General features: G+C 36.4%; 16 protein-coding genes and 3 long non-coding RNA genes across 28 annotated transcripts; 12 read left to right on the top strand and 7 right to left on the bottom strand.

Annotated features, from left to right (window-relative positions):
• Window positions 1-5,190: 5,190 nt before the first annotated feature.
• On the top strand, window positions 5,191-7,634 carry LOC125219421 (hydroxyproline O-arabinosyltransferase 1-like). Of its 2 annotated transcripts, none has more exons than XR_016136678.1 (8): window positions 5,191-5,709; window positions 5,949-6,016; window positions 6,135-6,336; window positions 6,409-6,506; window positions 6,578-6,647; window positions 7,008-7,079; window positions 7,158-7,285; window positions 7,368-7,469. XR_016136678.1 is itself a non-coding variant. In XM_048121395.2 (8 exons), exons 1-8 carry the CDS (start codon window positions 5,323-5,325, stop codon window positions 7,425-7,427), a joined length of 1,071 nt encoding a protein of 356 aa, XP_047977352.1. In that variant the 5' UTR covers window positions 5,193-5,322; the 3' UTR covers window positions 7,428-7,634. The 2 variants fall into 2 exon arrangements, 1 of the variants encoding a protein (XP_047977352.1); XM_048121395.2 differs by having other exon boundaries at window positions 5,193-5,709; window positions 7,172-7,285; window positions 7,368-7,634.
• Window positions 7,635-12,097: 4,463 nt separating this feature from the next.
• On the bottom strand, window positions 12,098-13,697 carry LOC125218261 (small ribosomal subunit protein uS17y-like). Its single transcript, XM_048119897.1, has 6 exons — window positions 13,608-13,697; window positions 13,481-13,521; window positions 13,218-13,318; window positions 12,596-12,740; window positions 12,422-12,511; window positions 12,098-12,329 (listed from the first exon to the last, which is right to left on the bottom strand). Exons 1-6 carry the CDS (start codon window positions 13,617-13,619, stop codon window positions 12,239-12,241), a joined length of 480 nt encoding a protein of 159 aa, XP_047975854.1. The 5' UTR covers window positions 13,620-13,697; the 3' UTR covers window positions 12,098-12,238.
• Window positions 13,698-17,441: 3,744 nt separating this feature from the next.
• LOC125224511 (uncharacterized) lies at window positions 17,442-18,452 on the top strand. The gene is made up of 2 exons (XR_007176880.2): window positions 17,442-17,580; window positions 18,216-18,452. It is a non-coding gene; the product is annotated as an uncharacterized LOC125224511 (long non-coding RNA).
• Window positions 18,453-21,036: 2,584 nt separating this feature from the next.
• LOC148934211 (uncharacterized) lies at window positions 21,037-22,095 on the top strand. The gene is made up of 2 exons (XR_016134359.1): window positions 21,037-21,230; window positions 21,865-22,095. It is a non-coding gene; the product is annotated as an uncharacterized LOC148934211 (long non-coding RNA).
• A 4,121-nt stretch (window positions 22,096-26,216) lies between these two features.
• Window positions 26,217-28,881, top strand: LOC125222107 (protein PHOX1-like). Its single transcript, XM_048124553.2, has 3 exons — window positions 26,217-28,144; window positions 28,239-28,460; window positions 28,699-28,881. Exons 1-2 carry the CDS (start codon window positions 26,242-26,244, stop codon window positions 28,382-28,384), a joined length of 2,049 nt encoding a protein of 682 aa, XP_047980510.2. The 5' UTR covers window positions 26,217-26,241; the 3' UTR covers window positions 28,385-28,460; window positions 28,699-28,881.
• Window positions 28,882-33,712: 4,831 nt separating this feature from the next.
• LOC125218574 (putative transporter C405.03c) lies at window positions 33,713-36,253 on the bottom strand. Of its 2 annotated transcripts, none has more exons than XM_048120262.2 (8): window positions 35,711-36,253; window positions 35,114-35,473; window positions 34,826-35,043; window positions 34,637-34,704; window positions 34,454-34,555; window positions 34,267-34,384; window positions 34,054-34,189; window positions 33,713-33,965 (listed from the first exon to the last, which is right to left on the bottom strand). In XM_048120262.2, the coding sequence occupies exons 1-8, from the start codon at window positions 35,789-35,791 to the stop codon at window positions 33,903-33,905; spliced, it is 1,146 nt and encodes a 381-aa protein (XP_047976219.2). In that variant the 5' UTR covers window positions 35,792-36,253; the 3' UTR covers window positions 33,713-33,902. The 2 variants fall into 2 exon arrangements, with proteins under 2 accessions (XP_047976219.2, XP_047976218.2); XM_048120261.2 differs by having other exon boundaries at window positions 34,637-34,707; window positions 35,711-36,252.
• A 2,297-nt stretch (window positions 36,254-38,550) lies between these two features.
• On the bottom strand, window positions 38,551-41,735 carry LOC148934210 (uncharacterized). The gene is made up of 2 exons (XM_089062242.1): window positions 40,606-41,735; window positions 38,551-39,146 (listed from the first exon to the last, which is right to left on the bottom strand). The coding sequence occupies exons 1-2, from the start codon at window positions 41,705-41,707 to the stop codon at window positions 38,551-38,553; spliced, it is 1,698 nt and encodes a 565-aa protein (XP_088918368.1). The 5' UTR covers window positions 41,708-41,735.
• Window positions 41,736-67,459: 25,724 nt separating this feature from the next.
• LOC148934209 (uncharacterized) lies at window positions 67,460-68,061 on the top strand. The gene is made up of 2 exons (XM_089067246.1): window positions 67,460-67,790; window positions 67,937-68,061. Exons 1-2 carry the CDS (start codon window positions 67,460-67,462, stop codon window positions 67,957-67,959), a joined length of 354 nt encoding a protein of 117 aa, XP_088923372.1. The 3' UTR covers window positions 67,960-68,061.
• Window positions 68,062-68,093: 32 nt separating this feature from the next.
• On the top strand, window positions 68,094-68,779 carry LOC148934208 (uncharacterized). Its single transcript, XM_089062241.1, has 2 exons — window positions 68,094-68,108; window positions 68,192-68,779. The coding sequence occupies exons 1-2, from the start codon at window positions 68,094-68,096 to the stop codon at window positions 68,777-68,779; spliced, it is 603 nt and encodes a 200-aa protein (XP_088918367.1).
• A 6,432-nt stretch (window positions 68,780-75,211) lies between these two features.
• Window positions 75,212-77,133, top strand: LOC125218005 (putative glycosyltransferase At5g25310). The gene is made up of 4 exons (XM_048119595.2): window positions 75,212-75,464; window positions 75,584-75,735; window positions 76,051-76,402; window positions 76,471-77,133. The coding sequence occupies exons 1-4, from the start codon at window positions 75,252-75,254 to the stop codon at window positions 77,131-77,133; spliced, it is 1,380 nt and encodes a 459-aa protein (XP_047975552.2). The 5' UTR covers window positions 75,212-75,251.
• A 4,805-nt stretch (window positions 77,134-81,938) lies between these two features.
• LOC148934207 (PX domain-containing protein EREL2-like) lies at window positions 81,939-87,323 on the top strand. 4 transcript variants are annotated; one of them, XM_089067239.1, is made up of 10 exons: window positions 81,939-82,275; window positions 82,825-82,935; window positions 83,489-83,587; window positions 83,755-83,841; window positions 84,115-84,223; window positions 84,351-85,141; window positions 85,520-85,684; window positions 85,766-86,008; window positions 86,582-86,800; window positions 86,955-87,323. In XM_089067239.1, the coding sequence occupies exons 1-10, from the start codon at window positions 82,186-82,188 to the stop codon at window positions 87,132-87,134; spliced, it is 2,094 nt and encodes a 697-aa protein (XP_088923365.1). In that variant the 5' UTR covers window positions 81,939-82,185; the 3' UTR covers window positions 87,135-87,323. The 4 variants fall into 4 exon arrangements, with proteins under 4 accessions (XP_088923365.1, XP_088923356.1, XP_088923354.1 ...); XM_089067230.1 differs by having other exon boundaries at window positions 86,952-87,323; XM_089067228.1 differs by having other exon boundaries at window positions 81,940-82,275; window positions 86,946-87,323.
• Window positions 87,324-91,586: 4,263 nt separating this feature from the next.
• Window positions 91,587-94,533, top strand: LOC125220315 (protein involved in starch initiation 1-like). Its single transcript, XM_048122475.2, has 2 exons — window positions 91,587-91,829; window positions 92,115-94,533. The coding sequence occupies exons 1-2, from the start codon at window positions 91,788-91,790 to the stop codon at window positions 94,347-94,349; spliced, it is 2,277 nt and encodes a 758-aa protein (XP_047978432.2). The 5' UTR covers window positions 91,587-91,787; the 3' UTR covers window positions 94,350-94,533.
• A 248-nt stretch (window positions 94,534-94,781) lies between these two features.
• LOC148934206 (protein KINASE OF THE OUTER CHLOROPLAST MEMBRANE 1-like) lies at window positions 94,782-96,278 on the bottom strand. Its single transcript, XM_089067224.1, has 2 exons — window positions 96,033-96,278; window positions 94,782-95,856 (listed from the first exon to the last, which is right to left on the bottom strand). The coding sequence occupies exons 1-2, from the start codon at window positions 96,221-96,223 to the stop codon at window positions 94,926-94,928; spliced, it is 1,122 nt and encodes a 373-aa protein (XP_088923350.1). The 5' UTR covers window positions 96,224-96,278; the 3' UTR covers window positions 94,782-94,925.
• A 2,770-nt stretch (window positions 96,279-99,048) lies between these two features.
• On the bottom strand, window positions 99,049-102,059 carry LOC125224055 (UDP-N-acetylglucosamine transporter UGNT1-like). Its single transcript, XM_048127397.2, has 10 exons — window positions 101,666-102,059; window positions 101,420-101,496; window positions 101,161-101,322; window positions 100,952-101,085; window positions 100,744-100,874; window positions 100,611-100,655; window positions 100,443-100,540; window positions 99,994-100,101; window positions 99,574-99,630; window positions 99,049-99,497 (listed from the first exon to the last, which is right to left on the bottom strand). The coding sequence occupies exons 1-10, from the start codon at window positions 101,799-101,801 to the stop codon at window positions 99,423-99,425; spliced, it is 1,023 nt and encodes a 340-aa protein (XP_047983354.2). The 5' UTR covers window positions 101,802-102,059; the 3' UTR covers window positions 99,049-99,422.
• A 2,341-nt stretch (window positions 102,060-104,400) lies between these two features.
• Window positions 104,401-109,785, top strand: LOC125223015 (PX domain-containing protein EREL2-like). 4 transcript variants are annotated; one of them, XM_048125962.2, is made up of 10 exons: window positions 104,401-104,737; window positions 105,287-105,397; window positions 105,951-106,049; window positions 106,217-106,303; window positions 106,577-106,685; window positions 106,813-107,603; window positions 107,982-108,146; window positions 108,228-108,470; window positions 109,044-109,262; window positions 109,417-109,785. In XM_048125962.2, exons 1-10 carry the CDS (start codon window positions 104,648-104,650, stop codon window positions 109,594-109,596), a joined length of 2,094 nt encoding a protein of 697 aa, XP_047981919.2. In that variant the 5' UTR covers window positions 104,401-104,647; the 3' UTR covers window positions 109,597-109,785. The 4 variants fall into 4 exon arrangements, with proteins under 4 accessions (XP_047981919.2, XP_047981918.2, XP_047981917.2 ...); XM_048125961.2 differs by having other exon boundaries at window positions 109,414-109,785; XM_048125960.2 differs by having other exon boundaries at window positions 104,402-104,737; window positions 109,408-109,785.
• Window positions 109,786-114,048: 4,263 nt separating this feature from the next.
• On the top strand, window positions 114,049-116,995 carry LOC125221633 (protein involved in starch initiation 1-like). The gene is made up of 2 exons (XM_048123808.2): window positions 114,049-114,291; window positions 114,577-116,995. The coding sequence occupies exons 1-2, from the start codon at window positions 114,250-114,252 to the stop codon at window positions 116,809-116,811; spliced, it is 2,277 nt and encodes a 758-aa protein (XP_047979765.2). The 5' UTR covers window positions 114,049-114,249; the 3' UTR covers window positions 116,812-116,995.
• A 248-nt stretch (window positions 116,996-117,243) lies between these two features.
• LOC125221634 (protein KINASE OF THE OUTER CHLOROPLAST MEMBRANE 1-like) lies at window positions 117,244-120,270 on the bottom strand. Of its 2 annotated transcripts, none has more exons than XM_048123811.2 (5): window positions 120,037-120,270; window positions 119,240-119,610; window positions 119,047-119,138; window positions 118,495-118,968; window positions 117,244-118,318 (listed from the first exon to the last, which is right to left on the bottom strand). In XM_048123811.2, exons 2-5 carry the CDS (start codon window positions 119,603-119,605, stop codon window positions 117,388-117,390), a joined length of 1,863 nt encoding a protein of 620 aa, XP_047979768.2. In that variant the 5' UTR covers window positions 119,606-119,610; window positions 120,037-120,270; the 3' UTR covers window positions 117,244-117,387. The 2 variants fall into 2 exon arrangements, with proteins under 2 accessions (XP_047979768.2, XP_047979767.2); XM_048123810.2 differs by having other exon boundaries at window positions 120,142-120,266.
• A 4,223-nt stretch (window positions 120,271-124,493) lies between these two features.
• Window positions 124,494-125,905, top strand: LOC125185250 (uncharacterized). Its single transcript, XR_007170093.2, has 3 exons — window positions 124,494-124,992; window positions 125,076-125,416; window positions 125,640-125,905. It is a non-coding gene; the product is annotated as an uncharacterized LOC125185250 (long non-coding RNA).
• Window positions 125,906-133,593: 7,688 nt separating this feature from the next.
• Window positions 133,594-136,604, bottom strand: LOC148934205 (UDP-N-acetylglucosamine transporter UGNT1-like). Its single transcript, XM_089058617.1, has 10 exons — window positions 136,211-136,604; window positions 135,965-136,041; window positions 135,706-135,867; window positions 135,497-135,630; window positions 135,289-135,419; window positions 135,156-135,200; window positions 134,988-135,085; window positions 134,539-134,646; window positions 134,119-134,175; window positions 133,594-134,042 (listed from the first exon to the last, which is right to left on the bottom strand). The coding sequence occupies exons 1-10, from the start codon at window positions 136,344-136,346 to the stop codon at window positions 133,968-133,970; spliced, it is 1,023 nt and encodes a 340-aa protein (XP_088914743.1). The 5' UTR covers window positions 136,347-136,604; the 3' UTR covers window positions 133,594-133,967.
• Window positions 136,605-140,901: the final 4,297 nt, after the last annotated feature.

The raw sequence follows: 140,901 nt of genomic DNA, 5'->3' as shown, positions 1-140,901 counted from the left end.
TGCCATTATACACGTGGTCTTAATGCGTCATCAACGTCGTCGTATTTGTGTCGCGTCGCCACTTTGGCATGGTATGCAAGACTGCATAGTTTTCTTAGATCTTAGGTATGATCTCACCATTGTAAGGATACATTAAGTTCAACATATATATTTTGGGTTCTATCACTCAGGGAAGTAATATTGCAGTTGTCATCTTGCAACTGAGTTCTAGCACGTTCAGTCTGGCCTACTTCTTAGGCACTCTATAATTTCAAGCATAGCTTGAAGTCTCACACTTCAACGTATTTTCGATCATTACCTAACTCAAGCTCCAAATGGCTTCAACGTTCGCAATAGAGTTCACAAATTTCACATTTCACTCTCATAGTAATTCTATACGATACCTTGTACTTCATTGGTCATAGATTATCACCACATGAAACTTCATTCATTCATAGCACAATCAAGCATGTTTATCCCCATAAGTCATATGACGTTCCATAGCATAACATCCATCGTATATTAATATATGTAAAGATTAACACTTAGTCAATGCATCATCCACAAAATCGCATTTCCAACTTCATGCAGTTCATGTCCATCTATTTCACAATCACATAATTGCAACTATACATGCGTCATACTTCGCCTTCACATTTTCAAAATCATATAATTTCAACCAAGTATGCATTAAAATTTTCGCCTTCCAAGTAATCAACATGTACGTCCTTCAAGTTAAATTTGCAGTTTGATCATGTAATAACAAATCTCAACATCAAGCAACACGTGCTCACGATCATACTTCAATATGCGATACATCATGTCTCATTGTTAAACCAAAGCATTTGTATGTTCTCATAGTGTGTCCCGTTTCATACCTTCACACATTTTCCAAAAGCCATACTATTTACTTCACCTTTTCCATAGATATTGTTTCACATACAAACAAGTAATCACAGTCATATAGGATTTCATTCATCCAAGCACATAGATGTCAAACACATATTCACCGATTTTCTTTATCGAGTAAAATACAAGTTCACTTGCACAACATCATTCATCATTCTTGGCATAGTCGCAATTAGCAAATTCATATCCACGCATATACATCATTTCACACTCCCAAGCAATATTTTCAAAGACGTCATATTAACTTCGATTCCCATTGGAATATTTTCATTTCCAACAGAGTAATATTCCCATCGCAATTTCCAACATCTCACAATTCAAATAAAAATTCATCGAGATACTTGTTACCTCATTCATCGTGGTTGAGCGGAGACGAGTCGTGGTGTTGAGTCTTCGACGATTATTATTTAATCAATTCCGACAAATTTCAGATTTTAATACAACAAGACTCTTGGGTCCAGAGCGGAAAGAACTGAGGCTCTGATACCAACTGTAACAACCCGGCATTTCTAGGGTATAATAAATACGGCGACTGTTAACTAGGTGAATTTAAGGCGACAAGAATGTAGACTAGGGTTTCATTTAAAGAGATTTGACCAAGTGTTTAATGAAGATCAACGCAACAAGTCAACGGCTTTAAATACGAAGATCAAGATTTAATAGATAGCATAGGCTAAGCTCAAAAATCAAAGGTTTATTGTAGCTCCAACAAAACGCAATAATTTCCCAATATTTCAAATCAAAGAAATAGGTTCAAGACAACCAACGATAATAAGTTTCAAAATATTTAGCGGAAGCATTTCAAGAAAAAGCGAAGCCATGTATGAAGACACGACTACACCCAAAATCCCAACCATCCATATTATTCGATTCAACCATCTCAACACCACCGACCGCCCGTCGCCGCTCAACCTGCATATAGGGAAAACACATGCACGGCTGAGTATTTTAAACATACTCAGTGGACTCATGCCAAATCATTTTATAGTTATGCCACCCTTACCATAGTGAACTCGAGGTTTTTCATTTATTTAAAGATAAGCATCGAGTATCACAAAATATTGCATGGACTGGCCAGTCAAACAATACCTCCCATTTTCTCATCAATCATCATTTCATATGGTGAGACGAAGTGTGGCCACACTTTCGCCCACGAGATCGGCCGACTAGCAAGGACGGTTCCCGATCTCCCGTGTACACTAGCCTGATAGGGTTTGCGGCCCTACTCAGACCCGAATTCGTTTTTTTATAGCCCTTTAGCCTAATGGAGCGTACTCACAATCTAGGCATCAGGCACACACAATATCCAAAATAATTCTTAGGCATGGCATAACAGTTTAATCCACCCTTATTTCTCCAACATCATAAATTTTCAACATACGAGAGAGTTTAAGAATAAAGCCCACCTCGATTTCCTTCGAGTTCAAAAATGCACTTCTTCTTGTTATCACACCGGGAACGCGAACTATCACCTTTAGTTCATATATTTCAAATAAGTCTCAATCATGGATCAAAATCATGCATGTTCTCACGTTTTCCTTTCCCATCGATTATTTTCAATATTCCAATCAAAATCAAAGTACGATTATCATATCGTTTTCATTCACACAACAACTCCAGATTTATCATCAAATCGTGTCACGCATGAGTGTTTTCTACACATAACACACGCGCACACACACCACACATGTGCACACCTACCGAGGCGTTCACACACACACACTCGGTCACACACACACACTTATCACATGCATCCAAAATCACCGATTAATTTCCCCTTCACTCGATCTAAATGCATGTGGACTCAAGAACACCGATTGATCGGTAGAAGAAGAGAAGATCAAAATAAAAATACCTTTTCAAAAGAATAATCGGTAGGAAGCAAGTAGAATCTTGATTCTTCAACAAAATCTTGAATTGCAGCTTCAATTCTTCTCCAAAAGATGAAGAATTAATGGAGGAAGTAGAAGAAATATTTGAGAGAGTGGGAGAGAGAAGAGAGCGACGTGAGTAGAGGGGGGGCGATTTTTCTGATGCTAGGGTTTTGGGTTCTCACTCTTATTTATAGAGTGCAAGATATAATCCAATAATTAAATAAATAAAGATTTGGAAAGATTTGTTAGTTGTAGAGGCCGAAAATTTGAAGAGTAATAATAGGAATTTCGAATTTTTAGGCTATTTGATTAGCCTATGGTTTAATTTGAATATTTCACGGAGTAGAATAAAATATCACGGAACAAGAAAAATAATAATAATAATCATTTCCCATTAAATAGGAATAGGCGTGTAGTTGACTTCACCAAAAGGGATTTAATTCAAAAATCCTAATTAAATTAGGATATGGTAAGATCTTCTTAGATTTGGCAAGATATGCTAGGATATTTGAATTTATTTATGGGAGAGAATAAACAAGGGATCAAATAATAGAATAAAATAATCCATTCTCCCATAATACAAGAGATTTTCGAAAATTCCCTTTATATGACAAGGGTTTCGAAAATTTCATCAAACAAATGAGGAATATTCGGACTTTGGATTTAATTCGGATAATTATCCCAAGCAATAATTAAATCCAAGAAAAAATAGGATTTCTTTCCAATAAATAGGAGGGGTCAAAAATTCCACATGCTTAAATAATGCTCCTATTTAATTCTCACTCATCCCTTAGGAAAAAATAATTCACCACAATTATTTCACCCCACATTAAAATATCCACATATTCGGATTTCACCTTCACTTCACATTTTTCAACGACTTTGACCATTCCACGACCACGTCATATTTTCCACAATATTGACTATTCAATAGCCACGTCACATATTCAACAAGTTTGACTATTCAACAAAAACTCAACTCCATATCGCAATTAATTACTCATCATTTAATTCCACATATATCATAGCATTAAAAGCATTTAACGCAAAAATTTTCCACGTCACAAAAATTAGGGTTCGAAAAAGCGGGGCGTTACATATGGTATCCTTCTCATCTCTGCTATCTCAGATGCTGTCTTTGAACACATCTCTTGAGATAAATGGATGTCGTGTCTAAAAGGTAAGAATCCTTTCTTGGCATCTTGCATGCTAAGGCGTCTAAGTACTGTATCGATGTAAGATTCTTGGGATAAGCACACCGTTCTCTTTGCACGGTTGCGAAGAACCTTGATACCGAGAATGTGTCCCGCATCACCCATATCTTTCATCTCGAACTGGCTGGACAACCAAGTTCGTACTAATGATAACATCTTTTTATTGTTTCCAATTAGAAGAATGTCATCTACATATAAAACTAAGAACACAACATTTCCTTTTTCAACCTTCTTGTACACGCAACTTCATTATGACACTTTTTGATCAGTTTGATCAAAACATTGGTTCCATGATCTAGATGCTTGCTTGAGGCCATAAATGGCCTTCTTAAGCTTCTAAACCATGTGTTCCTTGACCTTTACCACATAGCCTTCGGGTTGTTCCATGTAGATGGTCTCCTCAAGACTCCCGTTTAAAAATACAGTCTTAACGTCCATCTGCCATACTTCCCAATCCATGTATGTTGCTATAGACAAAAGAATACGGATCGATTTGAGCATGGCTACTAGGGAGAAGGTCTCATCGTAATCGATGTCTTCCCTTTAGGTATACCCCTTAGCCACTAGTCTTGCCTTAAAGACTTTAACTCGTCCATCGAGTCCACGTTTACGTTTGTATATCCACTTGCTCCCAATGGCAGTACAGCCTTCGGGTAGGATAGATGAATCATAGAAGTTTTTGTCTACCATTGATTGTAGTTCTGAATCCATTTCTTTCACCCATTCGCAATGATCGACATCTGCCTGCGCCTCTGCAAGATTCCAGGAATCTAGTACATTGTTGTCCGAGGAGTGATCCATGCACTCTCCCAAACCAGTGTATCTTTCGGGCTCATGAGAGACCCTTCCACTGCGACGCGGCACTACAACATTTGGAGTAGTAGTTGAAATTTCTGGAATTGTTGTTACACTAGGTAGTTGTTCTTCGTTAATGGAACTTGTTGTTCTTCGTTAATGGAACTTGTGACTGAAGTTAGCTCTTCAAGAGCTATCTCACTGCTGGACTTATGATTCATTACAAAGTCTTCCTCTAAGAATGTGACCTGCAACATTTAAAATTGCTATATTCTCCAATACTCCTTGTTACGCAATAACTACAGAATTTAAAACGTTAATGACTTAAACAACCTCATGACTTTTTCGAACAACTAATGCAGCGACTTAATCACAAATATCTGAATTAAATAAAGCTTAGACAGCTAGAAAGCAAAAAAAAAATGTACTCGTATTGATTTGACATAGCAAAAAAAGAATCAATTTTCAACTAATCCGATTTCGTCAACTGAAATTTAGAAGGTGAAATGTGGATTGATTGATTGATCAATTACCAAAATCATAGAAGAGAAATGGGTTGCAGGCATTTGTTCTTCGCCGCAGTGATCACCTTCTCTGCAGCTCTGATCACCTACAACATCATCATCTCCGCAAATGCCTCTCTCAACCAAGAATTCCCTGGCCAATCAGCCACCAAATCCTCCGTTGACCCCATCATCACAATGCCCACGAAGAAGACGAGAAGGCGGCTCTTCCACACCGCCGTCACCGCCTCCGACTCCATCTACAACACGTGGCAGAGCAGAGTCATGTACTACTGGTTCAAGCAGCAGAAATTGCGCCACCCTAATTCCGACATGGGCGGATTCACCAGAATCCTCCACACCGGCAAACCCGATCGGTTCATGGACGAGATTCCCACCTTCGTTGCCAATCCCCTCCCCGATGGAATCGACCAGGTTTCTTTCTTTCTTCTACTTTTAATTCTTGTATAAGCCCTTCAATTTGGGGGTTTTACTCAATTGGGAAGCAATTCTTATATAAGCCCTTAATTTTGGGGGCTTTACTCAATTAGGTCACTTTTGATTTAAGCAAGTCCACGCCTTCAGCTGCTCTTTTAATTTTTTATTATGAATAACTTGATTCACAAAGTTCAAGGTTTTTGCTTCTTTTAATAACTGATCTCTTTTTGTGGCAGGGCTACATTGTCCTAAACAGGCCTTGGGCATTTGTACAGTGGCTACAACAAGTAAATATTGAAGAAGAGTATGTGACATTGAAATAGCCACTTGCTTTTTTTCTTTCTTGTTATGCATATGGAGTAGCATCATAGATTTTGGTTGATTACTTAATAAGTATATTCCATCTATTTTTGTCGATATAGTTACATACTTATGTCGGAGCCGGACCACATTCTGGTCAAGCCAATCCCAAACCTGTCCAGAGATGGCCTTGGAGCTGCCTTCCCTTTCTTCTACATCGAGCCTAAGAAATACGAGAAGGTCCTGCGCAAGTTCTTCCCTGAAGAAAGAGGACCAATTACTAACATCGATCCGATTGGGAATTCCCCGGTCATTGTAGGGAAGGTATCTTCTATTTCTTGCACTCCTACTAGGCCCTTTGGGAATTTATGATTTATCGAGTTGATTATGTCGTAGGATGCTCTGAAAAAGATAGCTCCGACTTGGATGAATGTCTCCTTGGCTATGAAGAAAGATCCTGAAGCTGATAAAGCTTTCGGATGGGTCCTTGAGATGTAAGCTTCTTCCCCAACTGAGTGTGATTAACAGACATATTTTGAACTAAGTTGTCTATTTATGACTTTAGGTATGCATATGCTGTTGCATCTGCTTTTCATGGTGTGGGCAACATTTTGTACAAGGAGTTCATGATTCAGGTGAGTTCTTCTCAATTCCCGTATAGTGGGTTATAATAAATGTAGAACTAATTTTTAGTGCTGAACTGTTGAACCCGTCATTATTAGTTTGTTTTATGTCATTTTAGAAGATTATTAGTTTGTTTTAGGTCATTTTATATAATCCGGATTTGAAAAATACGGATGTCATTGTTAGATCATTTTAGGTCATGCTTACTATCAAAAATAGATCAAGAATGACTTTCGTAGTGTGGTTATGTGTTATGCAATAAGATTGAGTTTTGCATATATCACAACTCGGGCTTACATTGTCTTCAATGGATTATGCAATTTAGTTATGAGTGACCTATAAAGTTGACTATCTTGCTTAATTCACTACAGCCTCCTTGGGATACAACAATTGGAAAGTCTTACATAATTCACTACACTTACGGATGCGATTATGATTTAAAGGTATATCTTCATAAGTTCCTTTGTTGCATTTTGGTTTTCTATTCTATATACATTTAGTTGCTTGGAATTTATGTATAGGTAAATGTTGTCAGGGTAAGATGACTTACGGAAAGATTGGAGAGTGGAGATTCGACAAGAGATCATATGACAATGTGTGGCCTCCGAGAAACCTTTCCCTGCCACCACCTGGTGTCCCAGAAAGTGTGGTATGAGCTCTAGTAATATGCGTATGCATTTTCGTTCGAGATATATAATAGTACTGCATAAGTGAATGCAAGTTCGATGCAGGTGACGTTGGTGAAGATGGTGAATGAAGCCACTGCAAATATTCCGAACTGGGGTTCCTAAGTGTTGCATGTATTTGTTGTATTCAATATTCATCATCAGGAACGAACACACACGTAGATTCTCTCTTTTCATACATCAACCTTTTTCGACAGGGAATTATGCTCCCGCGGCTTGTAAATCGTTGATGAGGATTAATATGTTTCTGCTTTACACACAAACGAACAATGAAATCCTTTCAAATGATCAAAAGTTTGGATTATTTGCCAATATATTGTATGTTTATGCTACACAACTGAATTTGGAGATGAGCTCCATAGACATTCTCTTCATAAACTTTGGCATGATCATGGTTGAATTGGGGAATATCAAAACGACGTTTTTTGATGTATTCACCCCACTACCATTATGATCGTAATAAAACAGAGATTTCTTATTACCACTAATATCGAAATTGGTGTGGCAAAATAAAGCTTATCCTTTGATAATTCACCCCACCACCATTATGTAAGTTCCACTCCATCAAATAAGCCATCAAATAAGCCTCCCTAAGACCATGTTTATCGGTCACTTCGGTTGACCGCCACATCTTTAATAGATTAAAAAAAATAAAATAAAATTAATGCAAATGGTCTCTCTCTCTCTTTGACAATGGTTGGTTGGTTGTCAAGTGGCAACCATAGACCGAACGGTCTTCCAAATCATTTAATCATTCAGCCAATGAGATTATATCAAATGGTAAAATCTCATTGGTTGATAAATATATTTTTTAAAACTTATATATCTTTTATATATTATATTAAAAAATTTATATTAAAATTTATAATTTTTCATCCTCTATAAATAGAGACCACATTTGCTACAATTTTATGATAAAAAAATTTCATTTTTTCTCGTCAGATAATCCTTTTTCTTTTAATAAAACTAGTGTTATCAACTGTGCTATCCACATGACAAATAATTTTCAAATAAGAAGAAAATTTTTAAGATAAATTGATTAGAAAAAGAGGATGATAAGAATATAATGAGATTTGTGATTAAGAATATTTGTTAATTACATAATATTCATAATATTATAAACAATTAATAACATTATAAACAATAACAAAAAGAAAAATGCACTCTCTCACCTCACTTTAAATGAAACATTTCATATTCGGCAAACGATGCCTACAACTTTAGTTTATGAGAGTGGAGTATATAGAAAAAGAGATGGACAAAAAAAAAACTATAAGTGGAGTAAAATGTAATAAAATAAATGAACCATGTATTACCAATGCTATGCATGGGACATAAGAAATCTGACCCTGTCCCAAACCCTAAACGTACGAGTCCGTATCGGGTTAACTTCGTGCAAATTCGTGTCAGATAAAAACATTGTCAGCGTTGTTTTGTTTTACCCCTTTTCTTTCATTAATTAAAATATTCGAAGTCCATCATTTATTTTAGAAAATATATAAACAATTTATTATATCTCTAGATGTACAAGTAATTAATTCAGTTGTCGTTAGATTAATTAAACCACACCACCTGCTAGAGATTTTCGGCCTTAATCCGCAAGCCCGGTCGAGCCGAACACATATAGTCGTCAAACCAAAACAAAAAAATTTATGAGTAAAGATCTAAAGTTATTGCTATATAAATTTAAATTAATTACAATGACAATATGTAAATTTCTAAAAAACTCATTTTTTATATATGCATAGGTATTTAAAACATTTAATGGAATAGAATACAATGTTATTTTCAAGAAGCTAAAGTTAGTGAAATAAATGCAGCAGCTATAGTGTAATTTCATCTTTCCATTTTTTTCCTTATTTTTAATCTACATTCAAACTTTTGACTTTAATAATGTAGGAGTACCATTTTAGTTATTAATAAAAGATATTTGTGTAAGTAACAACTTTCTTACCAATCCTTTTTAAGATTGATGATTAATAGTGTACTTTCATATTTTTATTTCTTTATCCATATTTTTTATACACTTTTTTATTCTATTAAATAATAAATTGTGTAGAATTTTTGTATAGGTTTATCTTTAATAATTATTATCTTATGAGTATTTTTTAAGATTAACGATTTCATATACAAAATCGATGTGCCCAAGCTTTGGAGCTTTTAAAAATCAACTTTTAAATATTCAAGAATTCTTACCTAATCTTTTGTTGTTTTATAACATTATTAATAAGAAATAACTACTAATAATCAATGATAAAAAAAATTATGAAGTATATAAGTATTAAACATAACATAAACAAATTCTAGATAAAACAATAATAAAATGAACTAATAATTATATTCTACATTATATAAAGCTTCTTAGTAAACAACATTATAATAAAATCAAATGTAACGTCAACCTCTTCATTATAGACTAAAATTTTGTGACTTTTGAAAATATGTTGACCTTTGACATAAATAATCTATATTGAAAGTTTTACAATGTACTTTGAGATTATCAACAAATAAATTAATAGAGAACTAATTATATTAACGGAGTTCATAAATCAATAATTCCTTGATAAAATAGATTAAAGTACTTCCAAATAAAAAATCAACCACACTTCAAATATATAATTATTAAAAAAATTAATGAAACTAATTAAAAAATATATTTATAATTAATAATGACAATTTATAAATAATGCTCAAAACATTCATTTATGGAAATAGAATAATAATATCATAAAATAATAAATTATTACTCCTAAATTATAATTTAATAATATAAATACTAAAATTCAACACTCAAATTAAACCAAAATCCTAATTTCAGAATCCATACTATAAGCCCAAACAATAGCCCAAATAGCATACATAAACCAATATTCCTAAGCCCTAAATTAGTATTCCTTCTCCCTTCCACCCGTCCTTCTTCTTCTCCTTCTCCTTCTCCTTCTCCTCCTTCTCCTTCTCCTTCTTCTTCTCCTCCTTCTTCTTCAAGCATAATCTTCTTTCTTTATAGAGATTTCAATCTTGTTTGGGAAGCAATTGTCTGTCATTGTATTGGAAACTCATTTGGTCCAATATTAGATTTTATTTTGGGAGATGCAAAATAAAGAAATAAGATAAACAATTATACAGTCAGTTTCTCATTTTCCCTCCAAAAGAGTAAAAATGTCTTTCCATCAAACTGCCACTTTTAACTAGTTAGACTAATATAGATTATTATTTTGTAGTATCATTTGTTGATAAATATGGAGAATGACGAGGATAATATATTTTTCAATTTCTTAAATTTATAGTTTATCATTTATTGTATTTTTTATAAATTACTATTGAATAAATACATCTTGTAAACATATTATTATCAAAAAATAATATAAAAATAATATATAATGGTGTGGTTGGGTGTTCATTGACTACACTATCGACACAATGACAATGACCACGTGGTGTTGCCTTCAGATGAAATCGGATTGAAATCAAAGAGAAAAATCGAGGGGAAGGTAGGGAAACTCACCCCCCGCCAAAATCACCAAAATCAAATGCTCACCTCCAATACTTCCGCAAAACAACACGTACAATCAAAAAAGGGGAGAAGGGGGGATAACACATCCACCATAGAAGCAGGGGAAAAAACTAGAAGGCGGGTCATGGGACTAGAGAGATTCAAAAGCTTAGTTTAAGATAGATTCAATGATGAAACGTAAAATACTCCATCGTCTTTTAAAAATAGTACTCTTTCCTTTTTGATTCATCTCTTAAAATAAAAACTTTCTATTTTGAAGATTTTTAAACAACATATAGCCACTACATACTCCCTATGTCTTCCATTAGGACACTCACAATGATGGACAATCACTCGGCCTTTGCAATTGGCCACTCCATCTCCCATTGTGGAGAGGAAGCCGATCGCCACCACCAACACCTCCCCCCATGGCCGATCATACGCCTCAGCCGATCCGCCATCGGCCCCATTGCGGTTAGCCGAGGCCGATAATCAATTTTTTTACAAATTACTTTATTAAATTTCTTCTTATATTATGAATACCTCACATTCACATTCATTTCACACACCCACATCCTTCTCTACTCAATATTTTTCAAAATTACTTTATCAAATTTCTTCTCCTATTATAAATATTTTATTGAAATTTGCTTATCGTTGTATTCTTTTTTCCAATATTGTAATACATCGAACAATTAATTTATTATTTATTTAAATTTATATAATTTAGACATTGACATTAAAAATAAAAGAAAATAGTGATGATGTTTACCATTTTAGCATGTTCGCCATTAGGCGTCTCGTTCATCTTTACCATAAATGATAGGTACATCTCACATTCCATTCACATTCTATTATAAAACTAATATATAAAAATGGATTCCACGTTCCATTATTTTCTCACCCATTTTTTTTTATATTTCTTATAATTCATGCCAAAATTCAAACGAAACTTAAAGTATCATTTTATTTATTACTTGTACAATTACTTACCCTAAACACTACTTAACAACATTATCCCCATAATCCATTATCACTAATCTACAACCTTTTCGCATTATCTTTACTTAATCAATTTTGCATTATTTTATTTTTATAGAACAATGGAATCAACAGTGATTAGACACCATTTGCAAATACTTAGTTCGCTAATGGAAACATACCGCATCTTGACTTACAAACTAGCCATATCTTATTTTCTCCGGACTACAATATTATATTAAAAGTTGAGAACTATATAACGAGTAGAATAACATCAACTTTATGTAATCAGAACTAAAACTCAATCAGAAAACTATCACAAAAATGTCATAAAATGTCAAGATTTTTGCCGTCTGCGAGGCACTGATAACAGTACCAACTGAAACAATAAAAATTCAAAACACATCCTTTCAAAAAGTTTAAACAACTCATATAGCCTAACTCACATCCCTGTAAAAGCCTTCTTCCCAAGACCAGAAGAACCAGCTGGAATAACCTTAAGAACATTGAACCTCACAGTTTTGGACAATGGCCTGCAAGAAAATAACACAGTTCAATAACATCAAATTCCAGATTTAGTAATAGCATAAGAGACTGATAATGCATATATGGTACTGGTACTAGCCTGCATTGACCAATGGTGACATGGTCGCCTTCCTTAACGCGAAAGCATGGGGAAATGTGAGCTGGTATGTTGGAGTGCCTCTTCTCATATCTAAAGTTCAATGTATTACAGCAGTTAGATACACAACCAAGACAAAAGCAGCCAGCAACATATAACAGAGCATGAGCATCATACCGTTGGTACTTCTTCACCCAGTGGAGGTAGTTACGTCTAACAATGATAGTCCGCATCATCTTTGCGCTGTGGCAAGTTCCAGCAAGGATACGCCCTCTGATGGATACATTACCAGTGAAAGGGCACTTCTTGTCAATGTATGTGCCTGCAAAAAAGGCATATTGAGTTTCAGTAAAAAACAAATATATTGAAGCAACAAAACAAAGAAAAGAGGAGGATTTGATTACATCATCATCATTACTATTATTATTATGTGAATAACAGCACACTGCATTCAGTACAGTAACAATGAACTACTTTATAAGCCCTGTCATTCAACAGCAAGAGAATAATTTACAAAAAAATGCACAATTTGTGGTACACTAGCACTTGAAAGCACAATTCACATATATCAAACACTAAAGAAATATCACTTTTACCAAAGAAACATAACATCACATATAGCACACTGAGTCAAAAAACATATAAACACAGATTTCATACAAGCTTCAATTCTCAAAACACAACAACAGAGAATTAAAGAAAATGAAACGTACAAACCAGATGGATTGACAAGGGCAAAACATCATAAATAAAACAGCAAAATACAATATTTATGTAAAAACAAATAAGAATATTGCACCTTCAGAAGCCTCGCGCGGGGTTTTGAATCCGAGTCCAATGCTCTTAAAGTAGCGGTTGCCTCCCTTTCCTGGGGCCTTACCCTTACCAGACTTCTTAGAGCTACATTCAAACAAATACGAAATCAGATGAGTAATCGAAATAAGGATTCTGTCCACTACAATTCATCACAAAAAAAATAAAATAAAAGAGGATTTCGAATTTAGATTCAACACCAAGCAGCGTATTCACATGAAATCTAAGATTACGCAAACGTAAACTCACCATAGAAACACCTTGGGCTGCTTCAAAAAAGCCTTCTCGGTCTGCAAATCGGTAGAAAGTACAATCAAATTAAGCAGTGGCGATGAAGAAAACAAAGAGGCGAGATGTGGATAGAAGAAGGATGTACCTGTTCCGCCATGGCTGCGCGTGTGCGTGTGTGACTGTGTGTGGAGCAAAAACCCTAGTCGGCAGCAGCGGAGAATGAAGCTGCGCAACTGAATTTGGTTATTTAAACATTCCAACATCATACATCCATTCCTATTTGGGCCTATTTTTTGTTTGAGGCTTATTAAAAGCCCAATACAACTATATATTATAACGTGGGCCGAATTGAAAGATAAGTCTGCAATTCAATTTAGTTTGAGTATCTGAATGGCTAATTTTAACTTTTAAATGTAATGAATTAACCGGATAATTTGTTCCATTTTTCCATTTTTAGTCCATCCCACATAATTTGTCTCATTTTCCTTTTATCATTTTAGGTAGTGGCCCCCATATTATTCCATTAACTCATTTCTACTTACAATTTATTATAAAACTAATATATAAAAGTAGGAACTCGTTCAAAGTGAGACGAATTATCCGGGACTGAGGGAGTAATATTTGTTACTTTTCTCAATTATCTAATGTCATAAATTATTGATGATATTTTTCATTTAACTCATGAATTTTGGTTGACTTCTAAAAAAATTTGAACAAAAGTGTGATTTTTTTTCTTTTTTTAAGAAATAGGGATTTTAGTTATTTTGAACGTTTGGCTATTTTATTTGGTTTAAAAAAAAAAGTTAACTCTTATATGAAGGAGGAAATTACAAATAAACTTCTAAGAAAGGTGGAAATTACAATTGATGTCAAGAGGGCTCGAATTCGGCACCTCATACATTGATGTCTAAGCTCCTTACCACTAGGACAAAGGCTCTGGACAAGCTAGCTATTTTATTTGGTTGGAGGAGGTAAAATTGTATAAATTGATTACTTGAATCAGACCTTTAATATAATTAGTAGGATTACTGAATCCCTAGAACAAAGTGGGGAGCTTAAGTTTGATGATAGTTGATACAATTGACTTTATACTGGGGATTTGTATGTTACAGATTTTTTATTGGGTGATTGATTACATGGCTATATATAGAGATGTTTGATGAGCAATACACGCATTTATACGAGTTTACCAAGCTATATTTAGCATTTTTTGTGAATTTATTAGACTAGAATAGGCATGTTGTGAATAGTAACATGTTGTGAAGAGTACTCCTTCCATATGTGAATAAGAGTCTCATTTCTTTCCATCACGAGTTTAGAGAAATATTAAGAAAGTGGGTGGAAAAAAATTAGTGGTATATAAGCATCACTTATATTTATTAGTTTTAAATGAATTATGAGTGGATTGAGTTATTGGAATGTGGGTCTATTACTATTTATAGTATAAATGAACTGAGACTCTTATTCACGGACGAAGAGAGTAATTGAGAATAGTGAAAGTAATTTTTTTTAGTTTATTTGAGTAATCTTTTGGAGTGAGATGATTATGAACTTGAGATATTCTATAAATAATGAAGTAGGGATGATGTGTGATTTTTCTTAGAACTAGTGTCATCACCCGTGCGATACACGAGCCAAACAGTTCACGTAATGATCATTCTTAATAAACCAACATAAACAATATGAATATATGAATTCTGTATATAAAATGCATATAATAACCTCGTATACTATTTATGCTAGCATGCTAATTATTCAAAGTATATATGCATCTTTTGGCAAGTGTATTGAGTTCTTTCCGTCCTAATTAAGATGACTCGCTTTCTCTCCGTACCATCAAAGATAATTCAATTATTCAAAGACTATTTAATATACTTTATCCATCCCATTAAAGATGACTCACTCTCTATTTTGATTTGTCCCAATTAAGATGACTCATTACTAAGATTCTCGTGCCGCCCAAGGAAGAAATATTCTTCCTTAGAATAGAGGAAGTACTATAGGTCCGTTAAGAAAATTCATACCGTTATTGTATCAAAAACCTACATTACGATATCGTACCATACCGAAAATTCGGTAATTTTTGGTACGATACAATCGATATACCATTTTTCGGTATTTATGTACACACCTCTAGGAAGGTGCATGCATGTTGTTTTAAATATATACAGTAGGTATAGATTGTGATTATATGAAACAGATCCATTCAAATGATCTCTATTCCCCACAGAATATATAGGTGGTTTGATTTGGTACCTTAAAATTTGTATTGAAGATGATTATTCTTAAATGAAATTTGTATTGGAGATGTTTTTTCCTAAATAGTTGTCATGATTATCAATATATGTGCTAATTAATTAGCATAAGAATGAGTTTAATTCAAATCCAATTATTATCCATATGCACAACTTAAACCTAGCCTTGTACTAGACCATTACTCCTTTAGTTTCTTCGCAAGGGTTCTTCTGCTTCCTTTTTCACGGTTAGTTGCGGCTCAGGAGCAGGAAGTCCATCCTTTGAAGGTGGCCCAATAGGATCGCCCACCTCTTCTACTTCATCATTCACGGTTGGTTGCGGCTTGGTAGCAGGAACTCATCCTCTGGAGGTGGCCCAACAAGATCGCCCACGAGCGGAGATGCCTCCACCGACATAACCACATGAGGAGAAGAAAAAACCAGTGAAGTTGCTGCGAAAGCATCTACAACCATTTCAGCTTGGGCTATGACACATTGAGTTAGAGTAGTTGTTTGCTCTTCAGTTAGCTCCATCTCATTTTTCATATTCCAAAGAATGAACATTATGATTTTAGCATAAGCTGTTGTCATAGAGGTGGGTGAAGAACTCACCACATCAATGGGTGAGTGGGCTACTCTCCATTGGATTCCAAATGGAGTAGAAAATAGGGCCAAATCAGTGTTTTAAAAACCGGACCGGACAGGCCGGCTCGACCGGCGGACCGCGAACCGGCAGCTGGTCCGGTCCGGTACGGCCCCTAAAACCGTTCATGTGTTTAGCCGCCTTGAACCGCCGTAACCGGCCGATCGGACCGGTTGAACCGGAAACCGGGAACCGATTTTTATGTTTAAAAGCTTGTTTAAAATATGAGACTAGAGGGGATTGAACCCTAGACCTCTAGGTAAGAAACCAACACCTCTACATGTGACATCCCTAACCCGAAACTTGCATTATTTTGCATATTATCATATTATATTGTCATTGTATATTATATTGGCATTTATACTACAGAGATGTGAAGTGTGTCATAGAGAATATATTTATTTTTTATGATTGATTCGGTATAGTCAAATATATATAGATGCTTTTGATTCACGAGAATTTTAAATAGAAGTGTGTATATACTGTAGAATTAAATTAGTGTATATATGACCTGGGGCATGTTAGGGTGCCACCACCCCTTAAAATAACACAATACCACCATTTCTAGCCAATCATTTGTACACGTGGACGAATAATAAGCTGCCACGTGGCAAAAAAAAAAATTCTGGAAAAAGACGGGCAGCAATCTGCTGTTCTTTAAACAGCAATTTTTCTTGAACAGCAATATCCGACACACTATACAGCAATCTATAGATTGCTGTCTACCGTATTGAATATTGCTGTGTAGCGTTTATAATATTGCTGTATAAGCGTTGTCACGTTGTCATTTTAAGAGGGGTTGTCATTTTAACACAAACCTATGTGACCTAATTGTTTAAATATGTATGCATGTGCATATAGTGATGATATACGTACTTATAATATTATATGTATGCATTTGGATTAAAAGCTACATGTACTATATAAATTGTTCATGTACGTTTGGATAGTATAATGTACTACATTCTTATATTATTATTTATATGGATTACGTGTTGCATAGTTAGCAAAGGATATGACACTTGTACTTAAAGAGATTCATTTTAATTAGTATAAGTCGGCAAAATAGCCGATGTATATATTTGTGTACAAATATCTATATTGTTGATCATTTGGAAAAAAGAAATGGTTTTGAGAGAGTTTAGTGGAAATACGAAAAAGTATAGAGAAAAGTTTTGGATCGAGAGTTATAAATCAAGAATCGAAATAAGGAGCTCAATAAGATTACCTATCATAATCAGGTGTGTATAAATCACACTTTTAATTTTACATGTTTTATGTGCTTCTTTGCTAGGTGTTAAATAAAGTGAATAATTTGATTATATGGTGTGACTCTGATATAATAGTGTGTTATTTGCTATAGATGGTGGAATATGGTATGGATATATGATTAGTGCAATGGACATATTTTATATATTGTAAATGAATTATATGATAGAAATATGTAATTGGTGAAATTGATGTATTTACACATGATTTTGGAATTATTTGTGAATCATATGATTAAAGAGGATCTGTGACGGTCTTGCCTTGGATCTGAAAAAAAAAATATAGAGAGACCTTCGGGTCATAGAGGGACCTATGAGTCCAATTAATGAGGGACCTTTGGGTCAAATACAGAGGGACCTATGAGTCCAACAACATAGGGACCTTCGGGTCATAGAGGAATCCCGGGCAGATACCAGACTTGATTTGTCACAGAATAATAAACTGAACAGAGTGGCACGTGCATATGTATATTGAATTAATTTTAATATTTGTTGATTATTGTTTTATATATTGGTTAAAGAGTATGTTTGATATTTGACATGTGGAATTAAAGGTAAGGTTTATATACACTGAGTTGTAGCTCATATAAACCACTAATATTTTTCAGGAATAAGATATCAGTGAAGTTTTTGATTGATATGAGTCATAGGAACTCCACATGTTATCAGGATCGCCGGCTGACACGTTTTGGCAACCTTCTCCTCCCCATCATTTTTGCATATAAATAAATGTGTAGTATATAGAGTGGTGAGAGGGTCCCACTACGGTTTAGAATGTTTTGAAATATGTACTTGATAAATGTTGGTTTTTGAAATTATATAATATATGTGTTTTTTGTACTTGACGCGCGGGGTAATTTATATTAAAATATAAAAACTATTTATAGTAAGTGCATACGTCATAAGGGTTGAGGTGTGACAGTTTAGGTGGTATCAGAGCGGGGATAGATTCCCGCTGGGACATGACATTCATAAATATCATACGATACATATGAGTTATAAGTTGCACATGCATTTGAATTATCATGAACATTTGTCACCAAGGAGAGAAGGGTTAGCCGCCCTACATTGTCCATTAATTATAGAGTGCATTTCATATACATGTTGCATCATATGAGGATTACCCAGGCTTTTAGAACAAAGAGTATATGGACCAATGATGAGGTAAAGAGGTTGAAAATTTAAAGAGCCCGGAAAAGTAGAAGTTGTTGATTTTATGGGACTAATCTGACTGAGGCTGGGATATAGTTAAAAGTGATAGAACCGTGTTCAATCAAATCAGTTGTATGTCAGAAGAAGGTTTTGATTATAGGGTATCTCTTATTTGAAGCAATACTTACTCTTGTGGGGAAACAGTCTCACAAGCTATGATACAACCTCTGATATTCTGGTATTCAGTTCAGACGATTTTTCTAGAGAACTCAATGCTAAATGTATGCAAAGAAGTGTATTGTGATAAGAAGAAGAGAAGGTTTTGTCTTTAATCAAGGAACTATGTTTGTTGATTATGAGTTGACATTATTTTAATATACAAGGTTTTCTAAAGAACGTATTGCGAGTTAATTCGATTGAACTGGTAGCGGATATTGTTTCTCTTGTTCATACACAAATTTTGATACTATTATGGGTATAGATTGGTTTTCACTTCATCGAACCATGGTAGCTTGTCAAGTAAAAAAAATGGTAATATATTCATCGAGATGGGATCGAGTGATATTTTACGGTAATCAATATATTGTTCCAGGTTTTCTTATATTATCTAGATCGGCTTTCTGGATTTTCACCTTATCAGGAGACATATTTCTCTATTGAGCACTGCATTTATTTTTATTTCTACTTATCAACCATCTTCATTAGAGTTTCATGAATTTAAGAAACAGTTACAAGAGTTGTCAGACAAGAGATATGTATGACTCAATGTTTTACTTTGGAGAGCGCCAATATTATTTTTGAAGAAGAAAGATGATACACTGAGACATTATATACACTATTGGAAGTCGAATCGAGTGATAGTGAAGAATAAATATCTATAACCGAGAATAAAAGACTTATTTGATCAATTTCAAGGTATGCAATTGTTTTCGAGTACTGATTTTTGATCACGATATCATCAGTTGAAGATAGCTAAAGAGAATATTGCAGAGACGCCATTTTGAACTCAGTACAACCATTATGAGTTTTGGTTATGCCTTTCGAATAAACTATTGCACCTACAATTATTTATGGCATTGATGAACAAATTCTCTCAACTATTCCTGAATCAGTTAGATATTATTTCTATTGACTTAATATTATATTCATGAAGTACAGATGAGCATGTTAATCACTGCAGTCAGTATTACAAGTTATGCGAGATAAACAGATTATTGCAAGGTTGAGTAAATGTGAGTTTTTGCTAGAACATGTGGTATTGTTGGGACACGTGGTGTTAGGTCATGGAATAGAAGTGGATATACAAAAGATTGAACTGGTTTTCAACTGGAAATTTTTCTTGATTATTATTCAATTGATAACGAAGTTAGTATGACAGAATTCTTTATCTTTTTATATGGAGTGAAGCATATCAAAAGAGTTTTAATGAGTGGAAGCATTGGTTGAATATGTCACCTATTTTGATTATCTCCGCAGGTACAAGATATTATGTTATTTATAGTGATGCGCTGAAACATGGAATTGATTATCTCTTGACTTAATGGAAAGTTTATTGCTTATGCGTCGTAACAATCGCAAGTACATGGAGTTTCTTATTCTGTTCAAAATATGTTATTAGCGACATTATTTTGCTTTGAAGATTTTACATCATTATCTGCAGGAACGCTTATATGGTATTCTAGTATCTTATATATTGACAGAGATCTGCGATTTACTATCTCAGTCTTGATAAAGTCTTTTTGTGAGTTTCACCTCAGAAAGGAGTCATGCGATTCGAGCAAAAAGGTAAGTTGAGTCCTCATTATATTGAACCGTGAGATATTGTTGAAAGAGTTTCACCTAACCCGAAACTTGTATTATTTTGCATATTATCATATTATATTGTCATTGTATATTATATTGGCATTTATACTACAGAGATGTGAAGTGTGTCATAGAGAATATATTAACTTTTTATGATTGATTCGGTATAGTCAAATATATAGATGCTTTTGATTCACGAGAATTTTAAATAGGAGTGTGTATATACTGTAGAATTAAATTAGTGTATATATGACCTAATTGTTTAAATATGTCTGCATGTGTATATAGTGATGATATACGTACTTATAATATTATATGTATGCATTTGGATTAAAAGCTACATGTACTATATAAATTGTTCATGTACGTTTGGATAGTATAATGTACTACATTCTTATATTATTATTTATATGGATTACGTGTTACATAGTTAGCAAAGGATATGACACTTGTACTTGAAGAGATTCATTTTAATTAGTATAAGTCGGCAAAATAGCCGATGTATATATTTGTGTACAAATATCTATATTGTTGATCATTTGGAAAAAAGAAATGATTTTGAGAGAGTTTAGTGGAAATACGAAAAAGTATAGAGAAAAGTTTTGGATCGAGAGTTATAAATCAAGAATCGAAATCAGGAGCTCAATAAAATTACCTATCATAATCAGGTGTGTATAAATCACACTTTTAATTTTACATGTTTTATGTGCTTCTTTGCTAGGTGTTAAATAAAGTGAATAATTTGATTATATGATGTGACTCTGATATAATTGTGTGTTATTTGATATAGATGGTGGAATATGGTATGGATATGTGATTAGTGCAATGGACATATTTTATATATTATAAATGAATTATATGATAGAAATATGTAATTGGTGAAATTGATGTATTTACACATGATTTTGGAATTATTTGTGAATCATATGATTAAAGAGGATCGGTGACGGTCTTGCCCTGGATCTGAAAAAAAAATATAGAGAGACCTTCGGGTCATAGAGGGACCTATGAGTCCAATTACAGAGGGACCTTTGGGTCAAATACAGAGGGACCTATGAGTCCAATTACAGAGGGACCTTCGGGTCATAGAGGAATCCCGGGCAGATACCAGACTTGATTTGTCACAGAATAATAAACTGAACAGAGTGACACGTGCATATGTATATTGAATTAATTTTAATATTTGTTGATTATTGTTTTATATATTGGTTAAAGAGTATGTTTGATATTTGGCATGTGGAATTAAAGGTAAGGTTTATATACACTGAGTTGTGGCTCATATAAACCACTAATATTTTTCAGAAATAAGATATCAGTGAAGTTTTTGATTGATATGAGTCATAGGAACTCCACATGTTATCAGGATCGACGGCTGACACGTTTTGGCAACCTTCTCCTCCTAATCATTTTTGCATATAAATAAATGTGTAGTATATACAGTGGTGAGAGGGTCCCACTACGGTTTAGAATGTTTTGAAATATGTACTTGATAAATGTTGGTTTTTGAAATTATATAATATATGTGTTTTTGTACTTGACGCGCAGGGTAATGTATATTAAAATATAAAAATTATTTATAGTAAGTGCATACGTCATAAGAGTTGAGGTGTGACACTACCACTCCACCACATGGTCTTGAATGAAATATTGTGAATATTAATTATTGTTATATATTAACTCTATAATTTTTTGTCCACACAAATTAATAATTTGTGTTTAGTTTTATACTTTAAAATATTTTTTAGTTATGATATGTTTAATTTTAATAATAAGCCATTAAATTTTATTTTTATTGATGTAATATGGAGTATATATTATTAATATAGTTTATTACTCCATATTTACTAATAATTCAAGTTTAATTTTATGCAATAACTAATAATGCTATTATAGTATATATTTATCCAAATTAACTAAAAATTGATGTTTAGTTTTATATATTTTCTATAATATTATTTCACCACATAAATGTTTTGAGATAATATGAATTTTATCTATTTATTATATGTAAAATATATACTTTTCTTGGCTACATTAATTAAAAATTTATATATTTAATAAATATTTAAATTTTGCCATTCACTTACTTTAAATACTCTTAATATTTAATTTACTTAAAATGTTTAATACTATATGTTTTTGTTATATGTTAATATTAATTGTAATATATTACTCACTAATTTTCATATATTTTACCATAAGAGAATATTTAATTTTATATTTGCAAGGTTAAACGGTTCGACCAGTGATTGAACCGGTCGGACCGGTTGAACCGTGAATCAGTAGCCTCACTGGTTCACCGGCCGATCCGTTTTTTAAAACATTGGGCCAAATGGATAATAAAAAGGTCAATCAACCACCTCTCTTTAGCTTCTCTAACGTTGTCATTGTTCAACTCTTAATTACTGCAAATTCCATGTGTAATGCTACTGTATAAATATCCCACTTATCATTGTTTCTTACACTCGATTCTTCAATTATTACAACTTACAAGTACATGTGAATACTCTTTTCACTTCCTCCAAAAAAAAGGGATTTTTAATTACAATTATCTCACTTATAAGTGGTTATAGATTTCCATGGCATATCTCAAGATGTCTCTCTCCTCTTTCCTCATTAAAATGTTCAACTACATTTTTCTCACTACATACTCCACCTAACAATTTCTCCTAAAATCACATGGCACTCGAGAATGTGGATATCTTGAGTGGGACAAAAGAAGTACTCCCTCTGTCCCCTAAATTTTGTCATGAACTGACTCGGCACGAGTTTTAAGAAATGTAATAGAAAGTGGGTTGAAAAAGTTAGTGGCATGTGAGTCCTATTTTTTATATATTAGTTTTAAAATAAAATGTTAGTGAGACAAATTTTCTAACTCACTTTTCATTACACTTCTTAAAACTCATGCCATCCACTACCAAAAATGGTAAAAGTGAAAGGTGTCAAATTTTTAGGGACGGACGACAAAGGAAATGGATGACAAATTTTCAGGGACGGGGGGAGTAATATAAAAGTAAGGCACACATTCCATTAATTTTTCTAACTCACTTTTCATTACACTTCTTATATCTTAGAGCATTCGCATCGCGGCTCGATGCTGGCTCGGTCTCGTCTCGACGAGACGAGCTGGCATCGAGACGGCGATGCGGCATGCGTCTCGTCTCGACGAGACGAGCCATCTCGTCGCGCGTCGCGCGCGGAAGAGGCCGGCCTCGAGCTGGCTCACCACGCGCGCGGCGCCACGTGGCGTACGCTGGCGCGCGGCGTGACACCCACTAACCGGCCCGCGAGTGGGCGTCGTAATAATGACGTCATAATTCAACTTTTTTAAAATCGAATTTTCGAAAAAAAAAAAATTTAAAACGGTCAAATGACTGTTGCAACGGTCGAATTTTTCATTTTTTTTATTTTTCTTTTATTATTCTATAAATACTCCATTTACAATTATGTATTTTTAATTTATAATTGGAGTAGTTTTTATAATTTAATTTAGAGTATTTTAATTATGTATTTTTAATTTTTTTTAGGATTTTAATTATGTATTTTTTTTTTATTTTTTAGGCTTTTAAATTGTAATTTTTATTTTATTTAATGAAGTGTGTTTTTATTAAGACTAAAGTCCCTTTTTGGTCCTTAACAAATTGCGATTTTACGAATTTGGTCCAAAACATTATCTTTTGAATTATTCGGTCCCTCACAAATTAAAACGGGTCACATTTGGTCCGAATTTAACGGAACCGTTAAAATTTAACGGTCAACGGATTTTAATTACATTTTGACCGGATTAAGAGTTAATATTAGAATTTTAATTTTTGTCAAAAAATAATTAAATTTTATTCAAATTTTTTTTTAAAAGAACATCTTGTCTTTCTTTTAAAAATGCTTTGTTTTTTTGTTTTTTTTTGTTTTTTTTTCACTCGAGAAAAAATATACTCCATCTCTAGCAAAATTGTAGGAACCACAACAAATTGCCCAAAACTCGTCTAAAACACAACATATAAAATTAAACCGAAATTAATAATCAAAGATGAAAGATCCAACAAATTTTCAATTCATAAAATTCAATTGCTCAACAATCAAGCAATAGTATAAAGAATGAAGTCAGTAGTTTCAATCCGCGCAACACCTTTAGACCCCATCGCGGCCGCTGGATCTCTGGCAGCGCTAGCGGCGGCACCTCCCCCGTGCTGGTGGCCGGAATCTTCGTAGCCGGCGGGAGGGTGTAGTACATCCGCGCTGTTTGGGGGCAGTGAGAGTGGAATCTGCAAGCCATAATTTTGCCCTAATTTCTCTCTCTCTAGAATAGAATTTTGCCCTAATTTTTTCTTCCTCTTCGAGAATTTCAGCGAGAAAGGTTGGAAGACGAAAAAAGGGGAAGAATTGAGGAAACGGGATTGTGATTTTTGAGAAAAACACGTCCTAGCCCATGAAATGTAGAAATCTTGTGTTTGATTTTTGTTAAATGATTTTAAGTTCTGGTAATTTATTTTTGTAATAAAAATTAATAACTTAAAATTCTTAATTTATTAGTTTTGGGTTAATTAGATATTAGACATTAATAAAAATATATTTATTAACTTAATTCGGTCAAAATGTAATTAAAACCCGTTGACCGTTAAATTTTAACAGTTTCGTTAAATTCGGACCAAATGTGACCTGTTTTAATTTGTGAGGGACCAAATAATTCAAAAGATAATGTTTTGGACCAAAATCGTAAAATCACAATATGTTAAGGACCAAAAAGAGACTTTAGTCTTTTATTAATTGAATTTGTTGGAATTCAAAATAAAAAATAAAATTGAATGAATAGTTAAGTGATGAGATGGTTAAGAGATGGAGAGATGCAGGTGCTGTCTCTTAGTTAATAGATGAAGTGAAAAATATAGTGGGGCCCATGAATAATGAAGAGATGAGACGATTAAAAGACGGACAAAAGATAAGGATGCGGATGGCCTTAGGATTGTATCGTATTAATTTTGATCACTCCTTTTCTATAATCATAATTCCTTAAACTATTTTTGTTCCTCTGATGTTTTGCTAAAATACGATAATCAATTTAATTATAATCTTTTAACAGAAAATAAACGAAAATATGAGCACTCTATCTATTTGGAATATGCCACCTATGCAAAAATGTGGGTCCCATAAATGATTTGTAACATTTCATTCTCCGCCTAAATAGGAAATTCTACGACATTGGATCTATTGCATGATCACACCACATTCCTCTACAATCTTTATTGAATAATGTAGTTGGCTTGGAAAGACTGGAAATTTGAAACCCTAGGGAAACAAGATGGAAATTCGAAATTTAGAGACAAACATCATTTCTTTTGCCTTTCTCAGATATTCCTTGTTTTGTTTTCATGCATAAAATTTGGCACATCCCTTTATCTCAATTTTCAACATTTTCAATCGATAAACTCTTGATTTTGGAAGCTCCTTTATCCCAGGTATACGCTTGATACATTCCATTTTTTGGATTTTGTTTCGCGCGCTTCTATTTCAATTAATCTGCAATTTCTCTGCAACCTTTTCATATTTGGAGATTGGTTTTTTCTATTTATTGAACGAGAGATTGGTTTTGGAAGCATTCCCTCATTTGTTGATGCGTTTAATTAATGCAATTGATTTGTTGTGTTTTAAGGTAGGTTTGATTAATTTTGGGGATTGAGAGATATGGGAAAGCCCACCACCGCTAGGAGGAGATACCAAATAGGGTCTAAATCCGACGCAAAGGCCGGCAAACGCGATGAAGACACCGCCATTTTCATCTACATGTCTAAGGAATTGAAGCAAGAAGGGAAGAGGTTGTACCAGAAACATGACCACGAGGGCGCCATGTCCAAGTATGAGAAGGCTCTCAAATTGCTGCCGCCCAATCATATCGATGTTGCATCGCTCAGGACTAACATGGCAGCTTGTTACATGCAAATGGGGATCGGTGAGCTCCCGAGAGCTGTGAACGAATGCAATTTGGCGCTTCAAGTAGCTCCCAAGTATAGCAAGGCTCTGCTTAAGCGGGCGAGGTGCTATGAGGCTTTGAATAGGCTTGACTTGGCTCTAACAGATGTGAGTATTGTGTTGAGCATGGAGCCTAATAACGCCACTGCTTTGGAGATCGCGGAGAATGTGAGAAAGGGGATTGAGAAAGGCGGCCTTCAGACTGGAGATAAGGAGGTGGTTTTGCCCCATGAGACTGTTCATCCGCCTGTTCCCCCGCCCCCGCCTGTGCCTGGGAAGATTGGCAAAGAGAAAGGGAAAAGGAAGAAAAATACCAAGTTGAAGACTGTGAATGAAGTTGTGGAAAACAAGACAGAGCATAAGGTGGTTGTAGAGGAGAAAGTGCTTATGAAGTCGGTGAAATTGGTTCATGGTGAGGATATACGAGGAGCGCAGTTGCCTGTGAATTGCGCGGCTCGTCTGTTGAGGGATATAGTTGTTGACAGGTTCCCAAGTTTGATGGGTGTACTGATCAAGTATAAGGATCAAGAAGGGGACTTGGTTACCATCACTACCACGGATGAGCTGAGGGTAGCTGAAGGACTGGTTCATCGTCATGGATTTTTGAGGCTGTACATTGCTGAAGTTAGTCCTGACAAAGAACCTATTTATGAAGGAACGGGCATTGAAGAAGCGTTAAGCAAAGGCCCTCAGAAACCATTGGTGGTGACAAAGAACATTCATGCAGATGACAAAGGGTCAACTTGTATTGAGGATTGGATCATCCAGTTTGCAAGTCTGTTCAAGAGTCACGTCGGGTTTGACTGTGATTCATACATGGATATTCATCAAATGGGAATGAAATTATATTCAGAAGCACTGGAAGATACTGTTACAAGTAAAGAAGCTCAAGAGTTATTTGACATAGCTGCAGCCAAGTTCCGGGAGTTAACTGCTTTAGCCTTGTTTAACTGGGGAAACGTTCACTTGTCTAAGGCAAGGAAAAGGATGGCTTCTGATGCAGGTAGTTTATCTGAAGCCACTGGATCATCGGTGGTGCAGGTTAAAGATGCTTATGATTGGGCACAAAAACAATACACAAAGGCGGGCATGAAGTACGAGGAAGCTCTTAAAGTCAAGCCAGACTTTTATGAAGGGTATCTTGCTCTTGGCTTGCAGCAATTTGAACAAGTGAAGCTTTCCTGGTATTATGTACTTGGGAGCAAGTCTGACTTGGACATAGGCTCATGTTCAGAGATATTGGAACTATATAACAAGGCTGAAGATAGCATGGAGAAAGGGATGCAAATCTGGGAAGAGATTGAAGAACAACGCCTTAATGGAATCTCCAAATATGAAACAGATAAAGCTTTGTTTCAAAAATTTGGTTTGGGTGGTTTATTTAAAGATATCTCAGCTGATGAAGCTTCTGAGCAAGCTAAAAATATGAGGTCCCAGATCAATCTCTTATGGGGTACAATGTTGTATGAGCGTTCCGTTGTGGAATATAAGTTGAGTCTCCAAACTTGGGAAGAATGCCTTGAGGTTGCAGTCGAAAAGTTCGAACTTGCTGGAGCATCAGAAACAGATATTACTGTACTAATAAAAAATCATTGCTCGAATGACACTGCTTTAGAAGGTATAATATGGTTTATTATTTGCTTGTTTCATGTTTCTCATAAATGGTTCCTTCACTTGCTCATCCTTCCCATCATCTAATGTGTCTAATGTAGGATTCAAGGTCGATGAGCTAGTACAGGCATGGAATGAGATTAATGATTCTGATAGGTGGCGATCTAATGTGACATCTTCCCACATGGAACCACTTTTCAGAAGACGCTCTTCCGACCTTCATTCAGCTATGGAGAATTTTGAGTGACTTTTGTTGATGATTCAATAGAAGGCCATAACATTAAAGTTATTTCTAAGTGCTTGTTTACCCCTGGATTCTTTAGGTATGCTGCATATTTATTTCTTTTACACCTTAAATGGATGTGGCAAGATATTTTAATGCTGAATTACTTAAATTTTAAAATTTCCAATTTGATTCAACATAAAGAGGACTTGAGTCGTTCCTTAAATTTCCAGATGGAAACTTGTTTAATAAATGCATACAAAATTCTGTCAACAATTCTCTGTAGTTGAGGAAAAGTTACTTCCCTAACTGATGGAAATTTCCACTTCATTTTGCAGGTCAAATATAGTTGTTGTGGATCTTTTTCTGTTTGGTTGAAGTGAAGAAAAATGCACTTCAAACTTCAAAGTTTCAATTACCTGTTGATTCGTTGGTGTCACATTTCTCTTTTTTTGTTGGTTTAGTTGCAAAGTTGTTTGATTTGTTATTGGGCTCTTTGGATGATTAGGGTTGGATTGGTCTGTCTAAAGGGTCTGGCCCAGTCTCAGTGTTTTTTATTGGGAGAGAGATAGAGAGGGCATACATACAGAGTTAGTATTGAATCGTATAGTATTTTTGTTGATGGGTGTGGGTAAATATATGGTTCAATATTAACGAGGGCAATGATTTTTTGACATTATGGCACTATCATAATAGGATTTAAGTAGTAATTGTGTATTATATTTTATTTTTAGTTATATTTATATTTTATATATGTAATTTTTGGCCCCTGCATTATTAATTGCACATATTAAGGACGTGCTTTATAAATATGCATGTATAGGAGGAGTGGGTCCTCTTCTAAGGCTTATAATACCATAATCCAAAACTAAGACTAAATCTGATTTTGAAATGAGTGAATGAAATTAAAGCTCACAAATTTCAACAAATAGTAAACAAAATATTAACAAAAGAATAATATCGTCATTATGTTATGATATGATAATTTTCGTGGGTATTTTTTTATATCAACCTAGTGTATTACAAATATCAACAATATGACATGAGAATATAACAAAAGGACAAGAAAATATCAACACATTTATATTGATATTTAACCTACACTGTATTGAGATTTTTTTGCATTTATTGATAAAATCTAATAATCAACATGTACGAAAATTAAAATATAATTTATCAAATTTCATCACCCGAACATCGTTGGAACACATGCAATTGAGATCTCGTTGGAATCCTTATAAAATTATCTTTAATTTGATATATTTTTGCGAAAAAATAATTTAAATCGAGAGAGTTACGTTAATTTAAAGTTTTGAGATGATTTTGATGAGAAAGAATTGACATTAATATCCTTTAAGTTTATATAATAATTTTTTAAATTTAAAATATAATCTATGTGACATTATTTTAACCACTAGATCTCCTAATCTAATGGCTAAGATTTAATCTTAATTTGTGATTGCTAATTACTCCCTGGAGGAGTAGTAAGTAATTGATCACTTCCCTAGAGGAGTACCTTATTTGGCAATATGGAACTCACATGTTTATGATGGACAATTTATTTTATTTCTTTCCCCCTTTAGTGTAGTATATGTATATATCTGTTTCAATATTGATGAAGTTATTTTTTTTCCACTTTTTATTACATGATTCTTTATAAAATTATTAGATTTCTTAGCTCAATTCACTAGAAGATGCATAAATTAAAATTTGATATGTCATATAATAATACTAATTGAATTTACAGTTTTGATTTCAATTCTTTACAATCCGAAACTTTAATTTCTTTGAATTCTTAATTCTTGGAACGTTAAACTCGAAGCTCAATCAAAAAATTAATCATATGTTCTTAACTTAAATATATACTAATATTTTAAAGAGATGTGGTTAATATTTTTTTTTCCTTTTATTTATAAAATACTAGCTTAACTCCCTATAACATGCAACAAATTCAAATTTGATACATGATGCATTAATACTAATTGAGTGGATTTAACTATTTCGTAATTTTGAATTTAATTCAATACATTTAACATATTTAATATCTTTAAATTCGCAATTTCTCAACTCATCTATTTAATTATATTTTAAAGATATATATTTAAAGGTATATATTTAATATTTTATTTGTATCTTTATGAAATACTATTATTGCTCTTAGCTTAAAACTCACAATTACACGCAACTAATTAAAATTTGAAAGCTTAAGATTCACAATTACACGCAACTAATTAAAATTAGCAAGTATTCAAAAATATCAACATTTGTATTATAAATACCACCACGGTGACATGTAAAGTTCAACACAAGTACTAGAAAATATCAAAAGTTTTATTGATAATATTAATATATTTTTATGCATGTGTTGATATAAAATCAGTTTGTCAACATATAGGAAAATTGAAATAAAATTTATAAAATTCCATCATTCGATCATCGTTGGAAAATATGCAATTGGATCTCGTTAGAATCTTTATGAAATTACCTTTAATTTAATATTTTACGAAAAAAATAGTTTAAATCGGTAGAGTTACGTTAATTTTAAGTTTTAAAATGATTTTGAGCAGAAAGAAAATGGTTAGTTTAACTTCCGTATATTAGAACTGACATTAATACCCTTTAAGTTTATTTAATACTCTCTCCGTCCCCAAATAATATGCACTTTGGGTTCGGCACGAGTTTTAATGCAAAATTGATAAAGTAAGAGAAAGGTAGAGAATAAAAGTAAATAAAGTAATGTTAGTGAATAATGGGTCCCACCTCATTAGGGAGAAAAAAGTTTCAAAATTAGAAAGTGCATATTCTTGTGAGACGGACTAAAAGAAAATGGTGCATATTCTTGTGGGACAAAGGAAGTACTAATTTTTAAAATTTAAAATATAATTCACGTGTTATTATTTCAATCACCAAATCTACTATTCTAATGGCTAAAATTTAGTTTTAATTTGAAATTTTCAATTAGTTAGCAATCGATCACAATTCTAATATACTAACACTAATTAATTCATATTTTATTTTAATAATTTCATGATTTTAATTTTGATTCTTTATACTACATATTAATTTTTATAACATTACATCGAACCTTATTAAAAAAACAATCATATGTTTTTTACTAATCTATTTAATACTTTAGTAAAGCTATATAGTTAATATTTTTCTCGCTTTTTTAAAATAGAGTTATTATAAGCTCAATTCACTATTACATATAACAATATAAAATTTGATATGTGAATATGTTAATACTAATTGAGTTTACTATTTCAAATTTAAGAAATTCATAATTTTTTATTTTAGTTCTTTACTTTCTAAACTAACAATCTCTTTAAATTTTTAATTTTAAAACGTTAATACTGTGTAAATTAGTATATTTTAAGAGAAAATTGTAAAACAAACTCCACTTTTAAAATTAAAATTAGTTGATATTTGTTTATTAAAAATAAATATATAAATTTGGTACTTATTGAATCAAAATTTGAAATTAATATTATAATTTTTGAAACAACACTAATTGAGACATTTTGCTTTAAAAATGATATTCAGTATCATTTTTCAAAAAATAAGTTAACAACTCGTCCCTTTCGAAATGATTTTTTATAATATAATAATAGTATTATATTATTTTGTAATATTCAAATCTTAATTGAATTTTTTTAATTAGCCAATTAAATTGATAAATATGCTAAATTTGGTAAATATTTAAAGAAGTATATAAAAAATGTACCAAGATTTGATTATTATGTGAAATGATTATAAACCTAAGACATAAACTTACTTAAAATAACTATGAGGATATTTTAGTCAACATATAATAATAGTTATGGGTGATAATTTAACCCAAGATAATTTTATCCAACTATGTATTACTCCCTCTATTTTAATGAAGATGGCCTTTTCTTGGGCGTTATAAATTTTATTCAATTTAATTTTATGTGTTGAATGAAGAGAATAAATAAGAAAGTTATATGATCATAACTCAACCCCGAAACTACACACAAAAAGAGAAAGGCCAAGAGGAATTATAGCTTGGCCCCACAAGAAAGAGAGGCCAAGAGACATTGTTTGATAAATTGAGATTTTTTTATTATAAATGAACTAGTTAGGAATCGGCAAGTATAGCTTAGGAATTTCATTTAAGAGCTGTTAGGATTTAGTTAAATTTAAGATTATCATTTAAATTATATTTGAATTAGGATTAAGATTCTGTTATATACTAGTTTTTTTATTTAATTATCAGTAGTAGTTATCCCATTAGGAGATTTGGTAGATTTTATTCAATATTTTTGCCTATAAAGAGGCGGACGACTGAGTTTTTATTAATAAAAAAATTGTGTTTTTTTTTTTTTTTTTTGGTTTAACCATGGGTGTACCGAACTCGCCTTTTGGTGGAATCCGACTTGAGTTTTTCAATGTGTCTTTACTCTTTATTTTCTTATTCCATTCCTTATAGCAAAGTGTTCGTTTTTTAATAGTTTATCAACTTATTAATCGAACGTCCATATTTGATTGTGGCGTCATTCAATCCCATTATCCATCACATGTCCACGGACGAAATCATTCAACTTTCATACGTATTTTGAAACATGTTCGTGTTATATATGCTACAAATCGCGGGATGCAGTCCGAGGATCCTGAGAATCAACAAGCCAGTGAAGATGAAGATGAAGATGGGGATGATGATGAAGATGAGGATGAAGAAGCAGATGAGGATGACGATGAAGATGAGGATGAAGAAGCCGGAGGGGAAGAGGAAGGGGAGGACCAAGGAGATGACGGGGAGGATCCTGAGGACATTCCCAAGGCTAATGGTGGTGGTGCTGGAAGCGGGGATGAGGATGAAGAAGATGAGGAAGTGGAAGACGACGAAGAGGAGGAGTTGACTGCATAACCACCAGCTAAGAGGAAATGAATCTCCTTATCCATTTTGTTACGTTTTGAATTTTGTATGACAAGAAGATCTAATTTTGATGGATGCAAATAGGATGTGGAGTTGGTCAGTTTTGACAGATAACCGGAGTGGATCTCCTACTACACATTCTCTACTCCATCTCTAATACACACTCACAACTTAATAAAATAATACTACCCACCACTTGACCATCACTTATATATTATAACATTATTTTATTAAGTTGTGAGAGTGTGTATTAGGGATAGGAAATCCGCACCGACGTATAACTAGACAAGACAACTCTAGTTCTTTTATAGTTTATGTAGTAGAAGATGTATCACCAAATATATTGGGTGATCTTTTCCGAAGATTAGTGGCGCGTTTCTTAATTCGTTTATTTTCTTTGACATCACCAAAAAACGAAAATTTAGCATGAAAATTGTACGCTTTAAGAGGAGCTATTCAAATCACAATAAAAACAATGGCTACATATAAATGAGTTGTACGTGTACACAAAATTCTCCAAATCAATGGCAAATAAATCAAGAGATGAAGTTAAAAAAGTTTGTTACATTTCATGAATCATGATCGACCAGATATTGCTGTGACAAATATACAAACTATATTGGTGCGATTTGATGCGTGCAAACACTACAAACCCAATAGCTTTGAGAGTCTATCAGAAAGGTTGGCTATCACGAATCCTGCAAACACCTGCAACGCAAAGATGTTCCGAACAGAGGTCATGCAACGGATCTTGACCTATCACCTATCAGAAAGTCTGATACAAGTTTTTGTATACCTGGATTGAGCCAAGAATGTAGATGGCCGAATAAGATCGCCCGTGAATCATCATGTCCGCCACCATGGCCAGTGGAATGGTGAGAGACATGCCCAGGGTGGCCACTAGTGGCGTTGTCCAGACAACACACAATGCCCTAAACATGACCAGAGCAAAATCATGAGACTGTACGAGGTCTGTGTGGAGAAAAAAAAAAGCAGTAGTTTATCGTACCAAAAATAGTCTGAAAGAACGCTCCCAACAAGCCCGTTAGCAATCACAATTTCATCCATCTTAGCTGAATGGGGGATGGTGAATTTGGGTTCTATGCCTAAAGCTGTTAACGGCCATACTGCAACGAACACGGATTTAGAGTCGATTACAAAACGAGAAATACATAGAGCACGCTCTAATGACTTACCAAGCCACCAAAGAGCCACAAGTGTAAATAGGCCAATATAGCCGAACAGCTTTTGCACGTCAACCCTCTCTCCTTCCTCGCCAGAAAACTTCTTGAGCAGCACTGCAGCACAATATTAAGTATCAGGGAAATAAGTAACGCAGCCTTATGTTGTACCATCATCGAGTGAGAAAAGCATGTTACCAGTGAATAAACCGTAAGTCATAGCTGATAGAAGCCCAAATACATCCCCGGAAAGAGAGCGCTTGCTACTTCTTTAACAGAAACAAAAAGTTTGAACCATCAGTCCTGAAATATACATTACAATTGCACTGAGGAATAACATGAAACTGAAGACATTCAAGATTCAAGAAAACGGGTGGAGACACTCACGAAGACACATTTAGCTCCGACTCATCAGCAGCCCATGTTTTTCCTAGGGTTGTCATGACGACACCACCAATGCTAACAAAGACAGCAACTACCTTCGCAAAATTTAAGGTATCTTGGCCCAAGAACGCCCCAAAGAAGAGAGTAAACAGCCCTGAGGTGGAGGATAAAACGGTAGTACTTGCAACACTCGTCCGTGCAAGAGCAGCATTTGAGAAATACTGAAAAAGATGAGCGAATTTGACAATTTCCTCAAAACTAACTCGAGTAACGCACATTGAACTAAGGTACCTCAGTGATGAACCAAAGAGGGGCGAGGTAGAATCCATAAGTAGCAATTTCTTTAGCTGTGATTTCTTTCTCGGGTTTGATACTTTTAGAATCATCTACAGAAACCAAGGGCTTCCCCTCATCATGTTCAGAGAGGTCTACCTCACTGTCTTTCCTGTTGATGTGTCCTTGAATTTCGATTTCAAAGATTTTCTGTGCAGAGCCTAGACCGGGGAAAATGTCGTCACCCTTTCTGCTAGCACGTTTCTTGAGGATATTACATAACCAGTCTTTGAGGAATGCTATAGGTATATAAATCACCATTAAAGAAGCTCCAAGGTATGTCACAGCAAATGGCTGCTTATAGTCTGTGAAGATATCCTGTTTTAGAGAAGCACATTCAAGATTAAGGTGACATATTAGGCCTAAACTATCTAAATTGCAAGACTATAACAATCCTTTTTTTCAAATTAACACATTTCATCCAAACATATCTCAAATCTATTCCTAGACTGCAATATGAATATCCCAAATTGCTAAAACAGATTTGTATATATCCATGAAAAACAGCTAAATCTAAAAGGATAATTGAAAACTGGAGAGAGAGAGAATCAAGACCTGTGTAACCTCAGCAGAAGCAACCCAAATAATGACAACGGTAGCAATTAAAACCAGACCGCCTCTATATCTCCACCCCATCACAAATTCAAGCAAAACCCAGATTCCAAAATTTGATCTTGACCGAGACAAGCAATCAAGATCTGAACTTTCTCAACCCAAAAACTGCAGAATCTTGCAAGAATGCCACCGACCGACAAAAGGAACAACCAACTTCAAGCATAAAAACAATGTAAATAGAAACCTTAATCACTCAGTAACTTGTTAGTTAGGTTGGAACACATCAAAGCAACAGCAATAAGCTGTAGATTGATGAAGAAGGGCAGAAACAAAATTCAGTGAAAGAAGTCCAAGAAAGCCGTTTGAGAATGGAGAAATAAGGGAAATTTTTTAGGTTATAAACAAAATCTGCAGTTAATTCTTTTAAAATTGCATTGACTGCGAAATTATTGGTTATACTAGAAAGGAAAGTTTATGCCTTCACGTGTTAATTACAGCTCGTCAAACCCTTAAACTTCACCCCACTTGCTTTCCACCCAATTCTCCCAACTCTCTCTCTCTCTCTCTGTGTACACATACACACCAAATTTTTATTCTACATAATTATAGCGTGCCTGTCATGTAGTGATCATTGCCAATTGGTATGTTAGTTAGAGAATTGCATTAATTAGTGTTAAAGAATATGTTAAATTCATCATTATTGGGTTTTAAATTGGAGCATAAAGTTTAATTTAGTGCTGAAATTTGTGAAAAAAGGTTACAAGTCAGCTGAGAAATTTTAATATTGTTGGTTAAGGAGGTTGTAAAGTAGCAATCATATCCAATAAATAATTGAATACAATTGAAAAGAACCAAAACTTTGCCTCTTCCTTGAATTTCTTCTCTGTCTCTCAAAACAAAAAATAAAAATCATTAAAACTGTTATGAGCTATGTTTACATTGAACACCGTGGTTTGTTCTTGATCGATCGACGTCCGGTTTCATTCCTTGACGACAGAATGCGAGGTCTATTTGATATGCAGCTTGACCTTTCCTGATTCATTGCCATTACTAAATGAAAATCATCTGTCAATTCTCCATCCAATATAACCCTTGTGAGTGTCATTATGCATCTCCCCGTTTTATCCTAAAAATGTTCAGTTTTCATCAATAGAATCAAGAACATATTCATTTTGATCATTCCAATCACCTTCCCAAATGTGTAATGGTCATAAACATCGACCATCAGCAGCTATGCAATCCATCCTCAACTACAAAATCAAATGTTGACTCCAAACTGGATTCAATGTGTCATTAAGTACCTGCAAAGTATACAACATTACACCTACTTGATCAAGACAGCATTTTTAGTACTAAAACCTCGTCAAGAAAATGGCACCCTTGTCTTGTTTTTGTGCTTGGCACCACAAAAGGGTCCGATTTTACCATGAGATCAGTAGCTGGCACACTTTCCGCCAACACCACAGTCACTGAGGGAACTCCTCTCACAATAATATCTGTTGGAATATCATTCTTATTCAACTTATGTTCACCAATGTTTACACGCCTTTAAATAGGCTTAGGGATACAATATTTAAGCTAAAGATTTACCCTAATTTGATAGCCTAATATATAGTAAAAGATATTCACAGAATCAATTCCCGATCTCCTTGATTTACTCTTCCTTGACTTGATCTCCTTTGATTTCTTTCCAACACTCCCCCTCAAGTTAAGTAAGGGGATCACCCATACTTAACTTGCCCAACACTTCACGAAAGCTCTTTGAGTCCACAGCTTTGGTGAGAATATCAGCTAGTTGATCCTCGGATATGACAAATGGTAGTTCCACAATCTTTGCTTCTATGTTGTCCTTGATAAAGTGACGATCGACTTCAACATGTTTCGTCCTATCATGTTGCACCGGATTCTCAGATATACTAATCGCTGCCTTATTGTCGCAGAACAATTTGCAGGGCTTCTTGGGCATTAATTCCAACTCTGTCATTAGTTTCTTCAACCACAGAATTTCAGTCAATCCACTTTTGATACCTCGAAATTCTGCCTCAGCACTTGATAAAGCTACCACCTTCTGTTTTTTACTTCGCCAGGTGACTAGATTGCCCCCAACAAATGTGAAGTACCCTGCAGTCGACTTCCTATCATTTGAATTCCCGGCCCAATCAGCATCAGTGAATCCGTGTACATCCATATGTCCATGTTTCTCGAACATGACTCCATGACCAGGTGTCCCTTTCAAGTATCGAACAATCCGCAGAGCTGCTTCCCAATGGGCTACTTGAGGCTTGTGCATAAACTGGCTTACCACGCCAACGACGTAGGCAATGTCAGGCCTGGTGTGGGATAAGTAGATCAACTTCCCGACTAAGCGTTGATATCTTGCACGTTGAGTGGGTTCCGCCCCTTCTACTATCTGCAATCCGTGGTTTTGAGCCATTGGAGTATCGGCCGGTCTACAATCCAACATCCCGATTTCTGCCAGTAAGTCAAGAACGTACTTCCTTTGATTAATAAAGATTCCCTTCAGAGACCTTAGTACTTCTATTCCTAAGAAATACTTGAGTAGTCCGAGATCTTTCATTTCAAATTCAGAAAATAAATTTCTCTTTAGCTGCTCAATTTCCTCTTCGTCATCGCCAGTGAGGATCATGTCGTCTACATAGATGATTAGACATGTGATCTTTTCTCCCCTTTTCTTCAAAAACAAAGTATGATCGGAGTTACTCCGTTTATACCCATACTTCTTCATTACCTCGGTGAACCTCCCAAACCAGGCCCTAGGCGACTGCTTCAACCCATGCAACGTCTTCTTAAACTTACATACTCTCCCTCCTTCAAAATCTTCAGAAAAAACCAGGAGGAGCCTCCATGTAGATTGGATTAGGAAGTTCACCATGCAGGAATGCATTGGTGACGTCAAACTGATGTAACGGCCATTCCTTATTTGCTGCAACGGAAAATAGAACCCTGATTGTGCTCATCTTGGCAACTGGAGAGAAAGTCTCGGCATAATCAACTCCATAAGTTTGAGTGTATCCCTTGGCTACAAGCCTTGCCTTGTATCGCTCAATTGACCCATCTGGTCTTCTCTTGATGGTAAAGACCCATCTGCATCCCACTGTTCGTACACCCTCTGGTTTCAAGCACACTTCCCATGTCTTGCTTTTCATTAGTGCCTTCATTTCTACCAACATCGCGTTCCTCCAATGTGCTATCTTCATAGCTTCTTCAGCAGTCTGGGGAATCTCTTCTTCCTCATATAGAGAAGTTGTGAATGCCCTAGCCATTTCTGTAAGGTTGGCTTTCGCAAGATTTGCCACATAGTATCTGCTCTTGGCTCCTATTCTCTCAGGACTGTATCGCTTGGGTGGGACCCCACGATTGATTCGTGAGGGAAGGATATACCGACCAGTGTCACCATCAATTGCGGTAATTTCATCTACACCAGAAATGTCAGAAGCAATAACTGTACTCTCAAGATCGGGTCTAGGATTTACCTCGGATATCACTAGAGAAGAATTAGACTGAGACGTGGTTGACTGAGGAGGTTCTAACGTAGATGTGACCTGCTCGGCGGTGGCACTAGTTTGTTCTGTTGGCTCCACCTCGGAGTTACTTGGCTGAGGTACCGACCAACTTTGGGGTCCACCTATACTCACATCTCTACTACACTCTCCCTAACCCCGAAGTTGAGTATGATAGAAATATTCACACTCAAGGAAGTTACCGTTAATGGTAGTAATTATTTTCCTAGAAGATGGATCATAACACCGATATCCCTTCTGATTAACTCCATACCCAAGAAAAACACATTTAATGGCACATGCAGAAAATTTTGTTCTCTCGTGTTTCGGAATATGCACATAGACAGAACACCCAAAAATCTTAAGAGGGAGGGTGAGAGGTTCAGGAATTTTTGCCATTTTTGAAAGTACTTGGATGGGTGTTTTCATGTCAAGTATTTTTGTGGGAAGGCGGTTAACAAGATATACTGAAGTAGCAACAGTTTCGGGCCAAAGGAATTTGGGGACGTTTGAGTCAAAAAATAAGGCGCGAGTTATCTCAAGAAGAATCCGATTTTTCCTTTCAGCGACCCCATTTTGTTCGGGTGTGTACGGGCAAGTTGTTTGATGAACTAGCCCTTGGTTTTTAAAATTTTTTTCCATGTCTCCATTGACAAATTCCCTACCGTTATCTGATCTAAGGATAGAGATAGTTTTGTGAAACTGTGTCTGAATCATTTTAAAAAAGATGACCAATTTTTCAAACACTTCAGATTTATTTCTCAAAAAATACACCCAAGTCATTCTAGTGCAATCATCCACAAATAGCAGAAAATATTTAAAACCATGATCACCAGTAATAGGCGCAGGGCCCCACACATCCGCATGAATAAGTGAAAAAATATCTTTAACACGCGTATCACTGGATTTAAAAGATTGTCTATGGTTTTTAGCCAAAACACAAGATTCACAAGAAATGTCTTTAAACTGGGAAAATTTTGGAAAAAGCAATTTAAAATAACCCGCAGAAGGATGTCCCACTCTTCAGTGCCACAACCAAGCTTCCCTATCGGCAGATCCGTGAGCAAGCATCGCGGCGCCACCTTGGTGAGCCTTCTCATCCACGTAATAGAGGCCTTGACGCTCAGTGCCACGACGCAAAGTAATTATGGCTTAAAAAAGGGTTTTCTGAAATCCCGGGGTCCTTTTTCGAATTTTGCATATCCACAGGTTTTAATTGCACACTATTATTAGCATGGGGTACATAATGCAAATTTTCAAGTTTCGAAGGGCATATATACAAGTCATGGGGTAAAATCTGTAATATATCATTTCTGGGGGACTTAATTAAACTTTCAGAAATAGGATTAGGGTTAAGAAACCCCAATCCTTTACCTCCATAATTTCCGCCGCCTCCTCCTCTCTGAAACTCGGCAAATGCCGCTTCTCTTCTCCCGTTCTCTCCTTGCTGTCCGCGAGCAGTGACGGCCTCTTGGTTGCCCGCTCCGGCGGCTGGAAACAGTCCTCCTCCACCGTCGTTTACCCCGATTTCCAATCTTACCTTGGCTTTCTGATTTTCGTTCCACCACTCCGGGAATCCGACGAGCAAGAAGCACGTTTCTTTGGTACGCTTTTGTTTTCCACAATGAGAGCACCAAAGCTTCGATTTGTCTTGTTTGAACGGACGATGGTTGACGGTGGCTGGCGCACCGGAGCGTTGAGATGGGGCTCCACTTCGTTGCTGGTTTCGGGCAGCAAAGCCGAGACCTACACCGCCTGATGATGAGGCGGAATCATTGGTTGCACCGGTTGGATCTGTGTTTGTTGCCGGCATAATTTTGAGCCGAGCGACTTCCCTTTTGACCATACCGTATGTGACCTCCGTTGAGGGCCAAGGAGTCTCCTTGAGAATGTCCCGTTTAATTGAGTCGTATCGCGGGTGGAGGCCGGTTAGGAATTTGAACAACCGCCGCGTTCCGCTGTACTGCCGGAACTGCCCGATCCCTTTGTCACAGCAATCAATGGGCTGATGTTGCCATCGATCCACGTCGATCCATGTCCCGTGTAAGTGCCGCCAATATGTTTCGAGATCCTGTTCTCCTTGTGTGATTTGTCCTGCTTTCTCCTCCAGGTCGTAAAGCCGGTACGGATCAGCGGAGCTTTCGAACGTCACGGCCAAGCTTTCCCACAAAGCTTGGGCAGTTTGGTGATGGGCAAAGTCGATCATAATATCAGTTTCGATATTGTCCAATATCCATGAGAAAACGATTAAGTTTGTCTCCTCCCAATCCGTGTAATCGGCTGCCCCTGGCGCCGGTGGTGGTGGATTGCCGGTGATGTGCTTGAGCACCCTCCTTCTTCCGATCTGAACTTTCATCAGTCGAGCCCACAACTGATAGTTCATTCCGTTGAGCTTGACCGCAACAGTAACACTTTTGCTTACTCTCAATTTGGAGTCGTCTGTGTTTCTGGGTTTAACATCGTCGTCGTCTGCCATGGTTCGGTTTGGTTTTGGTTTGCCTTAACGGCGGCTGGGAATTAATTTTGGGGCTATGATGATTTTTTGAGCCTTGCTCTGATGCCATGTTGGAATATCATTCTTATTCTGCTTATGTTCACCAATGTTTACACGCCTTTAAATATGCTTAGGGATACAATATTTAAGGTAAAGATTTACCCTAATTTGATAGCCTAATATATAGTAAAAGATATTCACAGAATCAATTCCCGATCTCCTTGATTTACTCTTCCTTGACTTGATCTCCTTTGATTTCTTTCCAACAATATCCTTGTTATTGGCAGCAACAACTTCCCTACTGTCAAATGTTTGAGTGCCTTCTCTAGAGAAGTTAGCCTAAAATCGGGATCAAATGGGTCCAAACATTCTCTGTGGTAACCGAACGGTAAAGGAGCTCCAAATGCACCTTCAAATCCCAACTAAATTCAGTTGAAAGATCCCAAAATATGATCAAGAATGCAGATTGATTCTAACCTGACCATGATTCTTGTTATCTCTCTGGATGTCCAGATCCTTCACCAGCCACGCGTCCTTTACCTTCATAGATCTTGATTGTCAAGTGCTGAGTGGAAGTGTCCTCAACTTCAAACTCTAAAACAAGATTTTTCACTCTGCTTCACTGTAAACAGGTGAAGAACTTGAACAAAAAATGAAAAATGGGCAAGGTCAAGATTCTGGTTTTGATATAGTTTTGCACAGCTTAGCAAATGGATCAGATTTGCCTCAATAGCATCAGATATTCCTAGGATTGAAGATAAATCAATTTGAGTGTAAAATCAAGATTCATCTGGACTCAAAATGGCATGTTTTAGTACAACCTTAAAGTAAAGAAATGCAGGATTGGGATTCACCTTCTCTCTCAAATCTCAATGAAAAACAAACAGCTCAAAAACATGGGAACTCATCTAATCTGCTAGGGGTTTGAATATCAGCCTAAACACACCAGTGAGTCAAATGTTCAAATAGAGTTTCGAATTCAAAAAGATTCGATTTTTTAAGCACATAGCTGCGTATACATATGGTGTGTGAGATAAATAGTGCCTGTATTGGCAGTGCCACCCTCACTGTCCAAAATGGCAACTCCTATTCCACATCAGAAGCATTGCAATCAAACAACATTAATGTTAACAGTAAGTTTAGTTAAGATTACAACCTGTGAATTTTGGTGCTACAGTTCCAAGAGTCAATGTAGAAAAACTGAGACAAGCCAAAATTGCTGGCCTATATCACTTGTGACAATCTCATGACTTGGAAAACGAGACAAACTCGAATATAGACTAAAACTGGTCAACATATTTTTATCTAGGTGTTAATTAAGCCAGTTTAGAGCATCCGCAGCGGGTGTCCGTTCGTCCGTGCTAGCGGTGAGGACACCCGCCGTCAGCCAATGCACACCGTCCGTCCGTGAAGGTGACACGGCGCAGCTCTTAAATAAGAGTACGTCCGTGCCGCTGAGCACCCTTACGTGGCAGCTTTTGTATGCCGTTGGCAAATTGAATTTTTCTTTTTTCTTTTTTTTTTAAATGCGAAATAAATTTAAAAAAATGGTTTTAAATAAAAAAAATATTTTCCCACTTCCCAATAAATTATAACCTTTTTATGCACATTTTTAATTTATTTTTCAAAAATTTTTTCACAAAATTCACATTTTCATCTATAAATACCCCCACTTCAACACAAAAAAATTCCCATAACACTACACAATTCTCATCTTCTATCATCTAAATTCTCATCAATTCTCATCTATTCTCTCATCTTTTTTCTCATATTCTCTCATCTAAATTCTCACCACATTACACAATGTCCGGCTCCGGCGATCACCCCTCCGGCTCCCGCAGTTGGAACCACGAATAGTTTGGCTCCGAGCCATTCTCTAGTCCGGAAACGCAATTTTCGGCCCCTCCTCAAACCCAAGGTTCTCAAGTTCCGGGTGGCTACCAGCCTTACTCGGTGGACGACCAAGATGCCCCCGGGTTCGGGTGGGCACCCGAATCCAGATCGGGAGGGAGCGGCAGCTCTGCTCGTACTCCTACTTCTATTCCTACACCTACTCCCCCTCCTCAGGGTACCCGCACCCCGTACACTTCGGATGAGATGATTGATAAGTCGTATTCTAAGCCTTGGTTACTGGTCAGTATGTCATGATTTGCATGTATTATCCGCAAAATAGTTGCTTAAGTGTGCAGGATAAAGGGGTCCAAGTCAGTAGGAGACGGATCGGACGACGCAGGTGAAAAGAGCACTTAAAGGGTGCAATACTGACCAGGATGCATGCCAGAGAAAAGGCTCGAGATGGAGAAGAAAGATAGCTGGGATGATCATAAACAAGGGCAGAAAAGTCAATTCACGAAGGAGTCTACCCTAAAAGCAAGGGTAAGCCTCCCTATAAAAGAAGCCACTTGGAGAGAGAGAGAGAGTTCGAAAGTCCAACCACCACACTTAGTTAGAGTTCTCTCGAAGATCAGTTCCTTCAGGATTGTCCACAATCTTCTCGTTCCTCGCCACAACTATGGTCATCTGAAGTCCAGCCGTCCATCGGAGAGTCATCATCCTATCGTTCCAGCCAGTTTGTCATCGTAGTATAGCAGTTTCATCGCCCGGAGTGGCCTAAACAATCTTTAATCGCTTTCCTAGTTTAAAGTTTACTTGCTTTCTTCGTTGGATCTGTTGCAAACATTTAATCTTGTTGCCTTTTGAAGTATTTCGTTAAGATCCGAATGTTCTAATTATGAAGTTTTTATTTCGCATCTCTCTTTGGTTTGAATCTGCTTCATTCTGCCTAGAAAAGTTAGATCTAGTTATCGCTTTTATTTTCTAAGTGTTTACGCATGTTTTCGTTTGAGTAGGCTGAATCTGGAGTTGTTGGTTGAATTTCTAACGTTATGTTCACTTAAAGCTTCCGTGCATGAATTTCTTCGTTTGCTATGTCATTACCACCTTTCATGTTAGCCAGTAGGAGTAATCTGCAGTCGTTAGCCGTTAATCTTCAAGTTTAAGTTTTTTAATCGATGGATCTTGTGTTTAAATTTGTTGATCTGAGTTCATCCATGGAGTTTGAGTTCATGTAGTTTCTGTTAATACTTGTTGAAGAAGAAAACATCACAATCTATTTTTGCTTTGGACCACTTTTGCTTTTTAGTTCCTTTTTGCTTTTGTCTTTTACTTTTCAGTTGTATCCTCCAGACCTATCAGAGTAGCCACCTAGCCACCAAATATACCCTGTTGTTCTAAGTTTCCTCAGTTAGTAACTGTCTACTTTGCACATGTCTCTGAGATACCTTGTCCCCTACTTTCACGTACACAACCATATGTCAGTCACTTTCACGCCCACTAGTCAGTAGAGTACCATCTTTAATTTTCGTCTAGGTAGAATCTCAACCCAACGCGTGGTAGCTAACCAAAACCACCCAGATCAACACCGCAATTATTTGAACGTGTCCATCTCTGTTGGATTCGACCATTACCTCCACTATACTAGCCAGTAGAAGTGGGTTGAGGAATTTGTTTGATATACCGGGTTCTGGTCGTCGTGCCAACGACTCAGCTGGGTTGGGACCTTCATCCTGATCAGTTGGACGCACCCCTTAATTTAACACAACACGAGACCCGTAATCCTGAGCGACTAAAAAAAATGGCGCCGTTGCCGGGGATGGATGGCGTTCATATCTGTTATTGTGTGTGATATTTTGGTGTATATATTGTTCATAATTTTTTCTTTTCGTTTTTATTTCAGTTTATGAGAAGTAACTCGGCTCCTGGCCAATGGAGACCAAGGATACTTCCCCGAGGAACGATACTCGTAACCACTCGTTCTGGCCTGTCGACAGCATTGTCTGACCTAGGCACGAGTAGCGACGAGGAGAAAGAAGACGGAGAATACCAACTCCCGGAGCTTCCACTCCAACCAGTAAGAGCACCAGTGAGAATGGCTGATCAAGTTGAGGACGATCCAGAGCTCGCAATGCTGACTGCGCATGCCGATGGAGACCCCCCGCAAGCCATAGTTGTCACCCCAGGCCAAACAGCCTGTGATGTTAAACCCCATGTAATTGCAATTTAGCCAACATTCTGTGGGAAGAGTTACGAGGGACCCTACGAGTTCCTTAATGAGTTCTGCAAAATCTGTAAGGCGCAGAAGAGACCAGCAGGAGCAAGCGAGGATGACTACAGATTGAAAGCCCTACCGTTTGTCCTAAAGGGTGTTAGAGTTTGTATACTAGAAATCACCTTTCAAGTGATTGAATACTGCTAAAACTCTTATTTTATTTTCGTAAGGAATAAATAAATTATTTTTTTCATAATGTTGTTATGTTTTACATTTAATGGATGTTTATTACATATTTAAATGTATAAGTAACTTAACAAAGTCTAAGTCTTTGTTTTAGTAGTCCAGTTGTAGGCGTCGTTCACTTTAAGGTAACACGGTCAGTTCTAAACAAAGAAAAAGAATAATTTCACAACCTAGATAGGCTTAGACTACCTATCGTGAAAGGTTGCAATGTCAGTCCGATTATTTCTAAGCCTTACTGAAATAAGATGACATTGGTGTGGTATAGCACTGAATGGATCTAACAGCGAGACAGTCTTTATGCTATCTACTGAAAGACGAGGTCTCGTAAATTATTTCTCAATCAATGTACGTTAGCATTGCGCATACGGTATTGATTATGCACTACTTTGACTTACCAAATGGTGCGGGTTTTTCGCAACCCAATAAGCCTGGTATATTGGGTAGTGGTGATTAATATCTAGCGGTGCTAGGATTGCTATTATGTTGAATCGTGCGCGAGGTGAGTCTCATTTGATAACATCCTCAAGAGAAGCTTGAAATAAGGTTTTATTATTCGGAACCTAGCTAGTTGGAGTTTAATTACTCTATGAATAATAAATAAGTTTTTCATGCTGAGTCCTCTCTTGGAATAAATAAGATATTAATTAATTAAGTCCATAGCAGACGATAATTAATTAATGGATGTTTCTATCTTAAGCGCGGGAAATAAATACCAAGTAATGGAAACCCGAAGTACTTATAATTTCGGATTTGGATGGGGAGTGCAATATTACTTCTATAGTGGCTGCTCGTAATATTCCAATTATAAGCTTATATTAAATTGGGTTTAATTTAATTAGTGAAAAGCTAATTGGAGGAGCCCATATCCAAAGCCTTCCATAGATCCCTGTCTGGGCCTAATATGTGACTTATTATAAATAGGAGAATAAAGCAGACAGAAAACACACTTGATTTTTACTCAAAATTTTCGCCCCCTCTCTTTCTAGGAGTGGTCGAATTTTCTCTCCTCCGAGGGAAAGGATTTCTGTCTTCTCTATTTAAGTCCTAGTGCACTGGTGAGATCGGCCCACCCTGATATCAGTTTACAGTCCGGGAACCAGACAAAAGATCCGTGGTTTTGTACTAAAGATCTTCACGTGGAGAAGGCGCTAGCCATCTTCGATTCTTTGGAGAATCTTCAAGGTATAATGGCTAAACCGTAGAAAAGCATGTTTTAGGTTTCAATTAATTTAAAGCATGTTTTATTTGAGTTTTGAGCATGATACATGTGATAATTACGCGAATAGATGTTGTCTAAATAATCTGCTAAATAGATCGAAATTATTATGTAATTGATTTATGTGAGCGCTTCCGCTACAACCCCTTCAATTGGTATCAGATCCAGTCTTTGGCTCTGATTATTTGGATTTAAATTTCGCGAAATTCATGTATGCATCCGTTTTTGTTTTCGAAGCATGTTCTTGTTTTTAGTTGTTATATTTTTATGCATGATGAACTCAAGAACAATCGAAACAAAGAACTCAAATATTTGGAATGCACGAGACGTGCGATTCGTCGGCGCTTACGCCGAGATGAATCGCGCGACATGCGATCCAATCAGGGTTGTCGAGCGAGTGGGAGTACGGATGGCGATCGACTGGCGATGCGCGAACGAGGGTGAATTCGTGCGCGCCGCCGGAATGACCGTCGGAACCGGCGATCCCCGAGAAATCACGCCGACTGAGTGGGAGTATGGTTGCGATCACGCGGCGACGTGAATACGAGCGTGGGCTCGTCCACGCCGCCGGCAAGACCGCGGCGGTCTTCTCCACAAATCAATCAACGTCCGACGGTGGTGGTTGACGGAAGCCGCTGCTCATCCGAGAGCAGCAGCGGTTCTACCGACCCAGAAACCCTAACCCTAACCCTATTCGTACCCTAGCCGTGCAACGCTGAACAGGAGCAACGGCGCTCAATGCGGTCGCAACTTGTTCCCGCGAGAGCGCCGACGGAAAGAGGGTGGTCGCCGGAAAGGCGCGGCAGCAGCCGCGCTCTAGCTGACGTTGACGGAGGGAGCGCGACGATGCAGCCAACACCGTCGCGATGCATGGCGTTTTCACACCGGAGAAGTAGGGCGGAAGCTTTCTGTCGGCGACAGCTGAACGGCGAACCCGCCGTTCCAGCGAGATCATCGCCGGTGGATTTTCGTCGTTCGTCGTTCGTCGTGCGTGTCAACCTCGTACGACGAGATAACGATGAAAGATTATTTTAATGATTATTTAATTCCTAAATTAAAAGATATCATTAAAGTATTATTATTTAATGGAAATAAAATATTTTGGGAAGATTTCCCTAGATTTTAGGAATATTTAGATTATTGACTATATCTATGGAAATAAATATATTTATTTTATTCCTAGATGATATGGACAAATAATTTAATAGTTTCCTAATTATATTATATATCTAGAATCCTAATAAGGATAGATTGTAGGATTTCATTAAATAATAAAATATTATTCTCTTCCCAATCTTAATAAGGAATTAATTTAAAGTTTATTTATTCATGTCAGTCAAAGATATAAATAATTAATTATTTTAGATAAATCTTATAGAAGACATGAATATGAATTAAAATTTAGTAATTAATATATTATCCTTTAATAAGATGTATAAAAGATTATAAAAGATTTAATTATCCAGTCAATTAAATACCAACAAAATTTAATTAAGCCTTTAATCTTCAATAAGGCTAAGGATAATTAATGAAAAACCATAACTTAAATATCTAAGCGATAATTACGAACTAAGTTTGTATATGGTCTCCATCGATTGGTCCACATCTTATGAAGCTCCACATCTTATGAAGCTAATTTCTGAATCATATCGCCACCCATGCTGTGGGGACAATAATCCTAAGAAATTACGAGTTTCAGGAGTTCAAACAGAATTTACGAGATAGCTCGGTCTTGTTATCAACGCATGAGCATTGTTATGGGAGTGTGTTGTAGAAACGAGATTTTGTAATGCTAAATCTGATGGTCGTGCTTAGGCAACATTTGGCGGCCATGTCGTGCTGTGGTCTCTGGACTATTCGTCGGTGTTGTGACCAGTAAAAATGTTAAAATTTTAATGCGTATTATCCTCTGCTTGAGGGTACAAAATTTTAATTTTACAGTTGTGAGAATTTGAAAAGTTATGGTTAATCTACTCAATTTCATCACATAAGTTTATGACAAATAGTAAATATTTTGTTTTGCAGTGCAAACTAAATCGTCAACATGCCACTCAATCCTCTTTCTACAATTCTTAAAGAAAACAAACTCAAGGGCCAAAATTACATAGAATGGAAACAAAATTTGGACATCGTTCTCATGGCTGATGAGTACAAGTTTGTGCTCACTACTCCACGGCCCCCAGTGCCGGCGGCTAACGCTGCGCAGGCAGCGCGAGATGCCCATAGACGGTGGCATAAGGCGAATGAGATGGCTAAGTGTTATATGTTGGCCTCCATGTCAACAGTGCTTAGACATCAGCATGCCGCCATGGCAACTGCCACCGAGATTATGGAAAATCTCACAAATCTCTTTGGTACTCAGAATTGAACGGCTAAGTCTCAAGCTTTTCGGAGTATCATGTGCAAGACTATGAAGGAAGGCTCGTCTGTGCGGGACCATGTCCTCGAGATGATGAGCCACCTCAATCAAATTGAGGTTTTGGGAGGTGTCATTGATGCCGAGTCCCAAGTTACTATCATTCTTCAAAGTCTGCCCCCCAGCTTTCAGCAGTTCAAGCTCAACTTTGAGATGAACAAGAGAAATTACACCTTGGCTGAGTTGTTGACTGAACTTCAGTCGGCAGAGGATCTCATGAACCAAGCTAAGGCTGCGATGGTCAGTTCGTCACATCGTTCCTCTGGCCCTAGGCCTAGCGCAGGAAAGAAGAAAGTGACAAACCAGGTTGCACCTAAGGAAGCTAAGGGAAAGAGAAAGAGGAGGTCGGGAAAGAAGCAAACCGGAAAGTGTTTCAAGTGTGGAGAGAAGGGGCATTGGAAGCCAGACTGCCCTAAAAAGGGCAAGGTTACAAGTATGCACCAAGCTCTAGTTGTTGAGTCATGTTTGGCTTCGACTTCATCTCATACTTGGGTTATAGACACTGGAGCTACTAATCATATTTGTTTTGATCCTAACTTAATGCAGGTGACAAGACGGCTATATGATGGAGAGATCAAAGTCCAGCTGGGCGACGCTACTAAAGTGGCGGCCGTAGTAGTGGGAGACGTTTATTTGCGTTTTAGTAGTGATAGATTTTTGGTTATGAAGAATGTTTTGTTGATACCTTCTTTTAGAAGAAATTTAATTTCAGTTTCTAAATTGGTTTTTGATGGATATTCGATTTCTTTTAATGACAGTTGTGTTATTAAGAAAGATGGTTCTTATATCTGTCGTGGTATCATGGAAAACAATCTGCACACAAACATATCTACACAATTTAATAATCGCAAATTAGAACTCAATAATGCATCGAAAATTTCAAAGAAAAGAAAAGAACCTTCAAGTTCAATGAACGAAACGTACTTATGGCACCTTAGACTTGGTCATGCCAACCAAAGGAGGATTCAGACTCTCGTGGATCAAGACCTTCTTAAAGGACTAGATACTGAATCATTTTCCACGTGTGAATCCTGCTTGGAAGGCAAGATGACTAAGAGACCTTTTAGGGTGAAAGGTAATAGGCCCAAGGAAGTACTAGAACTCGTTCATACTGATGTGTGTGGACCAATGTCAACCGAGGAAAGAGGCGGCTTTCGCTATTTCATCACTTTTATTGATGATTACTCGAAAGTTGGATATGTTTATTTGATACGCTTTAAGTCTGAAGCTTTTGACAAGTTCAAGGAGTTTAAGGCTTATGCCGAGACGTATCATGGAAAACGTATCAAAAGCCTGCGATCTGATCGCGGAGGCGAATACCTTAGTGCCGAGTTTTTGGACTACTTATCGATAGAGGGAAATTGAATCCCAACTGACTGCGTCGGGCACACCCCAGCAGAATGGCGTAGCTGAAAGAAGGAACAGGACCTTGTTAAAAATGGTCCGATCGATGATGAGTTATGCACGGCTGCCTATTTCGTTTTGGGGACATGCCTTGCTTTCTGCGAGCCATATTTTAGATAATTTACCGACAAAATCTGTTCCTGCCACTCCATATGAGTTGTGGACTGGGCGCAAGCCCAATCTAGAGCATCTCAAGATATGGGGGTGTCCAGCTCATGTTTTGGAAAAGGATCCAACTAAGCTGGACTCAAGGACAGAGGTATGTTTGTTTATAGGATACCCCAAAGGATCGAAAGCTTATGAATTCTATAGTCTCCGAGACAAGAAAGTCATAGTGAGTACTCACGTGACGTTCTTAGAGGAAGACTTTGTTATGAATCATAAACCCAGCAATGAGGTGGCTCTTGAAGAGCTCACTTCAGTCACAAGTTCCATTAACCAAGAACAAGTACCTATAGTACAACCAATTCCCGAACCTTCAACTTCTACACCTAATGTTGTAGTGCCGCGTCGCAGTGGGAGGGTCTCTCATGAGCCCGAAAGGTACATTGGTTTGGGAGAATCTATGGATCACTCCTCGGACAGCAATGTACTAGATTCCTGGAATTTTGCAGAGGCGCAGGCGGATGTCGATCATTGCCAATGGGTAAGTGCAATGGATTCGGAACTACAATCTATGATAAACAAAGACGTCTACGATTTATCTGTCCTACCCGATGGCTGTACTGCCATTGGGAGCAAGTGGATATACAAACGTAAACGTGGACCCGATGGACGAGTTAAAGTCTTTAAGGCAAGACTAGTGGCTAAGGGGTATACCCAAAAGGAAGGTGTCGATTACGACGAGACCTTCTCCCCGGTGGTCATGCTCAAATTGATCCGGATACTATTGTCTATAGCAGCTTACATGGATTGGGATATGTGGCAGATGGACGTTAAGACTGCGTTCTTGAACGGTAGTCTTGACGAGACCATCTATATGGAACAACCCGAGGGTTATGCCGTCAAGGGCAAAGAGCACATGGTTTGGAAGCTTAAGAATGCCATTTATGGCCTCAAGCAAGCATCTAGATCATGGAATCAGTGTTTCGATCAAACAGTTCATAAGTTTGGATTCGAAAAATGTCCTAACGAGAGCTGCGTGTACAAGAAGGTTGAGAAGGGGAATGTGGTGTTCTTAGTTTTATATGTGGATGACATTCTTCTAATTGGAAACAATAAAAAGATGTTGTCATCAGTACGAACGTGGTTGTCAAACCAGTTCGAGATGAAGGATATGGGAGACGCGGGACACATTCTAGGTATCAAGGTCCTACGGGACCGTGAGAAAAGGATGTTGTGCTTATCTCAAGAGCCTACATCGACACTGTACTTAGTCGTTTCAGCATGCAAGATGCCAAGAAAGGTTTCTTACCTTTTAGACATGACATCCATTTATCTCAAGAGATGTGTTCTAAGACTGCATCTGAGATAGCAGAGATGAGAAGGATATCATACGCTTCGGCAGTTGGTAGTCTCATGTATGCTATGCTTTGTACAAGTCCTGATATTTGCTTTGCTGTTGGCATGGTAGCAAGATATCAGTCAAATCCGGGCCAAGGGCATTGGACTGCAGTAAAGAACATACTCAAGTACCTTAAACGGACTAAGGACTATGTTCTAGTTTACAAAGCAGGCGAGCTATGTCCTTTGGGATATACTGATTCAAACTTTCAAGCTGATCAGGACTCGAGGAAATCTACTTCTGGTTATGTGTTTACCTTAGGAGGTGGAGCCGTAATTTGGAAGAGTGTAAAGCAGAAATGCATTGCAGACTCTACCATGGAAGCCGAATATGTGGCCGCTTCGGAGGCTGCAAAGGATGATGTATGGCTCAAGAACTTTCTTATGGACTTAGGTGTGGTTACGAAAAATCTGCCCAAGAGCATCACCATTTATTGTGACAATTCTGGTGCTGTGGCAAATTCAAAGGAACCAAGAGCTCACAAAGCGAGCAAACACATTTAGAGGAAGTATCATATCATCAGAGATATAGTGCAGAGAGGAGACATACAAGTGATCAAGATTGCGTCAGAGAACAACCTGGCAGATCCTTTCACTAAGGCATTGGCGGTCAAACCGTTCGAACGCCATGTAGAAGGAATGGGAGTTCGACTCGCTCGAGACCTCAACTCGCTTTCAGTATAAGTGGGAGAATTAGACGTAGTGCACATTTTTTTGTATACTCGAAAGCTGTTTTGAGTATAAGTGGGAGATTGTTAGAGTTTGTATACTAGAAATCACCTTTCGAGTGATTGAATACTGCTAAAACTCTTATTTTATTTTCCAAAGGAATAAACAGATTATTTTTGTCATAATGTTGTTATGTTTTACATTTAATGGATGTTTATTACATATTTAAATGTATAAGTAACTTAACAAAGTCTAAGTCTTTGTTTTAGTAGACCGGTTGTGGGCGTCGTTCACTTTAAGGTAACACGGTCAGTTCTAAACAAAGAAAAAGAATAATTTCACAACCTAGATAGGCTTAGACTACCTATCGTGAAAGGTTGCAATGTCAGTCCGATTATTTTTAAGCCTTACTGAAATAAGATGACATTGGTGTGGTATAGCACTGAATGGATCTAACAGCGAGACAGTCTTTATGCTATCTACTGAAAGACGAGGTCTCCTAAATTATTTCTCAATCAATGTACGTTAGCATTGAGCATACGGTATTGATTATGCACTACTTTGACTTACCAAATGGTGCGGGTTTTTCGCAACCCAATAAGCCTGGTATATTGGGTAGTGGTGATTAATATCTAGCGGTGCTAGGATTGCTATTATGTTGAATCGTGCGCGAGGTGAGTCTCATTTGATAACATCCTCAAGAGAAGCTTGAAATAAGGTTTTATTATTCGGAACCTAGCTAGTTGGAGTTTAATTACTCTATGAATAAATAAGATATTAATTAATTAAGTCCATAGCAGACGATAATTAATTTATGGATGTTTCTATCTTAAGCGCGGGAAATAAATACCAAGTAATGGAAACCCGAAGTACTTATAATTTCGGATTTGGATGGGGAGTGCAATATTACTTCTGTAGTGGCTGCTCGTAATATTCCAATTATAAGCTTATATTAAATTGGGTTTAATTTAATTAGTGAAAAGCTAATTGGAGGAGCCCATATCCAAAGCCTTCCATAGATCCCTGTCTGGGCCTAATATGTGACTTATTATAAATAGGAGAATAAAGGAGACAGAAAACACACTTGATTTTTACTCAAAATTTTCGCCCCCTCTCTTTCTAGGAGTGGTCGAATTTTCTCTCCTCCGAGGGAAAGGATTTCTGTCTTCTCTATTTAAGTCCTAGTGCACTGGTGAGATCGGCCCACCCTGATATCAGTTTACAGTCCGGGAACCAGACAGAAGATCCGTGGTTTTGTACTAAAGATCTTAACGTGGAGAAGGCGCTAGCCATCTTCGATTATTTGGAGAATCTTCAAGGTATAATGGCTAAACCGTAGAAAAGCATGTTTTAGGTTTCAATTAATTTAAAGCATGTTTTATTTGAGTTTTGAGCATGATACATGTGATAATTACGCGAATAGATTTTGTCTAAATAATCTGTTAAATAGATCGGAATTATTAATTGATTTATGTGAGCGCTTCCGCTGCCAACCCCTTCAAAGGGGGAGGCCAACACCTGGTTCATACGCCTACCAGCCGACTCCATCAACACATAGGCCGATTTCAAGTTAGCTTTCCTAGCTGAGTTTTTCCCTTCTTCAAAGACAAACGCACTAAAGAGGAAGATATCATGTATAAGGCAAGAGTACGATGAGACCCTGAGCGAGTACTGGGAGAAATACATGAGTCTTCTGGAGTCATGCCCGAACCATCGCACGAAAGAGATAGAGGTGAACCACACCTTTTATGAGGGGATGAACAAGGAAACGAAGGATCTGGTGAATTCATCATCCGGAGGTGAATCCACAAAGTTGAGGGTCAGTGAAGCCAAGAAGGTCCTACGCAAACTGCTGAATTTGAAAAAAACGTACGACCACGCAAGGGATGGGTACAGCAGAGAGAGAGAGCAACAAGTGCTTCGGCTACTGACCAGGAAGAGATGATGGATCTCAAAATGGAAGAAATAAAGGAGTTGTTAAGCGCAATCAAACAGAATACTCCGCCACCTTCTCCAACTGGTGGCAACGAGGCTCCAGAGCTGCTATATGATCAACCAAATGACCGGCCTGATGTGGAACAAGCCAATGCAGCATGGTACTGCAATTCTAATGGGAATTGGATTCCGGGGAAGCAGAGGGACGCACCATGGAGAGATCACCAAAATTTTCGATGGGGAGATGGGGATCAGAATCAGAACCAAGGCCAAGGTCAGAATCAAACCAACCCCAACCAGAACCAAAATTTCAACCGTGGCCCAACGAATCCTGACCACCAATCTAACTGGGCAGGAAGGAACAAGCAACCTCAGAACCAAAACCCTCAAAACCAAAACCCGATCCCTGTTTATGTGCCACCCCATCAGCGAAACTACCAAAACTACCAGAACCAAAACTAGTCCCATAATAAAAACTAAAATCAGTTTCAAGGCCATAACCAGAACCAAAACAACCAAGACCAGTACAACCCTCCTGCGCAGTATAATCAATACCCACCGAAACAAAGCCAACCAAATTTCCAGAACTACCAGCAGAACCAAACCCCCCCAGTGAAGGAACTGGCAGCGGAAGCGTTCGGTTTTACATGTTGATTATCATAATTTAACAATTATTAATCGAGCAAATAAATCACATAATAATCAAGTCTATTTAGCAGATTATTTAGACAAAATCTATTCGCGTAATTCTCACATGTATCATTCTCATAACTTGAATTAATCATGCTTTAAGAATATTGAAACCTAAAACATGCTTTTCTACGGAGCAGGAATAACACCTAATTAATTCTCCAAAGAATTGATGATGGCTAGCAGCTTCTCCACGTGACGCTTTGAATACTAGACCACAGATCTTCTCTCTGGTTCCCGAACTGTAATCCAATATCTGTGTGGGCTGATCTCACCGGAATACTAGGACTTAAATAAAGAAGCCAGAAATTCTACTCCTAAGAGGAGAGGAAAAATTCGACACACACTATGGGGGGAGGGGGCAAAAATTTTAATACTAAAAATTATATTTTCTGTCTCATTTATTCTCCTATTTATATTAAGTTCCTTTTGGGCCCAGCCTATGGAAGGTTTTGGATTTGGGCTCATCCAATTTACTTTTTACTAATTAAATTGAACTCACAATTTAATATAAGCATTAATTGGAATATTACGAGCAGCCACTACAGAAGTAATATTGAACTCTCCCCATCCAAATCCGAAATTATAAGTAATCCGGGTTTCTGTTTTAACTTTCATTTCCCGCGCTTAAGATAAAAATGTCCATTAATTAATTAATGTCTGCTATGGACTTAATTAATTAATTTCTTATTAATTCCAAGAGTGGACTTAGCATGAAACGCTTATTTATTATTCATAGAGTAATCAAACTCCAACTAGCTAGGTTCCGAATAATAAAACCTTGTTTCACTCTCCTCTTGAGGATATTATCAAACGAGACTCACCTTGCGCACGATTCAACATAATAGCAATAATAGCACCGCTAGATATTAATCACCACTACCCAATATATCAAGATTATTGGGCTACGAAAACCCCGCACCATTTGATAAGTCAAAGTAATGCATAATCAATACCGTATGCTCAACACTAACCTACATTGATTAAGAAACAAATATTTATCAAGACCTCGCCTTTCAGTAGATAGCCCAAGGACAAGTCTTCCTGTTAGATCCGTTCAGTGCTATACCACACCAATGTCATCTTATTTCAGTAAGGCTTAGAAATATGCGGACTGACATTGCAACCTTTCACGATGGATAGTCTAATTCCATCTAGGTTGTGAAATTCTTCTTTTTCTTTGTTTAGGACTGACCGTGTTACCTTAAAGTGGACGTCGCCCACAACCGGTCTACTAAAACAAAGACTTAGACTTTGTTAAGTTAACTTATACATTTAAACATGTAATTAACATCCATTAAATGTAAAACATAACAACGTTATGATAAAAATAAAATCTGTTTTATCCCTTGGAAAATAAAATAAGAGTTTTACAGTATTCAATCACTCGAAACGTGATTTCTAGTATACAAACTCTAACAATCTCCCACTTATACTCAAAACACTTTCGAGTATACAAAAATGTGCTAACGTGTAATTCTCCCACTTATACTAAAAGCGGATTGCGGTCGTGTATTAGTCGAACTCTCATTCCTTCAACATGGCTCTCAAACGGCTTGACCGTTAATGCCTTGGTGAAAGGATCTGCCAGGTTGTTTTCTGACTTAATCTTGACCACTTGTATGTCTCCTCTCTGCACTATATCTCGAATGATATGATACTTCCTCTCTATGTGCTTGCTCGCTTTATGAGCCCGCGGTTCCCTCGAATTTGCGAATTGTCACAATAAATGGTGATGCTCTTGGGCATATTCGTAACCACACCTAAGTCCAAAAGGAAGTTCTTAAGCCATACATCCTCTTTTGCAGCCTCCGAAGCGGCTACATATTCGGCTTCCATGGTAGAGTCTGCAATGCATTTCTGCTTTACACTCTTCCAAATTACAACTCTACCTCCTAAGGTAAACACATATCCGGAAGTTGATTTTCTCGAATCTACATCAGCTTGAAAGTCTGAATCTGTATATCCTAAACGACAGAGCTCGACTGCATTGTAAACTAGAACATAGTCCTTAGTCCGATTAAGGTACTTGAGTATGTTCTTTACGGTAGTCCAATGCCCTTGGTCGGGATTTGATTGATATCTTGCTACCATGCCAACAGCAAAGCAGATATCAGGTCTAGTACAAAGCATAGCATACATGAGACTACCAACAGCCGAGGCATATGGTATCCTTCTCAGCTCTGATACCAATTGAAGGAACTGGCAGCGGAAGCGTTCGGTTTTACATGTTGATTATCATAATTTAACAATTATTAATCGAGCAAATAAATCACATAATAATCAGATGTATTTAGCATATTATTTAGACAAAATCTATTCGCGTAATTCTCACATGTACCATGCTCATAACTAGAATTAATCATGCTTTTCTACGGAGCAAGAATAATACCTAATTAATTATTCAAAGAATTGATGATGGCTTGAAGCTTCTCCACGTGACGCTTTGAATACTAGACCACGGATCTTCTCTCTGGTTCCCGAACTGTACTTCAATATCAGTGTGGGTTGATCTCACCGGAATACTAGGACTTAAATAAAGAAGACAGAAATTCTACTCCTAAGAGGAGAGGAAAAATTTGACACGCGGGGGGGGGGGGGGGGGGGGTTGAAAATTTTAATACTAAAAATTATATTTTATGTCTCCTTTATTCTCCTATTTATATTATGTTCCTTTTGGGCCCAGTCTATGGAAGGTTTTGGATTTGGGCTCATCCAATTTACTCTTTACTAATTAAATTGAACCCACAATTTAATATAAGCTTTAATTGGAATATTACGAGCAGCCACTACAGAAGTAATATTGAACTGTCCCCATCCAAATCCGAAATTATAAGTAATCCGAGTTTCCGTTTTAACTTTCATTTCCCGCGCTTAAGATAAAAATGTCCATTAATTAATTAATGTCTGCTATGGACTTAATTAATTAATTTCTTATTAATTCCAAGAGTGGACTTAGCATGAAACGCTTATTTATTATTTATAGAGTAATCAAACTCCAACTAGCTAGGTTCCGAATAATAAAACCTTGTTTCACGCTCCTCTTGAGGACATTATCAAACGAGACTCACCTCGCGCACGATTCAACATAATAGCAATCATAGCACCGCTACATATTAATCACCACTACCCAATATATCAAGATTATTGGGCTACGAAAAACCCGCACCATTTGATAAGTCAAAGTAATGCATAATCAATACCGTATGCTCAACACTAACCTACATTGATTAAGAAACAAATATTTATCAAGACCTCGCCTTTCAGTAGATAGCCCAAGGACAAGTCTTGCTGTTAGATCCGTTCAGTGCTATACCACACTAATGTCATCTTATTTCAGTAAGGCTTAGAAATATGCGGACTGACATTGCAACCTTTCACGATGGATAGTCTAATTCCATCTAGGTTGTGAAATTCTTCTTTTTCTTTGTTTAGGACTGACCGTGTTACCTTAAAGTGGACGCCGCCCAGAACCGGTCTACTAAAACAAAGACTTAGATTTTGTTAAGTTAACTTATACATTTAAACATGCAATTAACATCCATTAAATGTAAAACATAACAACATTATGACAAAAATAATCTTTTTTCTTCCTTGGAAAATAAAATAAGAGTTTTACAGTATTCAATCACTCGAAACGTGATTTCTAGTATACAAACTCTAACACCCAGTACAACCAACACCAAAGGCCCAATCAGTCTCATTACCCCAACAGGTCAAGGAGGTCTATGGAAGACATGATGGGAGAAATGCTCGCTGCACAGCAGAGTATCAAGAGTGATTTGCAGTCCAATAATGAAGTAGTGTAGGGGATGCAAAGTGCCCCGAAGGAGCATAGAACAAACATGGATATGATGAATAGGCAGTTAGCCCAGCTTGCGAACTCGGTGGGTGAAATGAAAGAGAACTCGGGGAAACTCCCATCTACAGTCCATGTACCTGAAAAGGCAAACGTGAGTAAAATCACGTTGAGGTCTGGAACAGCTTATGATGGACCTCAACTCAAGAGACCAAGTGGGGGGCCCAGTAGGACGAAGGTGATGAGCGATACCATACAGTGGAAGAACTCAAGAGGCCTCTTCCTCAGATGGAGGAATCGTTTTTCCGATATAAGGAGCCTACTGAGGAAGGAAAGACGAAGGAAACACTGCCTGGGAACGGGCGTCCTGAAGAAACAGTACCCATGCCGGAGCCTCGAACCCAGGAGGCACCCAAGGAAATTCCGAAAAAGCTTGCTGAAGAAGCTACGGGGGAGAAACCGTTTCCCTATCGGTTTGTTACAAAAAGGAAGAAGGAAGATCCTGTGGATTTCCTATCGATCTTTGGGAAACTGGATGTTACCATACCATTCCTCCAAGCCATGAGACTACCCCCGCTGGGGAAGTTCATCAAGGAATTCATAGCCGGAAAGGCCCAGGAGGATGGAAAAATAATGGTGGAAGGAATAGCATCAGCTATTGTGCAGGAGAAGCTACCACCCAAGAGAGCCGACCCAGGTATGTTCACTTTACCTATAACAATTGGAGATGTAAAAATCGAGCATGCAATGTGTGATCTGGGAGCATCTATCAATGTTATGCCTTTATCCATTTATAATCAGTTGAAGGGGGTAAAGTTGTCAAACACTAGGGTGTTGATCCAACTGACTGATAGGTCATGTATAAATCCTGAGGGTGTGTTAGAAAACGTGTTGGTAAGGGTGCATGATTTTACTTACCCTGCTGATTTCTATGTGATTAAGATGAGTGAACCTAAAGCTAATGAGTCTAGCGAGATTATGTTAGGAAGACCGTTTTTAAGAACAACTAAGACAATAGTGGATATGGCTGAAGGGACAATATGCATTGACTTTAATGGTGAAAAATTTGTTTTTGGTATCAATGAAGCTATGAAAAAACCGATAGATTCTGAAAATCTATGCTATGTTGATGTTATTGACCCCCTAGTCCAAGATTTTCTTGAGACCGAGTTATTGTAGGAGAAACTCCAAGCTTTAGATGTGTATGCACATGCTGATGTGGAAGCAGCTGCATGGTTCTCTCTCACTTTCTCTCACAGGTTCCTCTCTCACTTTCTCTCACAGGTTCCTGTCGTTCTCTCTCTCTCTCTCTCTCTCTCTCTCTCTCTCTCTCTCTCTCTCTCTCTCTCTTCATCCATCACAAAAACACTGGACATCTCTCTCTCTTCTTGAGGTGAAAGTAGCGAATACCCACACATTTGCCAACGGCTTGGCGTCTTCTATTTCAAACTCTCGAAGCTGGCTCCAAGCCGGAGCACCTCTTGGCCATGAGCTCTCCTCTTGGCGTTTTGGAACTGCAGTGTCAATTTATGTAACACCCCGTTTTTTTTCCTACATTTTAATTGAGCTTGAAAGGATGTCGATTTTCAAGTCGAAGTTTTGTCCTTTTTATCGTACAATCTTAGCTTCTTTTCGAGGCTTGAAAGAGTTTGGATTTCGTGGTCAAGAATAATTTTAATTTTCGTTTGAGCTAATTTATTTGAGAAATCTTCATTTCATCAAATCAATTCTTTTGGATTGAGCCCAACCTTTTTGAGAAACCCAAATCAGCATGGTATATCATGCGAGCCCAAATCCTTGTTTTCTTTTCGAAACCCAAGTTTTGGAGGAGACCAAGTCAGCAATCTTTTCCATCAATTTTATAGCCAAATTGCCCACTTCTTTTTTTCGGTTACAACATTTGAGGAGAAAGAAATCAGTTTTCAACTAGGAGCAAATCTCGGCCAATATCAACCAGATTTTCTACACAATATATACATGTATTTGCCCACAACTCCACGATGCCATATCCTTCCATCAGTTTCAAAGCTTTCAACGGATTCCACAATGTGAATGTGACAGAGAGTGAAGAGAGAAAAAGAGAGGGATAGTTTCTCGATTTAAGAATGACACAAAGGGAGGAGAGATCAGCGGGGCTGAGAAGCAAGGCGACGGCGAGGCGCGACGGCCTGGATCAGCGGCTAAGACGAACAGTGACGGCGCTGTAATGGAGACTGAGGAGATAGGCCAAAAGTGCAGCGGCAGCAATCCCAGCTGTGGCGACGGCGGCTGAACGGCGGTGACAGCGAAGAACGGGTGGCAGCGGCGGTGCCGAGTCCTGCCGGAGAGAAGGAGTTATTGAGCGAGAGAGCGAGAAGAGAGTGAGACGGAGATGGAGGGTGGCTGGCGCTCACCGGCAACGGGCGACTTCGAGCACGCATCAACACCGGAGCCGAGATCAATTGGAGACGCTGACAGCAGTCAGAAACGAAGCCGGCGGCTAGGAGATTTACGCTGACATCGGCATGAAAAGTGAGATAGAGGAAAGGAAGAGACTTCTCTGATATTTAGAGATCAATCGGGAAGTGAAAAGAGAGGAGACGGCGCTGGTGCAGAAGAGTTTCATGAGAGAGGAAGTGATGAAATTCCGAGGCGAGAGAGAAGAGAAGAGAGGTCACTGGTGTATGCGGGAATTCTCTGGAACTAGAACAAATTATGAGAGAAAGAGAGATATTGTGAGTTAGGGTTTGCATTAGATTTTGATATTTAGAAGAAAGATGGAGAGGGAGAACAGTGCCCATTTGAGTAAGAGGGAGAACACGAGAGCAATGCGATGGTGGGTTTATGGTTCTGTTTAGGGAGCTGAAAATTGTCAGTTGGAGTATTAAGTGAGGATGTTAAGGACGTTGGCCTCATGTGAAAATTAGATGGGAATCTTTGGGCCAACTAAATTAAAGTTTGGGATGGAATAGCTAATGTTTGGGCTGCTGTATCATTTCTTTGATTGGGCCACTGCTGGAGAAATTATATTTGTGGGCTGCGGCCTAATTATTTGGTGTTGAGGGACATAAATGGGATCGAAAGCGCGAATGGCCAGCCGACGTCGCTACGACGTCTCTGGTGACCTCAAAATAAATGAAAGAGAAGGATGAATACGATGTGCTAGAGTCACCGAAAATTTTATAAGTTACTAAGAGAGATTGAAGGGTAAGATTTATACATGCATGCTTTGTTTGAGCTAAATTTTTTTTTCTTAAAGTCTAATTTTTAGCATATTATGTTCTTTCGAAAAGGGGATGATTTCGCATGCTATTTGAGAACGGATAGAAAGACAAGTTGAGGATTTTAAGCGAACGAGGTGGGCTTTCTTTTTAAATAAGGACTATGTCCTAAGTATGTTTATTTTTAAATGGTGCAAAATATGTTAGTCATGCCATATTTTTGTGCTGATGTCGGACCTATCTGAAGTGGCTTTTGCCATGTATGGTTAATCGAATTCGGGTCTGACTAGGAAGTGAGTCCCTACTCAGGCTGGTGTACACCCAGTAGATCGTGCGCTATCTCTTTGAGTTGGCCGGTCTAGTGACTTGGAATGTGGCCATATTCCTTGGCATGTAGTCCACTGAGTGCATCAAGTACTCAGCCCTGCATTTGTTTTAAAAAAATGTGCAGGTTGAGCGGTGACGAGCGCGGTGGGTGTTGAGCATAAAGTGAAGAAGATGTTTATCTGTTCGCAATATGTTGTGTCTTCATACATAGCAGTATTCTACTCTCGAAATGCTTCCGCTGAGTTGTTGTCTTTCTTTTGAGTTCTTGTATTGTTGAGATAATATTCTTTTGAGTTGTTGATTGTTGAGATACTCTGATTTTATTCGAGCTATAACTATTATTTCGAGCTTTGGTCGAGATGTGTCTTTTCGACCTTTCTTCCCCGCTTCTTTCACCCTCCCCTAGTCGCGATTCACCGTGTTTTCTATCCTTAGAAAATGCGGGCGTGACAATTTAGTTTCTGGTTCTTCTTCTCTGCAATACATCCAATTTGTTCTTGTCTTCGCAGTGAATACGAGAATTGTTTGCTTTATGCAGCTGAAGCTGAGGTGTGTTGAACAGTTCAAAGAAGGGTCTTTGAATATGGAACAATTTGATGAGGTTGATGGCTTTTGTGTATTGGTGTCCCTGTTTGTTCTAGTAGCGGATGGAATTTGATAAAAAAATAATGAGGTTGATGGCATTTTTTGTCCCGTTGTACGCAATTTGCATGTCAGGGGACACCCATGAATTTCGTCGGAGCCAGCTTCTTCTGCGGCTGCCGGCGTAGTTCCTCTCGCACAGTTCTTCGAAATCGTCCTCTTCATCCTCAACAGGAGTCAGTATTGTGGTTTCTCATACCCCCTTGCGTTTTTTCAGCTCGAAGAAGACGGTGGGGACAAAATGGTGAGAAGAAGAAGATGATGACCGAGGACGAAATGGTCAAAATGAACTCATTCCTCTCTCCAGCCGACCCTCAATTATGTATATCCAAACGCCAAGAATTAAATAAAGAATGGTGGGGCCACCCACATTTAATTACAACCGGATTTAATACATGCATTTTGATAGTATTTTTGGGAAAGATATATCTTAGTTATAATAATTAAATTAAAGCATGCTTATTATGCACATATTTATTGTATTCATGGTTTTATTTAAAGTATTTGTAGTTATAATTAGAGTATTTTTGTACATACTATTTAAAAATGATTGTTCCCATAAAAAAAATACCTAGTTTATTAATAAGATTTATAAATCTTGTGAATAAAAGTTATTAATATTATTTTAACTAATAAAATTTATTGTATACTTTTATTAATAAATGTATTATTTTAATAAATAAAATATATTGTTATTTAAAGAAAATTTATTATATTAGTTTGAATAAAAATGATTATTGTAATCAATAAAATTTATTATTATTAAATGATCTATAATTGTTTTATAGTATTAAAACATGTGATTACTCAAACTATTTAATCTATTGGATAGATAGGGAGCTTGTTACTTACTCAATTGTACTTCTTCATCGAATTAAGAGTTTTGTTTTTGGGATAAAATTTATATTTATTATGAAAAATCATAGTGTTTAATATATAGTAAAATTTACTCTAATATAGTTTGTTGCAACCGAAAGTTATTTTTTATTTTGGATAAAGTTATTTATTTTTGCTATTTTACAAGATTTATTATAATTGTGAAAAAATAATCATATTAATTAATAAAATGTTAGTACTATTGTTATTATCAATAAAAGCATTATTGTAACAAATAAAAGTTATAGTTCCGGTAAAATAAAATTATTGCTCCAATAGATACAAGTTATTATTTTTATGAGTAAAATTTATTATACTTGTAAATAAAAGTTAAGGTTTTGCCAATAAAAGTTATTGTTATTGTACTGTTTTTTGTACATAATAGTTTTATTATTCTTATGGATAAATAATTTTGATCTGATGAATAAAAAGATAGTAGTATTAATTTTGTGAATAAAAGATGTTAATGAAAGTTAATTTCCAAAACCGTTCTTTTCTTGTGAATAAAGTTGGTGTTTAATAAATAAATAAAAGGTTTTTCGTTAAAATTAATAAAAAAAAATTACAATTCTTGTAAACTAAAGTTAGAATAAAAATTACTACTACTTTTTGAATAAAATTTATTTTTTATGTATAAAATTTTGTTTTAATAAATAAGTCATTGATCTTGAGAATAAAAAATAGTTTTCTTGCTAAAAAGTTATTTTTGTAATTTAAAATTATTATTATTCAAAATAAAATTTGTTGCTATTTTGAATAAAATAATTATTTTTAAAATTAAAGTTGCGAAATTTTAAAAATAAAAGTTTAGTTTCTTATAGTAGATAATAATTTTAACTATAACACATAAAAGTTATTTTTTTTATAAATAAAATGAAATGTTCAATATAAATTTAAATTACTCTGATTTATCAATTAATAAGAAATTAACTATTTTTATGGCATATAAAACATAACAAAAGAATAAATTCTTTCGTAAGTAGTAGAGTAACAAATTAATGAAATCAAATTGGAAGTGAAAGACTAGAGCAAACTAAGAACTATATTTTTTTTATTAATTATTAATTTTTTAAACTAAAATTTATCGAGTGATAGTAGTACATCATTAAATTATTCGTAAACAAAATGTAAAATAAAATATATAAATACAATAACATTATAATTTTATTTAAATATATATTCATAAATAAATGCAATAAAAGGAAAAAACAAATTAAAAATGTCAATTATAAATAATGTGGATCTCAAGAAAGCAAATTACTCCCACACATAACTCCAAGACTTAAGCTATATCCTTAAATGGATCTAATTAATATGCACAATCAAATGTAAATGGACGAAGCGTATTTAAAGTACTGTAACAGTAAAGGAATGATGCTCTCATCTTCTCTCCCGGCTTCCAACGCCGTCAGCCCAGAAATCTCCGGCCATAAAAGAAGTCGCCTAGGACAAGAAGAGCCTCTGATGCGGGAGACATGGTGATGGATGGGACGGAGGCGCCCAAGATGTCTTTCAAAGATTCCCTATTGGGCAACTCAAATGGAACAGTGCCGAACACAGGCTTTGAAGAAGACGATCAGTTCGTCATTGGAGGGTTTTTGATGATATTGAACCTAAAATAGTTTTCAAGGAACGAATCATGAGTCTAGTGGAGAAAAGCATGGAATCGACGGTGGTGGTAAAGCTTCTTGGCAGATCAATCAGCTACAATGCCCTGCAAAACCGATTATGGGCCATCTGGAAGCCAAAAGGTCAGTTGTTTATGATGGATTTAGATAATGACTACTATCAAATCCGCTTCAATAATTTGGATGATTATAAGCATGCCCTTTCAGAGGGTCCATGGACTGTGTATGGCCATAACCTCACCATACAACCATGGTCAATTGATTTCAACCCCCTGCATCCCCATCCGACCAGCGTAGTGGCCTGGATCCGCATCCGAAGCGTTCCAGGGGCTCTGTATAAGGCTAATCTTGTGGTTGCCATAGGAGAGATGATCGGCAAGGTGGTTAAAATAGACCCGAACACGAGCGCAGCTACTAGAGGTCGGTTTGCTAGACTTGCTGTCACGGTGGATTTGTCAAAATCTTTGAAGTCTCGAATTTGGGTTAACGGCAAGCCGTATGACATAGAGTACGAGTCCCTCCCTCTAATTTGTTACGGTTGTCGCCGCTATGGACACCTCAAAACTGACTGCCCAGATTTGAGGGAGATGGAGAAGGAAAAAACTGATAAGGATTCTCATATCGATGAGGTGGCGACAGCAACCCCTGAGCCTCGTAAAAAATTCGGTCCTTGGATGGTGGTTCAGAGAAAGAATAAGAGATCTGGCTGGAATATGTCCGATAAGGTTTCCGATGTCAGAGATGCAAATCTATTTTCAGCTATTGCGACAAACAAGGAGGATGAACGAGAAATTAGCAATGATATGGATAAGTTTGGTACCATGCAAATAACTTGGAGGATCTTTCGGCGAATGAGAACGTAACTGTAGGAGCTAATCTCGACTCAATTGCTGAGCTCTCACTAGAAGAGTTTCTTGCTATTAAGGAAAAACGCTCTGTAAATGTGGAGCCCAATGTTAGCTCCAAACAGGCTAATAAAAACAAATGGGTTAAGGAAGTTGGCCCAAATCCGACCAAAAGGCTTAGCAAAGCCCAATTGGGTAAGGGAACTAAGGTGCACAAACTGGCCCTTCACCAAGCCTAAGCTAAATCAAAGGTGCACGAATTTGAGACGGGTCTAAGCCCGGTACAGAGAATGGCAGCGCTGGAGAAAAGTTCTATGATTGTTGCGTCAAATCTTGATGCTGAGAGAAACACAGTGGTTCGTTTTGGCAGCTCTGAGAGCTCGAACAGGGCTAAGATGGGAGCCAAGGGTTTCTTGTCAAATTCGAGCTCCACTTCAGGTGGTCAGGCGATTGTCTGCAATCAAAACTCCGGACAACAGCAATTCACTGATAAGTGGTGCTCCAGTGATCAACATCATCGCCCACCGTCGGATTCGGCTGTTGCTGATGAAAGAATGGTTCCAGTCTCTGGTGCTTTTGTTGATTTATCGAAGGAGCTTGATAGAGCTGCGGAAATGGGAGGTACAGAAGAGCTAACAGTGGATGCCCACGACATGCTCGATTAAATGCCCAAACAGATTTCTGGTCTTGTGACAGCTCTTCTAGCGCTGAACCTTCTGTCTTTCATCATAATTATGAAGCTTAATCTATTTGTGTGGAATTGCCAGGGTGCAGGCAAACGAAACTTTGACAGAGCATTCAAGGACTAATGTCGATATCATAAGCCCAACATCGTTGCTCTTTCTGAAACTAAGATAAGTGGCAGCCGAGTTGATGCAGTTATCTCAAAATTCGGGTTTCATTTCTCTCATCGAGTTGAAGCTAATGGGTATGCTGGAGGTATATGGCTGTTCTGGGATGAGTCGGTTTCTTTGGAGGTGCGTTTTAACCACAATCAGTTTATTCATTGTTTTGTTACTAAGGTGGGATACCCCACAAAGATTGCTGTCACTTTTGTCTATGGTAGTCCGCGACCAGTCCGAAGACGCATTCTATGGGAATACCTTAGTATCCTGGCCGAGCAGACAAGGGACCCCTGGATTATTGCTGGAGATTTCAATGCTATTCTTAATCTCGGCGAGAAATCAGGCAGTTCTTCTAATGCTCCTGGCTTTTGTCGTAAATTCCAAAACTTTGTTTTTGATTATGGGCTACGGGATCTTGGTTTTCATGGGCCTAAGTACACGTGGAATAGAGGGTCAGTTCATGAGCGCCTTGACAGAGCTCTCGGCAACGAGCTAGTGGACACCTGCTTGGGAGAAGTAACTATTTTTCATCTCACTCGGATTAAATCAGACCATAGGCCTATTTTAATTGAACTTGGTAAATCAAATCACAACCACTCAACTCGGCCTTTCAGGTTCTTCAGTGGTTGGCTCCAACATGGGGATTTTTGTCGTCTAGTGAAAGATAATTGGACTGACAATGGGTCATTGGTTGATACTATTGCTACTTTCACAGAATCAGCTAAGCAGTGGAACCAAGATGTTTTTGCCAATATTGATAGATAGAAAAGACGGATTATGGCTCGTCTGAAGGGTGCCCAAGCTGCCCTCGAACGCCTTCAGTCCCCTAATATGGTTGCTTTAGAAAAATAGTTAAGAGATGAGCTAGAGTTAATTCTTGATCAAGAAGAGGCATTGTGGAAGCAAAAGTCTCGGGAAGAATGGCTTGAGCTAGGCGATCGCAACACCAAATATTTTCATAGAAAGACTCTTGCTCGTAGAAGACGTAATCGCATCACTGCCCTAAAGACAACTGAAAATGAATGGTGTCATAATGAGGAGGAACTGAAATCGGAAGCTATCAAATTTTATAAGCTCCTCTTCTCGGTTGATGCTCCTTGGCCTGGCTCCCAATCAGAAATCAGTTTCCCACCATTAAGCAAGTTGATCGTGATCTCTTGACTGCTACTCTGTCAGATGAGGAAATCCGTTGTGCCCTTTTTGATAGGAAACCGCTACAAGCTCCTGGTGCAGACGGACTTCATGCTCAATTTTTCCAGTCTCAATGGAAAATTGTAGGCCCCTCAATTTGTAAGATGATCCGCAATGTCTTTGAAGGGGGTGCAATAGACAAGGCTCTTAACAAGACAACCTTGGTCTTGATCCCTAAAGTGGATAATCCTGAAGTAATAACAGAATTCCGGCCTATTAACTTGTGTTCAGTGATGTACAAAGTCACTACTAAAATCATCGTCAATCGAATGACGAACCTCATGAAATATGTTGTCTCTCCCAATCAAGTGAGTTTTATCAAAGGAAGGAGCATCACAGACAACATTATTATTGCTCAAGAATGTGTTCATTCGATGAATAATTGTAAAACTAAGGCAGGTTGGATGGCTATCAAAGTTGACTTAGAAAAGGCCTATGACAGAATTCGGTGGGAGTTCGTTGAGGATTCACTTAAAGATTTGGAGCTGCCACAACAAATAATTCGGATAATTATGGAATGTGTGTCTACTTCTTCTATGCAAATTTCATGGAACGGAGTTTTAACCGAAGAATTTAGACCGGAAAGAGGGATTAGACAAGGTGACCCTCTCTCTCCATATCTCTTTGTTATAGGCATGGAGAGACTAAGTCACACGATAAACAAGGAAGTCGATGAAGGAAGATGGGTCCCATTGAGATTCAGTAGAGGTGGATCTCCAATCTCTCACCTCTTCTTTGCGGACGATCTCGTTCTTTTCAGTAGGGCCTACTGCTCCAATGCGAAGGCGATCAAAGAGCTCCTAGATCAATTTAGCCAATACTCAGGTCATCGGGTTAGCATTAACAAAACTCATCTCTACTTTAGCCCAAACACCAATGCTGAAACTGCTAGGGAAATTGAGAGCATTTTTCACTTCAAGGTTGTGGATAATCTGGGCATGTATTTGGGTTTTCCTTTTCTTCATGGTAGAGTCGCAGGTGCAAATTTCAGGTATATTATTGACAAGGTTCAAAGAAGGCTAAATGGGTGGTCGGCAGCTTCTCTATCCTTGGCTGGGAAAGTCACTCTAGCCAAGGCTGTCCTTTCTGCCATTCCAACCTATTGTATGCAAGTAGTCATGTTACCTGCTAACGTAATTGATGAAATTGAGAAGCTGATTCGACGTTTTGTATGGGGTGGTTCTGAGCAACAGCCAAAACTCTCTTTGGTTAATTGGAAGACCGTTTGCAAACCTATTAGCTCAGGGGGACAAGGTATACGTGATCTAAAAACACATAACCAGGCATTCATGATAAAGCTTGGTTTTCGTCTAGTTTCAGAGCAGAAATCTCTATGGGCTCGGATTCTTAGAGAAAAATATAAAGTTAGCAGTGCATGCCCAGCAGTGATCAAAAGGAGCTCAAGTTCTTTTGTGTGGCGTTCCTTATCGAAGATTTGGGACCGTGTCTACAACAACATTTGTTGGTCTATTGGCAATGGGATCCCGTCTCTTGGGCCTCTCGTCGCCCACAAAGTTAATGATCTTCCGGTTGTGGATGCCTCTGTTTCCAATATGGTAAATGATGATGGAGAGTGGGACTGGTCTATGTTCCAAGATCTATTCTCTCATGACACATGCCGAAAAATAGCGAGTATTTGTCCTCCTGCTGCAGAAGCAGGGCCTGATGTGTGCACTTGGCGTTGGCCTCCAATGGAAAATTTTCAGTTGCAGGCGCTTATGACTCTCTATCTGCCGACCTAATGACTTCCACAGAACAGAAATGGACGGTGGCGTGGAGTTTCAGAGATCCCCAAAGAGTGAGACTCTTTTTGTGGCTTGTTATGCATGGTCGTCTTCTTACCAATGCTGAGAGATGTCGTAGACATATGGCTGATGATTCATCTTGCAGCAGCTGTGGTGCTTGTGAAGAAAATATGGAACATATCTTTCGTTCTTGTCCCAATGCAGCAGCAGTTTGGGGCTCTCTCGTTCCCCCCAACAAACGCAACAGGTTTTTCTCCCTGCCTTTTGACAGTTGGCTCATGGAAAACCTTAATGATAAGAATAAAACTGATGATGGTGATTGGGGCTGCATATTTGGTTTGGTGGTGTGGAAATTATGGTCTTCTAGGAATGATATTGTATTTCAGGATGAGGATGCGAGCTTTAATGGTTCAACAATTATAGCTCAGTGCCGAGCTTGGGGAAGGGCTGTTAGATCTAATGAGATTAAGAAGCAGGCTGTTAAGAATAGAGTCACTAAGCTCATCCAATGGTTCGCTCCCGCTCTGGGCTGCTGGAAATTGAACACTGATGGCGCAGTTAAACTCTCGACAAAGAAGCATTTGCTGGTGGTGTCATTAGGAACTCAAACGGAGAGTGGTTTTTGGGATATGTCCGACGCCTTGGGGAAAGCTGTGTGTTGACTGCCGAGTTGTGGGCTATATACGATGGCTTAAAGCTTGCATGGAAGCACAAACTTCAAAATGTTGTTGTGGAATGTGACAATATCACCGTAGTGCTCATGGTTAACTCAAGGAGGAATGAAGGCTGCAATTATAGCATTGTTAGACACATTTGGGCTTTGATTGACAAAGAGTGGCATGTAGAGGTTAAACATGCCTATCGCGAAGCAAACCGGGTGGCAGACTTTATAGCTAACTGGGGTTTGAAGATGCACGAAATCTTTCGACTGCTAAACGATCCTCCAGGAGGCGTCGATCATCTACTTCAGCGAGATAGGATAGGTGAGCCTGTCTCTTTGCTGCCTAAGCATTTGTATCTCTAGAGCTTTGGCTCTCCTCTTGTAACCAAAAAAAAAATGTAAAGGACTAAAGGGTAACAAAGTAAATATACAAAATATAAATTTAACTAAAAATAAATTGTGGTGTACAATTACTTCTGCCTCTATGAGATGATAATCGAGTAAAAATTCCATACCAAGTTGGCATAATAAGTTGGTGTGCCTCACCAATAACTAATTGACAAATTGACACCCATATGCCACGTCAAATGAATATCAATTCAATAAATCTAATTGCACAAAATAGACATGTATTATTCATGGAAAGTGACATTATATTACTACTATTAAATTGGAAAATATCATCATAAAATAGTCTTGCAATATAATTACAACATATATGTATATTGACCTATAATGTAAGTACTTAATATTTTAAACATAAAAAGTAATCATATTAGATTATTTTTCATGTCAAGAAAAAAATTCATATTACAACTCTTTATAGTAGTACTATTTTGATGTAACTAAACTTTTCGGTAATCATCAAACTGTTCTATTTAAAATAATAATATTTTTCAGTTTTATTTTTTATTTTCTTATTTTAAAAATTTCATGAAAGCTTTTACATGAAAATAAGAAAATATTGAAAAGTATAATTGATTTCTTCATATATTAACAAATGATAAGTTATAGGCATAATTTTTATTTGGGTAAAGTCTTTGTTTATTTATATAAATACAAAATAAGAAAGAAAAAAAAAAAAGGGTCTTATTCATAAAATTTCCATATATATCTCAAAATAGTACTATCAAGGAGTTTTAATATAATTTTTTTTTTCTTGGCATGAAAAGTAATGTAACACCGTATAATTAAACTTTTATGTGTAAAATATTAAGTATTACACAATATGCATATATATTACACACCTATTCTGATATTTTGTGATGACAATTTCCATATTTAATAGTAGTAATACAATCTCACTTTCCACAAATAATAAATGTCTATTTTATGCAATTATTTGTATTGAATTGGTGTTTAATTAATGTGGCATATAGATTCTTTTTTTTTTCCATTGGTCAATTAATTATTAGTGAGGTACACCAATTCACTGTGCCAAACAAGGGTAGTATTACCAAAGTAATACTCCTATTATTTTTTGCGAATCCCACTATCAATCTCCCAAGGAAAATTTTCCTCTTGTGCAGAATTAAAGTAATACTCCTATTAGTTTTCTTTAATTTTTTTTTCTTGTGCTTGAATTGGAATGTGGTGGAAAATGAATCCCACTATCAATCTCCCAAGGAAAATTTTCCTCTTGTGCAGAATTAAAGTAATACTCCTATTAGTTTTCTTTAATTTTTTTTTCTTGTGCTTGAATTGGAATGTGGTGGAAAATGAATCCCACTATCAATCTCCCAAGGAAAATTTTCCTCTTGTGCAGAATTAAAGTAATACTCCTATTAGTTTTCTTTAATTTTTTTTTTCTTGTGCTTGAATTGGAATGTGGTGGAAAATGAACATTTTTATTCACTAATAAAGATATCTAAGTTAAATTGAGAGGTAAAGAAGTTTGTGTTTGTGCAATATGTAATGGCTCAATTGAATTCTAATCATGACATAATCAATTAGTAAATGAAATCGATGGTTTTAGGCAATAATTTAACTTGTAATATGAAATATATATATCTAGCTAGATTGAAATCTTGTTGATTATGGGGCAAATGAATGATGATATCGCATGAGATTCTGATACGAGCATATCCATCATATTTCTATAATTTAGTTATCCTTTCATTTGCATATCTTTTCCATATATTGATTTTCTTGCTTATTAAGTTAGTATTAATATTTTAAATAGAAATAGAGTTATTGTTATCTTTAAAAATCAATAAATGAAATAATATATTTAATTTTGCCTTTTATTTTTATTTAATTTTCTGTCTAGAATCCTAATTAACTGGCTATTGTCAACGGAGTGACCTTATCAGATTCTTGTTTTTGCAATTTGAATTAATTAGAAATAGTTATTATAATACCGAGGGTAAAAAAACGTTGTTTTAACTTTTAACATAGGTCATATCAATACAGCAGTATTCAATAACCGTAATTCCATGTGATAAAAAAAAACATTAAATTTCTTAGTTAAATTAAAAGTTGGTATTTAAATTAAAGTAATTCAATTACAATTTAGAAATACAATTATATTTATAGGACCAGATGATGTTTTTATACTCGGTTCAACAATTAAAATGGTAGGGTTATCGATCAATAATTCTATAAATTAGTTCCATAAAATCAATTTATGTTCTTATCATATTTTTTCATAGTATTAATTGCACTAAAAAGAACCACCTCCAAAAACTTAATTTCAACATGTTTCAAGTTGTAGGCTGCGCAGCATAAGAATTTTAACCAAAACAATTGTCACAAAGAAAAAAAACTTGGAATTTGATGTAGACTTCGACGTATACGTAGGGTTTGTGAGTCTGTGACAACATAATTAGTAAATTAATTTGGAGAATATATATCACGTAAATATAAATAAAGTATTATTGTGAAAATGTAGAATATAATTAGGAGGTAGGACCGATAATTTTTTATATAAAAATCTTATAAGAACACGCACAAAAATAATGAGTTTAAGTAAAGCCTTATTAATTTATGTCTCTGTCGGATTGATCCGTTAAAAAATCGATCATTTTGGGTTTGGGTTTGGGTTTGGGTTTGGACTGGATTGGGTTCCGGTAACCCATTAAAAAATACTAGTAAAAGATTATGTTTTACTTTTATTCTCTAGGTTCTTATAAATCAAGTTTAAATCGTGTAAATCAGATTTTTATCATGTGAATCATATCATGCTGTTAATAAATTCGGTTCATGTTTGGATTTAAAGATAGTTTATTGGGTTAGTGTTTTAATATGTCAGGTTCAGGAGTTTAGTTATTATCGGATTGACCCAATAACGATCCAACCCACATGATTTGATACCAACCTTTATATACCCCAAATATTAAAATTGTTTGTTTCATAGAGATATATATACAATTAAATAGCTACACAATTAATATTTAGATTCCAAACCAATCACCCAAAAAGCTAATACTAGTGTATTTTGCAAATGAGATATCCAACAAATCTTTTATTTTTATATTATTAAATAAATAAACCTATAATCCCACTTTCACACTTCAAAAGCTCAACTCGCGCCCTCTCTTTGTCTATATATAACCGTCTCTTCCACAACTTCACACACTCGTGACTGTCTCTGTGAGCAAACATACATATATATACTAGGGAGCATCGTCATAGAGAAATCATGGCGATGAGAATTACTTTTTCGATCGTCGTAGTTTCGGCAGTAATCGTCACCGTGTTTTTCATATCCGGACACTTCTCCGGCCGGTCGTGCTCTGATACCGAAGCAGATTTCAAACAAGTTAAGTTAGTTGGAGCTCCGCGTAGGAGCGGCGATGAGCCAAGAGCTCTGATCTCTGCTGAAATAGCATCCAGATTTAAGCCGATTTCCAGAGTAAGCAGATTTTGCACATGCCTAAATCTGTACGATCAAAAAACCTAATTAATTACGTTTAGATCTTCAATACAAAGACTGCAATACTCTAATTAAACTGTGAAATGTTGAAAATGCAGAAAAGAGAAAGTGATAAATTGGAGGAGGGATTGGCCAGAGCAAGAGCAGCAGTTAGAAGAGTGGCTTCAATCAGAAACAACAAATCAGTAATTATGGACAGTAATCATATTATATCTTCGTCAATCTATCGAAACCCCACCGCATTTCTTCAGTAAGTATTAATTTCTCCACTGAATTTAATAGGAGGAATTATTCATTTGGAATTGGGGAATCTCATTTTTGTGACTTTCCTTCTAAGATACTCCGCAGAAAAAAAAAGTTGAGAATCATACAATTCTTACTAAATGAAAGAGAGTGGCTTCTCAGTGAAGCATATATAAGTGCGCATACTCATTTGTATGAATCATCTTTCCAGTTTTCCTAAGATAGTGTGATTTATGATTTACTATATTGGAAAAAAAGAGGTCTTTCGTGATTACTTATATTTACAGCATAATTATGACTTAATTACTTGAACTTCAATCAGGAGTTACAAGGAAATGGAGAGAAGATTGAAGGTGTATGTATATGAAGAAGGAGAGGTGCCAATAGTGCATGATGGTCCATGCAAAGACATATACACCAGTGAAGGGAGATTCATCCATGAGATGGAGCATGGCAGCCATAGATTCAGGACAAGCAGAGCTGAAGAAGCTCATGTCTACTTCATGCCATTCAGTGTCACATGGATGGTGAAGTATCTGTACAAGCCTAACACCTACGACCTTACCCCACTCCAAGAATTCGTCTCCGATTATGTGAAACTCATCTCCACCAAGCATCCCTTTTGGAACAGAACTCAAGGAGCTGACCATTTCATGCTTTCTTGCCATGACTGGGTGAGAATGAGCACCTAGATGTTCTCCCAGTTTGAAGTTGTTAATCATACTAGTTTGTTGTCGTGCAGGGACCTCGGGCCTCGGAAGGAAATGCACACCTCTACAACAAATCAATCCGCGTCCTGTGCAATGCAAACTCCTCCGAAGGATTCAATCCTCAGAAAGATGTGAGCCTGCCTGAGATCCATCTCTATGGTGGCTATGTGAACCCAAAGTTGATCTCTCCTCCTTCTCCGACTATCTCAAGGCCCTACCTTGCATTCTTTGCTGGTGGCCTCCATGGCCCGGTTAGGCCGATCCTCCTCCACCATTGGAAGGGCAGGGACCCTGACCTCCACATCTATGAGTACCTCCCTAAAAATCTTGACTATTATGACTATATGCTGAAATCAAAGTTCTGCTTATGCCCCAGTGGATATGAAGTGGCAAGCCCCAGAATTGTGGAGGCCATCTATGCAGAATGCATCCCTGTGATATTATCAGATCACTATGTGCTCCCATTTAGTGATGTTCTGAGGTGGGAGGCATTCTCGCTACAGGTAAATGTTACAGAAATAGTGCGGTTGAAAGAGATATTGATGGCAGTAACCGAAGACGAGTTTTTGAGGCTCAAGGAAGGGCTGAGAGCTACAAGAAAGCATTTTGTTCTAAACCAGCCGGTTGAGAGATTTGATATGTTTCACATGATCTTGCACTCTATTTGGCTTAGGCGGTTAAATCTACGCATTTGATAAGTAAAACTACAATTGATGTCATTATGTATGTATGTATATAAAAGTCCAATTCTTTTTAGTAGTCCCATGCCTGTATGTCTATGTGTGTGTGTATGAACATCATTTGATGGCATTGGATAGGTGTTCAAATATGTCCCTGATGTAGAAATTAGGCCTTCGAGTTGGTCTAGAAATGGTTCTGTCATCATCCATCACAACAAGATCTATTGCACGGTTGCACCCATACCTCTATGCATTTTATGACTCTAGTCTTTCCCACTCTCTGTGTTGAATGCTCGTCCATCTGTATGTGGTACAAAGTATTCGGCAGAAATATCCAAGATTTGATGAGAGAACGTATACATGATAAAGAGGAAGGCAAATATACTTGATATGCATAGTCTCTGCAAGCATTGCTCCGAGTGTGCGGCCATCGATGGGGGTGTCTGATTATGATATACTCCCTCTATTAGCGATTTAAAGTCTCATTTTTCCATTTCAGAATGTCCATGATTTAAAACTCCATTTGCTTTTTTTTCCATTTTAGGTAAATGGACCCACCATTCAACTAATCTATTACACTCTCATTCTATCATAAAATAAATATAAAAGTGAGGCATACATTTCACTAACTCATTTTCTCATTTTTTCTTTACAAAGTCAAAACAATTTCTTAAAATCAATGCCGATTCAAAATGAAACTATAAATGACGGACAGAGAAAATAAGCAACACAAAGCAAAAGGTCTCAAGCAAAAGGACGTTGTGGGTCCCATGCATATGCCTCAATGATGTTGCAGCCATGTTAAACAAGTAAAAAATCTCTTATTACTACCTCTGCTTCTTAAAAATATAAACTATTTTTATTTTGGGACGTCCCTTAAAAATAAAAGATTTCTAAACTTTCTATTTTAGGACGTAGAGCCCACGATCCAATAAAACTACTTCTATTATTTTTTCACTTCCTCTCGCTTATTTTATCTATTTTTCTCTTCATCTCTCTTACTTATCAATTTTTCTCTCTTACTTTACCAATTGTGCATTAAAACACGTGTCGTTTCTAAAGTTTCTATTTTCAAGGATGGAGGTAGTATGAAAAATGTTGGCATCATAATTGGTCAAAGGACTTTGACCAATAATAAATGTGAAAAGACATTTAATGTTGTGAAATTAAATGCAATAACGTCGATCTATGAAGGGTCGGGCTTTTGCACGTGTGTCGTGTGCACGTGTCCCTCCTTTCAACAAGATTTATAATTTTCCCACTAATGCAACAAATATTACTAAGTATAAGCGGCAAGAGCGGGGTCGAACCACAGAGACTATGGACCTACTCGAGATCGTTTCTATGACACAAGCGGAAAAGGGGTCGGTTGCTGCCACGCATTCATTGAGTGGGTTAAAACTCTAATCTACTTGACCTGGCGGAATTAAACTGGACTCTATTTACCTGACCTAGGAGGCAGGAGAAGTACGGAAGGAAAATAAAACACGAAAATATTTTTCATCATTTTAATCAATCATGAAAGCAACTAAAGAAAACAATTGAAACTTACTAACCAAGCTAAATGCTTTCCTGAAATAGGCAGACAAAGTGTAAAAGTAAAGTGGGGACCATTTTTCTCAAACTAGTTGGGCTGACAGAAAAGCTGGAAAACCAAAAAGCAAAAGCAAAAAGCAAATCTGATTCTCTAACTAACTCCTACTTCATCTTCTCCAAACAACCAAGTAAAAACAGAGCATAGAACAGAGCTTCAACACCATTGACGAAATAAAACAGAGCATGCTTCAAAACGAGACGTAAATGCGAAATTCAAGCTAGAACTACTAGATCTACGCTACTGGGTCAAGCAGAAAAAGTAATGAACACAGATTACCTTACATGCATCACCTAAACTATCGGATCTCAGGAATCGAGCACGTGAACAACTAGATTTAAACCTCTAAACTACTGGAAATCATGTAAACAACGTGGATCTAAACATCTAAGCCACAAATTGCGAAAAGCATCCAAGAAACATAAGTAAATAGCATCATCAACGTGAAAATAAACACCAAAGCTTCATAAAACTGAAAATAAGTTGAGATCCAAAGGTGAAGTCGTCAATTTCTCCGATGAAACCATTGAACTAAGCTAAGAAAGCAGCAAACTATCTAACTAAACTAAAAGAGCGGTGGCGTTAAGCGCCTATGAGAGCTTCCTACCTAAACTACGATAGCGTTAAGCGCTACTGGAAAGCTTCTATTTATAGAGTGGCTTTAACTTCAACCCTAAGACAACTTCTTATCGGTATTTGACCATTTTACCCTTGCAATAATTGAGGATCTTCATGTCAGCACGCCATTCTGTCTCCTTGACCAGGTAGATGACTTTTTCTGCGCTTCACCTCCATTACGCCATTATGTCTCCTTGACCAGGTAGATGACTTTTTCTGCGCTTCAGCTCCATTCTGCCATTCTGTCTCCTTGACCAAGTAGATGACTTTTTCTGCGCTTTTGCTCCATTTCTACTCCTGTCGTCAACTTCCTGATTCTCCTAGGTCCGAGCGACGACTTCTGGTATTTTACTTCAAAATCAGCTATTTTGCATCTGCTAGGTCAATTTACACAAACTCCTGGATCCAGCAGATTTCTGCACACTTAAGCTCAAAATTTGTGCATTATCTCCCCCAAAAGCATATAATTTTAACCCAAAACCAATGCATGAAACGAGCCTTATCAATCTACGTTCTGAGTAAATTACCGTAGTATATTCATTCTCTCAAAACCGATCCCCACTGAGTGAAAAATAATGTACTCCCTCCGTCCCATTGAAGATGACACATTTTTCTTTTTGGTTTGTCCCAACTAAGATGACTCATTACTAAAAATGGAACACCTTTCTCTTTACTTTATTCCATCTCTCTTACTTTACTCTCTTCACTTCACACACAAAATAAAGTTGCATAAATTCGCGTGTCGTCCAAGGAGTCATCTTCGTTGGGACGGAGGAAGTATTAAAGTTAGTCACAATAAAGCTAAAAATGTACAATGAAAAAGCCAATGGATTAATTAACTAAGTGTTAATTATTCCACATCGGGAATGATAAAACCTCTATGAAGAGGTATTTAATAAGATGAAATATTACGTGTAATAATTATTGTGGACTAAGATGAGCGATAGAGCCCACACTCGGGCCGCTGCCCGCCTCGCCGAGGCCGAGAGCCGCTAGTTGTGCACTGTGGACTTGGATCTTGGCAATTGGTCTTTGGGTTGTTCTTTGGGGCTGGTCGTTGGACGTAGTTCGAGCCCCGCCTATTCTTTTTAAACCACGTCAAATTCCACACTGTCCCCAACGGACTCCAACGCACGGCGGGTCCTGGCCCACGCTGTGTCCATGATGGACCTCGACGCATAACGGGTGCTAAAAGGTCTCCAATGTACCCCTTAGTGTAGCATGTTCACATGCATCGTGTCTCTTCAACCCCCAACGGCTAGTGCAACAGTCAGTAACCCCCAACGGTTACAATCAATGCCTTGATGACAGACATTATGTCTGTTGACTCCAGCACCCCTGCAGGTGGACTCGGCCTATAAATAGACATGCATCCATTGCATTCCATACACACAACAATACTCAAGCATTCTGCATACGCGCTCTCTCCTCGCTGCATTTTCCTTCTGTCGAAGCTTTGCTCTCGCTATCATCCAGGTCGCCAGAGCTTGTTCCTGCAATGCTGCAACGAACAAGAAGAAGTTGTTTTATCTTTGGGGACGATACGCTAATCCAAGAGTACCACCGAGGCGTATCTCGTCTTGCGGAAAGAGGACTCATCGACTCAGCTTACCCAATTTTATAGTTCTTCTGATTGGATTTACTCCGTTTAATTTTCTCCTTATTATTTCCTTGTAATTTTCTTCCGACAAGTTTGTATATCTGTTTATCCGGAAACTAACAAAAATTTCTAGCATATCCTTAAAGATTAGTGACTTAATTTTTTTTTCTTCACTAGGGATGGGTAAACGGTCAATTAACCGACACTAAGAGTTGGTAAAAAAACTAACCAGAAATCATCTGATCTCTAGTTTGGTTGCTTAACTAATCTATTCGGTTAGAATCGATTGGTTTGGTTATACCCGAAATAACCAAATGATTCAAAGTTCAATAGTTCAACTTTTAACTTTCATCTACTTTTAATATTATTATTATTATTTTCTAATAATACATAAATTTGTTTAGGTACTTGAAAAGTTTAACTTTAAATTGATTTAATAATTTTATTACGATAATTAAGTGAATAGACATTCTATTCGTAAAATACTACTCCCTCCGTCCCGCTTTAGCAGTCTCATTGACTTTTCTGTCCTCATTTTGTAAAAATGATAAAAAGTAGTTAAAGAGAATAATTGGTAAATTAAGAGAGAGAATATTATAGTCTTATCTTCATTACCGTCTCTCTTACTTTACCATTTCTCCACTTTAACTATTTTTTATCATTTTTATAAAAATAAGGCAGAAAAGTCAATGAGACTGCTAAAGCGGGACGGAGGGAGTAATATTTAGGTACTTTATTGATTTTGGATGATCATATTTTTAAAATACTATTTATATATTTTATTGACTTTAAGATATTATATAAATAATTTATTTTTGGTTATCGGTTATAACCGATAATCGACTTTGAGAAAAATGTTAAATTGTTATCGATTCAAACACAGTGAATTTCGATTATTGGTTAATCGAATAACCGAGAACCGTTTATCCACCCCCATTAAACGAATTTAATTTTTTTTTTTTTTTTTAAATCTGTCTCCATATTTCAAGAAATCTTATTTGCAGATCAGAGAGAAAAAAAAAGAAGGAATAATACAAAAAAATGGAGGAGAAATCGTGAAAGCCGAAGCAGCGCACCATCTGCCAGGGGCTATCGTGCGCCCTCTGATCCCAAAGTTCACTCTAATTCCAATTTCATCTCGATGCCCATTAACCACCGTCGTCTTGTAGTGCTGCTCAACATTACTGATTCAGTATAATTGTACTCATTAATACATCCGATTGATCTATCGTGATCGGATTCCAGACGTGTGGAGATGCAGGGGCCGAGTCCACCGAAGCACCGCCACGATGGGACTTCACCGTTGCCGTTGGGAATGGATTGGAGCCCCCCGCCTCGAATTTGGGTATAATTCTGTTCTTAATTTTCCGAATTTCGATTAATCTAAAGGAATTTGATTCGCTTACCTGGATGCTTTGATCGATTCCCATAGCTGGTGGTGGTGTAATTTATTTTTTGACGAATTAAGGCGTGTGATCAGCTCGATATGTACACAGTTATGAGTAACAGAAAGATCAGAAGGTTTCCTGTAATTTTGGGGCTCCATGTATTGCTTATTCGATATTGTTGAGTTCAGTCATAAAATTGGATTTTTCAGATAATTTCAACTAGTTAAAATATGTTGTAATCAGAGTGACAGTTGGGATTATAGTGTAAGATAGAATTTCTCTGCTGGTGGTGAGCTCAAGATGAGGTTTAAGGGGAAATTTGTTTGTTAGCAGAAAAGTTATTAAGTATCTGCTATAAAATTTGCTATAACTGGTGGTTCCCTGAAATGCTGAACTACGGAGCATAGGCCTTGCTGCTGTGATTTGCTTGTTTTCAGTGGCAAACCTTATTCCGTTTCTCTGCTCAGGCATTATGTGTAATGTTAATGACTTAATGTACTTTGCAGGTGGGGAGAGAAAGTGTTTGGCCTCATGATCCTCGGACAGGATGGAGTTACTGCATCACTATACCTTCATGGATTGTACTTGCAAAGTCAAAAGATTCTGACCCAACAGTGGTATGGATCTAATGTTTCTATTGCATGTTTGTTACATGATATGTAGCACTTATAAACTATACTCGGTTAAGTGTGCAAAAATTAAATAATAGTTAACAGAAATTGCTTCACTTCCATCAGCATAAAAGGGTGGCAAAACATTAGTGATTAGTCAAATCAATGTAGGTGGCTCCCTTGCTGTAAACCTTTTAACATTGTCTAGGATGAACTGGTCGGTTTCTTCCAGCAACTGGTTGGTGTGAACTCCAAGTCTTATGAATAATGCATTTAAGCCAATATCTATGCAAGTTATGGTAAACTTTCACATTCAGATATTCTTATAATCAATCAGCTTTTGCTATTTTGATTGCTCCCTATTTATCTATGATTCTATGTATATGGGAAAATATGAACCTCTTCTTCTCATTTGATTGTCATTGGTATCCAGTGTCAGTCCAGGCCTTGTTTTGTGAATGTTCTGATCCTCTCTGGTTGTATTAGGAGCTTTTTCCTTGTAGAGGTTTTTCACTTGCTACTTACTAGTGGTTCCTGAATTAACAATTATAAGGTGCAGTTTTACAGGGTTCAGGTTGGCATACAATCACCAGAAGGTATTACGACCACAAGAACGGTGTTGAGGAGATTCAATGATTTCCTAAAATTACATGTTGCTGTAAGCTCACATATTTTAGTTAGCGTTGTGGCATTATCATGCATAAACATGTATAGACTAATATAGTAATATGTATTGCTATTTGATTCCGGACTCAGCACTTGCATGGTTTCTGTTATGAAGATGCAGTCACTGATTCTGGTATTGTTCTCAACTTTCTCTTGTAGCTCAAACGAGCCTTTCCTCGGAAAAGCATTCCACCAACTCCACCAAAAGGGCTCTTGCAGATGAAAACAAGGGCAATGCTGGAAGCGGTAAATATTGTCTATAGCTTAGATTGTTAAAGTTATATTTTGCGTTGCAAACAACTGTCATTTTGGAGGGAGTGGGATGACGCTTGCACATAGTTTATGATTGCTCTTGATGCCTTATGACATCTCCAAAGCTAGCTATCTCTGAAGTCTGAAACAACATAAATCCTAGGATGGAGGTTGTAGATTGGTCCTGGAGACTGGAATTCTAGTCCATATTTTACTTCTCTGGTTTCAAAAACTGTTAAGATTATAGAGGCTTCTGTTTTCATACAGAGAAGGAGTTCTTTGGAGGAATGGATGGCAAACTTGCTTTCAGATATTGATTTATCAAGAAGCATTGTCGTTGCATCCTTTCTTGAACTGGAAGCTGCTGCTAGGTCATGTGAGCATGCTGTAATTTGATATTTCTGTGCTACTATATTTTTAAAAATCAATCATTTACTACATGGAGCCTGGATTTTCCATAGTTGAGCTACTTATAAATTCTCGTCCATTACATTTTTTTCCAGCATTCCAAGAAGAGGGCATGCAGAGTCCTGATTCACATATTTCTCTAACTAACACGGACTCATCTCATCATATGCATCCAAATTCAAGCACGTTGTTAGCGGGTAGTTCGTCAGTGGCATCAGATTATGGCAGTGATACAGCTTATGAGATATCTGATATTGGTTCTCCTAGCCTTGGAAGGGATAACAACTCTGAAGTTGAGACTGAGGATCTGTTATTTTATGATGATGCCACAAGTCCAGTAGATAAATTTGTCAAGTATGGCATGTCAAATATTGATGAGGGCTTGTCGATGGGGCATGCTATTCTAGAGAAGCTCGAGAATTTTCCTAAACATAAAGCGCATGCCAGAGAAAATCATAACTCAGAGCAGAACATGAGTAATGGAAGATTTTTGAAAGCCTCTCATCATGCAGAAGATATATCAGAGCATCTGGCTGAGCGTAGTTCATTGGATCATCATGGTCGAAAGTTGTCAAATGAGAGCATTGGAAGCGACAGGAGCACTTTAATGGGCAGTGAGTCATTAAGTTTAGTAAATCCAAATGGGCACAGGCCTTCTGATTTTGGGAATTCGGGTGAGGTTGGACGAACCAGTGGAACTGTTGGAGACTCTGATTATCATCTCCCAGATGATATACACCTGTTGGTCCCAGAGGATCAGCGCCAGAAGATGAATAGAGTACTTATGACAATGCAGCGGAGGTTGATTACAGCCAAAACTGATATGGAAGATCTTATATCAAGGTTGAATCAAGAAATTGCCGGGAAGGACTATCTTGCGATAAAGGTATCTGAATGCTGACAGTTTCAACCCATTTTATATTTTGGCTTCAGGTACCTAGGATACGTGAACCTTAAACTGACTTTATCTGGAAGGAATCATTTAAATCTGAGGATAACATACATCTGACACTAATGTGATATTACCATTGGTTATATATTTCTATTAACTGGGTTGTTAACACTAAATTTTCCAATGTGAGTCCTACAATTGTTATCCTTAGTATTTAGTATTAGACTCAAACATAATAAATACCAATGATGTGAAATTAGCATTGGTTACATAAATTTACACGAAATGTTCCCTGCATATATGTCTTTTTCTGCCAAGTTTTAACATTCATCCAAGTATAAGATTACAGTCCATGATATCATTTCTACCCAGGTGAAGGATTTGGAAGTGGAGCTTGAAACTACTAAACAAAAAAGCAAAGAAAATATTGAGCAGGCTATACTAATTGAAAGAGAAAGAGTTACTCAAATGCAGTGGGATATGGAAGAACTTAGGCAGAGGTCTATGGAACTAGAATCGAAGTTGTATTCTCAACAGGTTTCATGTCCTGTTCATTGACATCACTGTGGTAGTTTATGTAAGCTTGAAAATTTCTATAATGATAGAAACCTATTCCAGGATCAGAGGCCAGATGCTCAGCCTTCTGTTTCACCAGGCAATCAGCCGATGGATGCGTTGCGTCAGGAATTGGACTCTTCAAAACAGCAAGTTGAGGACTTGTTGAAGCAACATCAAGCGCTGGAAGTGAAATCCAAAGCTGACATCAAAGTTCTTGTTAAGGAAGTAAGATCTCTAAGAAGCTCGCAATCAGAATTAACGCAGCAGCTGAAGCAGTCTCTCAGAGAAAAATCTGAAATGGAGGTATACTTTGCTACACTACTACATTGACATAATAAGCCAAAAAGGTAATCATTTGTCAGGCACTCTATGCATAACATGGTTTGAACTTTAACGTTCTCATATCAAGTCAACCTGGAATCCATGCTTACGTATGAGATGTGCAGGGAGAGGTTCTTGAAAAACATGGAGTATATTACTATGCATTCTTTTAGGACCCATTCGGTTCCCGCTATTGCTCATGACTAGAGGCCATGTTTATTCTTATATCTTGTTCAGTTGCCTTTTCTCTAAAAAACTTGGCCTGTGACAATGTGTCTAGGGCCGTCTCCAAAGTGAAGATTAAACCCTGCTTCAGGATTATCCATCCCATCTCCACCCATGCAATTAATTTAATCCAAGATAAAGTCTGTTTTGGCTTATGCCATATTGTCTCCGTATTATCTTGTCTAACATACCGAACACCACCTTAATATATCAGTTTCCCTGTCATTATTTATCCTTTTCTTTTGCATGTATTATTGACCTTTGGAACGAACCTTGTCTAATCAAGATGCTCATCTTCTCTTACTTTTGGAACTGCTTCTGGAATCCCAGGAACAACTTCAGGAAGAAAGAGAGAGAAATGAGCAGGTGAGAAGCTCTTGGAGGAAGTTGCTAGATAGATGCAAGATTCTCCAGGATCAGCTTCAGGAGTGCAATATGGACAATTTAACAAATGCAAAAGGGGACTCAGCTGACAGTCTTCCGTCATTATTGGAGCAGTTGGATTTTGTTGGCACATCTGAAAATCAGATAGACCTTCTCCTCACCGAGGTACACTCCTAGCTGCTTCATCTATTAATCACTATTCTAATAATCCTCATACTTGAAGAACTAGAGATAGTAAAACATCGATATTCAATTAAACTCATGTGTCCTCATGACGATAATGGTAGTTTCATCTTCTAAATGTAATCAGTTTCAGCAGTTAGCCGAGGATGGCGATAATCACACAACTTCCATTGATGAGGAGTCGAGGCAGACACTAACGAGTCTCCTAGCCAATAATGGCGCGTTGAGAAAGCAGGTGAACTCCCTTATAGTTAACAGTCTCAAATCAAAGGAGAAAGGTGAAACGTCAGATGTAAATGTAGGAACTAGGAAGTGAGATCTAACATAGCAGCAGCAGCTAACTCGTCGACATATATGTAAATTCAGTCGGGCCGTGTACCATACAAATGCGAATAATATGTAGAGTTCGTTTTACAAGCAAGAACACGTCTATGTCAATTTTTTTGGTCCCTATCCGTGCTGTATGTAACAATGTACATATATATTGAAGTCCGATTTGCATCCATTGTTGCATAGTTCTGAGTTGAGAAAAGATTGTTGAATTTTGTTGGTTTATGGATTTTGTCTTCTAAAACTGTGCGAGAATCATAGACTTACCATGTCTCGTCTTTTTTCAAGACGACATTTTATTTTTGTCCAGGTAATACAAACAACTCATAAAATAAGACTTTTTGAATATATAGGATAATACCGAGCCTTAATGGATAAATATAGAAAAACGAAAAAGATTCTTGTATTTACTTAATTAATTAATACCATGTCCGCAAAAATAGAGACAAGGAAGAAATATAGGATAACAACGGAAAAGAAGAAGAAGAAAGGATAGGGATAATATCGAATGATATTTCTCATTTATAGATAGAGTGACGACTTTTGACCCTAAGAATGTGGTCTGATATTGTCTTTAAAAGTCTTAAATTTAGGATGATTTCTGACATTTTAGTTTGGATAATGCTATGCAGCCACATTATGGCCATCCACATAAGGATATAATGGTATTAAAACATTAGAAAAACTAAGCCTAGTTATTAGTGCATAAGTATTTTACATAACAGCCCTTTCCCTATAAAGCTCTATATTTCCCATTAATGTCCGACCCTTTATTCTTCCACCTTTCAGACCAAATTTTACAAACAAATGAGATTAGTTTGATTAAGATCGATAAATTATATAGTTTGAGTTAATGATGATTTATAGATTAGATATAATTCAAACGATTGATAATAGTAATAATGTGAATAATAATAGGATTGAGTTAGTGATATTAACAACATTAATTATTATTATTATCATTACAATGATTATTATTTTATAAAATATAATAGGATTATTATACTTTTATATTTTAATATTATTAAATATTTTTAAATGTAGTATGTTATACTTATAGTTTTGTAAATTAATATATGTAGTACTAATTATTATTTTTATGTATATTAAATTAATAAGTATAATATGTTTAAATTGTTATATTTTAATGTTATTAATTGACTGAATAGATACTTAGAGATTTTTATTTGTTATCCAGTTCAATTGAATTAAACAATTTATGATTTCTAAACACGAGATATAACTTAAAGTTAAAGTGCACACCAATAAATTAATTTATTATAATTATTCCTAAACACAAATGTTTAAAAATTATTTTCTAATGTCAAGAATATTTATAATGTAACTTCAAAACTTAACTCACATAAATAAATAAAAGTACATATATATAAATTGGAACTCCTAGTTATTTAATTGAATTGAATATCAATTGAATGAAATTTACTAGTATAAACTAAATTACAAACTTATTAGATTAAAAATAGAGTATTAATTTTTCCCATCAAAATAAATATAATAAATTAAAAAGTTAGTACTAAAAAAAAGTAAATAAATATTCATTTTCAAGATTATATTTCGAGATTAAATATATATTTTGTTTGGTTCTTGAGATTGAATTCCACAACTCAATCATAGATGAATAATCATGTGATAACTAGTAATGGACATTCCCCCTTCTAACTAAAATAATCTCACAATTCAATCCTAGATAAACATCTCATGATTATTTTGTCTAACAAACCAAACAACCACTATGTATATTATGTACTACTACTCTCCAATCATCCAACCAAATGTAAAATTAATTAATATTCCAATTATACAAATAAATCAAAGATCAACTGACTCCAAGATTATTATCAATTAAAAAAATATAAATAAGATAAATATAAATAAGATGCAACTGATTAACGAACGGTAATATAACACTACAACAGTATATAGTTAGTATTTATATTACATGCACTAAAGTATAAAATACAAAATAAACAACGCTAAACATGTATCGAACGAGAGTATGGAGCTCGCATAAGGTTTGTAGCTTATTCCGATGGTATACTATATATATTTAGTACACAAATTAATGATTATTGTATAACTATAAAATCATATTATTATAATTTATATTTTTAAAAGTAATTGATAAAATCAAAATATGATAGTATCCTAATCATATGAAATTTGTAAATTAATAGTAGTATTATTTTAAACAATTAAATGTTATAACAATAATTATTATTATTTGTTAATCTTTTTGATATTGTCATATTATAGATTTTATTACAGTGTTGTAACATTATTTAAAATTATCCTTAACAAGTGGTAACTATGTATTTTACTTATATCACTATACTTATATTATACTCCCTCAGTCCCATAAAAATAATGGTAATAGGTATGACACGAGAATTAAGACAAAATTAGTAAAGTAAGAGAGATGAAAAGAATGATATAGTAAAGTAAGAGAAGGGAGAGAATGATAGTTAAAGTAGTGTTAATGGATAATGAGACTAACATTATTAAATTGATATAACTTTTTAAAAATGAGAGAGAATGGTAGTTAAAGTAGTGTTAATGGATAACGAGACTAACATTATTAAATTGATATAACTTTCTAAAAATGAAATGCACATATTTTTTCGGGACGAACGAAAATGGAAAGTGCATATATTTTTATGGGACAGATGAAATATTTTATTAGTATTATTAGTTAATTATTAGTGTAAAACATGACACTACACTATAGCATGTACGTATATATAGTAAATATAATTTAAATATTTAATTATTATATCTATGCTATAATACTGTTAATTCTTCTTATAAAAATCTGGGAAAATAATAAAAGGAAGTATGCGTATATGGTCACAACATTATTTATTGATGAATTAACACAAAGGGTAGAATAGTCCTGAAAATTTTAATACTTTCAAAATGCATTAAATTCAATTAAAGGGAGCTCAGTTTTCTATAAAAAATTAGATTATGGCCGGCCATAATGTGGCCATTTAGCATCACTCTTTTAGTTTAACCATGAAATTAGTTTTAAAATTTATAAATTTTTAAAAGTTTATGCTATTTTTTTAGCCCAACTCAAATAATTTTATGTGGCTTTATACATAAAACAATGTTAATTTGACGCCCCAATTCTCTAGTTCGACGTTGAACAAAATAATGTTGTAAAGATAAAACATACTTTCTCGTCCCAACTAAGTTGAGTCGTATTTCTTTTTGGGATGTCCCAACTAAGTTAAGCCATTTCTCTTTTTGACAAAAAACAAAACATCTAATCACTCTTTTTTTACTTTATTCTTTTCTCTTACTTTTCAACACAATTTCTTAATCTCTGTGTTCAAAAGTTTTGTCTCAATTTAGTTGGGACGGAGAGAGTATCTTGTAGATTTTCCCAATTTAGAGAATAATATGCTACTCCCTCCGTCCTCGAATAAAAGTTACTAATTTCCATTTTGACCCGTCCCCAATTAAGAGTAGCACTTCACTTTTAGCATAAATGGTAAGTAGGTCCCACATTTCACTAACTCATTTCATTCACATTTTATTATAAAATCAATATAAAAAAGTGGTTCTCACATTCCACTAACTTTTTCAACCAATTTTTCTTTACATTTTTTAAAACCCGTGCCCGGTCAAAATGCTACTCCTAATAGAGGACGGAGGGAGTATGAATTATTGACACAATCTTAAAGTTTAGGATTTTTAAGGCCACTATCTAAATTTATGGGAAATATCAGAATTCGCCCGATTTGTGTTAATATCAATATACCATTAGTAAATAAAACTCCATCCATCATTCATTAATTGACACCGATTTTTTTTTTCCGTCCACAATTAGTTGACACCAATTTTTTATTATTTTTGGTAATGGACCATACATTTCGCTAACTCATTTTACTCACATTTTGTTATATAATTATATAAAAATGGGATCCACATTCCACTACATTTCTTAAAATATGTGTCAAATCAACATGTGCCAACTAATGGAGGACGGTGGGAATACATACTCCCTATTTCTATTATTAGAGTCATGTTTGTAATTTTAGTCCATCTACAATTAGGAGTTTAAGTTTACTTTAACTATAAATAGAAAGTAGATTTATATTCCACTAACTTAAATTTAATTTTTATTATAGGTTACATATATAGGCAAACATTTTATAAATTTTAATTTAATTTATATAAAATACTTTAACTATAAATAGAAAGTAGATCCATATACTACTAACTTTATTTTCACTACTTTTTCTTTTTTCTCTCTTACTTTATCAATTCTTCTCGCTTACTTTATTAATAGTTTATTATAGCTCATGTCATTTCAAATATTTTTATTCTATTTTTAATAAGGAAGGAGTAGTAATTGGCAATGGCAATTTTCTCATTTATTATGAAAAATAAAAAAGTGGGGCATTTGAATTTGTGGTAATCTGAAAGCCACACGTGCCAATCGCCCACCCAGTGCTGCCGTTCTCGTCGTTTCCATTCCTTCCTTCCTCCACCTCCAAGTTTCCTCTCTCCTTCACCCCTTGTATACTGCAATTCCTAATTTTCTCTCTCGCTGCTGTCTCCTGCCATGTGTTTGAAGGTACGCTTGAGAACAGATGTGGTCGGCAGATGAAGTATGGCGCTCTCTACCTCTATTTCCCTACCCTCATTTCCTCAGGTCATTTTCTAATTCCCCCCTCTCTTTTATGCAATTTTTTGTACCAATTGATTTTTGATGATTCGATTTATATAGCTGCTGCTGCTGCTTTTGTGCCAACTAATTTACTCATATTCCTCCCGATTTTTTTTTTTGGAGAAAACTTCTCGATTTGATTATCAATACAACACATTGCGATTGCATTTATATGGTAGTATTTGTGAATTTGGATTAATATCTTGATTTTCGATAGATGTTCATTAAATTGTATATATGCTTAGTCGTGACTTTGAATATCGTTTGCAGTTATGCTATTCTAGTCCAAAATGGAAGCAAAAGAGGGTAGAGTTTCTGAAGCTGCGTAGAAGCGAGTCTAAGTTGTCGTGGATTGTCAAATCGGTGTTAAATAGCAGTAGGCACTCCAGTATTAGTGATAGTGGGGCGAGTGAACCGGCTAGGGTTCTTCTGGAGAGGTTGTTTGCTCAGACTCAGAAGCTTGAACAACAGATAGGTAGGGATCCAAGTTCGCCTGAGCTTGGTGTGGGTCTTGGTGAGCTCGAATCGGAACTTCATGCTGCTCTAGTAGCCTTGAAGAAGAAGGAAGAGGATCTGCAGGATGCGGAGAGGAAGGTGGTGTTGGAGTTCAATGAAATTCATCAAGCCAGGAAGAGTTTGGAGCGACGAGAAGAAGAAATGGCAGCTGCTACACTGAAGCAGGAAAAGCTCGAGGAGGAGCTGATGGTAGCAAATGTAGAGTTGGCTTCACGAGCCTTGGAAATCAGTGAGCTTAAGCTTCAGCTCAAGGAAAGGGATGATAAGATTTCTGCTTCCCAAGTAGCACTGTTGGTCAAAGAAGAGGAAATCGCAAAGATGGAACAGGAACTGATGAAGAAGACTGATGAAGCTGCTAATGCTGAATCACAACTCTGCTTCAAGTCCGGGCTCCTGGATGAAGCAAACAAAGTTGTGGAAAAGCAAGCACTTGAGCTCCAGCAACTTCAGAGAGTAATTCGAGAGAAAGAGGAAGAGCTTGGAAATTCCATTCGGATGCAGGAATCTGGATCTGAGAAATTGAAGAATGCGGAAGCAAAGTTGGAGAAGCAAACAATGGACTGGCTAATTGCACAGGAGGAGTTGAGAAAGCTTGCAGAGCAAACATCCAAGCATGTTGGGGAAGCAAATTCCACTCTAGATGAGTTTGGGAGAGTGAAAAAACTTATTTCTGATGTGAAATGTGAGCTTGTTTCTTCTCAAAAAGTTTTGGTTTCCTCCAAAGAGAAAATGGAAAGTCAAGATCGGTTGTTGGAAAAACAGCTTAATGAACTTGAAGAGCTAAGGCAGAGCATTATGTCGTATCTGCCAAGTTTGAGAGATGCCGAAGCAGAAGTGGAAAGTGAGAGAGTGAAACTAAGGGTTGCTGAAGCTCAAAACGAGGAGCTTAAAAGAGATCTATTGTTGGAAAAAGAACTTGTTGCTGAGCTACAGACAACGTTAGATAAAGAGAGGTCAGCTTTGAAACAAGCAGTTTCAGAACTCTCAGCTCTCCGCGAGGAAATAGACAGCAAGACTGCTGCATTTGAAGAGTCACAGACTCTTCTCACAGCTAAAGAGTCAGAACTGGTAGAAGCAAGATTAGAGATCCAGCATTTAAAGTCCGAACTGGTTTCACTTCAACTTATATTGGAGCAGAAAAACTCGGAACTCTCAGATGCAAAAGAGATGCTGGAGGAACTCAGTCATCAGATTGCTGAACTGAAAGGGATTTTGTCCAGCCGAGAAGAGGAGCTCATTGGAGCTGTGTCCGAGCTCAAGGAGAAGGGCCAGCATGTCCTAACAATGCAACATGAACTAACCAATGCACAGTTAAAATTCTCTGAAGCTGAGGCTGTGGTGGGAAAGATTGTAGATCTCACTAATGAAGTAGTTCTATCACTCAACGACCAAGGATACTACGCACTGATCCCAACTGATAAGGAAAACCATGGTTTTTCATCTCCTTTGCTAGATAGGCTGCCTGATAGCTCCAAGTGGCAGGTGAAGCAACTTGAAACTGAACTCGAGTTCACCCGAGAAAGCCTGAGAGCTAAGGAAATGGAAGTTCTTGCAGCAAATAAGGATCTCATAATGAAAGACGAGGAGCTAAACGTGGCTATCAGAAAACTAGATGCTAAAGAGAAGGAAATAGCAAAACTGAGAGAGGGAGTCATGCAAGATACAGATCTGAAACAGCTGTATGAATTATCACAGGAGATAATTGGTGAGAAAAGCGTGGGTGAAGTCGCAATTGAGAAACTGCAATTAGAAGCAGCTCAACTCGAAGTCGAAGCTGCAACAAGTGCACTAGAGAGAATCACAGAATTGAGTAGCCAGCTTCTGCACCAAGCTGGTCTGAGCATCGAGGCCGAGAACGACATCCTCCTGCAAGAGCAGGATGACGATGGTTCTGAGGAGTGTCCGGTGGAAGTCAAAGACGAAGTATCACGGCTTCTCAGTTTAACTGAGGATCTAGTGAAAGATGCAAGTATGAATTTATTGACTTAATAGAGCCTTAGTATATCTTCTAACCCATTCTTTTAATTCCAGTGGACTGTTTTCTCAATGCATCTTGTAATTGTGTATTTTTTTCTAAAATTGTTGTGCCTTTTTTTTTTTTTGTTAATATACATGCACTGCATACATAAATAAAATCTTTTTTCCATTTTGGGAAATGGAGTTTATACTATAAGATTTTGTGCGTCTTGGTAGTGAATTGCCAAGGAAATCAAACACTTTATTTAATCAAAAGTCTTGCATCAATATCTCTAAATTTCTGGTTGTTTAACTATCAAAACAATTTCTTTTGTCAAAAAAGCGAAGTCCATAATGATAGCAGTTTTTTTTGGTTGTAATAATTTTTCAACAAACCTATTTCAAACGTCCTTACCGCATTCGAAAAGCTTTAAATTGCACGATAATGTAAAGTAAGAACAGAAATAAGGAAAGAAAAGCCATCCATCCCATCGGCAAATCTATTTACACAGTAACAAAGTCGACTTCCTATATTTTGCTAATTCAGAAAGAGAAATTGATGTACATCTACTATGCAGAGTTCATGATTGGTTTTTGGTGAAGAAACCATCACCTGAAAATGTTAGCCACCTTCGGCGCCCGCCACGCTGCGTTCCCACTTGCGCTGCTGTCGCCTTTCTGACCATCGTTTTGGAACAGAGGATCCTTTCCCTTCAATCTCCCTCTCCCAACTTTCTTCCCAACAAGAAGTCCCATTTTCATGGCTGTAAACAACCCCAAAGCAATTAATAGTGGCCTCACAGCCCAGTGGAAGTCCTCGAGATGTTGATACTTCTTCACCAACCCAGGGGAGGTCTCAAACGAGACGAGCTCGATCTCAGCTGGATCGCCCAGGAAACTCATGTCCTCTCTCCCTATGCTCAGCCTGCTGGGAAACTTGACAACGAGGCACCCATTCGGCAGCACTTGACAAATCCGTCCAGGTGCCCAATCACCACCTCTTCTACGAAGCCAATCGAACCGTGGGCTGAAGATGCTCGACTTAAGCTTCACGAACTGCCCAACACAGTAAGGTTTTGCCATCTCAAACTGTGTATATTCGCCCTTCCATAGGGTCTCCAGTCCTATAAACGCAACAGCTACACTTCCATCACGGTTTACTGAGTGAAGGACACCAACAGGCGAGTGCTTCTTCTCTTCTTTCTTCAGGCGGACCCAGTCGCCTGCAGCCAATCCGAATGTGACTCGTTCCAGTGTAGAAACATGAACTCGTAGTGGATCATGAACTCCATGCACCCTAACCAGAACATATCCATCTTGATCCGTATCCCTTTCCAAACCCACCACAGACCCTTCGGGCACATCCATATTTTTTGGGCTGCATGAGTTCATGGCTTTCCTAGAACGGACCACATCACCGACTTGCAGGTGATCCTTTGCGAGGAACCATTCTGTATACCCACCACCACCTGGTTTGTCTCTGATCATTCTACTTCCGAGACCTGTTGAGCTTCCATCTAGAGAAACTGCATTCTGCGAACTACAAATTCATATAAAAGTTTAGTCAAATGCAATAGAATAGCAGATGTATTAAAGCTGACAAAAAAGAAATACGATTATGTCATGGTTAACAAGTCCCCGTCTCAATGAGAACAACCAGTAGATGCTTTTGAGCAAGAAACTTAAAACTTGCATCAAGAATCAAGAAAAGGATACCTCTTGAAAGCATGTAAAATATCTGCCATCACAGGGCGGCTCCTAAAGTTGTACTCAAAACAACCGACAATGACATTCTCAACTGCAGGAGGGAGGCCGCTGGGAATATGAGGTTTTTCTTGCTTTGTTACGACTAACTTGTATATCTCCTCAACTGATTTACCACTCCACGGCTGTATCCCAGTTAACATCTCCAATATACTGCAACCAAATCCCCACGAATCAGTCTCAACAGATATGGGACCTCTAATTCACATATCAATATCCAAAATATTGAATGTCAACAACTCGTATTAAAATGTCAACAACTAACAAATAACACTTATAATTCACATATCAATACCGAAAATATCAAATGTCAACAACTCGTATTAAAATGTCAACAACTAAAAAATAACACTTATAATTCACATATCAATAGCCAGAATATCGAATGTCAACAACTCGTATTAAAATGTCAACAACTAACAAATAACACTTATAATTCACATATCAATAGCCAGAATATCGAATGTCAACAACTCGTATTAAAATGTCAACTACTAACAAATAAAACTTATAATGCACATATCAATAGCTAGAATATCGAATGTCAACAACTAACAAATAACACTTGCAATTCACATATCAATAGCCAGAATATCGAATGTCAACAACTCGTATTAAAATGTCAACAACTAACAAATAACACTTATAATTCACATATCATAGTCAGAATATCGAATGTCAACAACTCGTATTAAAATGTCAACAACTAACAAATAACACTTATAATTCATATATCAATAGCCAGAATATCGAATGTCAACAACTCGTATTAAAATGTCAACAACTAACAAATAACACTTATAATTCACGTATCAATAGCCAGAATATCGAATGTCAACAACTCGTATTAAAATGTCAACAACTAAAAAATAATACTTATAATTCACATATCAATAGTCAGAATATCGAATGTCAACTATTTGTATTAAAATGTCAACAACTAAAGAATACTCCACACTTTTAATTCACATATCAATAGTCAGAATATCGAATGTCAACAACTCGTATTAAAATGTCAACAACTAAAAAATAACACTTATAATTCATATATCAATAGCCAGAATATCAAATGTCAACAACTTATAACAACATAGGATACCTTCAAAAATCAAAATCAGTGAGACAGATCTGAAATTGAGAACAGTTGTTGCTGACGAAATTGAGATATAGTTAGATGTATTTAATTGCTTCTAATCATCAAGATCATCAACTCCACATTATCATCATGGTAATTGATCGAATTAACCGATTAATTAAACTCTAATTCATCGAATTTTAGATTCAATTTATCGCAGGAGGTGTTCCTCGCCGGATCGGAGACGACGAGCAGCACGATCGAGTGGGTGATGGTGGAGCTCCTCCGCCACTCGGCGGCGATGGCGGCGGCGAAGGAGAGCTACGCCGCGTCGTTGGAGAAGGCAACAGATTCAAGAGATAAAACGGAGAAGAAACAATGAAATTGCTCAATCCAAAACCTTCTCCTTGCTTGAGCACATAGGAAATCCAACCAATTTAAGTAGAAACAATGTCTTCCGGATTTCCCGGCGGCGGATGGGATTTCTTCACCGGCGGCGGGGGAATGAACAGTAGCTACATCACCAATCAGCAGCAGCAGTTTCCGTTCCGATCGACACTCTCTGGAGTCCTTCCCGATCCTGCTTCTCAGATCCGGCGGCCGGATTTGATCAGAAAGCGATCACTAGCAGAATTTCAGCAGCAAAGCCAGCAAGGTTTGGAGTTCTATCTACGAAACGTGAAGATGAAATCCTAATTAAAACATGAAATTATCATTCTACCCTTTTATAGTTAATTAATCTAAAATTATTTTTTATGTGGCAAAATCTGGACCACTGATTTAATAAAAATAAGTGGCTGATATTGAATCTAAATTTTCAATTAGCCTAAAAATCTCAATTGATCACAATCCACTCCTATATATATAATAAATATATGGAGAATGATCAATTGCTAACTAATTAGCAATCCCAAACTAAGACTAAATCTTAGTCATTAGATTAGAAGATCTAGTGGTTGAAATAATGCCACATGGATTATATTTTTAATTAAGAAAATTAATAAACAAAATTAGAGGGTATTAATGTCAATTCTCTCTCATTAAAATCATCTTAAAACTTAAATTCACATAACTCTCTCGATTTAAATTATATTTTCGCAAAAAATATATCAAATTAAAGATAATATTATAAGGATTTGAACGAGATTTCAATTACATATGTTCCGACGACGTTCGGATGATGAAATTTGATATTTTTTATTTTAGTTTTCGTAAATGTTGATAACCAGAATTTTATCAACATAAAAAAAATAAAAAAATCTCAATAAAACCATGTAAAAATCTCAATAAATATGTGTTGATATTTCTTGTACTAGTGTTACTATATTCTTATGTCATATTGTTGATATTTGTAATACACTATGTTGATATAAAAAAATATTCACGAAAATTATCATATGATAACATAATGACAACATTACCTTTTTGTTGATATTTTGTCTACTATTTATTGAGATTCGTAAGATTTAATCTCATCCACTCATTTTAAAATCTAAGGGTGAAGATTTGGTTTTGATTTTGGATTAGGGTGTTATAAGCATTAGAATATGACTTATAAATATATTATATTACTAATTTATCTTTTAAAAATAAATGAAAAAGGATATTATATGTACAATCAAATTTTGGAAAAATAAATAATTTTATTTGTAATAAATTAATAATATATAAATATGGTATAAAATCTTACACCGTCTATTTTATAACAAGAATATACATGGCAAAAAATTGTAAAACAGGGAACTTCCGTAATATCTATATAGATTTAGATTATGTCATTAATCAGCTCATAATTAGCATTTTATGAATTCATAATCATGAAACAACCAATCAACCCATTCAAAATGAATAAATAAGGAGTAGTACTATAAATAAAAGAGGGAAATGTAGATATTACCATACCAAACAAATTTTTAGAACACAAGTAAAATGGAAATACTTCAATTCAACATATAAACAGAACACCTGGATTTTCTTATCCAGAAAAAAACAAAGACATGAAAAGACATAGGCTAAATTTTCTGCCATCATCAACAGGCACCACACCACTATCAAAAGTAGGGTAAAAAACAAAATGTGGACTTAGCCTACAGATAAACTGAAAATCATTCCACTAAATCTAACTGTAGGGAAGTTGCTATAGATATCATCAAGCATATGCAACACTATTCTATCTCATCCTAAATTTTAATGGAGTCTCTATCAGCCCTACATAAATACTGTGAGATATCAAGAAAATGATCATCACTGTTTAGATCATCACAGCATCACTTCCCAGTGAACTTGTAATAGGCATATAATCCTGAGCCAGCAAAGCAGATGAGCTGCCCGGTCACATTCAGCTGCAGGAGGGGGGTTAGTGTAGGATTAAACGAGCTATTAGGGAGACCGGTGTGACTAAATAGAGACGGCACTTACTAAATCGAACGCCAGCCCACCAAAAATCGCCCAGCCTAAAGTAATAGTGAAGAAGTCCTACATCACAGGAAAACATGTAGTTTAGCATAGTGTGATAGATATATGTGGATAGGATGAGCTCCACCACATAATGTGCAGCAACTCAGATAGTGGTAAATGTCTGATAATGGAAAGCTATCATAAAAGAGTTGACTGCATGATTTTTCATCATTGATATATGAGATTTAATCAAGTGCAAAAGAATCAAGAATGACAGATTTAATCAAGTGCAAAAGAATCAAGAATGACAGATTTGTATTCCACCACTTTTATATGTGAAAATTTGTCATGCATCAGTTCACTAAATGTAATTGTGTAAGATTGCATTAACCATAAACTACAGCAGGCTAAACTAAAGAACATTAAAAGATTGGAACAAACCTTCAAGTTACCACAGATTGTCTGCGTTAGAGCAGAATTCAGAGTCGTGTTGAGGAATACGGTGTAGTTGAGGATGAATGCCAGTATGCAAGAAAAGAACAATACTACCTGAAATCAGAAGAGTTGAATCATGAAGGGTAACCACAACCAGAAAATGCGTATTTGCGTCATTTAGTAAAATTTAAGACTCAGAAAGACAAGATAGCAGTACAATATGCTGATCCACCTTTCTGTACTTAATAGGACAGTGAGGATGCACCTGGAACCGAATCCTTTCTCAATATGCACAATCATGCCATTACAGTAACGATCATTGGAACGGTAGAATCAATAAATGACTGCTTAAAATGATTACTAAGTACAATGACAACATTATAAGTTGGTGGAAACGAAAAGAGGGCAGTAGAAACTGAATATGCAATGGAGAGAAGCTAGTCATCCAATATTACCAGGAATCCCGGAGAGAGCAAATACTGGAAATTCATTGTCTTCTTAATGTCACCTTGTATAAAGATCCAAACCAGTAAAACTGGTCCGCACAAAACTCCTGTATCAGAAAAAGGTAAATTACAACATGTATATTAAAAGATGGTAAATACAAAGTTGTGGCTATGCACCATTGCACCACATTAGGCCAAAGCTGTTGAGACCACTAGTTTTCCCTGCGTAGAATACAGTATCAGCAAAATCGAAGCCAAGAATGATGCAGCAGCAGCTAAAACAAGATGAGGATATAAAAAGAAGCATTACCAATGCGAGATATGGTTGTGAGATACACTGCTGTGGATATGTTGGCTAACACCACCACTAGATAACCATAGGAGTCGAAAGACATGTCATGGGCTCCCGCAACAAAAGCACCTAACAGAATTATTACCACACTGGAAAAACCTAAATTATTCATCAGACAGGCAAATATAACTTCAAGAAGGGGTGTTGAGAATAATAGGATGTTTACCTTCCAAGAACAGGACGGCTATACCTCTGCCCCGCAAAGATGAACTCGATCATCACTGTAAAGAAAACTGTGGTTCTCCTTATGGTTGTATACATGGGTACATTTACTCCCCGAACAGCCTCCATGGAGGCTAGCTTTCAAAGAAACAAACGAAAAATGTGAGCAACTCAGTGAGAAACTAACTAGTCATGACTGGGAAAAGGTATTACCATGTAAAATAAATAGGTCATAGAAAGAGGTGAGGCGTTGATCAATGTCTTTATCGATACCAATGTTCCGAAATTATCACCGAGTGCTCCAGATTCATTCGAATTAAACGATATAATCTTTAACCGCCTTAATACGTAGAGAAAAAAGCATGATGATATCATCTATACACAAAACAAAATCAATAGTCTGTTATACAATCACAATCAATCTCAGAAGAAAATAAGAAATCGCCAAATTAAAACGAGCAATTAACATTACCTGGCAAAGAGTGATGACATTAGCACACGGGAAGCTGTATGAAGAAAGAGCAGCCTTATTGAACATCACCAATAGCACTGCAAAAAAATCAAATTATCCTAGTTTTTGAATATTTTGGGGCTTTTAACATATCAAATCAATCCAAAACGAAATCATAAACATTAAATTATCAAATTGAGCTAGACATTCCGATCTCAGTCACAACAAAACATGTGAAATTGAAATAATCGAAATTGAAGAAATTACCGGCGCATGCCATATAAGAGGTGGCGGCATAAGCACCGGCCTTAGAGATGGCGGAGGCTTTCAACTGCTTCTCGTCCACTTCCTCCGCAGCTGAATCCATCGCGGTGATCGGAAGATATCCACCGCTCGTCGCCATAAAATTGCGTTCCGAAAAAGTCTAGAATCTCAAAAATTTTGCGAATGATTGAAAAATCATGGGTGTTGATGTATATAGCAGTTGGCAGTTGCTCCAAAGTGTAATCGGTTTGAATAAAATGATGATCATCTATGCAATCTGCATGTGATCTGCATTTTAGAATCTGATTTGGTTAACCTCTGCTACTAGAAAAAGGAAGCTGGACTTCATATAACGATTTTGTTACATTTTTTAACTTTGCAACCAATCATTGAGTTCAAATTAACTTAATCGAATTCCGAACACAGAGAAATAATATTTCCATTATATTTTCTTTCCTACTCTAGTTTCTTATGCTTTTTCCAATCTCATACTCCTTCCGTCCCACAAAAGATATCACACTTTCCCTTCTAGTTTGTCCCACAAAAGATCTCACATTTACATTTTTGGAAAAAGTTCTCTCTCCATATGAATATAAAAATTATATTTTCTTTCTTCATTTAAACGAGCCTTATCAATCTACGTTCTGAGTAAATTACCGTAGTATATTCATTCTCTCAAAACCGATCCCCACTGAGTGAAAAATAATGTACTCCCTCCGTCCCATTGAAGATGACACATTTTTCTTTTTGGTTTGTCCCAACTAAGATGACTCATTACTAAAAATGGAACACCTTTCTCTTTACTTTATTCCATCTCTCTTACTTTACTCTCTTCACTTCACACACAAAATAAAGTTGCATAAATTCGCGTGTCGTCCAAGGAGTCATCTTCGTTGGGACGGAGGAAGTATTAAAGTTAGTCACAATAAAGCTAAAAATGTACAATGAAAAAGCCAATGGATTAATTAACTAAGTGTTAATTATTCCACATCGGGAATGATAAAACCTCTATGAAGAGGTATTTAATAAGATGAAATATTACGTGTAATAATTATTGTGGACTAAGATGAGCGATAGAGCCCACACTCGGGCCGCTGCCCGCCTCGCCGAGGCCGAGAGCCGCTAGTTGTGCACTGTGGACTTGGATCTTGGCAATTGGTCTTTGGGTTGTTCTTTGGGGCTGGTCGTTGGACGTAGTTCGAGCCCCGCCTATTCTTTTTAAACCACGTCAAATTCCACACTGTCCCCAACGGACTCCAACGCACGGCGGGTCCTGGCCCACGCTGTGTCCATGATGGACCTCGACGCATAACGGGTGCTAAAAGGTCTCCAATGTACCCCTTAGTGTAGCATGTTCACATGCATCGTGTCTCTTCAACCCCCAACGGCTAGTGCAACAGTCAGTAACCCCCAACGGTTACAATCAATGCCTTGATGACAGACATTATGTCTGTTGACTCCAGCACCCCTGCAGGTGGACTCGGCCTATAAATAGACATGCATCCATTGCATTCCATACACACAACAATACTCAAGCATTCTGCATACGCGCTCTCTCCTCGCTGCATTTTCCTTCTGTCGAAGCTTTGCTCTCGCTATCATCCAGGTCGCCAGAGCTTGTTCCTGCAATGCTGCAACGAACAAGAAGAAGTTGTTTTATCTTTGGGGACGATACGCTAATCCAAGAGTACCACCGAGGCGTATCTCGTCTTGCGGAAAGAGGACTCATCGACTCAGCTTACCCAATTTTATAGTTCTTCTGATTGGATTTACTCCGTTTAATTTTCTCCTTATTATTTCCTTGTAATTTTCTTCCGACAAGTTTGTATATCTGTTTATCCGGAAACTAACAAAAATTTCTAGCATATCCTTAAAGATTAGTGACTTAATTTTTTTTTCTTCACTAGGGATGGGTAAACGGTCAATTAACCGACACTAAGAGTTGGTAAAAAAACTAACCAGAAATCATCTGATCTCTAGTTTGGTTGCTTAACTAATCTATTCGGTTAGAATCGATTGGTTTGGTTATACCCGAAATAACCAAATGATTCAAAGTTCAATAGTTCAACTTTTAACTTTCATCTACTTTTAATATTATTATTATTATTTTCTAATAATACATAAATTTGTTTAGGTACTTGAAAAGTTTAACTTTAAATTGATTTAATAATTTTATTACGATAATTAAGTGAATAGACATTCTATTCGTAAAATACTACTCCCTCCGTCCCGCTTTAGCAGTCTCATTGACTTTTCTGTCCTCATTTTGTAAAAATGATAAAAAGTAGTTAAAGAGAATAATTGGTAAATTAAGAGAGAGAATATTATAGTCTTATCTTCATTACCGTCTCTCTTACTTTACCATTTCTCCACTTTAACTATTTTTTATCATTTTTATAAAAATAAGGCAGAAAAGTCAATGAGACTGCTAAAGCGGGACGGAGGGAGTAATATTTAGGTACTTTATTGATTTTGGATGATCATATTTTTAAAATACTATTTATATATTTTATTGACTTTAAGATATTATATAAATAATTTATTTTTGGTTATCGGTTATAACCGATAATCGACTTTGAGAAAAATGTTAAATTGTTATCGATTCAAACACAGTGAATTTCGATTATTGGTTAATCGAATAACCGAGAACCGTTTATCCACCCCCATTAAACGAATTTAATTTTTTTTTTTTTTTTTAAATCTGTCTCCATATTTCAAGAAATCTTATTTGCAGATCAGAGAGAAAAAAAAAGAAGGAATAATACAAAAAAATGGAGGAGAAATCGTGAAAGCCGAAGCAGCGCACCATCTGCCAGGGGCTATCGTGCGCCCTCTGATCCCAAAGTTCACTCTAATTCCAATTTCATCTCGATGCCCATTAACCACCGTCGTCTTGTAGTGCTGCTCAACATTACTGATTCAGTATAATTGTACTCATTAATACATCCGATTGATCTATCGTGATCGGATTCCAGACGTGTGGAGATGCAGGGGCCGAGTCCACCGAAGCACCGCCACGATGGGACTTCACCGTTGCCGTTGGGAATGGATTGGAGCCCCCCGCCTCGAATTTGGGTATAATTCTGTTCTTAATTTTCCGAATTTCGATTAATCTAAAGGAATTTGATTCGCTTACCTGGATGCTTTGATCGATTCCCATAGCTGGTGGTGGTGTAATTTATTTTTTGACGAATTAAGGCGTGTGATCAGCTCGATATGTACACAGTTATGAGTAACAGAAAGATCAGAAGGTTTCCTGTAATTTTGGGGCTCCATGTATTGCTTATTCGATATTGTTGAGTTCAGTCATAAAATTGGATTTTTCAGATAATTTCAACTAGTTAAAATATGTTGTAATCAGAGTGACAGTTGGGATTATAGTGTAAGATAGAATTTCTCTGCTGGTGGTGAGCTCAAGATGAGGTTTAAGGGGAAATTTGTTTGTTAGCAGAAAAGTTATTAAGTATCTGCTATAAAATTTGCTATAACTGGTGGTTCCCTGAAATGCTGAACTACGGAGCATAGGCCTTGCTGCTGTGATTTGCTTGTTTTCAGTGGCAAACCTTATTCCGTTTCTCTGCTCAGGCATTATGTGTAATGTTAATGACTTAATGTACTTTGCAGGTGGGGAGAGAAAGTGTTTGGCCTCATGATCCTCGGACAGGATGGAGTTACTGCATCACTATACCTTCATGGATTGTACTTGCAAAGTCAAAAGATTCTGACCCAACAGTGGTATGGATCTAATGTTTCTATTGCATGTTTGTTACATGATATGTAGCACTTATAAACTATACTCGGTTAAGTGTGCAAAAATTAAATAATAGTTAACAGAAATTGCTTCACTTCCATCAGCATAAAAGGGTGGCAAAACATTAGTGATTAGTCAAATCAATGTAGGTGGCTCCCTTGCTGTAAACCTTTTAACATTGTCTAGGATGAACTGGTCGGTTTCTTCCAGCAACTGGTTGGTGTGAACTCCAAGTCTTATGAATAATGCATTTAAGCCAATATCTATGCAAGTTATGGTAAACTTTCACATTCAGATATTCTTATAATCAATCAGCTTTTGCTATTTTGATTGCTCCCTATTTATCTATGATTCTATGTATATGGGAAAATATGAACCTCTTCTTCTCATTTGATTGTCATTGGTATCCAGTGTCAGTCCAGGCCTTGTTTTGTGAATGTTCTGATCCTCTCTGGTTGTATTAGGAGCTTTTTCCTTGTAGAGGTTTTTCACTTGCTACTTACTAGTGGTTCCTGAATTAACAATTATAAGGTGCAGTTTTACAGGGTTCAGGTTGGCATACAATCACCAGAAGGTATTACGACCACAAGAACGGTGTTGAGGAGATTCAATGATTTCCTAAAATTACATGTTGCTGTAAGCTCACATATTTTAGTTAGCGTTGTGGCATTATCATGCATAAACATGTATAGACTAATATAGTAATATGTATTGCTATTTGATTCCGGACTCAGCACTTGCATGGTTTCTGTTATGAAGATGCAGTCACTGATTCTGGTATTGTTCTCAACTTTCTCTTGTAGCTCAAACGAGCCTTTCCTCGGAAAAGCATTCCACCAACTCCACCAAAAGGGCTCTTGCAGATGAAAACAAGGGCAATGCTGGAAGCGGTAAATATTGTCTATAGCTTAGATTGTTAAAGTTATATTTTGCGTTGCAAACAACTGTCATTTTGGAGGGAGTGGGATGACGCTTGCACATAGTTTATGATTGCTCTTGATGCCTTATGACATCTCCAAAGCTAGCTATCTCTGAAGTCTGAAACAACATAAATCCTAGGATGGAGGTTGTAGATTGGTCCTGGAGACTGGAATTCTAGTCCATATTTTACTTCTCTGGTTTCAAAAACTGTTAAGATTATAGAGGCTTCTGTTTTCATACAGAGAAGGAGTTCTTTGGAGGAATGGATGGCAAACTTGCTTTCAGATATTGATTTATCAAGAAGCATTGTCGTTGCATCCTTTCTTGAACTGGAAGCTGCTGCTAGGTCATGTGAGCATGCTGTAATTTGATATTTCTGTGCTACTATATTTTTAAAAATCAATCATTTACTACATGGAGCCTGGATTTTCCATAGTTGAGCTACTTATAAATTCTCGTCCATTACATTTTTTTCCAGCATTCCAAGAAGAGGGCATGCAGAGTCCTGATTCACATATTTCTCTAACTAACACGGACTCATCTCATCATATGCATCCAAATTCAAGCACGTTGTTAGCGGGTAGTTCGTCAGTGGCATCAGATTATGGCAGTGATACAGCTTATGAGATATCTGATATTGGTTCTCCTAGCCTTGGAAGGGATAACAACTCTGAAGTTGAGACTGAGGATCTGTTATTTTATGATGATGCCACAAGTCCAGTAGATAAATTTGTCAAGTATGGCATGTCAAATATTGATGAGGGCTTGTCGATGGGGCATGCTATTCTAGAGAAGCTCGAGAATTTTCCTAAACATAAAGCGCATGCCAGAGAAAATCATAACTCAGAGCAGAACATGAGTAATGGAAGATTTTTGAAAGCCTCTCATCATGCAGAAGATATATCAGAGCATCTGGCTGAGCGTAGTTCATTGGATCATCATGGTCGAAAGTTGTCAAATGAGAGCATTGGAAGCGACAGGAGCACTTTAATGGGCAGTGAGTCATTAAGTTTAGTAAATCCAAATGGGCACAGGCCTTCTGATTTTGGGAATTCGGGTGAGGTTGGACGAACCAGTGGAACTGTTGGAGACTCTGATTATCATCTCCCAGATGATATACACCTGTTGGTCCCAGAGGATCAGCGCCAGAAGATGAATAGAGTACTTATGACAATGCAGCGGAGGTTGATTACAGCCAAAACTGATATGGAAGATCTTATATCAAGGTTGAATCAAGAAATTGCCGGGAAGGACTATCTTGCGATAAAGGTATCTGAATGCTGACAGTTTCAACCCATTTTATATTTTGGCTTCAGGTACCTAGGATACGTGAACCTTAAACTGACTTTATCTGGAAGGAATCATTTAAATCTGAGGATAACATACATCTGACACTAATGTGATATTACCATTGGTTATATATTTCTATTAACTGGGTTGTTAACACTAAATTTTCCAATGTGAGTCCTACAATTGTTATCCTTAGTATTTAGTATTAGACTCAAACATAATAAATACCAATGATGTGAAATTAGCATTGGTTACATAAATTTACACGAAATGTTCCCTGCATATATGTCTTTTTCTGCCAAGTTTTAACATTCATCCAAGTATAAGATTACAGTCCATGATATCATTTCTACCCAGGTGAAGGATTTGGAAGTGGAGCTTGAAACTACTAAACAAAAAAGCAAAGAAAATATTGAGCAGGCTATACTAATTGAAAGAGAAAGAGTTACTCAAATGCAGTGGGATATGGAAGAACTTAGGCAGAGGTCTATGGAACTAGAATCGAAGTTGTATTCTCAACAGGTTTCATGTCCTGTTCATTGACATCACTGTGGTAGTTTATGTAAGCTTGAAAATTTCTATAATGATAGAAACCTATTCCAGGATCAGAGGCCAGATGCTCAGCCTTCTGTTTCACCAGGCAATCAGCCGATGGATGCGTTGCGTCAGGAATTGGACTCTTCAAAACAGCAAGTTGAGGACTTGTTGAAGCAACATCAAGCGCTGGAAGTGAAATCCAAAGCTGACATCAAAGTTCTTGTTAAGGAAGTAAGATCTCTAAGAAGCTCGCAATCAGAATTAACGCAGCAGCTGAAGCAGTCTCTCAGAGAAAAATCTGAAATGGAGGTATACTTTGCTACACTACTACATTGACATAATAAGCCAAAAAGGTAATCATTTGTCAGGCACTCTATGCATAACATGGTTTGAACTTTAACGTTCTCATATCAAGTCAACCTGGAATCCATGCTTACGTATGAGATGTGCAGGGAGAGGTTCTTGAAAAACATGGAGTATATTACTATGCATTCTTTTAGGACCCATTCGGTTCCCGCTATTGCTCATGACTAGAGGCCATGTTTATTCTTATATCTTGTTCAGTTGCCTTTTCTCTAAAAAACTTGGCCTGTGACAATGTGTCTAGGGCCGTCTCCAAAGTGAAGATTAAACCCTGCTTCAGGATTATCCATCCCATCTCCACCCATGCAATTAATTTAATCCAAGATAAAGTCTGTTTTGGCTTATGCCATATTGTCTCCGTATTATCTTGTCTAACATACCGAACACCACCTTAATATATCAGTTTCCCTGTCATTATTTATCCTTTTCTTTTGCATGTATTATTGACCTTTGGAACGAACCTTGTCTAATCAAGATGCTCATCTTCTCTTACTTTTGGAACTGCTTCTGGAATCCCAGGAACAACTTCAGGAAGAAAGAGAGAGAAATGAGCAGGTGAGAAGCTCTTGGAGGAAGTTGCTAGATAGATGCAAGATTCTCCAGGATCAGCTTCAGGAGTGCAATATGGACAATTTAACAAATGCAAAAGGGGACTCAGCTGACAGTCTTCCGTCATTATTGGAGCAGTTGGATTTTGTTGGCACATCTGAAAATCAGATAGACCTTCTCCTCACCGAGGTACACTCCTAGCTGCTTCATCTATTAATCACTATTCTAATAATCCTCATACTTGAAGAACTAGAGATAGTAAAACATCGATATTCAATTAAACTCATGTGTCCTCATGACGATAATGGTAGTTTCATCTTCTAAATGTAATCAGTTTCAGCAGTTAGCCGAGGATGGCGATAATCACACAACTTCCATTGATGAGGAGTCGAGGCAGACACTAACGAGTCTCCTAGCCAATAATGGCGCGTTGAGAAAGCAGGTGAACTCCCTTATAGTTAACAGTCTCAAATCAAAGGAGAAAGGTGAAACGTCAGATGTAAATGTAGGAACTAGGAAGTGAGATCTAACATAGCAGCAGCAGCTAACTCGTCGACATATATGTAAATTCAGTCGGGCCGTGTACCATACAAATGCGAATAATATGTAGAGTTCGTTTTACAAGCAAGAACACGTCTATGTCAATTTTTTTGGTCCCTATCCGTGCTGTATGTAACAATGTACATATATATTGAAGTCCGATTTGCATCCATTGTTGCATAGTTCTGAGTTGAGAAAAGATTGTTGAATTTTGTTGGTTTATGGATTTTGTCTTCTAAAACTGTGCGAGAATCATAGACTTACCATGTCTCGTCTTTTTTCAAGACGACATTTTATTTTTGTCCAGGTAATACAAACAACTCATAAAATAAGACTTTTTGAATATATAGGATAATACCGAGCCTTAATGGATAAATATAGAAAAACGAAAAAGATTCTTGTATTTACTTAATTAATTAATACCATGTCCGCAAAAATAGAGACAAGGAAGAAATATAGGATAACAACGGAAAAGAAGAAGAAGAAAGGATAGGGATAATATCGAATGATATTTCTCATTTATAGATAGAGTGACGACTTTTGACCCTAAGAATGTGGTCTGATATTGTCTTTAAAAGTCTTAAATTTAGGATGATTTCTGACATTTTAGTTTGGATAATGCTATGCAGCCACATTATGGCCATCCACATAAGGATATAATGGTATTAAAACATTAGAAAAACTAAGCCTAGTTATTAGTGCATAAGTATTTTACATAACAGCCCTTTCCCTATAAAGCTCTATATTTCCCATTAATGTCCGACCCTTTATTCTTCCACCTTTCAGACCAAATTTTACAAACAAATGAGATTAGTTTGATTAAGATCGATAAATTATATAGTTTGAGTTAATGATGATTTATAGATTAGATATAATTCAAACGATTGATAATAGTAATAATGTGAATAATAATAGGATTGAGTTAGTGATATTAACAACATTAATTATTATTATTATCATTACAATGATTATTATTTTATAAAATATAATAGGATTATTATACTTTTATATTTTAATATTATTAAATATTTTTAAATGTAGTATGTTATACTTATAGTTTTGTAAATTAATATATGTAGTACTAATTATTATTTTTATGTATATTAAATTAATAAGTATAATATGTTTAAATTGTTATATTTTAATGTTATTAATTGACTGAATAGATACTTAGAGATTTTTATTTGTTATCCAGTTCAATTGAATTAAACAATTTATGATTTCTAAACACGAGATATAACTTAAAGTTAAAGTGCACACCAATAAATTAATTTATTATAATTATTCCTAAACACAAATGTTTAAAAATTATTTTCTAATGTCAAGAATATTTATAATGTAACTTCAAAACTTAACTCACATAAATAAATAAAAGTACATATATATAAATTGGAACTCCTAGTTATTTAATTGAATTGAATATCAATTGAATGAAATTTACTAGTATAAACTAAATTACAAACTTATTAGATTAAAAATAGAGTATTAATTTTTCCCATCAAAATAAATATAATAAATTAAAAAGTTAGTACTAAAAAAAAGTAAATAAATATTCATTTTCAAGATTATATTTCGAGATTAAATATATATTTTGTTTGGTTCTTGAGATTGAATTCCACAACTCAATCATAGATGAATAATCATGTGATAACTAGTAATGGACATTCCCCCTTCTAACTAAAATAATCTCACAATTCAATCCTAGATAAACATCTCATGATTATTTTGTCTAACAAACCAAACAACCACTATGTATATTATGTACTACTACTCTCCAATCATCCAACCAAATGTAAAATTAATTAATATTCCAATTATACAAATAAATCAAAGATCAACTGACTCCAAGATTATTATCAATTAAAAAAATATAAATAAGATAAATATAAATAAGATGCAACTGATTAACGAACGGTAATATAACACTACAACAGTATATAGTTAGTATTTATATTACATGCACTAAAGTATAAAATACAAAATAAACAACGCTAAACATGTATCGAACGAGAGTATGGAGCTCGCATAAGGTTTGTAGCTTATTCCGATGGTATACTATATATATTTAGTACACAAATTAATGATTATTGTATAACTATAAAATCATATTATTATAATTTATATTTTTAAAAGTAATTGATAAAATCAAAATATGATAGTATCCTAATCATATGAAATTTGTAAATTAATAGTAGTATTATTTTAAACAATTAAATGTTATAACAATAATTATTATTATTTGTTAATCTTTTTGATATTGTCATATTATAGATTTTATTACAGTGTTGTAACATTATTTAAAATTATCCTTAACAAGTGGTAACTATGTATTTTACTTATATCACTATACTTATATTATACTCCCTCAGTCCCATAAAAATAATGGTAATAGGTATGACACGAGAATTAAGACAAAATTAGTAAAGTAAGAGAGATGAAAAGAATGATATAGTAAAGTAAGAGAAGGGAGAGAATGATAGTTAAAGTAGTGTTAATGGATAATGAGACTAACATTATTAAATTGATATAACTTTTTAAAAATGAGAGAGAATGGTAGTTAAAGTAGTGTTAATGGATAACGAGACTAACATTATTAAATTGATATAACTTTCTAAAAATGAAATGCACATATTTTTTCGGGACGAACGAAAATGGAAAGTGCATATATTTTTATGGGACAGATGAAATATTTTATTAGTATTATTAGTTAATTATTAGTGTAAAACATGACACTACACTATAGCATGTACGTATATATAGTAAATATAATTTAAATATTTAATTATTATATCTATGCTATAATACTGTTAATTCTTCTTATAAAAATCTGGGAAAATAATAAAAGGAAGTATGCGTATATGGTCACAACATTATTTATTGATGAATTAACACAAAGGGTAGAATAGTCCTGAAAATTTTAATACTTTCAAAATGCATTAAATTCAATTAAAGGGAGCTCAGTTTTCTATAAAAAATTAGATTATGGCCGGCCATAATGTGGCCATTTAGCATCACTCTTTTAGTTTAACCATGAAATTAGTTTTAAAATTTATAAATTTTTAAAAGTTTATGCTATTTTTTTAGCCCAACTCAAATAATTTTATGTGGCTTTATACATAAAACAATGTTAATTTGACGCCCCAATTCTCTAGTTCGACGTTGAACAAAATAATGTTGTAAAGATAAAACATACTTTCTCGTCCCAACTAAGTTGAGTCGTATTTCTTTTTGGGATGTCCCAACTAAGTTAAGCCATTTCTCTTTTTGACAAAAAACAAAACATCTAATCACTCTTTTTTTACTTTATTCTTTTCTCTTACTTTTCAACACAATTTCTTAATCTCTGTGTTCAAAAGTTTTGTCTCAATTTAGTTGGGACGGAGAGAGTATCTTGTAGATTTTCCCAATTTAGAGAATAATATGCTACTCCCTCCGTCCTCGAATAAAAGTTACTAATTTCCATTTTGACCCGTCCCCAATTAAGAGTAGCACTTCACTTTTAGCATAAATGGTAAGTAGGTCCCACATTTCACTAACTCATTTCATTCACATTTTATTATAAAATCAATATAAAAAAGTGGTTCTCACATTCCACTAACTTTTTCAACCAATTTTTCTTTACATTTTTTAAAACCCGTGCCCGGTCAAAATGCTACTCCTAATAGAGGACGGAGGGAGTATGAATTATTGACACAATCTTAAAGTTTAGGATTTTTAAGGCCACTATCTAAATTTATGGGAAATATCAGAATTCGCCCGATTTGTGTTAATATCAATATACCATTAGTAAATAAAACTCCATCCATCATTCATTAATTGACACCGATTTTTTTTTTCCGTCCACAATTAGTTGACACCAATTTTTTATTATTTTTGGTAATGGACCATACATTTCGCTAACTCATTTTACTCACATTTTGTTATATAATTATATAAAAATGGGATCCACATTCCACTACATTTCTTAAAATATGTGTCAAATCAACATGTGCCAACTAATGGAGGACGGTGGGAATACATACTCCCTATTTCTATTATTAGAGTCATGTTTGTAATTTTAGTCCATCTACAATTAGGAGTTTAAGTTTACTTTAACTATAAATAGAAAGTAGATTTATATTCCACTAACTTAAATTTAATTTTTATTATAGGTTACATATATAGGCAAACATTTTATAAATTTTAATTTAATTTATATAAAATACTTTAACTATAAATAGAAAGTAGATCCATATACTACTAACTTTATTTTCACTACTTTTTCTTTTTTCTCTCTTACTTTATCAATTCTTCTCGCTTACTTTATTAATAGTTTATTATAGCTCATGTCATTTCAAATATTTTTATTCTATTTTTAATAAGGAAGGAGTAGTAATTGGCAATGGCAATTTTCTCATTTATTATGAAAAATAAAAAAGTGGGGCATTTGAATTTGTGGTAATCTGAAAGCCACACGTGCCAATCGCCCACCCAGTGCTGCCGTTCTCGTCGTTTCCATTCCTTCCTTCCTCCACCTCCAAGTTTCCTCTCTCCTTCACCCCTTGTATACTGCAATTCCTAATTTTCTCTCTCGCTGCTGTCTCCTGCCATGTGTTTGAAGGTACGCTTGAGAACAGATGTGGTCGGCAGATGAAGTATGGCGCTCTCTACCTCTATTTCCCTACCCTCATTTCCTCAGGTCATTTTCTAATTCCCCCCTCTCTTTTATGCAATTTTTTGTACCAATTGATTTTTGATGATTCGATTTATATAGCTGCTGCTGCTGCTTTTGTGCCAACTAATTTACTCATATTCCTCCCGATTTTTTTTTTTGGAGAAAACTTCTCGATTTGATTATCAATACAACACATTGCGATTGCATTTATATGGTAGTATTTGTGAATTTGGATTAATATCTTGATTTTCGATAGATGTTCATTAAATTGTATATATGCTTAGTCGTGACTTTGAATATCGTTTGCAGTTATGCTATTCTAGTCCAAAATGGAAGCAAAAGAGGGTAGAGTTTCTGAAGCTGCGTAGAAGCGAGTCTAAGTTGTCGTGGATTGTCAAATCGGTGTTAAATAGCAGTAGGCACTCCAGTATTAGTGATAGTGGGGCGAGTGAACCGGCTAGGGTTCTTCTGGAGAGGTTGTTTGCTCAGACTCAGAAGCTTGAACAACAGATAGGTAGGGATCCAAGTTCGCCTGAGCTTGGTGTGGGTCTTGGTGAGCTCGAATCGGAACTTCATGCTGCTCTAGTAGCCTTGAAGAAGAAGGAAGAGGATCTGCAGGATGCGGAGAGGAAGGTGGTGTTGGAGTTCAATGAAATTCATCAAGCCAGGAAGAGTTTGGAGCGACGAGAAGAAGAAATGGCAGCTGCTACACTGAAGCAGGAAAAGCTCGAGGAGGAGCTGATGGTAGCAAATGTAGAGTTGGCTTCACGAGCCTTGGAAATCAGTGAGCTTAAGCTTCAGCTCAAGGAAAGGGATGATAAGATTTCTGCTTCCCAAGTAGCACTGTTGGTCAAAGAAGAGGAAATCGCAAAGATGGAACAGGAACTGATGAAGAAGACTGATGAAGCTGCTAATGCTGAATCACAACTCTGCTTCAAGTCCGGGCTCCTGGATGAAGCAAACAAAGTTGTGGAAAAGCAAGCACTTGAGCTCCAGCAACTTCAGAGAGTAATTCGAGAGAAAGAGGAAGAGCTTGGAAATTCCATTCGGATGCAGGAATCTGGATCTGAGAAATTGAAGAATGCGGAAGCAAAGTTGGAGAAGCAAACAATGGACTGGCTAATTGCACAGGAGGAGTTGAGAAAGCTTGCAGAGCAAACATCCAAGCATGTTGGGGAAGCAAATTCCACTCTAGATGAGTTTGGGAGAGTGAAAAAACTTATTTCTGATGTGAAATGTGAGCTTGTTTCTTCTCAAAAAGTTTTGGTTTCCTCCAAAGAGAAAATGGAAAGTCAAGATCGGTTGTTGGAAAAACAGCTTAATGAACTTGAAGAGCTAAGGCAGAGCATTATGTCGTATCTGCCAAGTTTGAGAGATGCCGAAGCAGAAGTGGAAAGTGAGAGAGTGAAACTAAGGGTTGCTGAAGCTCAAAACGAGGAGCTTAAAAGAGATCTATTGTTGGAAAAAGAACTTGTTGCTGAGCTACAGACAACGTTAGATAAAGAGAGGTCAGCTTTGAAACAAGCAGTTTCAGAACTCTCAGCTCTCCGCGAGGAAATAGACAGCAAGACTGCTGCATTTGAAGAGTCACAGACTCTTCTCACAGCTAAAGAGTCAGAACTGGTAGAAGCAAGATTAGAGATCCAGCATTTAAAGTCCGAACTGGTTTCACTTCAACTTATATTGGAGCAGAAAAACTCGGAACTCTCAGATGCAAAAGAGATGCTGGAGGAACTCAGTCATCAGATTGCTGAACTGAAAGGGATTTTGTCCAGCCGAGAAGAGGAGCTCATTGGAGCTGTGTCCGAGCTCAAGGAGAAGGGCCAGCATGTCCTAACAATGCAACATGAACTAACCAATGCACAGTTAAAATTCTCTGAAGCTGAGGCTGTGGTGGGAAAGATTGTAGATCTCACTAATGAAGTAGTTCTATCACTCAACGACCAAGGATACTACGCACTGATCCCAACTGATAAGGAAAACCATGGTTTTTCATCTCCTTTGCTAGATAGGCTGCCTGATAGCTCCAAGTGGCAGGTGAAGCAACTTGAAACTGAACTCGAGTTCACCCGAGAAAGCCTGAGAGCTAAGGAAATGGAAGTTCTTGCAGCAAATAAGGATCTCATAATGAAAGACGAGGAGCTAAACGTGGCTATCAGAAAACTAGATGCTAAAGAGAAGGAAATAGCAAAACTGAGAGAGGGAGTCATGCAAGATACAGATCTGAAACAGCTGTATGAATTATCACAGGAGATAATTGGTGAGAAAAGCGTGGGTGAAGTCGCAATTGAGAAACTGCAATTAGAAGCAGCTCAACTCGAAGTCGAAGCTGCAACAAGTGCACTAGAGAGAATCACAGAATTGAGTAGCCAGCTTCTGCACCAAGCTGGTCTGAGCATCGAGGCCGAGAACGACATCCTCCTGCAAGAGCAGGATGACGATGGTTCTGAGGAGTGTCCGGTGGAAGTCAAAGACGAAGTATCACGGCTTCTCAGTTTAACTGAGGATCTAGTGAAAGATGCAAGTATGAATTTATTGACTTAATAGAGCCTTAGTATATCTTCTAACCCATTCTTTTAATTCCAGTGGACTGTTTTCTCAATGCATCTTGTAATTGTGTATTTTTTTCTAAAATTGTTGTGCCTTTTTTTTTTTTTGTTAATATACATGCACTGCATACATAAATAAAATCTTTTTTCCATTTTGGGAAATGGAGTTTATACTATAAGATTTTGTGCGTCTTGGTAGTGAATTGCCAAGGAAATCAAACACTTTATTTAATCAAAAGTCTTGCATCAATATCTCTAAATTTCTGGTTGTTTAACTATCAAAACAATTTCTTTTGTCAAAAAAGCGAAGTCCATAATGATAGCAGTTTTTTTTGGTTGTAATAATTTTTCAACAAACCTATTTCAAACGTCCTTACCGCATTCGAAAAGCTTTAAATTGCACGATAATGTAAAGTAAGAACAGAAATAAGGAAAGAAAAGCCATCCATCCCATCGGCAAATCTATTTACACAGTAACAAAGTCGACTTCCTATATTTTGCTAATTCAGAAAGAGAAATTGATGTACATCTACTATGCAGAGTTCATGATTGGTTTTTGGTGAAGAAACCATCACCTGAAAATGTTAGCCACCTTCGGCGCCCGCCACGCTGCGTTCCCACTTGCGCTGCTGTCGCCTTTCTGACCATCGTTTTGGAACAGAGGATCCTTTCCCTTCAATCTCCCTCTCCCAACTTTCTTCCCAACAAGAAGTCCCATTTTCATGGCTGTAAACAACCCCAAAGCAATTAATAGTGGCCTCACAGCCCAGTGGAAGTCCTCGAGATGTTGATACTTCTTCACCAACCCAGGGGAGGTCTCAAACGAGACGAGCTCGATCTCAGCTGGATCGCCCAGGAAACTCATGTCCTCTCTCCCTATGCTCAGCCTGCTGGGAAACTTGACAACGAGGCACCCATTCGGCAGCACTTGACAAATCCGTCCAGGTGCCCAATCACCACCTCTTCTACGAAGCCAATCGAACCGTGGGCTGAAGATGCTCGACTTAAGCTTCACGAACTGCCCAACACAGTAAGGTTTTGCCATCTCAAACTGTGTATATTCGCCCTTCCATAGGGTCTCCAGTCCTATAAACGCAACAGCTACACTTCCATCACGGTTTACTGAGTGAAGGACACCAACAGGCGAGTGCTTCTTCTCTTCTTTCTTCAGGCGGACCCAGTCGCCTGCAGCCAATCCGAATGTGACTCGTTCCAGTGTAGAAACATGAACTCGTAGTGGATCATGAACTCCATGCACCCTAACCAGAACATATCCATCTTGATCCGTATCCCTTTCCAAACCCACCACAGACCCTTCGGGCACATCCATATTTTTTGGGCTGCATGAGTTCATGGCTTTCCTAGAACGGACCACATCACCGACTTGCAGGTGATCCTTTGCGAGGAACCATTCTGTATACCCACCACCACCTGGTTTGTCTCTGATCATTCTACTTCCGAGACCTGTTGAGCTTCCATCTAGAGAAACTGCATTCTGCGAACTACAAATTCATATAAAAGTTTAGTCAAATGCAATAGAATAGCAGATGTATTAAAGCTGACAAAAAAGAAATACGATTATGTCATGGTTAACAAGTCCCCGTCTCAATGAGAACAACCAGTAGATGCTTTTGAGCAAGAAACTTAAAACTTGCATCAAGAATCAAGAAAAGGATACCTCTTGAAAGCATGTAAAATATCTGCCATCACAGGGCGGCTCCTAAAGTTGTACTCAAAACAACCGACAATGACATTCTCAACTGCAGGAGGGAGGCCGCTGGGAATATGAGGTTTTTCTTGCTTTGTTACGACTAACTTGTATATCTCCTCAACTGATTTACCACTCCACGGCTGTATCCCAGTTAACATCTCCAATATACTGCAACCAAATCCCCACGAATCAGTCTCAACAGATATGGGACCTCTTATTTCTGGCTGCCATTGTTCCGGAGCCATATAGGCCGGACTCCCAAGTCTCCGAGCCATGTCCGTGCTGGGCAATGAAACCCCTAACAACACATAAGGGATACCAATATCCCCAATAATTGCCCCATCATTTCTATTTAACAAGAAATTATAAGGTTTGAGGTTGAGAATAAGGATCCCTTTTGCATGCAGGTCCATTATTCCCTGAGCCAGATCCACTCCATACCTGTGAACATATCATCACACCCCAAGTAAGTACTCACAAATGAGTCGACATCTTCCAGAAACCAATAATGAACATCACCTTAGAACATCTCCAAGAGACAACTTTCCCCCAATGAGGAGAGCCATTTTGTCACCGACTGAGCCCTCGTAGAATTGCATAACAATGCATACCTAAAAGAACAAAACAATACAATGCTTTAGATTCAACATCCTCATCACCATCTCCACTAAAAATCAAAACAGCATAATAAAAGGCCGATCAGAAAACTCACTCTCTTATTGATAAGAGAAAGCCCGTAGAGCAAACAAACCGTATCCAACCCTTGGCACTTAAAAATCAAATCACTCAATCTATTCAAGGCATCCCTAATGTTTTCCTCTTTGACCGGGTGCAACATTTTGACAGCAACTTCATGATACTCGTCATGGTCCTCAGACGACCGGTGATGAGTGGCCAGCCAAACATCACCAAACGCCCCTCTTCCAATCCGGTGCCTGAGCTTAATCGTCATTGGATCAATCCAAGGGGTCATCTGGTCAGATGATGCACTTAAGGTGCTAACATCACCAGACTCTCCATCAACCATCACGAAATCAAACGAAGACGCAGGTCGATTAGCAACAACTTGTCCTGCCATTTCCCCTAATTCCCATAACAAAATTATTGACAGACAAAAATGTGCTTACAAATCACACAATAAATCAACAATCCACATGAGTAATATAATGCTTTAATAAAATCTAACACATAATTCATCAATTTCCAAAAGAAAAACTAGTAGTAGCTTCTAAAGTAAGAATTTTCCGAAGGGAGACAACCATCCCCAATTTCTCAAACTAAAATTCTAAACAAGAACATCACAATCACTACTCACACTCTTTCACTCTATAAACACCAAAAGTCCAACCTAGAAATGAACAAATTCTTCAATCAGCTATAAATATATAGTTTCTTTCAATCAGAAATTATGTTGATGAAAGTTTAATCACACTATCTAACAGCAGAAACAAACGAATTATGTAGCTAAAACACAAATTTGAAAGCGCAAAAAATGAATAGAAAACTTACTGAAGAGTAGGAGAGTATGAAAAAATATGTAGCTAAAACAAATCGATTACGGAAGAAGCAATAAAGCAGTAATATCGACGAATTAAATTAGGTATCAGTATTGACCGATCATTTCATAGCTGCAGTGCTGATAATTCAGCCAAAATTTCGAAAGGGAAGAGTGAAGAAAGGAGAAGAAACTGCTAAATTGAATAAGTAGAGAGAGAGAGAGAGAGAGAGAGAGAGGTGTCATCGATGTGGCTTTTTTACGTACGCCACCGATGTGTGTGTTTTCAATAATATTTTATTTATCTCTTTTTAGTCTTTTTCTCTAACTAAATAAATAAAATAATTTTATTTAGTCTTTTCTGTGTGTAAACTAAATCATCAAATTTCAAGTGGATATAGCTAAGTATAAAATTCATTCTTTTCCAATTCGTTTGGGGATAATCATTAGCGGTGTTATAAATTATAATAATCCATCTCCCACCGAAACAGGTTTGTTTTCTATTTTATTTAAATAGAATTGTCTTTACAGCTAGTTTCAATAGCAATTTAACTTTTCTCCTCTATAAATAAAACTAATTTAATTTTTGGGAGATTATTTTTCCGACCTAAATTTCAAGAAATAATGAATGGCAATAAATATATGAGTAGTATTTTTCTCAATAATAATTATTAGCACAACTACTATACAATTGTCTTCAATTAATCTCCATTTCGATGCGTACAAGAAACTTTGAGGAGTAAGAAAATGAAAATCTTCAACTTTTGTTTAGCTTTTATTTAAAAGACAATTTGCAAGTCACTATAACTTAATTAATCTAATCAACCAAAACTATTGACCAATTCATTTCGTCCAAACAATATATATGTATTAATACTAACTTTTTTGATATTTCCAATTTCTTGCGTCTAATTAATACAAAATTAATAGTACTACTGTACTAGCAATCAATTCCAAAGCCGAAAAGAATGACAAATTAGATACGATCTAAAACACCATATGTAAAAAGGTTATATTTATTGAAATTATATCCAAGAGAGAAGAGGAAGAAGACATTGTAGGGGAATTGTATTCTATGTTGTATTTCATTTGGAGTAAGCCTCTTAATATAGAGGCTTACCATAATTTACAAATGGTAATACTATCTCCTATTTTTTGTGGTATCAATCACACATTAATTACAAGATCAATCACTCACTAATTACATGATCCTTGCCTTACTTACATTATTTCTTTTCTATATTCTAACACTCCCACTCAAGCTAAGTAATGGCATCTCCGATGCTTAGCTTGCCTAATACTTCTTCAAACACCTTTGAATGGACTGCTTTGGTCAGGATGTCTGCTAGTTGATCTTCTGAGCGGACAAAGGGCAACTCAATAATTCATTTCTCAATCTTCTCCTTGATAAAGTGCCGATCAATTTTTACATGTTTCGTCTGGTCGTGTTGGACTGGGTTTTCTGCTATGTTGATTGTTGTCTTGTTGTCACAGAATAGTTAACTCTTCTGAGTAGGTGGAAAGCCAATTTCTGTAAGAAGTCTCCATATCCATAGGATTTCGGTCATTCCACTCTTTGCCCCTCGGAATTCAGCTTCAGCACTAGAAAGTGCAACCACTTTCTGTTTTTTACTCCTCCAAGTGACAAGGTTGTCGCCCATGAACATGAAGTACCCACCTGTTGACTTTCGATCGATAGGATTGCTTGCCCAGTCAGCATCGGTGTATCCGAACACTTCTAATTCCCTCCACCTTTCAGTAGAATTCCGTAGCCAACTGTCCCGTTTAGATATCTTACTATCCTCATCGCAGCATTCATGTGCTCTTCTTGTGGGCTGTGCATGAACTGACTCATCACTCCGACTGCATATGCGATATCTGGCCTTGTATGGGCTAGGTAGATCAGTTTTCCAACCAAACGTTGGTATTGCTCTCTGTCTGCTGGTTTGGCTCCTTCTTCTATCTTCAAACCATGGTTCTGTACCATTGGTGTCTCTGCGGGCTTGCATTCCAGTAGTCCTGTCTCTGTTAGCAAGTCGAGGACGTACTTCTTCTGTCTCAAGAATATCCCACGTTTTGATCGCAGGACTTCTATTCCCATAAAGTACTTCAAATCTCCTAGATCTTTCATCTCAAATTCTTGGGAAAGATTTTCTCGTAGCTTCTTGATTTCAACTGAGTCATTTCCTGTGATTATCATATCATCCACATATATCAGAAGACAGGTTATGCTATCACCTTGTTGTTTGAGGAAGAGAGTATGGTCAGAGTTGCTCTGCCGGTATCCATACTTTTGCATCGCCTGGCTAAACCGTCTGTATAGTGTCTTCTTTAGGCGACATACTTCTCCTGGTCCAAATTCACCATTGTAGCCCGGAGGAACCTCTATGTATACCTCCTCATCTTTCTTCAGTTCTCCATGTAAGAAGGCATTAGTGACGTCAAGCTGATGTAAAGGCCAATTCTGATGCTGCAACAGATAATAGAATTCTCACTGTGCTCATCTTGGCTACTGGTGAGAAGGTCTCGGCGTAATCCACCCCATAAGTTTGAGTATAGCCTTTTGCTACCAGTCTTGCCTTATATCTCTCAATCGATCCATCTGCCCGCCTTTTTATAGTAAAGATCCATCTGCATCCGACTAGTCGTTTTCCCACTGGCAGTACACATTTCTCCCATGTCCTGTTTTTGAGGAGAGCATTCATCTCCTTCTTCATGGCTTCCCTCCAGTGTTTGTGCTTCATTGCTTCTTCTACTGAGTTTGGTATTTCAGCCTCATACAGGGCAGCTTCAAATGCTCGTGTCATTTCAGTCGTAAGCAGTCATGGAGCAGGCCATAGGGTAGCGAGCTTTTCTTCCCTTCCAATCTGGGGAGTATTTCTTCGGGGGCACTCCTCTATTGCATCGTGGAGGCAGGATAGGTTGTCCGGAGGTTTCTGGCTCCTCTTGGATGGTTTCCCCTCTATGCTCAAGGCCAGTCTCAACAACAGAGAATTCACTAGGATCAGAATTCCTTACCTCAGGATAATCAATCAGAGATATTGGGGCCTTGTCACTGAGCGCAGTGGTCTCTGCCGGTGTGTTTGAGGCCTGCTCGGTGGTAAAGCTAACCTTCTCTGTTAGATCCACTTCGGGAACAATACTTGGTATTGGACTGGTGATTAGGTTCGGGAACAAACTTAGCGGGTCAATCGAAGTTTCTTTTTGATTTCCCTCCCCCTGACTGCTAAGTTGGTGATAGAAGTACTCATTTTCAACGAAATCACAGTTCATTGTGATAAACATGCGTTTGGCTTTGGGGTCGAAGCATCGATAACCTTTTTGTTGTTGGGCATATCCCAGGAAGACGCCTTTTACGGCACAAGGGAAAAATTTGGATCTTTCGTGTTTTGGTATATGAGTAAAGGTAGAGCATCCAAAAACTCTAGGCTCAAGAGTAAGTGGGAGAGGTATCTGTGTTTGGGTAGATAGGACTTGTATGGGGGATTTGTTTTCGAGGCCTTTAGTGGGTAGGCGATTCAGGGTATAGACAGAAGTGGGAGGGCTTCAGGCCAAAATGACTTTGGGACTTTGGATTCTATAAGATGGGCTCTGGTCATTTCAAGGAGTTTCCCATTCTTTCGTTCTGCTACCCCGTTTTGTTCAGGTGTGTGAGGGCAAGTGGTTTGGTGTACAAGGCCATTTTTTCGCAAAGAATTGTTGCATTTGGGTATTAACATACTCCCCCCATTAGCGATGGGTGTCCTAATCGACGATGTCATAGCGAAGCCTGTCTGTCCGCGGATCCGTGAGTGAGCAACACAATACTCTGTTGAGCTACCTCATCCACATAGTAAAGACCACGTCGCTCAGTGCCACGCCCAACAATCGTCCCCGTCTAAGTATCCTGTAACGTGCAAAAAGAAGGTTGCATTAGTAAGGTGCAATTCAGTTCTTTCGTGACATGACTGACAGAAAGTAACTTAAGGGACAAGGTTGCGACATATAAGCAATTTGAGATTTTTAGAGCGGATGAAAAATTAATGGTTCCGGTTCCCTTGACAGTAAACAATTCCCATTGGCAGTCTGGACATATTTTTTATGAGGTTCGGACATCCCAGTAAAATCAGATTCATCAAATGGCATAGTGTCAGTAGCCCCACAGTAAAAAATCTAGTCCTTATCCTTATATGAAGATTCAGACATACTACAGGCTGCAGATAAATTTTCTAGGACTTGAAACCTATTTTTGCAATCAATTTGAGATTCAAATTCCAATTTTCTAGAGTGTGGGGGTCTTTTTCCAACAATATGAGAGTAAATGGGGTCAATATTTAATTAAGGAGTGTTTGAGGAGTGCATAAAAAGAGAATGGGGTATATTTTCATATTCTACGGAACTGGAGGGACTGGAATATAATAAAGGTGGATGTGAGGGATTTAATTTAAAATTAAACCCCCCATTACCTTTCCCAACCCTTGCTGGTGCCATTTCTTCTCCAGAAGGCGCCGCTGCAGTCCCAATTCCACTCTGGTGCTGCCCGCTGCATTCGCAGCGCTGGTAGCCCGGTCTCGCTCCCCTGCTGCCGGTGGTTCCCTGTTTCCCTTGTTCGCCCAATTTCGAGCAGCCCGTCGCTTCTTCATCGCATCCCACCAATCAGGATATCCGACTAGGTGGAAGCACTGCTCCTTGGTGTGTTTCTGGCCTCCAAAGTGAGAGCACAAGAGCTTGTTCTTATCTTCCTCGAAACGACGATCCTCTCCACGGTGCGGAGTCTGCCCGCCTCGTCCGCCATCGCCGCCGCCGCGAATCGTCAAGCCCGCTGCAATTCCGCCACTATCAGCACCGATGGGTGTGGGTTTGAGCACGCTTTCGTTCGTCGCCTCCCTTCGGACGATGGCGTAGGCGTTCTTCACCGACGGGAGTGGATCCCGTTTTAGGATGTCCTTCCTTGTTACTTCGTGGCTTTCATTCAGAGCCATCAAGAACTGGTACAATCTTTCCTCTTGTATTTCTGCATTGCGAATTGCAATATCCTCTGCGTATATCATTTTATTGGGTTTCTTCCTGTCAGTCGACATCCATATGTTTTGGAGACGAAACCACAATTGCTCCAAGGTCATATTGCCTTGTTTGATGGTGCTTGCTTTCACGTGTAAGTCGTATACCTGTAGCGAATCTCCTCCCCTGCCATAGTTCACGGCCAGTGCCTCCCATAGCTCCCTCTCCGTCGGATATTGCGAGACCTCATTTACGAGTTCAGGTTCTATGCTGTTAATTATCCACCCGAACAACAATGATCCAGCGTCTGCCATGTTTCATGATCTGGATCTGTGATTGGTGGAGGCTCTGAATCCCGAGAGATGATAATCGCTTCCCACCAATAGCTCGTTTTACGAGGGTCGCCCAGAGAGGGTAGTTATCCTCTGACAGTTTCGTGGCGATAACTATCTCGCCTAGGTTGTCTGGATTGGCCGTTGGCTTTGGTTTTGAAGTTTGAGTTGGGGATTTCTGCATGGTTTGACGGATGAATTCTGCGATTTTTTCTGCAAAATCACCGGAAAAATTCATGATTGAGTTTTGGTCCTTCTTGTGATCTTTAGTGTCTGACATTGCTGCTGTTTGTTTTTGGATATAGGTTTCTACTCTTGGTTGAAAGGTCGGGATTGGTATGGACGGTGATGAAATTATATTCTGAGTCCCTTTTTCTCAACCTGCTCTGGTACCATATTGAAATTGATATCCAAGAGAGAAGAGGAAGAGACATTGTAGGAGAATTGTATTCTATGTTGTATTTCATCATTTGGAGTAAGCCTCTTAATATAGAGGCTTACCCTAATTTACAAATGGTAATACTATCTCGTATTTTTGGTGGTATCAATCACACATTAATTACAAGATCAATCACTCACTAATTACATGATCCCTGCCTTACTTACATTATTTCTTTTCCATATTCTAACAATATTATATCTCAAAAAATTCAACCAAAACAAAATGCTAACTTCATAAAACTTTGCTTATCTAACATGTAACAAAAGATGAAGGAAGCTTCAACATCAAACATCTTATTTCTGAACCTTACTTGTACTTGATTACCTTTATTAAAACTATGGCTATTTTCATAGTACTCGCTACCTGAAAATCTCACAATTTGTCTTTCTTGTCTATACTTGTAAATTAAGCTGACATGGTTATATAAGTTGAGATTTGAAATCTTCATTCATGGTTTCAAAATATACTTGTGAGGTTCATCATCGTCAGCACCCATCAGTGATTGTTTTTATCTTTAAGAAATTATTGGTGAAAGTGAAAATGGTTAAACATAGGCAAAGTGAAAATGTCAACAAAATTTCGACACACCTCACTATATGATCACATATCATAATCTCAAATCACACAATTCACATTCTCACATACTCAATGGGTTTGGATCCATGTTGTGTGGAGCCATAGTAGGGGCTGCTATCCTATACAACAATTTTGAAAAGTTTTTTTCTCTCTAAGAGCATCCACAATGGGGCGCCCTATAGGGCGCCCTATACTCCGCCACATCAACATTTTATCCTCCATCTCATTCACCTACAGTGGGACGCCCTATAGCCCGCCGTATAATTTTAAATCCTATTTTGTGTTTGTTTTTTATTTTTTATGTTTTCAAATATATCAATTAGCAAGAATAAATATAAAAACACCACAAATTAAAGACAAATCTTATTGTCAGTATTTATTTTTTATTTTTTTATATTATATGCTTGTAAATATGGAAAATCATCGGAATTCATTATTGAATTTAGAGAGAAATTGAGATGGGGAAGAGAGTGGAGTGAAATGTGTGAAATGAAGTAAAAAAAATTGGTGATATATATAGAAGAAAATACAAAAAAAAAAAAAATTTCGACACACCTTACTCCCGCTTTGGGGCGGAGGATAGGCCGGAGGATGCAAAAAATGGTTCATCGTCTGCGGAGGATGCATACGGCGCGGAGGATGGAAATCGCATAGGGCGTGGAGCTACAGGGGAGGACGATGGGGCGGACGATGCATAGAGCGGGCTATCGTCCGCCTCACTGTGGATGCTCTAAACAGGTGGAAGCGTGTGACTCATTATCTACTAACATTATTTTAATTATTTTTTTTCTTTATCTTAGTTTACCAATTATGTATTAAAACTTGTGCCAAACTAAATATTTATACTTTTAAGGACGGTTCAACGAATATTATAATATTATATAAAATATTTATTTTTTAAAATATAAAATATGTTATGGAAGTCACAAGCATTGAGTCCAAAACACGCTCCGCCAAGCACGTCATCGATCCATTCGAGAATCGCGGCTTACAGCTCTCCACTATCTGAATTATTGCCGCCAAATCTGTGATTCACAGTTAATTTGGTTATTACCCGCCTTTACCCTTTTCTATTTGAGCCTTATATGAAGCCCAATAACAAATTTTCAGCCCAAATAATGGTTAATTAGTTCTACATTATCTTTTTTTTATAACTTTTATATTCTTGAAAAACGATTATCCACTTTTAACCAATTGGTATTCATAAATTGACTAACTTCACTTTTAGTGCTTTTTCTATTCTACAACAAATTTTCCACTTATTAGTAGGACGGTATTGGAAGTATTGCAATGACGGGCTCAGAAAATAGTACCCGTGGGGTCGGATACAATGAAATTTAATACTTCCTTCGTCCTATAATAGATGTCACACTTTTCTTTTTAGTTTATCCCAATATCACATTTCTTTTTTTAGAAAAAGTTCACTCTCACGTTAATATAAAAATTATATTTTCTCTCTTCATTTAACACACAAAATAAAACTTCCTAAAATCTCGTGTCGTCCCACTAGTATGACATCTTTTGTGGGACGGAGGGAATAGATAAAAATATAATATTAAACAAATATTTAAAAAATGTTACAGTACTCAACATTTTTTTGTCCGAGATTTTTTATGTGTGATAGTTGATTTATATGTATATAAAAAATGACTAAGTTTTAGTACTCAACATTTTTCATTAATTTAAAAAAATCAGTAAAATAAAATAGAAATACTAATGAAACTAATAAAGCAAATATTTTAAAAATAAATATGTTTAACTAATCTAGTACCAAAACTATCTAAAGCCCCATAATAAAATAGGCCCAAAACTTTTGGCCTTTAACCTAACTAAAGCAGCCGTCGTCTCCCTCATCTTTCTATTGTGGAGTATTTGAATTTGATGTATTACTTCCCCAATCTCTCACCCCAATTCTTCCTACTATAGTTCCCTCTCTTCTTATTTCCTAGAAAAGGTTGAAGGATTGGATGTAATTCAAGTTATCATGGGGTCGGAAGTGTATCTGTGATGGGTGGAAGATCGATTATGTCATTCTCCGGCAGTGGGGTCGTTCGATCCCACTCGACCCTACCTGGGTCCGTCTCTGAAGTATTGTTCTCCCTTCGCTTTAAAGTAATAGAGGCATTTCATTTTCTGTACTCGTTTTGAAAAAATGATACTCCTTCAGTTCGCTATTAGGAGTCTCATTTATAGGTGGCACGAGTTTTAAGAAATGTTAAGAAAAGTAAGTGGAAAAAAGTTAGTAAAATAGGGGTCCCACTTGTATATATTAGTTTTAAATAAAATGTGAGTGAAATGAGTTAGTGAAAGGTGGGACCCTATTACCATTTATGGTAAAAGTGAACCGGGACACCTCTTCGCGGACGGACTAAAATAGAAAAACAGGACTCCTATTCACGGACAGATGAAGTATTAAATAGAGAGAGAGTAATGTTGAGAAGAGTCTTATCTACAATATTCTCTATCTTACTTTACTTTTTCTCTACTTTAACTATTTATAATTATTTTTTTAAAATGAGTGTGCAAAATAAAATGCATTTATTACTGTGGAACAGAGGGAGTATTTGATTACTCCTATTAAGTTCATGCAAAATATCTTAATTTTGAAGAATTTTAGACGCATGTTATATACTCCCTCCGTCCGGCATTAGGAGTCCCGGTTGAGTTGGGTGCGAGTTTTAAGAAATGTTTGAGTGTATAATAATTGGAGTATGTGATAATAGAATATGAAACCCATTTGCATTATTATTTGCTTTATTCTTTGGATGTGTTTTTACTTGTGCTTTTTAATGTTTTATTTTATAAAAATTTTATATCATTTTTTATGGAAATCACAAACCGGGACTGCTAATGCCGGACCCGGACGGATGAAAATGGTCAACCGGGACTCCTAATGCCGATGGAGGGAGTATTAAGTTTATTGTAGGTTTCAATATCAAGGACGAGACCAAAGATCTTTATTTGCTTATAAACTCTCCTGATGGATGTGTAATACCCGGAGTAGCCATTTATGATACTCCCTCCGTCCCCAAATTTTAACACAATTTACTATTTCGGTCCGTTCCCCAAATTTTGACACACTTCACTTTTTACCATTTTTGGTAGTGGACTTCATATTCCACTAACTCATTCATACTCACATTTTATTATAAAACTAAGAGTAAAGGCCAAATATGGTCCCTAACATATGGCCGTTTTATCAATTTGGTCCTTAACATTATCTTTTTGATTATTTGGTCCCCCACAAATAAACTCGGACCCGAATCGGTCCTCACTTAACAAAACCGTCAAAAAATAGACGATGACCGCAATTTGACTATATTAAATTACTAATGGTAATTAATTATACCTAATTATAATTCTTTTCCTATTATCAAAATTGGAAAAAAGATAGTATCAGTTACAAAATGAAATGAATAATTTGTAATTTAATAGGAATTAAGAATTATAATTAGGTATAATTAATTACCATTAGTAATTTAATATAGTCAAATTGCAATCACCAGCTATTTTTTGACGGTTCTGTTAAGTGAGGACCAATTCGGGTCCGAGTTTATTTGTGAGGGACCAAATAATCAAAATGATAATGTTAAGGACCAAATTGATAAAACGGTCATATGTTAGGGACCACATTTGGCCTTTACTCTAAAACTAATACTCTAAAAGTAGGACTTACTTTCCATTACATTTCTTAAAACCCGTGCCGGGTCAAACCGTGTCAAAATTTGGGGGACAGAGGGAGTACTATGCAATTTGTACTACTAGAAGTCCACACAATAGCATGAGATGGTCACGTCAATGAGAACTTTTATTCTGGTTGTAGGAGAAATTACCAAACGTCTAACATTCCCTCATGCTTGGTGCCAACGAAGTTTTTTGTATGAATATCAACTAAGTATCGTAAGTAAATTGCTCCCGGTTGTTCAACCATTTGATAACTATAGTCATTATGAGTCGGGCTCAATAGAATTTAATCAATCCTTTTTTTTGTCGTTAAGGTGGAGAATTGAACCAAGAATTCACCCCTCACGTGCGAATTTATAGAAGATCCCCTTTAAGATCAAACAATTTCATCCAATTGAGTATGATTGTATGTGTGATAGCATCTACTACACCAGGAATATAAATGAGCCTGATTATTGCAATTGCTCACGGTACCCTTCTAGAGTCTATTTCTTAGTTCATACTAATATACTCCTATATAGAGTCTTGTTAGGTTGAGATTTTTTAGCTTAATTGAAAAATGAGATGCAATGTCAGCCACTCATTTCAAAATGTCAACTACAAGTAGATTATGTCAACTAGGGGTTATTATTGTCATTTTATTTCAATAGCCAAAATATCAAATGTCAACAGCTCGTATTAAAATGTCAACAACTAAAAAATAACACTTGTAATTCACATATCAATACCGAGAACATCAAATGTCACCAACCCGTATTAAAATGCCAACAACTAAAAAATAAGACTTATAATTCACATATCAATATCCAAAATATTGAATGTCAACAACTCGTATTAAAATGTCAACAACTAACAAATAACACTTATAATTCACATATCAATACCGAAAATATCAAATGTCAACAACTCGTATTAAAATGTCAACAACTAAAAAATAACACTTATAATTCACATATCAATAGCCAGAATATCGAATGTCAACAACTCGTATTAAAATGTCAACAACTAACAAATAACACTTATAATTCACATATCAATAGCCAGAATATCGAATGTCAACAACTCGTATTAAAATGTCAACTACTAACAAATAAAACTTATAATGCACATATCAATAGCTAGAATATCGAATGTCAACAACTAACAAATAACACTTGCAATTCACATATCAATAGCCAGAATATCGAATGTCAACAACTCGTATTAAAATGTCAACAACTAACAAATAACACTTATAATTCACATATCATAGTCAGAATATCGAATGTCAACAACTCGTATTAAAATGTCAACAACTAACAAATAACACTTATAATTCATATATCAATAGCCAGAATATCGAATGTCAACAACTCGTATTAAAATGTCAACAACTAACAAATAACACTTATAATTCACGTATCAATAGCCAGAATATCGAATGTCAACAACTCGTATTAAAATGTCAACAACTAAAAAATAATACTTATAATTCACATATCAATAGTCAGAATATCGAATGTCAACTATTTGTATTAAAATGTCAACAACTAAAGAATACTCCACACTTTTAATTCACATATCAATAGTCAGAATATCGAATGTCAACAACTCGTATTAAAATGTCAACAACTAAAAAATAACACTTATAATTCATATATCAATAGCCAGAATATCAAATGTCAACAACTTATAACAACATAGGATACCTTAAAAAATCAAAATCAGTGAGACAGATCTGAAATTGAGAACAGTTGTTGCTGACGAAATTGAGATATAGTTAGATGTATTTAATTGCTTCTAATCATCAAGATCATCAACTCCACATTATCATCATGGTAATTGATCGAATTAACCGATTAATTAAACTCTAATTCATCGAATTTTAGATTCAATTTATCGCAGGAGGTGTTCCTCGCCGGATCGGAGACGACGAGCAGCACGATCGAGTGGGTGATGGTGGAGCTCCTCCGCCACTCGGCGGCGATGGCGGCGGCGAAGGAGAGCTACGCCGCGTCGTTGGAGAAGGCAACAGATTCAAGAGATAAAACGGAGAAGAAACAATGAAATTGCTCAATCCAAAACCTTCTCCTTGCTTGAGCACATAGGAAATCCAACCAATTTAAGTAGAAACAATGTCTTCCGGATTTCCCGGCGGCGGATGGGATTTCTTCACCGGCGGCGGGGGAATGAACAGTAGCTACATCACCAATCAGCAGCAGCAGTTTCCGTTCCGATCGACACTCTCTGGAGTCCTTCCCGATCCTGCTTCTCAGATCCGGCGGCCGGATTTGATCAGAAAGCGATCACTAGCAGAATTTCAGCAGCAAAGCCAGCAAGGTTTGGAGTTCTATCTACGAAACGTGAAGATGAAATCCTAATTAAAACATGAAATTATCATTCTACCCTTTTATAGTTAATTAATCTAAAATTATTTTTTATGTGGCAAAATCTGGACCACTGATTTAATAAAAATAAGTGGCTGATATTGAATCTAAATTTTCAATTAGCCTAAAAATCTCAATTGATCACAATCCACTCCTATATATATAATAAATATATGGAGAATGATCAATTGCTAACTAATTAGCAATCCCAAACTAAGACTAAATCTTAGTCATTAGATTAGAAGATCTAGTGGTTGAAATAATGCCACATGGATTATATTTTTAATTAAGAAAATTAATAAACAAAATTAGAGGGTATTAATGTCAATTCTCTCTCATTAAAATCATCTTAAAACTTAAATTCACATAACTCTCTCGATTTAAATTATATTTTCGCAAAAAATATATCAAATTAAAGATAATATTATAAGGATTTGAACGAGATTTCAATTACATATGTTCCGACGACGTTCGGATGATGAAATTTGATATTTTTTATTTTAGTTTTCGTAAATGTTGATAACCAGAATTTTATCAACATAAAAAAAATAAAAAAATCTCAATAAAACCATGTAAAAATCTCAATAAATATGTGTTGATATTTCTTGTACTAGTGTTACTATATTCTTATGTCATATTGTTGATATTTGTAATACACTATGTTGATATAAAAAAATATTCACGAAAATTATCATATGATAACATAATGACAACATTACCTTTTTGTTGATATTTTGTCTACTATTTATTGAGATTCGTAAGATTTAATCTCATCCACTCATTTTAAAATCTAAGGGTGAAGATTTGGTTTTGATTTTGGATTAGGGTGTTATAAGCATTAGAATATGACTTATAAATATATTATATTACTAATTTATCTTTTAAAAATAAATGAAAAAGGATATTATATGTACAATCAAATTTTGGAAAAATAAATAATTTTATTTGTAATAAATTAATAATATATAAATATGGTATAAAATCTTACACCGTCTATTTTATAACAAGAATATACATGGCAAAAAATTGTAAAACAGGGAACTTCCGTAATATCTATATAGATTTAGATTATGTCATTAATCAGCTCATAATTAGCATTTTATGAATTCATAATCATGAAACAACCAATCAACCCATTCAAAATGAATAAATAAGGAGTAGTACTATAAATAAAAGAGGGAAATGTAGATATTACCATACCAAACAAATTTTTAGAACACAAGTAAAATGGAAATACTTCAATTCAACATATAAACAGAACACCTGGATTTTCTTATCCAGAAAAAAACAAAGACATGAAAAGACATAGGCTAAATTTTCTGCCATCATCAACAGGCACCACACCACTATCAAAAGTAGGGTAAAAAACAAAATGTGGACTTAGCCTACAGATAAACTGAAAATCATTCCACTAAATCTAACTGTAGGGAAGTTGCTATAGATATCATCAAGCATATGCAACACTATTCTATCTCATCCTAAATTTTAATGGAGTCTCTATCAGCCCTACATAAATACTGTGAGATATCAAGAAAATGATCATCACTGTTTAGATCATCACAGCATCACTTCCCAGTGAACTTGTAATAGGCATATAATCCTGAGCCAGCAAAGCAGATGAGCTGCCCGGTCACATTCAGCTGCAGGAGGGGGGTTAGTGTAGGATTAAACGAGCTATTAGGGAGACCGGTGTGACTAAATAGAGACGGCACTTACTAAATCGAACGCCAGCCCACCAAAAATCGCCCAGCCTAAAGTAATAGTGAAGAAGTCCTACATCACAGGAAAACATGTAGTTTAGCATAGTGTGATAGATATATGTGGATAGGATGAGCTCCACCACATAATGTGCAGCAACTCAGATAGTGGTAAATGTCTGATAATGGAAAGCTATCATAAAAGAGTTGACTGCATGATTTTTCATCATTGATATATGAGATTTAATCAAGTGCAAAAGAATCAAGAATGACAGATTTAATCAAGTGCAAAAGAATCAAGAATGACAGATTTGTATTCCACCACTTTTATATGTGAAAATTTGTCATGCATCAGTTCACTAAATGTAATTGTGTAAGATTGCATTAACCATAAACTACAGCAGGCTAAACTAAAGAACATTAAAAGATTGGAACAAACCTTCAAGTTACCACAGATTGTCTGCGTTAGAGCAGAATTCAGAGTCGTGTTGAGGAATACGGTGTAGTTGAGGATGAATGCCAGTATGCAAGAAAAGAACAATACTACCTGAAATCAGAAGAGTTGAATCATGAAGGGTAACCACAACCAGAAAATGCGTATTTGCGTCATTTAGTAAAATTTAAGACTCAGAAAGACAAGATAGCAGTACAATATGCTGATCCACCTTTCTGTACTTAATAGGACAGTGAGGATGCACCTGGAACCGAATCCTTTCTCAATATGCACAATCATGCCATTACAGTAACGATCATTGGAACGGTAGAATCAATAAATGACTGCTTAAAATGATTACTAAGTACAATGACAACATTATAAGTTGGTGGAAACGAAAAGAGGGCAGTAGAAACTGAATATGCAATGGAGAGAAGCTAGTCATCCAATATTACCAGGAATCCCGGAGAGAGCAAATACTGGAAATTCATTGTCTTCTTAATGTCACCTTGTATAAAGATCCAAACCAGTAAAACTGGTCCGCACAAAACTCCTGTATCAGAAAAAGGTAAATTACAACATGTATATTAAAAGATGGTAAATACAAAGTTGTGGCTATGCACCATTGCACCACATTAGGCCAAAGCTGTTGAGACCACTAGTTTTCCCTGCGTAGAATACAGTATCAGCAAAATCGAAGCCAAGAATGATGCAGCAGCAGCTAAAACAAGATGAGGATATAAAAAGAAGCATTACCAATGCGAGATATGGTTGTGAGATACACTGCTGTGGATATGTTGGCTAACACCACCACTAGATAACCATAGGAGTCGAAAGACATGTCATGGGCTCCCGCAACAAAAGCACCTAACAGAATTATTACCACACTGGAAAAACCTAAATTATTCATCAGACAGGCAAATATAACTTCAAGAAGGGGTGTTGAGAATAATAGGATGTTTACCTTCCAAGAACAGGACGGCTATACCTCTGCCCCGCAAAGATGAACTCGATCATCACTGTAAAGAAAACTGTGGTTCTCCTTATGGTTGTATACATGGGTACATTTACTCCCCGAACAGCCTCCATGGAGGCTAGCTTTCAAAGAAACAAACGAAAAATGTGAGCAACTCAGTGAGAAACTAACTAGTCATGACTGGGAAAAGGTATTACCATGTAAAATAAATAGGTCATAGAAAGAGGTGAGGCGTTGATCAATGTCTTTATCGATACCAATGTTCCGAAATTATCACCGAGTGCTCCAGATTCATTCGAATTAAACGATATAATCTTTAACCGCCTTAATACGTAGAGAAAAAAGCATGATGATATCATCTATACACAAAACAAAATCAATAGTCTGTTATACAATCACAATCAATCTCAGAAGAAAATAAGAAATCGCCAAATTAAAACGAGCAATTAACATTACCTGGCAAAGAGTGATGACATTAGCACACGGGAAGCTGTATGAAGAAAGAGCAGCCTTATTGAACATCACCAATAGCACTGCAAAAAAATCAAATTATCCTAGTTTTTGAATATTTTGGGGCTTTTAACATATCAAATCAATCCAAAACGAAATCATAAACATTAAATTATCAAATTGAGCTAGACATTCCGATCTCAGTCACAACAAAACATGTGAAATTGAAATAATCGAAATTGAAGAAATTACCGGCGCATGCCATATAAGAGGTGGCGGCATAAGCACCGGCCTTAGAGATGGCGGAGGCTTTCAACTGCTTCTCGTCCACTTCCTCCGCAGCTGAATCCATCGCGGTGATCGGAAGATATCCACCGCTCGTCGCCATAAAATTGCGTTCCGAAAAAGTCTAGAATCTCAAAAATTTTGCGAATGATTGAAAAATCATGGGTGTTGATGTATATAGCAGTTGGCAGTTGCTCCAAAGTGTAATCGGTTTGAATAAAATGATGATCATCTATGCAATCTGCATGTGATCTGCATTTTAGAATCTGATTTGGTTAACCTCTGCTACTAGAAAAAGGAAGCTGGACTTCATATAACGATTTTGTTACATTTTTTAACTTTGCAACCAATCATTGAGTTCAAATTAACTTAATCGAATTCCGAACACAGAGAAATAATATTTCCATTATATTTTCTTTCCTACTCTAGTTTCTTATGCTTTTTCCAATCTCATACTCCTTCCGTCCCACAAAAGATATCACACTTTCCCTTCTAGTTTGTCCCACAAAAGATCTCACATTTACATTTTTGGAAAAAGTTCTCTCTCCATATGAATATAAAAATTATATTTTCTTTCTTCATTTATTAACACACAAAACAGAACCTCCTAAAATCCCGTGCCGTTCCACAAATGTGACATCTTTTATGCGACGGAGGGAGTACCTTATTTTCACTCTACTTTAATCTTTAAACAACAATTTTTTAAATTTCATACTTAAAAAAATAATTTTGGGACCAAAAAAGTTTAAATTTATATCACTAAATATGTCAAATTTAGCGATGAGATTTCAAATGAAATATGAAACTATGTATTTTCAATTTTGGTAAAGTTTTTATCGGTGATAAAGAATGATGTCTTTCGGTTGAGCACACAATTTTTGATACGATATAAAAATCCAACATGAATACACAATAAAATCAATGGGTTATGGGTTTTAGTAGAGCTTTATTGAGTTCGTATTCTTATCGGATTGATCCATTATAAACTCTATAATTTTGGATTGAGTTCAGATTGAGTTGAGTTGGGTTCAAGTAGCCCATTAAAAATAATAATGTTATTCTATTTTAAAAAAATTATAGTAGTACCTTAGTTTTATTATCTAAGTTCATGAAAATTAGGTTTAAATTGTGTTAATCAAGTTTTGAATGTATAAATTAGGTTTAAAATCAGGTTTAATCGTATAATATCAGGTTTAGGTCATTATTGTGTCGAGTAAACCTATAATATATCGTGTAGTTAATGAGTTTGTGCCGTACGCTGATTGTGTTTGGGTTTGAAGGTAGCAAGTCGGGTTCGTGTTCGGGTTGAGAATTTTCATAACATGTCGAATTCGAATTAGACACTTCCACCCCCGTTTTTTGGTGTACTCAATACGACATTGTTTCAAAGTCATAGAAAAATATAATTTTATATACAGATTTTAACAAATTTGTAAGAATATATTGCTTAGTAAATTCGGCAATAATTTCTCAATAAAATAAAATGACCAACTGATTGGAATCAATAAAAAAGTTTATGCTACTAATTAAGAATTAATCTGCATCGATCTTCTCTTCTGTTCCAATATGCATTCATCTTACTTCTAATCTCTCCCAACCTTTTTTATCCGCTTGTCTCTATCTCCAATAGCCTCCTTTTCCATTCATCATCTCCAGCACTTTCATCACCCTATGCCGATGTCATCTTCTCCATAATGTCGGATTGCCTCCAGCTATATAAGAACTTCAAACAAAAAATAACAAAACTTGCCTTTTATAACCCTACCATTTTGTCATGGAACACACCACAATGACAATTGATTTGTCATCGGGCGTGGCTATCTCAAAAACGCGTACATATCTGATTACCGATGGAGTATTGCTAGGCTATAAAATTCATTAAGGAATGTGATATTCATATGGAAAACAATGTCTTGTTGGAGAAAATCCAATAATGGAAAGGGAAAAGCCAATGAAAAAGTGAGTAAGAAGGTAGCAAATTAGAGATATTTATAGAGGGTTTAGGTTACATATTAAGTTACAACCTCTCAACCAAATTAGCCTAATGAATTTATTTGGATTTCACTAATAATTAGTTACGTTACAAAGTCTTGATAGGAATTAAATTTTCATGATTTGAATTATTATGTAACGGCTTATACATTGATACATACTACTATAATTTGTACAGTAATTATAATAAATTCACTTAATTTAAATCAGTTTCTAAAACCATACAACCTCCCATTACTAAGGCAAAGTTAGTCAAACTATGACTCTAAGGTCATAACTTTGGATTTAATTGATAAGAAATTAATTATAAAACCATACAAATTCAGTTTTATTGTAATTAATTATTCCATAAATAAGCAAATTGGTCCATAATTTATAAATATTTTAAAATAAGGACAAAACTTATAAATATTTTAAAAGACGGTCAAAACTCGCCTTTTATATATGTATAGATTCTGTTTTTAGACTTATTTCAACTGTCCCACTAAATGTGAAACATTTACTTTTGGACACAAAATTTTATGTAGTGTTATTTAATGAGTTAAATAGATAGGGAATAAAATAAAGATAATGATGTTTTCATTTTACGAAACGTGTCACTTTAAGATAAATAATTTACGAAATTATTTTACATTTAGTAGGACGAATAGAGTATAAAATTAACGATAATTTGACCAATTAAATGATGATTATCTCTTCAAATAACTAATTGATTTCTCACTTTTGATTATTCCTTGCATAATAATAATGTCGCAACTTTCGGCTACACCGACATAAAAAAAATATCTTACAATTGTCATTAGGGAATTGGACCCCAACTTCGTCAAAATCATGTGTCCGCCCACTGATTACAATTAATGTTTAATGAAAGAAAATAGAGGAATTATTGCAGCAAATCCAAGTTAGAATATCTTTAACTTACATGTTTCAATTTATTTGGTAAATGTTAACTCAATTAATATCACCATACCAAGACACGTACTTTGTTAAAAATGCACAGTGCCACTTTATTTTCTTCCTGCTCCGTTTTTAATCTTCCTCACACTTTGCCTACGTAAATAGATAGTCTATTTCATTCTTTTTCATAGTACATGTTATATAAATAGGACAATTGTGTAATCGACGAACAAAAGTGTTGGGAATAGTGGTGATAATTATCAAATAGTATCAAAAATAAATTGATACTTGCGCAGTGGAACTAGGATAATTCTTTTCCCTCTTGCTGGATTAAATAATGGGGCCAAACCAAGAAAACAAATTTGGTGCAGAATAAAATGTGAGACAAGAGTTTTACATGGAAAACCCAAATCGGGAAAAACCACGAGATCGAAGTCTAAATTTTCTACTATGTATATAGTAGGCTTACAAAATTCTCCCTACACTCTATAGGGGAAACACAAATCTCAAGTTGAATAACTTGGAATACACACAAGAGGAGTGAGCTACAATTTCAAGGGAGATAGAAATTTTTCCTCACTTTTTCTTCTCTTAAAAATGCACTCATCGAAACTCTCTCTTGCTCTCTCTCTCACTAGTTGCTATAATCTGCAACTCTTGCACACTCTTCATCGGCAGAAATGAGCTCTATTTATAGGGGGAAGGAGCTGCAAATTTCCACTCCTATAGTCAACTCTACAACCGCCCCTATAGCTTTGAGATTTGAGGCAGTATGCAGCAGCTTTGCTGCATGAAGTTTGAAAACTATTACGTAATGCATTCAATGCATTAATGCCCACCTACAATTGTTGACATTCTTAGTCAACTTTGGTGGCTTCAACATGTGGTGGACTATCTCAACAAAAAGAACCATAAAGAGACACACAATTTACGTGATTCATCAACATTATGTTGGCTATTTCTACGGACAAAAACGGAGAATAAATTGTATTATGACTGCGGTTACAGATACAAAGATATTGTGCCATACTTCTATATAAATAGGTACAAGAGACGAATTGGACCTTATACAACAATTAAGGTCCAAAACTGAAACATGTCATAACGTCGGGTTAGGGGCGTCTCCGCCCTATTTAGCTAGCGGAAAACAGTAATAATTCAAGACATCCTAACAGTACAATTTTAAATAATATAGTTATCGCTTATTTCACCATATATAAAAGACCTCATGCTAAATAAATCATGAAAGATATTATATTTTGGTTTATTCCACAATTTTCAAAATCTAAAAAATAAATTACAATATTGAAACTTTTGAAATTATCTCTCTCTCTCCCTTAATTTTCTGGAAAATTATGCAATTGATGTGGAATCCGATTTAAATCACGTGAACAAAACGTCGTTTCAAACTTCATCAGACGCTATCATTTCGCCCAATATCATTTTGTCCTCTTATTTTAAATGCATATCAGTACATAATTTCTCGGAAAGTAAATTAATTAAAACGTGTCCATTTCTTGTTCTTGCCTATGAAAAGTATAAACTTTTGATTTAGAGGAGCCTTGGATGTTTCAATTAAACGAGAAAGGTATACAACTAAGAAGCCGTTTTCTCTTTGAAGACATCGCGCATGAACAATGAACATCATCAGAGTTTATCTCAATTCGTGGAGCTGTTTATTACTGTTCTCTTTCATTTGTTTGTATTTTCAAAATGTAATTTTGTTTTAATGTATTCCTCTTTTTTTCTTTTGAATTGTATTACACTCT

Source organism: Salvia hispanica, chromosome 1 (genome assembly GCF_029641045.1).
Source record: "Salvia hispanica isolate PSC_SH4W2 chromosome 1, Shi_PSC_v1, whole genome shotgun sequence".
In the NCBI taxonomy this organism is placed as follows: domain Eukaryota; kingdom Viridiplantae; phylum Streptophyta; class Magnoliopsida; order Lamiales; family Lamiaceae; genus Salvia; species Salvia hispanica.
Note: the sequence above shows the minus strand (reverse complement) of the source record. Positions and strands in the feature narration are given on the sequence as shown.

Excerpts from the sequence above, each read along its gene's own strand:
- LOC125218005 (XM_048119595.2), top strand. The coding sequence starts at position 75,252 with ATGGCGATGAGAATTACTTTTTCGATCGTCGTAGTTTCGGCAGTAATC. Across the intron at positions 75,736-76,050 it reads AACCCCACCGCATTTCTTCA|GAGTTACAAGGAAATGGAGA; the intron begins GTAAGTATTAAT and ends AACTTCAATCAG. Across the intron at positions 76,403-76,470 it reads TGCTTTCTTGCCATGACTGG|GGACCTCGGGCCTCGGAAGG; the intron begins GTGAGAATGAGC and ends GTTGTCGTGCAG.
- LOC125224055 (XM_048127397.2), bottom strand. The coding sequence starts at position 101,801 with ATGGCGACGAGCGGTGGATATCTTCCGATCACCGCGATGGATTCAGCT. Across the intron at positions 101,086-101,160 it reads TGACCTATTTATTTTACATG|CTAGCCTCCATGGAGGCTGT; the intron begins GTAATACCTTTT and ends TTTCTTTGAAAG. Across the intron at positions 100,875-100,951 it reads AGCCGTCCTGTTCTTGGAAG|TGTGGTAATAATTCTGTTAG; the intron begins GTAAACATCCTA and ends AGGTTTTTCCAG.
- LOC125220315 (XM_048122475.2), top strand. The coding sequence starts at position 91,788 with ATGGCGCTCTCTACCTCTATTTCCCTACCCTCATTTCCTCAG. Across the intron at positions 91,830-92,114 it reads CCCTACCCTCATTTCCTCAG|TTATGCTATTCTAGTCCAAA; the intron begins GTCATTTTCTAA and ends TATCGTTTGCAG.
- LOC125222107 (XM_048124553.2), top strand. The coding sequence starts at position 26,242 with ATGGGAAAGCCCACCACCGCTAGGAGGAGATACCAAATAGGGTCTAAA. Across the intron at positions 28,145-28,238 it reads GAATGACACTGCTTTAGAAG|GATTCAAGGTCGATGAGCTA; the intron begins GTATAATATGGT and ends TGTCTAATGTAG.
- LOC125223015 (XM_048125960.2), top strand. The coding sequence starts at position 104,648 with ATGCAGGGGCCGAGTCCACCGAAGCACCGCCACGATGGGACTTCACCG. Across the intron at positions 105,398-105,950 it reads AAGATTCTGACCCAACAGTG|TTTTACAGGGTTCAGGTTGG; the intron begins GTATGGATCTAA and ends TATAAGGTGCAG. Across the intron at positions 108,471-109,043 it reads GAGAAAAATCTGAAATGGAG|GAACAACTTCAGGAAGAAAG; the intron begins GTATACTTTGCT and ends CTGGAATCCCAG.
- LOC125221634 (XM_048123810.2), bottom strand. Across the intron at positions 118,969-119,046 it reads TCTCTTGGAGATGTTCTAAG|GTATGGAGTGGATCTGGCTC; the intron begins GTGATGTTCATT and ends ATATGTTCACAG. Across the intron at positions 118,319-118,494 it reads ATTTTACATGCTTTCAAGAG|TTCGCAGAATGCAGTTTCTC; the intron begins GTATCCTTTTCT and ends ATGAATTTGTAG.
- LOC125219421 (XM_048121395.2), top strand. The coding sequence starts at position 5,323 with ATGGGTTGCAGGCATTTGTTCTTCGCCGCAGTGATCACCTTCTCTGCA. Across the intron at positions 6,507-6,577 it reads TTCGGATGGGTCCTTGAGAT|GTATGCATATGCTGTTGCAT; the intron begins GTAAGCTTCTTC and ends TTATGACTTTAG. Across the intron at positions 7,080-7,171 it reads GATGCGATTATGATTTAAAG|GGTAAGATGACTTACGGAAA; the intron begins GTATATCTTCAT and ends AAATGTTGTCAG.
- LOC148934207 (XM_089067228.1), top strand. The coding sequence starts at position 82,186 with ATGCAGGGGCCGAGTCCACCGAAGCACCGCCACGATGGGACTTCACCG. Across the intron at positions 83,842-84,114 it reads CAAGGGCAATGCTGGAAGCG|AGAAGGAGTTCTTTGGAGGA; the intron begins GTAAATATTGTC and ends GTTTTCATACAG. Across the intron at positions 86,009-86,581 it reads GAGAAAAATCTGAAATGGAG|GAACAACTTCAGGAAGAAAG; the intron begins GTATACTTTGCT and ends CTGGAATCCCAG.
- LOC148934205 (XM_089058617.1), bottom strand. The coding sequence starts at position 136,346 with ATGGCGACGAGCGGTGGATATCTTCCGATCACCGCGATGGATTCAGCT. Across the intron at positions 135,420-135,496 it reads AGCCGTCCTGTTCTTGGAAG|TGTGGTAATAATTCTGTTAG; the intron begins GTAAACATCCTA and ends AGGTTTTTCCAG. Across the intron at positions 134,176-134,538 it reads CAATCTGTGGTAACTTGAAG|GACTTCTTCACTATTACTTT; the intron begins GTTTGTTCCAAT and ends CCTGTGATGTAG.
- LOC148934210 (XM_089062242.1), bottom strand. The coding sequence starts at position 41,707 with ATGGCAGACGACGACGATGTTAAACCCAGAAACACAGACGACTCCAAA. Across the intron at positions 39,147-40,605 it reads AGGCGGCGGAAATTATGGAG|ATGAAATTACCGCAATTGAT; the intron begins GTAAAGGATTGG and ends TTTCTGGTGTAG.
- LOC125218574 (XM_048120261.2), bottom strand. The coding sequence starts at position 35,791 with ATGGGGTGGAGATATAGAGGCGGTCTGGTTTTAATTGCTACCGTTGTC. Across the intron at positions 34,190-34,266 it reads GTTCTTTCAGACTATTTTTG|GGCATTGTGTGTTGTCTGGA; the intron begins GTACGATAAACT and ends GGTCATGTTTAG. Across the intron at positions 33,966-34,053 it reads ACATTCTTGGCTCAATCCAG|GTGTTTGCAGGATTCGTGAT; the intron begins GTATACAAAAAC and ends TTTGCGTTGCAG.
- LOC148934206 (XM_089067224.1), bottom strand. The coding sequence starts at position 96,223 with ATGTTAACTGGGATACAGCCGTGGAGTGGTAAATCAGTTGAGGAGATA. Across the intron at positions 95,857-96,032 it reads ATTTTACATGCTTTCAAGAG|TTCGCAGAATGCAGTTTCTC; the intron begins GTATCCTTTTCT and ends ATGAATTTGTAG.
- LOC148934209 (XM_089067246.1), top strand. The coding sequence starts at position 67,460 with ATGGCAGCGCTGGAGAAAAGTTCTATGATTGTTGCGTCAAATCTTGAT. Across the intron at positions 67,791-67,936 it reads TAGAGCTGCGGAAATGGGAG|GGTGCAGGCAAACGAAACTT; the intron begins GTACAGAAGAGC and ends TGGAATTGCCAG.
- LOC125218261 (XM_048119897.1), bottom strand. Across the intron at positions 12,741-13,217 it reads CCCGCGCGAGGCTTCTGAAG|GCACATACATTGACAAGAAG; the intron begins GTGCAATATTCT and ends CCTTTTTTGCAG. Across the intron at positions 12,512-12,595 it reads TGGGTGAAGAAGTACCAACG|ATATGAGAAGAGGCACTCCA; the intron begins GTATGATGCTCA and ends ATTGAACTTTAG.
- LOC125221633 (XM_048123808.2), top strand. The coding sequence starts at position 114,250 with ATGGCGCTCTCTACCTCTATTTCCCTACCCTCATTTCCTCAG. Across the intron at positions 114,292-114,576 it reads CCCTACCCTCATTTCCTCAG|TTATGCTATTCTAGTCCAAA; the intron begins GTCATTTTCTAA and ends TATCGTTTGCAG.